This window comes from Macaca fascicularis, chromosome 2 (genome assembly GCF_037993035.2).
Source record: "Macaca fascicularis isolate 582-1 chromosome 2, T2T-MFA8v1.1".
Lineage (NCBI taxonomy): Eukaryota > Metazoa > Chordata > Mammalia > Primates > Cercopithecidae > Macaca > Macaca fascicularis.
The window spans coordinates 114,801,778-114,923,673 of record NC_088376.1 but is presented as its reverse complement, the minus strand read 5'-3'; the positions used below and the strand labels follow the sequence as shown (position 1 = coordinate 114,923,673).

Below are 121,896 nucleotides of genomic sequence, written 5' to 3'. Positions count from 1 at the left end.
TTTTTTTTTTTTTTTGAGATGGAGTCTCGCTCTGTTGCCCAGACTGGAGTGCAGTGGCACGATCTCGGCTCACTGCAAGCTCTGCCTCCCGGGTTCACGCCATTCTCCTGCCTCAGCCTCCTGAGTAGCTGGGACTACAGGCGCCCGCCACCACGTCCGGCTAATTTTTTTTTGTATTTTAGTAGAGACGGGGTTTCACTATGTTAGCCAGGATGGTCTCAGAAGTTGAATCTCTGGATAGACCAATAACAACTTCTGAAAGTGAGGCAATAATTAATAGCCTACCAACTAAAAAAAGTCCAGGACCAGACCGATTTGCAGCTGAATTCTACCAGAGGTACAGAGAGGAGCTGGTACCATTCCTTCTGAAACTATTCCAATCAGTAGAAAAAGAGAGAATCCTCCCTAACTCATTTTATGAAGCCAGCATCATCCTGATACCAAAATCTGGCAGATACAACAACAAAAAAGAGAATTTTAGGCCAATATCCCTGATGAACATTGATGTGAAAATCCTCAATTAAATACTGACAAACTGAATCCAGTAGCACATTAAAAAGCTTATCCACCACGATCAAGTCAACTTCATCCCTGGGATGCAAGGCTGGTTCAACATACACAAATCAATAAACATAATCCACCACATAAACAGAACCAATGAGAAAACCCACATGATTATCTCAATAGATGCAGAAAAGGCCTTTGACATAATTCAACAGCCTTTCATGCTAAAAACTCTCAATAAACTAGGTATTGATGGAATGTATCTCAAAATAATAAGACCTATTTATGACAAACCCACAGCCAATATCATACTGAATGGGCAAAAACTGGAAGCATTCCCTTTGAAAACCGGCACAAGACAAGGATGCCCTCTCTCACTCACAGTATTGGAACTATTCAACCTAATACTGAAACTTCTGGCCAGGGCAATCAGGCAAGAGAAAGAAATAAAGGGTACTCAAATAGGAAAAGAGGAAATCAAATTGTCTCGGTTTGCAGATGACATGACTGTATATTTAGAAAACCCCAACGTCTCAGCCCAAAATCTCCTTAAGCTGAGAAGCAACTTCAGCAAAATCTCAGGACACAACACTGATGTGCAAAAATCACAAGCATTCCTATACACCAATAACAGACAGAGAGCCAAATCATGAGTTAACTCCCATTCACAATTGCTACAAAGAGAATAAAATACCTAGGAATCCAATTTATAAGGGATGTGAAGGACCTCTTCAAGGAGAACTAGAAACCACTGCTCAGGGAAATAAAAGAGGACACAAACAAATGGAAGAATGTTCCAACCTCATGGATAGGAAGAATCAATATTGTGAAAATGGCCATACTTCTCAAGGTAATTTATAGATTCAATGCTATCCCCATCAAGCTACCACTGACTTTCTTCACAGAATTGGAAAAAAAACTACTTTAAAGTTCATATGGAACCAAAAAAGAGCCCACATAGCCAAGAAAATCCTAAGCAAAAAGAATAAAGCTGGAGGCGGCTGGGCGCAGTGGCTCACGCCTGTAATCCCAGCACTTTGGGAGGCCGAGATGGGCAGATCACGAGGTCAGGAGATCGAGACCATCCTGGCTAATATGGTGAAACCCCGTCTCTACTAAAATACAAAAAAATTAGCCGGGTATGGTGGCGGGTGCCTGTAGTCGCAGCTACTCAGGAGGCTGAGGCAGGAGAATGGCGTGAACCCGGGAGGTGGAGCTTGCAGTGAGCCGAGATTATGCCACTGCACTCCAGCCTGGGCGACAGAGCGAGACTCTGTCTCAAAACAAAACAAAAAAACAAAAGAACAAAGCTGGAGGCATCATACTACCTGATACAAGGCTCCTGTAACCAAAATAGCATGCTACTGGTACAAAAACAGATACATAGACCAATGGAACAGAACAGAGGCCTCAGAAATCACACCGCACATCTACAACTATCTGATCTTTGACAAACCTGACAAAAACAAGAAATGGGGAAAGGATTACCTATTTAATAAATGGTGCTGGGAAAACTGGCTAGCCATATGAAGAAAGCTGAAACTGGATCCCTTCCTTACACCTCATACAAACATTAACTCAAGATGGATTAAAGATTTAAATGTTAGACCTAAAGCCATAAAAACCCTAGAAGAAAACCTAGGCAATACCATTCAGGACATAGGCATGGGCAAGGACTTCATGACTAAAACACCAAAAGCAATGGCAACAGAAGCCAAAATAGACAAATGGGATCTAATTAAACCAAAAAGCTTCTGCACAGCAAAAGAAACTATCATTAGAGTGAACAGGCAACCTACAGAATGGGAGAAAATGTTTGCAATCTACCCATCTGACAAAGGGCTAATATCCAGAATCTACAAAGACCTTAAACAAATTTACAAGAAAAAAAACAACCCCATCAAAAAGTGGGCAAAATATATGAACAGACACGTCTCAAAAGAAGACATTTATGCAGCCATTGTTGGCTGCATAATAGACGTATGAAATAATGCTCATCATCACTGGTCATCAGAGAAATGCAAATCAAAACCACAGTGAGATACCATCTCACAACAGGTACAATGGCGATCACTAAAAAGTCAGTAAATAACAGATGCTGGAGAGGATGTGGAGAAATAGGAATGCTTTTACATTGTTGATGGGAGAGTAAATTAGTTCAACCATTGTGGAAGACAGCGTGGTGATTCCTCAAGGATCTAGAACTAGAAATACCATTTCCCCCAGTGATTCCATTACTGGGTATATACCCAAAGGATTATAAATCATTCTACTATAAAGACACATGCACACATATGTTTATTGCAGCACTGTTCACAATAGCAAGGTCTTGGAACCAACACAAATGCCCATCAATGACAGACTAGATAAAGAAAATGTGGCACATATACACCATGGAATACCATGCAGCCATAAAAAAGAATGAGTTCCTGTCCTTTGCAGGGACATGGATGAAGATGGAAACCATCATTCTCAGCAAACTACCACAAGGACAGAAAACCAAACACAGAACGTTCTCACTCAAAAGTGGGAGTTGAACAATGAGAACACATGGACACAGGAAGGGGAACATCACACAATGGGGCCTGTTGGGGGGCAGGAGACTGGGGGAGGGATAGCGTTAGGAGAAATACCTAATGTAAATGACGAGTTGATGGGTGTGGCAACCCAACATGGCACATGTATACCTATGTAACAAACCTGCACATTGTGCACATGTACCCTAGAATTGAAAGTATTAAAAAAATACAAAAAAAGCAAAAAAAAAAAAAAGCTTAACTTAGGATAAAAATGTTATACCTATACACAATGGAATATGATTCAGCCATAGAAAAGAATGAATTTCTGTCACTTACAGTCACATGGAGAAAACTGGAGGGCATTAAGTGAAATGAACCAGGCACAGAGAGACAAATTTCTCATGTTCTTGCTCATACATGGGAGGTAAATATATATAAAAAATTGAACTCTTGGTGATAGAGAGTAGAATAATGATTATTAGAGTCTGGGCAATTAATGGAGGTGGAGAGAGGTCGAGTGAGGATAGTTAATGGGTGCAAAAATGCAGCTAGATAGGATGAATAAGATCTAGCATTCAGAAGCATAATAAGGTGACTGTAGTTAACAACAATCGGTTGTATATTTAAAAATCGCTGAAAGAGTGGAATTAGAATGTTCCTAACACAAATAAATGATAAATTCTTGAGGTGATGGATACCCCGATTACTCAGATTGGGTCACTATACATTATATGCCTGCATCAAAAAATCCCATGTACCCCACTAATATATGTGACTATTATGTAAAAAAATACAAATTAAGGGAAAAAATCAACCACTGAGAAAGACCAGAATTAAACCGTTTTCTACATGTTTCAAGCATCATAACCATTTGGATGCATTTTCCATTCTATCTATTTTACTATCTATAGCAGAAGCTTTAGTGCTTCACAGTAAACAAAGTTCAAAGATTCCTTGGATTTAATGAGAAATGTTTGCATTAAGTTCAATGTGCTATTTGTTTAAGAAAGCAAGCAAGAAAGTTATTTAAAAAGATTTCCAGCAATTTTGTTTAAAACAAATAAATCCAGGAATAGGGGGTTAACCTTTAGCTATCTAGAAATTTACACATCTTTCTAGAATCATTCCTTCTGAAAAAATACCAGTGGCTAAAGATTTACTCTAATTAATGTCTATTTTTTTTATAAGCAATTAGTGTTTTTATTTAAATAAATAAATACTTGGTGATTCTTTGGATAGAAATATCAACATATCCACGAATATAAAGAATTCACTGGAGTATATTATTTGGATAACATGTATAGGATATAGTAAAAATGTATATGTATAAGGGATATGTATATGCATAAGGGATATAGTAAAAATGTATACATATATGGGATATAGTAAAAATCTAATGTATAAAGATTAGATCCTTGTGGATGTATATCATATATATCATTTATAAACACCATGAATACATTTGGAATAATTCAACAATAAAGTTAAACTACTCAGTTAAAAAAAAAGATTTAGTTTACGTTTTGATTCTGGAGAAACCTGCCAAAGATGTCAGAAGATTCAAAACACTTTAATAAAACAAAATCACAGGTCACTGTAAAATAAGGGTCATTCATTTAACCAGAGTGATCATCAAAAGACTTCAAAAGCAGTACAATATGTTACATGGATATAGAAACTTCAATCCTTTTAAAGCTCAGTTTCCTTAAATAATCAGAAACATAATAAAGACAACTCAGGAATTATCTTGATAAAACATAAAATCTTCATTTTTTAAGGTGAGTTATCAAAAAGGTAAAAACAAACAAACAAACAAAACCCAAAAACACCTCCTTTAGTGTAATTGCTTTTTTTTTTTTTTTTTTTGACAGAGTTTCGTTCCGTAACCCAGGCTGGAGTGCAGTGGCGGGCTCTGCTCAGTGCAAGCTCTACCTCCTAGGTTCTCGCCATTCTCCTGCCTCAGCCTCCTGAGTAGCTGAGACTATAGTTGCCTGCCACCACGCCCGGCTAATTTTTTGTATTTTTAGTAGAGATGGGGTTTCACAGTGTTAGCCAGGATGGTCTCGATCTCCTGACCTCGTGATCCACCCGCCTCAGCCTCCCAAAGTGCTGGATTACAGGTGTGAGCCACCGTGCCTGGCCCTGCTTTTCTTTTCTCATACTTTAACTTCTAGGGTACGTGTGGGCAATGTGTGGATTTGTTACATATGTATACGTGTGTCATGTTGGTTTGCTGCACCCATCAACTCGTCATTTACATTAGGAATTTCTCCTAACGCTATCCCTCCCCTAGTCCCTCACCCCTGACAAGCCCTGGTGTGTGGTGTTCCCCAACCTGTGTCCAAGTGTTCTCATTGTTCAATTCCCACCTATGACTGAGAACATTCGGTGTTTCATTTTTTGTCCTTGTGATAGTTTGCTGAGAATGATGGTTTCCAGCTTCATCCATGTCCCTGCAAAGGACAGGAACTCATCCTTTTTTATGGCTGTGTAGTATTCCATGGTGGATATGTGCCACATTTTCTTAATCCAGTCTATCATTGATAGACATTTGGGTTGGTTCCAAGTCCTTGCTATTGTGAACAGTGCTGCAATAAACATACATGTGCATGTGTCTTTACAGTAGCATGATTTATAATCCTTTGGGTATATACCCAGTAATGGGATTGCTGGGTGAAATACCATTGAGGAGTCACCACACTGTCTTCCACAATGGTTGAACTAATTTACACTCCCACCAACAATGTAAAAGCATTCCTATTTCTCCATATCCTCTCCAGCATCTGTTGTTTCCTGACTTTTTAACGATCGCCATTCCACCTGTTGTGAGATGGCATCTCATTGTGGTCTTGATTTGCATTTCTCTGATGACCAGTGATGATGAGCATTTTTTCGTATGTCTGTTGGCTGCATAAATGTCTTCTTTTGAGACGTGTCTGTTCATATCCTTTGCCCACTTTTTGATGGGGTTGTTTGTTTTTTTCTTGTAAATTTGTTTAAGGTCTTTGTAGATTCTGGATATTAGCCCTTTGTCAGATGGGTAGATTGCAAACATTTTCTCCCATTCTGTAGATTGCCCATCCACACTGATGGTAGTTTCTTTTGCCATGCAGAAGCTCTTTAGTTTAATTAGATCCTATTTGTCTATTTTGACTTCTGTTGCCATTGCTTTTGGTGTTTTAGTCATGAAGTCCTTGCCCATGCCTATGTCCTGAATGGTATTGCCTAGGTTTTCTTCTAGGGTTTTTATGGCTTTAGGTCTAACATTTAAATCTTTAATCCATTTTGAGTTAATGTTTGTATGAGGTGTAAGGAAGGGATCCAGTTTCAGCTTTCTTCATATGGCTAGCCAGTTTTCCCAGCACCATTTATTAAATAGGTAATCCTTTCCCCATTTCTTGTTTTTGTCAGGTTTGTCAAAGATCAGATAGCTGTAGATGTGCAGTGTGATTTCTGAGGCCTCTGTTCTGTTCCATTGGTCTATGTATCTGTTTTTGTACCAGTAGCATGCTATTTTGGTTACAGGAGCCTTGTAGTATAGTTTAAAATCAGGTAGTATGATGCCTCCAGCTTTGTTCTTTTTGTTTAGGATTGTCATGGCTATGTGGGCTTTTTTTGGTTCCATATGAACTTTGAAGTAGTTTTTTCCAATTCTGTGAAGAAAGTCATTGGTAGCTTCATGAGAATGGTATTGAATCTATAAATTACCTTGAGCAGTATGGCCATTTTCACAATATTGATTTTTCCTGTCCATGAGTATGGAATGTTCTTCCATTTGTTTGTGTCCTCTTTTATTTCGTTGATCAGTGGTTTGTAGTTCTCCTTTAAGAGGTCCTTCACATCGGTGTTCAGGGTTATGAGTTTACACTATTATAGGGGAATATAAACAAGGAAACTAGTACCTTGAGCAGGAAAATACATGGCTCTTAGCAACAGTATGAGAAGTGTCCTGGTTACATAGAAAAATTCAGACACATTAAGAAAAGACAAAAGTAGAGAATGAAGCTATACTCAAGGAAAACATTGCTTTTCTAGACCTTCAAGATAAATATTTCAGCATCAGGCCATATCAATAGAGTTAGAACTGGAGGAAAAAATCATAGGAGTTGGTAAAAAGATTGAAGAAGAGAGTTATCACCCCATCCAAGCAAAAAGATATACGTTTTCAGGGGGAGGAGACTGAAAGGCGATGGTGTATGACCTGTAAACCCTGTGCATTGAAGAACAGCAAAAATTGAACTTCTGAGATATAAATTTGAGGAGCTTCAAAAAGAAAAATTTTACCTCAATAAATGAAATTACCATTTTGTATGTAAAAATGGTGTACAGCATTTCCAACCTGAAAGTAGGGAATTTAACTACATATCAGGAAGTAATAGAAACTGTAGTTTAGGAGATGACTGTTAAAGACACATTTCAGTATTAAAAAGGAAAATGTCAGGCCAGGTCCAGTGCCTCATGCCGATAATCCAAGAATTTTGAGAGGCTGAAGTGGGAGGACTGCTTGAGCCCAAGAGTTTGAGACCAGCCTGGGCAACATGGTGAGAGCCCATCCCTACAAAAAATTAAAAAATTAACTGGGTGTCGGGGCATGTGCCTGTAGTCCCTGTTACTCGGGAGGCTGAGATGGGAGGATCACTTGAGTCCAGGAGTTTGAGGCTGCAGTGAGCCAAAGTCACATTTCTGCAATACAGCCTAGGGTCTTTCTTGCAATTTTACTAAGAGCAAGTTAATACTTTAAGAAAACCTTGTTATTGTAACATTGGGAACCATATTTTTTAGTTTTGTGTTAGTGTACTTTTAATATTGAAGCTTAACCTTTAGAAGGACATAAATAATTCCCTTCTAATTATAGTCAACTACACACAAAATTCTGTTAATAAATTCTCTTTCATTAAGCTTTTTATGACTTACTGAGACCACTGATGACATACTTGAACTGTCTGCTCCATTCTATATGTCCTCTTTTCTTTTTTTTCCTTCTCTTTTCTTTTGTTTTTCTTTTTTTGGAGTCTTGTTCTGTTACCCAGGGTAGAGTGTAGTGTAGTGGCATGATCTTGGCTCACTGTACCTCTGCCTCCTGGGTTCAAGCGATTATTCTGCCTCAGCCTTCTGAGTAGCTGGGATTACAAGTGCCCACCATGCCAAGATAATTTTTTGTATTTTTAGTAGAGATGGGGTTTTGCCATGCTGGCCAGGTTAGTCTCAAATTCCTGACCTCAAGTGATCCACCTACCTTGACCTCCCAAAGTCCTGGGATTACAGGCATGAGACACCATGCCCAGCCTATACTTCCTCTTTCTTAAATGATTGATGATTTTACTTTAGGACAAAAACACATCACACAAGATTTTTATACAAACGTATTATCATTTCTTTTTAACCTTTGTTACCAAAACTACATCATCATATCCATAACTTTCTTCACTGCTTCCTTTCTATCTTTTTTTTTTTTTTTTTTTTTTGAGACGGAGTCTCGCTGTGTCTCCCAGGCTGGAGTGCAGTGGCGTGATCTCGGCTCACTGCAAGCTCCGCCTCCCAGGTTCACGCCATTCTCCCGCCTCAGCCTCCCAAGTAGCTGAGACTACAGGCGCCCGCCACCACGCCCGGCTAGTTTTTTGTATTTTTAGTAGAGACGGGGTTTCACCATGTTAGCCAGGATAGTCTCGATCTCCTGACCTCGTGATCCACCCGCCTCGGCCTCCCAAAGTGCTGGGATTACAGGCTTGAGCCACCGCGCCCGGCCGCTTCCTTTCCATCTTGTTTCATATTTTCAAATAACCTTTAAATAGCTTCAAAATTAGGTGAATTATTTTAAAATAAAGAACATACTTTAATGTTTTTCTTATATATTTTTCTGATCAAAAACACATCTTACTTTTTTGATACATTTTACATGTCAATTATACATCAATTAGAATTTTTAACTCTTAGTAACCTTAAATTGTAGTGAAAACTTTAGAAACAAGAAATTTAGAATTGTCTGTCACATGTCAGTGTTTTATAAATGAGAACCATTTTATAATTTTTAGAAACATGTTTCCCCATAGTTTAAAAATGTATATTAAGAGGCTAAAATATATTTAGGCTTTCTATAAAATTTAAGAAGCCAAAAACAAACTCATATTTATGTTCAGCAATTTGTTTAGTATTTTCTAGTCTTATTTGCAAGTAACCCAAATGTTTAGTGGGTATCTATTATTTAACATAACTTTAAGATGTCAAATTACATAAAAAGTTCATTTATATGCATTTATCTAGCTTATATTTGCATTATTTATTTATTTTTAGTGCTTGCCTGTATTACTTATGAGAAATGGAATATTAGACAAACTAGTCATTATCTCAAATTATTTTCTTGTTAACCATTTTTATAGCCTGTGAATATCAGGCATTCACCTAAGTAGGAAACTTAAAGTTAAATAGATGGATATTTTGCTGGTAATTCAGAAGATACAGCTATTTTCACTAAACCAACAATATTAAATTGTTTTTATTGATAAAAAATTACACGAACAAAGACAATTCTGTTTTAGGCTGGGTTTATGGTTCTGTAATTTTTGTGTCAAACTCTGACACCTTAAACGTCTTTGAGAGACAAATATAAAACTGACCAGTAAACCCAGGCAAAAATGTATACTGACAATTTTGAACACATTTTAAAATTTTACAAATAATTTTAAAATTAGCTTATTTATTAAATATTTACTTAAGTCACGGGAACTAAAAAGCATGTGGGTTAATTCCTATATAGTTTATACACACTCCTGTTTGCCTTATTCAATCTAAATAAAACAAATGTAAGGGATTTTTGACTATGTCAGATTTTACCATGTTGACATAACATACAATACATGTATACTTACATAAACACATCCAAATACACACACACACACACACACACACACACAGAGAGAGAGGAGAGAGAGAGAGAGAGAGAAAGAGAGAGAGAGAGATCTACATCTTTCATTTTAGAATTTTTTTCACAAGACAGTAACGCAAGCTCACTGGTTTATAAAAGACAGTTGGATCTAAATTACATTTCGGACAAAATAGGAACCAACTCATATGGCTTAACTTTGTTTTCCCTATAGGTATTCTAATGAAGCCAGTGAACTAAAATTTTGGGGAAAGCAGTTTCCATGGCAGATTGATTTTTAAAAGCTTCTTTTGCCCCTAACTTCTTTTTGTCCTTTTTAAATTTCAAAGTTTAGGGTTAAATTTTCCATGTCTACATTTTAGCTAAGACTGGCTGAATTGTATAAGGAAAACAAAATCTCCAAGTAGTCTTGAACTAGTAACAAATCTATCTTTTGTTTGCTGGTCTGGTTTCCTGAGCATATGCAGGAGGGGAAAGACTTTAGCAATTTTTTTTCCAGCTTTTTCTCTTTGGCCTCTCTGTGGCCGAAAAAGTAAAACTTTTATGCTGGACAGAGATGCCTTATGCCTTTTATGCTGGACAGAGATGCCACAGCATGGCTGTGAACTCAAGATTTTGAACCATTTGATGTGAGAGCCTAACTTTTATGAATATTTATCTAGTACCTTTTCCTTCAGCTTACTAATTTTTCAATTAAGCATTCCATTGCCATATGCAATTATTAGTCAGGCAAACCTAAATTCATAGGTTTTTTGTTTGTTTGTTTGTTTATTTTTTTTATGGAGTCTTACTCTGTTGCCCAGGCTGGAGTGCAGTGGTGTGATCTTGGCTCACTGCAACCTCCACCTCCTGGGTTCAAGTGATTCTCCTGTTTCAGCATCCCAGGTAGCTGGGATTACAGGTGCCTGCTACCACTCCTGGCTAATTTTTGTATTTTTAGTAGAGACAGGGTATTGCCATGTTGGCCAGGCTGGTCTCAAACTCCTGACCTCAGGTGATCTGCCCACCTTGGCCTCTCAAAGTGCTGGGATTACAGGCATGACCCACCATGCCTGGCCCTAAATTTATAGTTCTAAAAGGTGTCTAAGTTTTGGTTACTATAAAGCTGTTATAATTTGTAAAGCCATTAATTTGAAAGTCCTTTAAGGCTTAAAAAAAAATCTTGGCCAGAATGCTATAAGGAGTAGGTTTTATCTCAACACCACTAGAAAAGTCAGCAGATTCAAAGTAGGTAGAATAAAACAGACCGAGAACTTAGAAGACTCTACATGTTAACTTTACAATTGCAGGTTTTTAGAATATTGATCATTTCAGTTCTGAATTTTTCCTGATTTAAGTTTGCTCATCAGGTGCCAGGTGTGGTGGCTCCTGCCTGTAATTCTAGCACTTTGGGAGGCTGAGGCAGGAGGATCACTTGAGGCCAGGAGTTCGAGAGCAGCTTGGCCAACATGGTGAAACCCCATCTCTACAAAAATACAAAAATTAGCCGAGTGCGGTGGCACTTGCCTGTAGCCCCAGCTGCTTGGGAGGTTGACGGGGGAGGATCACTTGAGCCCAAGAGGCAGAGGTTGCAGTGAGCTGAGATGGTGCCACAGCACTCCAGCCTGGGTGACAGAGCAAAACTGTCTCAAAAATAAAAAGTATAAATAAAAATAAATTTTGCTCATCAATTTTTAAATGTTCACAAGAGTGGGCTGTAGTATGCAGTCAGCTGGAGTCCCAGAAAACCTGGTATGCCTTAATGCTTGAGAATTCCCCTCTGTTTCTTATTAATCTCTCAAGAGCAAAGAAAATTCTATAAATCCTGTTAGGGAACTTCAGGAGTTTAGGCTGGTGCTTTAGATGGTGGTGACTGCCCTAGTGGCTTTTCATTAGCCATCCTGCACTCACCATCCAGAATGTTTGTTTTTGCTTTCAGAAGATTTTCAGAAACAAGAGAAAAGAGTCAAATCAAATCAAAAGAAACCAGTATAAGAGTGTTTGCGGCCGGGTGCGGTGGCTCACGCCTGTAGTCCCAGCACTTTGGGAGGCCGAGGCGGGCAGATCACGAGATCAGGAGATCGAGACCATCCTGGCTAACGCAGTGAAACCCCGTCTCTACTAAAAATACAAAAAATTGGCCGGGTGTGGTGGTGGGCGCCTGTAGTCCCAGCAACTCGGGAGGCTGAGGCAGGAGAATGGCGTGAACCTGGGAGGTGGAGCTTGCAGTGAGGCAAGATCGTGCCACTGCATTCCAGTCTAGGTGACAGAGTGAGACTCTGCCTCAAAAGAAGAAAAGAGTGTTTGCAAAAATTGTAACCTATGCATGTGGATCAAAATATTAAATGAGTTCCACAAACCAGAAAAGACATGCCTCACAGGCTGAATGTAAATTCTGTAGAAACCAAGAGTACTCAACTCAGAAAGACACACAGCTTTATACAAGAAAGAACTTACCAGAAAAGGCAAAAAGTCTTTTTATCATCCAAGGAGAGATGTATGGTCCTTTATTAAGGCTGCATGATCCAAATCAGATCCCAAATAATATCAAATAATACTACAAAGAGGGAGGCTCAGCCTGAGAGAAGACTCACCAGGGAAGAAAAGGCAAACCTTGGAAGCAGAGAGCTCAAAGGGCTCAAGTGGGTCCTGAACATCACTTCTAAGAATTGCCAATCCCTTCCAATAGTGTTCTTTTTCAGGTTTCATTTCTGACACCATTTATTCCAACCGAAATAACAAACATTTGGAGAGGAGGTGGTGTAAATTATTCAACTCAGAAAATATAAATGCAAACATACTAGGGAAATGTATTGGGAAATTAGTCCAGTTGAGATATGTGATCATGAACATACATGAAGACCATGCCTCATGGTTGTTGGTTTTGTCCCAGCCATGTTCCCTTATTCTGTAGGCATGGAACAGGGAGATGGTTGGCTTCATCTCATACACGTTTGCAGAATGAGAGTGGGCCAAGGGAGTGAGGTAGTGCAGGGGAGAGACGATAATTAACCACAGAATCTGCACTAGGTAAGGAAACATGCAACAGCATGTCAGTGGTGGTGTCTGTAAAAAAGGGGTGGTGTCAATAAACTGGAAGACCTTATCATATCTGAAGAAATATGGGGCTTATTGAAAAGGTGAACTGAAAGAAGAGAATAATCAAAGAATGGAAAATTAGAAAAAGCAATTTAAACAATAGTACAATTATTGGTGATGATGAGGTCTAGAGCATCACTGTCCAATGATTATTTAAATTTAAATTCAATAAAATAAAAACTTCAACTCCTCAGTTGCACTAGGCACATTTCAGGTGCACCACAACCATATGTGCCTAGTGGCTACTATATTGGCCAGCATAGAGAGAGATTTCCATCATCACAGAAGTTCCATAGAATAACACTGTTTTGGTATGACTGTGGGAGTGAGTAGCTGAGGAGAAGAGCAGAAAAGGTTTATTTGAGGTTAGAATGGAGGAGATTGTAGGGTCATCTTGACCAATGATAAAATCACCAATAATTGAGATAAAAGTAGGGGTAGGGGTAATATCAGAGGGAGCCCTGTTTGTCACATGGCCCTTGGGGAGAGGAGAACTAGTGAGGAAATTATAGAGAAGAGATGAGATTCTGTAAACTTCTGTTTTCCACTAGTCCTTAGGGTCGCCACCTAATCATTAGCATGCCTAGCCCCAGCCCCACCTACCACTAAGACCAGCCTCTTATCCTTCACCTGGGGCTGCACTGCATTGCTCCCGGGAGAATCAGCCAAATATTGCCATTCCATCTAGGTGCTTGTCAAAGAGGAAACTGAGGCATCCCAGACCCCAGCCGACCTTGATTCTCAGTTGACATAGCAGAACCCAGTAGTCCATCCATATGTGCAGCGGTGCCCAGAATCTTCAGGAAGATGGAGCCCAGTTGCTTCCCAGAGAAGAAAATAAGGTTGGGAATGGGAACTGGGACTTCTGGCTCTGTCATATATCAGGACAGACTGGGGCTTCCTATGGCCATTGTCAGTCCAAAACAGGGTCCATGGACACATGGGGCAAGCCTCACTGAAATTCTTTCCCAGGGAGAAGAGGAAGCAGCAAGGTCCAAGTCTCAAGAATCTCATTAGCTGGGGGAGCCCGTGAGACACACCAGACCAGGTTAGACCTTTAATAGGGACAGTAGACACAGTGCCCTTCTTGCCAGCCCTTAGGAGTTGATGATCTCAATGTGGAACTGCAGGTGAGTGGCTGTGACCACACAGTGGCCCCGGAGGAGAGCGCAGGTCTGGCAGTTGTGGCATTGCCAGTGGCCCTGGATGACGTAGATGGCGTTGAGCACCTGGCAGTATCGCCAGTGGACGCGCCACATACGGACCAAAGACTGGAGCTTGATCACTGCCCTCTCTCTGGTTGCGTAGGCGATCAGAGCTGCCTGCCGTTTCTTCTCCAGCACCCTGGACAGCGTCATCCGCCACCAGGACTGAATTATCCAGGCCCTGAGGGCTGCATGCAGCAGTGTCCTGCGCACCAGGGTGCCCCGCCACCAGGCCTGGATCTTTACAGCTGCTTTTGTTATTCTAAGTTTTGCCTAGGCAGAGACAAGAGAGATCACTCAGAAAACTTCCTGCCACTAACTTCTAGGATCTTCCTGGAAGGAGCCTGGATTTTCTCTCTCAACACACAGCCCTTCCTCAGAGTTCAGGGGAGTTAGCAGGACACTGACTAGGAGCCAGCGGACCTGATGGTGACCTTCCTCTGCCACTGTGGACACATCATCTCAATCTCAGAGTCACAGAGTCCTTCTCCAGACTATCTCTGCAGTGCATGGATCAAAGGAAAAACCATTAATAACTAGAAGGGTGCATTAGTGATGTGCAGGACCTTGTTAGTCACACTGGGTTTGGAAAGGTCTCATAACCTTCTGGCTGGTAATTCTCTGCTAATTCCAGCCCCAAACCACTACAGGCTGATTTCTGTCTGCCACGACCATTTTTCAATACTGTGGTAGATTTTCAATACCCTGACCACATGTTCTACTCCAAGTCTTTCCATATTTTGAACAGTCTACTCTCTAATTCTAAGGTCTCATAACCTTCTGGCTGGTAATTCTCTGCTAATTCCAGCCCCAAACCACTACAGGCTGATTTCTGTCTGCCACGACCATTTTTCAATACTGTGGTAGATTTTCAATACCCTGACCACATGTTCTACTCCAAGTCTTTCCATATTTTGAACAGTCTACTCTCTAATTCTAAGTTCTCACATTCTCACCTCTCAGCCTCATGCATTTCTTGATGGTTTTCATTCTTTCCAATCATTCTCAATGTCTCAGTCAGGCCCAGATCCAGACAGCCCAGGCTGAGAAGGGGATGGAGGACAAATGAGCCAACATTGAGTTGACTCCTAATTAGACTCTGGATCCATAAGAGGCAAAGTCCCACACCTCATGATGTAGATATAAATGTTCTGGATTTCTCTTAACTACATGGAATTCTTCTCACCTTGACTTTATGCTGTTTTTTCTTCTGCACTGTCTTCCATTCAATGCTTTCTTCGACATCCTCAATTATAATTAAAATTAAATTGCCTTTGGTCTGTCATCAGAATTAAATGGGAAATACATAAATGAGTTAAGACTGTTTCTTTCTATGGCTCTATACAAAGACAATTACTACTTTAACATCCTCTCTTTTCTCAAGTCCTGTAAAGCCCAGAGAGATACCCACCCACCCCTGGTCCACCTAATAGATCTGGCCATGTCTCTTACACAAAATCGAACCCTCATGGCCTGTCCTTAGATGGTTCATTAGCCCTGATTTCTCTGCTCCCAAGGTCTGGCATGAGTAACATGAGTGAGGAGAGAGCTCTGAATTCACAATTGCATTGTGACATAGGGATTGGTGCATCTGCCACAGAGATGGGTCTCTGTCAGAAATAAACTCCAGGGGAACTTGTACTGTAGCAGGATGAGCTGCAGACAAAACCCCTCAGACACTGGTTTAAAGAAGGAAGAGGCTTTATTTGGCCGGGATCTTGGCAGACTTGTGTCTCAAGAACCAAGCTCCCTGAAGAAAGAGTTTCTGACCCTTTTAAGGGCTTTCAACTCTAAGGGGTCCACGTGAAAGAGTTTTGATAGATTGAGAGCACATGTGGTTAGAGTAGGGGGGTTAATTTTTAAACCTCAGGCCTGGTCAGTGGCACTGGTTGGTCTTGCCACTGACTTCATTCCTGTTGTTCTTCAGCTTTTACTTCCTCCTTCTCTTCAGAGACAGGAGACAGTAAGAGAAATGGCCTCTCTCCTCAGTACCACCTGTCTACTTGCCTACTGTCAGAGATGTGTCAGAGCTGAGGGTGGAAAAATAGAGCACTTGAGTGCCATTCCATAGCAGGGCTCTCCTCATGTGAAATCCATCCACAGTCCCTTGTCATTATCAGCGGCATGGCAAAGCAGGGAGGACCATGACAGTGCAACCCCATATCGCTCTCCAGTGTCTGGTGAGATTTAGCACTTCCTGTCTTCCCTTGACTCAATGCCTCACAATGCCTTGGGAAACTAGAAAAAGATACACCAGACGAATCCAGAAAGCAGTCAAATAAAGATCAAAACTTAAATTAATGACATAGAAAACAAAGATGGGTATTGGAAAATAAATTTAAAAGAGTGTTCTGACAAGACTAGTTTTAAAGATACACAGTTCACCAACCTGGGTAATCAAGAAAGAGAACGAAGTGGAATGAAAAAGGTGAAATAGCCACAGGGAAATTTAAATAAGTACAAGGAAATATTAATAGTGACAAATTTGAACACTAAGAGAAAAAGATTTTCTTTCTTTTTCTTTTTTTGAGATAGGGTGTCACTCTGTTGTCCAGGCTGGAGTGCAGTGGCACAACTTTGGCTCACTGCAGCCTTGACCTTCTTGGGCTCAAGTGATCCTCCCACCTCAGCCTCCTGAGTAGCTGGGACTACAGGCACATGCCACCATGCCTGGCTATTTATTGTTTTCATTTTTTGTTCTTTTATTTTTAAAAATACGTATTTATTTAGATATGGGATCTCACTATGTTGATTGGGCTGGTCTCAAACTCCTGGGCTCGAGTGATTCTCCCATCTCAGCTTCCCAAAGTGCTGGGATTATAGGTGTGAACCACCATACCTGGCCGATTTAAAATTCTAGGAGTTTTATAGCTTTAGCTCTTACATTTAGATCTTTGATCCATTTTAAGTTTTGTGCATGGATTGAGGGTAGGTTCAAATTCATTCTTTGATTGTGGATGTCCAGTTGTTCTGGCATAATTTGTCAAAAAGACAATTGTTTTCCCATTGAATGGGCTTGGCACCCTTGTCAAAATTAAATTGACCATAGATATATGGGTTTCTTTCAGACTCTCAATTCTATTTCACTGACCTATATGTCTGTCTTTGTGCCAGTACCAAACTGGTTGGATTACTGTTGCTTTGTGGTAAGTTTTGAAATCAGGAGGCGTGGGTCCTCCCACTTTATCTTTTTCAAGATTGCTTTGGCTATTCTGAGTCTCTTGAGTTTCCATATGAATTTTAGAACCAGCTTGTCAATTTCTGCAAAAGAAGTCTGCTGAATTCTGATAGGAATTATGCTGAATCTGTAGATCAATTTGGGGAATATTGTCATTTTAACCAATATCAAGTCTTCTAACCTACAGACACAGATGTCTTAATTTGTTTAGGTCTTCTTACACTTCTTTCAACAATGTTTTGGAGTTTTCAGTGTACAAATCTTGCTCTTTTTCTGTAAAATTTATTCCCAAGTATTGTACTTTTTTTTGATGCTGTTGTAAATGAAATTGTTTTCTTAATTTCATTTTTGGCTTTTTCATTGCTGATACAGAAATACAACCATTATTTGTTATTGATTTTATATCCTGCAACCTTGAATCATATAATCTGCAAATAGTGAGTTTTACTTCTTCTCTCCTAATCTGTATGTCTTTATTAATTTTCTTGACTAAGTGCTCTGACTGGAATCTCCAGTACAATGTTGAATACAAGTGGTGAGTGGACATTTTTGTCTTGCTCCTGATCTTAGGGAGGAAGCTTTCAGTACTTCACCAGTAAGTATGATGTTGTGTCTGGAACTGGTTCCTTCCAGTGGGTTCTTGATCTCGCTGACTTCAAGAATGAAGCCGTGGACCCTCACAGTGAGTGTTACAGTTCTTAAAGATGGTGTGTCTGGAGTTTGTTCCTTCAGATGTTCAGATGTGTCCAGAGTTTCTTCCTTCCAGTGGGTTTGTGGTCTTGCTTGACTTCAGGAGTGAAGCCGCAGACCTTTGGAGTGAGTGTTACAGCTCTTAAAGGTGATGTGTCCAGAGTCGTTTGTTCCTCCCAGTGGGTTCATGGTCTCACTGACTTCAGGAGTGAAGCCACAGACCTTCACAGTGAGTGTTACAGCTCATAAAGGTAGTGTGGACCCAAAGAGTGAGCAGCAGCAGGATTTACTGTGAAGAGTGAAAGAACAAAACTTCCACAGCATGGAAGGGGATCCAAGAGGGTTGCTGCTGCTGGCTCCGGGTGGCCAGCTTTTATTCCCATATTTGGCCCTGCCCACATCCTGCTGATTGGTCCATTTTACAGAGTGCTGATTGGTCCATTTTTACAGAGTGCTGATTGATGCATTTACAAATCTTTAGCTAGACACAGAGCGCTGATTGGTGTGTTTTTACAGAGTGCTGATTGGTGCATTTACAAACCTTTAGCTGGACACAGAGCACTGATTGGTGTGTTTATAATCCTTTAGCTAGACAGAAAAGTTCTCCTAGTCCCCACCTGACCCAGAAGCCCAGCTGGCTTCACCTCTCAATCCCCCCTGTAAACAGGACACCCCAACTGCTTTGGGAATTGGGTGATGACTATTCTAGTTACTCCCTGATGGATAGGGGCAAAGAAGGGGCCCTGCAGTTGTAAAGTCCTCCAGAGGGGAACTTTTTAGGCTAGTGAAAGGGCCAGCAGGTTGGTCCAGGGGTCCTTGGTAGAAGTTGTTAGTTGAGCTCATTTGGGGTTCCATTTGTAAAACCATCTGTAGCTGGATGGCTTTGATCCTAGAGGAAACAAATTTGACGAGGTTAAAACTGCAGGGCCTGAAGGTGAGTAATAGCAAGATGGCTGCTATGGGACCTAGAAAGTGGAGAGGTCATGTTGCCCAACTCCAGAGGTTGGTATAAGTGTGTGAAAAGTGTTGCCTGATTTCAGAAGCCTTTTCCTGTAAACACTGGGCAGCATCTTGTACTATCCCTGACTGGTTAGTGTAAAAGCAACATTCTTCCCTAAGAAGGTGCAGAGTCCTCCTTTCTCAGCAGTGAGGAGGTCTAGCCCTCAGTGGTTTTGGAGAGTCACTGCTGCCAAAGATTCTATTTGGGATTGTAGAGTAACGATAGATTTCATTATTTCTTGCAAACTGTCTGAGAAATACTTTGAGAGTGTGTGGTAGTAAGATAATGAAGTAGATAAACAGGCTATTCCGGTTCCTGTAGCAGTAACCATTCCTAACCCTATAAGTAGGGGTATTAGTTGTATGACTCTGTGCTGACGGACTTGAGTTTTGAGGAGTAGTGATAGGGTCTGATTTCCACAAGATCAGAAGTTAGGATAATATATGTTTACACTGTTAACTTTTAGCAAACTTTTGTTGAAAACCTTGTAAGTTTGGGATTTCAATTATTCTTTGTTATTAATAAGGCCTTGTTCAGTCCATATTAACTTAGAATTGGTATAGGTGGCTCCTTCCTGATTCTGTAAGTACTTTAAGGTTTGGCTGAGTGCAAACAGCTCTCACATTTTAGCAGACCAATTATTAGACAATTTTCCTAACTCTGCTTCTACAAGAGTTTCCTTATCATTTACTGAATACGCATTGTGTCTTTTTTCCTTAATCGCCTGGGAGGAACCATCTGTCTCCTGTCCTGAAGGGAGTTCCTCCTAGATCTGGTCGGACCTTTGTATGGTAATTAATTAAGATTTGGATCCCCTCTTATGAACTCTGCTGGGTTAAGGATTTTTGATAGGAAGGCTACGGGTTGTCAGTGGCCTCAGTGCTTTTGGGCTACACCTTTGTTTACACTGAAAACAAGGTGGTATTAGAGTGTTATAGGATTACAGAGAAGACCTTCAATTATCAATTACAGGTTTTAAATTTACCCTGGCTTTTAAAGGAATAGGGTACACTGTTTTTTCTTTACTACTTCTATCTCCCTTCTCTTTGACTTCTTCTTTGTCTCTCTCTTTCTGACTCCCTCTTTGTCTGTCTCTTCCTCTCTCTCTTTGACTTTCTGTGTCTCTCTTTCTCTCTATCCCTGACTTCCTCTTTGTCTCTCTCTTCCTCTCTCTGCCTCTCTCTCTGACTTTCTGTCTCTTTCTCTCTTTCCTTTCTGCTGGTCTTTCCCTCCCTCTATCAGCTGCTTATGCTGCTATTCTGTCCTCTTCTTTTGATGGCTTTGGCAGTGTAAGACTGCCACCTCCTTGGGTTTTTGCACTGCATGCAATAACTCCATGGTTTCCTTGTGGTATTTAACGGGGGTCCCCCAGAGGTTAGGAACTCCCTTTCTTTCCATATTGCAGCACAGGCATGTAGGATTAGATAAGCATACTTGCTATCTGTATACGCATTTATTCTTTTTCCCTTTCCCAGTTCTAAGGCTCGGGTAAATGCCACTAGTTCTCCTAACTGGGTGCTGGTCCCTGGGGGAAGAGGCGTACTTTCAAGTACGGTTACATCACTAACTATGGCATAACCTGCCCTTTGCATCCCATTCTCCACAAATAAACTTCCATCGATATATAGGTTAAGGTCAGGATTAGCTAAGGGGACTTCTAAGAGATCATCTCGGGCAGCATAAATCTGGACTATAATTTGTTGGTAGTCATGCTCGATTGTTTCCCCAATCCTCTGGGAAAAAAGTGGCAGGGTTGAGGCCTGCACACATGCATATTTGAAGCATTGGTCCCTCAAGGAGTAGCGCCTGGTGTCTAAGCAGGTGGCTGTCTGATAGCCATAAACTTCCTTTGGCACCTAGTAAGCCATTTACATCATGAGGAGTCCAGACAGGGAGATCCTTTCCTTGTATTATTTTGATAGCCTCTGACACTAAGCCACCACCCCAACTACTCATAAACAGTGAGGCCAGCCTTTTGCTACTACATCAATTTCCTTACTTAGGTATGCCACTGATGTGGGGTTGTCCCACGAGTCTGAGTAAGGACTCCAAGAGCTATTCCTGCTCTCCCTGTGACGTATAAAGAGAAGTTATGTCCTGTGGGAAGGCTTAAAGCTGGAGCTTGAGTTCATTCCTTCCAATGCCCAGACTTCAGGGTTGATTCCCTCTGTTGGAACCGAACTGTCGATTCCCCCCCTGGGCAGGGGTCGCTGCGAAGGATCACCGACACGAGATTCACAGCAGAGAGTTATTTATTACTAGCGCGCTAGGGTCCCAAGCTCTAAGTTGGCCCTGGGACCCCGAGTGCTTGTTACAGGTTGTTTATATAGGCAAACACAAGTTCAAACACAGCTTAGGGCGCGAAATTCAAACAAAGCTTTAGGCGCGTGGTAATTGGGTCTGTCTATGGCCTGAGCAAGGTATCTTGTTCTGATTGGTTGGGGCGGGACCTTAGGAGGTTCTTTCCTGGAATTGCTGATTCCGGGAACATCGGGGACATTGAGTCAGGGTGGGACCCCATGAGGTTATCAGGGTGGGACCTCATGAGGCTATCAGGGTGGGACCTCATGAGACTATCAGGGTGGGGCCCCATGAGGTTATCAGGGTGGGACCCCATGAGGCTATTTCCCAGAATTGTCTTACTGTTTGGGTTCTGGGAACATCGGGGGGCTATCCGTGGCCATCTGGGGTTTAAGTTTCATGATGGCCAAGCTTTCTAAATTTTATGAGGCTTAGGAATTATGAGGCCTAGTTTCATTCCCTCCTCTTTTTGTGTTAGAGGCTCAATCTTGAGCCTCTTCTTCAGTCCTGAGGGTCTGGTATTGTTGGGTCAGAACCATAGCATGTACTATGTTTAATCTATTTTTTATAAGGGCGAGTAAACGGTTAAGTATGCACGGCCCGAAAGTCAAGATGAGCGTGAGCAGGATGAGGGGTCCTAAGATGGTGGAGATTAGGGTGCTAAACCAAGGGGATCGGTTATACCAATTTTCAAACTAACTTTGTTGAGATTTTTTCTTTTTTTTTTCTCTTGTCTAATTTTTTTCTTAGTTTTGCCATAGAATCTTTAACTATTCCTGAATGATCTGCATAAAAACAACATTGCTCTTTCAGGGCTGCACAGAGCCCGCCCTCTTTCAGAAAGACAATTTCTAGTCCTCGTCGGTTTTGTAATACAACTTCAGACAGAGAAGTCGAGGACTCTTCAAGTTTTGTGATAGATTGTTCTATGGCTCTAAGGTCTTCATCTATGGCTACTCTAAGTTGTTGCAGATGATGGTTACTATGCACTAGGGCTGCTGTCCCGGTCCCAGCTCCAGCCGCTACCCCAATTCTTAACATGACGGCGAGGGTGAGGGAGATAGGTTCTCTCTTTGGTCTAGTATGAGTTTTTTGCTCATACCGGAGATCAAAGGAGTCTCCAGAGTGATAGTATACTCGGGGAACAACTTGTACCAACACGCAATAGTGGGTGCCACTGCTAAAAACGGCTGTGGATACACAGGGGGTGAGCCCAGTGTTGCAAGCCTACCAGTCCGTCTCGGAGGGGACCAAATAGTGATTGGAGCTGGGTACTGTCAAGGTTACATTACAAAGATGCTGATGACTAGGGGGCACTTGGCCTATGCAGGTTCCTGACCCAGAAACCTCAGCCAGGGTTAGTTTTCTTTGTTGTTCCCACGCGCATCCAGTAGGATTGGCGGAGTTAGTGAAATTATTAGTGGAGGCGATGCCTTCATAGTAAGGGGGGCCTGTTGCCAGACATAGCCAGCAAGAGGAGGTAAATTCTGGCTTTGTCTGGTTTAAAGCGAAATAGGAGCCCTTTATGAGATTTAGGAGCCTGTCACCTATTCCCAGGTCAAGGGGCCTGCGGGTGATGTTTTGGGCTGAGGGTGTGTATTTAGAGGAGGTGGAGATTAAGGGCGGGGAAGTGCTTTTAGGAGCTCTTGGTTGGGGCTCTCTCGGTGCAGGAACCAGGGGCTTCCTTGTTTCTGATAAAACTTGGTTTGGTCCTACTGCGACAGGGGCTGTGATAGGGTTGACTATTAATTTGATTTGGATAGGGATTCCATACAGTGGCTTTTGGTATAAATATAGGCCCCATGTTAACCCGGATATCCAATGGTTATCAGATTTTGCTGCATCTTCAAACTTGATGCGGACCAGATTGCAAGTTTTTGAATATCGGGTTCTGGTGCAGCGCTGGACAAAGGACATGGTTATGTACCAGGGTTTCGTGGTCCATTTCCATTCTCCATCATTAGTAGTTATACAGGACCAACTAGCGCAAAACAGGGCATCTATTTCTCCACAAGTTTTTCTCATTTCTCCTGTCCTGAATCCGGGACAGGCATAGAACCCGTTCCGGCTTACGGACACCCTTCTAGCCTGTTTTCTCCATTCTCCCCCTTCCATGTCATCTATCTTTGCTATTTTGTCTAGGTTGAAATAGAGGTCAGGGAACCAAGTCCTCATAGGAGCAATTTTTGAGGTTTTACCTAAGACCTCATGAGTACTAAAATCAGTTACCTGCCAGGTCAGGTTATATGGCCGGTGGGGGTTATTACTGCCAGCGATGCAGGGAAGGAGGGCTAGGAATAAGCAAGGGGCTAGATACGAGAGAGTCTTATCTTGAGCAGGTCCTCGGAGCGTCGGAGTCTCCATGTCTCAGGTGGTGTTGGTCCAGGCGTCCCTGGAGCGACCTTGGCGTGGGATGCGTGGATCCAAGTGGAGATTCCGTCAACCTTTATGGCTGTGGGTGTGGTCAGGAGAACAATGTAGGGTCCTTTCCATCAAGGCTCTAGTCCTTGAGTGCGGTCCCGTCTAACGTAGACAGAGTCTCCCACCTGGAAGGGGTGACTGGTCTGTGGATGTCCTGGTTGGTACAGTTCTGCCAAGGGGGCCCAGATTTGGGCCTGTACTGCTTGGAGTCCTTTTAGCCGGGCCTGTAGGTCAGTCTTAGGATCGGAGGGGGAGAAGGAGTTAAGCAAGGTTGACAAAGGGGGAGGTCCTCCGTAGAGGATTTCATATGGAGTGAGCCCAAAACGGTTAGGCGTATTTTGGGCCTTTAACAGAGCTAAGGATAGGAGGTGTCTCCAATTTTTTAAACCAGTCTCTAAGGTCAATTTAGTAAGGGTCTCTTTTATTGTTCTATTCATTCTTTCTACCTGTCCTGAGCTCTGGGGTCTATAGGCACAATGTAATTTCCAATTAATCCCCAATATCCTGGCGAGCCCCTGACTTACCTGAGAAACGAAGGCCGGCCCGTTATCTGACCCAATTACCTTGGGAAGTCCGAATCTAGGAAAGATTTCTTCCAGAATTTTCTTGGCTACTATGTGTGCCGTTTCTTGCCGGGTGGGGTAGGCTTCTACCCATCCTGAAAAGGTATCTACAAACACCAGTAAGTACTTATATCCAGCATAGTGAGGTTTTACTTCAGTGAAGTCTATTTCCCAATAGACTCCTGGGCGGTTACCACGAGTTCGTTTCCCTTCTGGCACTCGGGTAGCCCCAGCGTTTACCTGCTGACAGACCTTACAGGCAGATGTCACTTGTTCTACGAGGGTACTTGCCTTTGGGATTAGAAAGTCAGTTTTTTCAATCAGTAATTTTAGCTTTCGATTACTCAAGTGTGTCCAGGCATGCATCTGCTGGATCATTGCCAGGGCCTCCTTTTGGGGAAGGACTATTTTTCCTCCTTTTTCCCAGTTTTTAGTGTCTTTGTTTTCTATAGCCCCTATGGCTTTTGCTTCTTCCTGGTCTTCTGGGGAATAAGTATGTTCAATAGTTATGTGGCTGGTTTCGTCAGGTTTTGTGGCTAGGGTCAGTACTTCCGCCATGGCGGCTTGCCTGGCCACTTGGTCAGCCTGTCTGTTTCCTACTGCGACTGGATCCTGTCCTTTCTGATGCCCGGGGCAGTGAATTATAGTCACTTCTTGAGGAAGAAAAAGGGCTTTCAATAAGGCAATTATTTCAGCTTTGTTCTTGATTTACTTTCCTTCTGAGGTTAGGAGACCTCTTCTTTCATAAATACTTCCATGAGTATGAGCCGTTGCAAAGGCATACCGGCTATCAGTATAAATGTTAGCTTTCTTTCCTTTGGACAGCTCTAGGGCCTTGGTTAGTGCTATTAACTCAGCCTTCTGTGCAGACGTGCCAGGAGGTAGTGATTGTGCCCAAATGGTGTTGTGGTCATCTACTACCGCTGCTCCCGCCCTCCGGGTACCTGAGTCAAGGTAACTGCTGCCATCTGTGTACCAAGTGTGATCCGCGTCTGGGAGTTCTTGGTCTTTAAGGTCTTCCCGCGTTCCATGGGTCTCAGCCAGTATTTGCCGACAATCGTGTGGGCTTAGTTGGTCTTCTGGTACCGGCAGCAGCATGGCAGGGTTTAAGGTGACCGGAGGGCCAAACTGGACGCGGTCCGCATCCAGTAGGAGGGCCTGGTAGTGAGTTAGGTGTGCGTTGGTTATCCACCGGTCCGGGGGCTGCCGCACTATGGCCTCTAGGGCATGTGGGGTAATAACTGCCCAAGGGTTAACTTAGCAGAGTCCTTGACCAGCATAGCGGTGGCTGCCATGATGCGAAGACACGGGGGCCAGCCGGCCGCCACAGGGTCCAGCTTTTTAGACAGGTACTCTACTGGTCTTTTCCAAGGCCCTAATTTTTGGGTCAGGACTCCTTTGGCAATCCCTTGCCTCTCATCCAGGAAGAGGGTAAAGGGCTTTGAGGTGTCTGGTAACCCAAGGGCTGGAGCAGACAAGAGGGCCTTTTTTAGTGCCTCAAAAGCCAATTGATGCTCTGCCCGCCAGGTGAAAGGGGTGCTCTCCTTGGTGAGTGCATAAAGGGGGGCGGCCAGTTCAGCAAAACCGGGTATCCACAAGCGACAGAACCCAGCAGTTCCCAAGAATTCACGTACCTCCCTGGGATTTCGTGGTGGTGGAAGGCGAGCCACTCTCTCTATGCGCCCAGGGGTGAGCCACCTTTTGCCTTCACTCAGGATATACCCCAGATATGTTACCTTGGTCTGACAGAGCTGTGCCTTCTTGGCGGATGCCCGGTATCCTTTTTCACCCAGTGCCAGGAGTAGATGCCTGGTACCTTGTATACAGGTTTCTTTTGTAGGAGCAGCCAAGAGGAGGTCATCCACATACTGGAGTAGGGTCACTTCTGGATTTTGGGTCTGGAAGTCAGTCAGGTCTCGATGAAGAGCCTCATCGAAGAGAGTGGGAGAGTTCTTGAATCCTTGGGGAAGCCGGGTCCAGGTCAATTGGCCCAAAATTCCTTTCTCAGGATCCTTCCACTCAAATGCAAAGAGTTCTTGGCTTTGGGGGGCCAGAGGTAAACAGAAGAAAGCATCTTTTAAATCTAATACTGTATACTAGTTATAGCCTGGTTTTAAGGTGCTGAGTAAGTTGTAAGGATTGGGGACCGTGGGATGGATGTCCATTGTTCTTTTGTTAATTTCTCTCAAGTCTTGGACAGGCCTGTAATCCTGAGTACCAGGCTTTTTTACTGGCAGAAGAGGAGTGTTCCAGGGCAAGCGACAAGGTCACAACACTCCAAGTTCTAGAAATTTGTTAATGTGCTGCCGAATTCCTATATGAGCCTCTCGGCTCATGGGATGTTGCTTGATAGACACGGGCACTGCCGTGGGCTTTAAATCAATTATGATTGGGGCTTGATACTTGGCCCGCCCGAGTCCTCCCGTTTCCGCCCAAGCTTGGGGAAAATCTTGCAACCAAACATCAGGGAGGCTAGTGATGACCGGAGCGTCAAAAAGTCGATATTCATCTTGCAGAGACACAGTTAAGATTTGGATGGGCTGACCGTCCTGATCTAATACCTGGGCCCCTGTCTCGGAGAAATGGATTTGGGCTCCGAGCTTGGTCAGAAGATCTCGCCCTAGGAGGGGGTAGGGGCATTCAGGTACCACCAAGAAGGAATGTGTCACCATTCCTCGTCCAAGATTAACTGTCCGGTGGTTAGTCCACTTGTGCAGTTTTCCCCCTGTTGCCCCCTGGACCCAGGATGTGCGGGAAGACAGGGGCCCGTCTGCCTTTGTCAAAACTGAATGTTGGGCCCCTGTGTCCACCAAGAAGGTGGTGGGGTGCCCCCCTACAGAGAGAGTTAGCCGGGGCTTGGGGGGGGGCTCCAGAGCCTTGACACCCCTATTCGCTATCTTCACCTAGGGTGAGCACAGCGGCAGGTTTCTTTTGGTCTTTAGGACGCTTGGGGCAATCTTTGATCCAATGTCCCCGTTCTTTGCAGTAGGCACACTGGTCTTTTTCCACTTTTGGCCGCCTCCGCTTCTCTCCCTCTCTCCCTGGTCCTTTCTCTCTCACAACTGCCGCCAGGATTTTTGTTAAATGCTTATCCCTCACTCGGTCCCTACGATCCTCTCGCTCCATCTGTTCCTTCGCTAACCTGGCTTCCCTTTCCTCAGGGGTTTCTCTCTTATTATACACTTTTTCTGCCTCCCTAACCAATTCCTGTAATCCATAGGTTTGGATCCCATCTAGCCTTTGGAGTTTTCCTTTGATATCTAATGCAGCTTGGTCTATGAATGCCATAGCTACGGTAGCCTTATGTTCTAGGGCCTCTGGATCGAATGGGGTATACATTCGGAACCCTTCCAGAAGCCTTTCCATGAAGGCTGCTGGGCTTTCGTCCCTTTCCTGAGTTATAGTCCTTACCTTGGCCAAATTTGTGGGGCACTTTCCTGCCCCTTTGAGACCCGCCAACAGAGCCTGGCGATAGATTCGGAGACTCTCCCTACCTGGTGCCGTTTCATAGTCCCAGTCCAGGCGGGTGAGGGGAAATCCCTCGTCTATTTCATTGGGAAGTTGGGTTGGGAGGCCTCCTGGTCCTGGCACATTTTTCCGGGCCTCCAGGAGGACTCGCTGCCTTTCTTCAGTGGTTAGGAGGACCTGCAAGAGTTGCTGGCAATCATCCCAAGTGGGCTGGTGAGTGAGGAGAATGGATTCTATCAACGAGGTTAGGGCCTGGGGGTCTTGGGAAAAAGAAGGGTTATGGGTTTTCCAGTTGTAGAGGTCAGAGGCAGAGAAGGGCCAGTACTGGACCGTGCGATTGACGGTATGGAGGGGAAAAAGGGAGGATTGCCAAGTGGAAGGGCCATCTGGGTCCTCAGTCCGCCGCAAGTGGAGACGAGGAGGTGTTGGTGGCGGCATCCGAGGGGTGAGTTTGGGCGGGGCTGGAGAAGGAGACGGGGTGGAGGGAGGGGCTGAGGGAGAAGTTGGAGAAAGGGTAGGGGCCGAGGCGGTAGAGGAAAGAGCTGGGGACAAGACAGGGGGCAAGGGTGAAGCATAAGGTGGAGGTCTCAGAAGGGGGTCTTGAGGTGGAGGAGGCAGGGGGTCAAGAAGGAGGAGATCCCTCTGGGGTTCATCTGGGAGGACTGGCTTATGCGGGTCCGGATTCCAATTCTTCGGGACTTCTAAGGCAAGGAGGGTAGATTGGGATGGGGAAGGGGAATGGAGGAAGGGTTTCACCCAAGAGGGAGGACTTTGGACCAGATCCTCCCAAGTAATTATGTAGGCCACCTGGTCTGGGTGTCCGAGTGGCCCAGGATCCATCACTTTTGCTTTAACCTGCAAGATAATTGAGAGGTTAAATGTTCCGTCCCGGGGCCACTCTCCATGGAGGGTTGGCCATTCGGACGAGCAGAGTGTTTTCCATTGTCCCTTACGGACTTCTACAGAGAGGTGGTGGGCTCGAGCCCGGACGTCAGGGAAGTGAGTCAGGGTCAGAGACAAAGGAGTCGTCAACGTTTGTCCCATTTCATCCACGTATAACAAGGACAAAACGAAAGTAACAAAAACAAAGACCAGACAAGTAAGGAGAAGCCGCGCGGCCAGAGAGTGGCGCCACAAGATCACAAAATATTCAGACGGCAGGGGCGACCTGCCTACAGATTTAAGGAGGCTGACTGAGTCGTCAGCCTTCTCCCAGACTACCGCCAGGGCGTCCCCCGGGGCGTAAGTGGGAAGGTGCCGGACACGTCTGTCCCCCTTCCCCACTTAATTCAGAAGGAGTACTCCCCAGAGTTCAGAGTTAGCCGGCAAGACAGACAGAACAAAACAAAAGTACCTGGTAGGTCCGTTCAGTCAGCAGTCCGTGGCCCGGGCCAGATGGGTCTCTGCTGGATGGGTCGGGGGTCCTCGGACGACCCCACTTCCCGGCCAACGCACCAAATGTTGGAACCGAACTGTCAATTCCCCCCCTGGGCAGGGGTCGCCACGAAGGATCACCGACACGAGATTCACAGCAGAGAGTTATTTATTACTAGCGCGCTAGGGTCCCAAGCTCTAAGTTGGCCCTGGGACCCCGAGTGCTTGTTACAGGTTGTTTATATAGGCAAACACAAGTTCAAACACAGCTTAGGGCGCGAAATTCAAACAAAGCTTTAGGCGCGTGGTAATTGGGTCTGTCTATGGCCTGAGCAAGGTATCTTGTTCTGATTGGTTGGGGCGGGACCTTAGGAGGTTCTTTCCTGGAATTGCTGATTCCGGGAACATCGGGGACATTGAGTCAGGGTGGGACCCCATGAGGTTATCAGGGTGGGACCTCATGAGGCTATCAGGGTGGGACCTCATGAGGCTATCAGGGTGGGACCTCATGAGACTATCAGGGTGGGGCCCCATGAGGTTATCAGGGTGGGACCCCATGAGGCTATTTCCCGGAATTGTCTTTCTGTTTGGGTTCTGGGAACATCGGGGGGCTATCCGTGGCCATCTGGGGTTTAAGTTTCATGATGGCCAAGCTTTCTAAATTTTATGAGGCTTAGGAATTATGAGGCCTAGTTTCACCTCCTCAAGCAGGGGACAACAAATGGGTAACTTGTTCCCCATATTCATGTAGATAATAGCTCCATGTTTGGCTAATATATCCCTCCCTAATAAGGGTGTGGGGCTTTCAGGCATAACAAGAAAGGCATGTGAAAAGAGCAGTCTCCCAATTACAACTGAGAAGGTGGGAGAAATACCTGTTTACAGTCTGTCCCAGGATTCTTTGGATGGTAACGGACCTTGAGGACAGTCGTCTGGGACAGGAGATTAACACTGAGAAGGCTGTGCCAGTGTCCAGGAGGAAGTCAATTTCCTGGCCCTCCATGGTTAAACGTACCTGGGGCTCTATGAGAGTGATGACATGAGCTGGCGCTTGCCTCAGGCACCCTCAGCCCTGTTGTTGGATCATCTGGTTGGTGGCTTCTGACCCAGAGAACCTTTGTTCTCTGGTGCAGTGTGCCTTCCAGTGATTGCCTCGGCATAGTGGACGTGGGTGAGGGGGCAGCTTGTTTCTCGTTGGACAATCTTTTTAAAGGTGTCCTTGTAAACCACACTGGTAACAAGCCCTACTGGGTGATTGGACTGCTCCATTTTCTGTCCTCTCTGAACCACCAAGGTTTGTTTGTCTGAGAGCCATGACTAAGGCTGCAGCCTTTCTCTGATCTCACTTTTCCTTTTGGGCCCGTTCCTCTTGGTCCCTATTATAGAACACCAAGGTTGCCAGATTTAATAATGCCTCCAGATTTTGTTCAGGGCCCAGGGCTCAGAGCTGCTCGAGAAAGGCAGAAGGATTTTCTTCCTTTCCCTGAGTTATGGTAGACATCGTTGAATAATTAATGGGCTTTTCCCTAATTTTCCTTAGTCCTTCTAGAACACAGGTCAACAGATGTTTACAACTCCAGTCCCCATGATCTGAGTTGAGGTCCCAGTGGGGATCCATACTGGGGATGGCTTGCTGACCAGTAGGGAATTTGTCCCTTTCTTCAGATGTCATTCTATCATTTACTTGACTAAGATACCAGGTATCGCCAAACTCAGGCTGCAGCTAAAGCCGCATTCTTTTCATTAAAGGTCAGGGTTTGATCTAACAATAGCAAGACATCTCTCCAAGTGAGATCAAACTTTTCCCCTAGACCCTGAAGGACATCTATGTACCTATCAGGATCATCTGAAAACTTCCCCAGGTCTGCCTTGATCTGCTTTAAATCAGAGAGGGAGAAAGGGACATGTGCCCAGGTTGGGCCAAATTCCCTTCCCCCTACAGCTTGAAGGGGACATAACCGATAGCCCAGGGGTTTTTGTGGCACTTTGGAGATTTCTTTGCTTGTTTCCTTCTGAGCAAGGGAGATTAGAGGAGGCTTATCATTAATAGGAAGGGGAGCTATAGGGTGGCCAGGATATGGGGTAAGCTGAGAGGTCCTCCTGTGGGATGTAAATTGCAAGCTTTGCATAGTTGTATATTCTTCAGTGAAAAGGAAGCTTGGACATAAGGTATTTTACTCCATTTGCCTTCCCTCTTACAGAAAAGGTCAAGCTGCAGGATAGTATTGTAATTTTTACTTCCCTCAGGTGGCCACTTTTCCCCATAAAAGAGAGCATACTGGGGCCAAGCCGTAGTGCAGAAAAAAATGAGCTGCCTCTTTTTCTGGGTTTGCAGGTCAAATCTGCCCCAATGGCTTAGGATGCATTTCAAGGGTGAGCCTGTTGATGCCTGAGTGTTTCCCATCTGAAAGACAAAACCACCTGTGGTTTTGGTTTGTTTGTTTCTCCCCCTGCCCAAGAACCTGCAATGGTCCCTGGACCCTGCTGATCGGAATAGTTGCACTCACTGAAACAGCAGCAGAAACATCTCTTGCCCAAGAACCCGCAATGGTTCCTGGACCCTGCTGATCGGAATAGTTGTGCTCACTGATGCAGCAGCAGAAACACTAGTTTTCCTCCTAGACCACAAGGAGGACCAAGGAATGTCGGATTTAATGGCCCTTACTGATGCATTCTTGAAAACCTGCACCCTTGCCTGTCGTCCTAGACCATAAATAGGACTGAGAAAAATTGGATTTAGTGGCCCTTACCAATGCAATCTCAAAAACCTGTTAGAGTCCTAAGTGTTCTGTTAGTATTGGGACCTTACCCCTGTCCTATAAAGATGTTATGCCCCAAAAATGAAGTGGAGGGCCATACCCTGAGGGAGGGGAGGGATCTCCAGAGTTGGAAGAGTGATGCCTTTTGTCCTCACTGATATGAATAGGAAGGATATCATTTCTGAAGCTCCCCATATCCTGCTTCTGGAATAGCTTTTGTTAGGCCTGTTAGTGTGAGGAGGGATCCTAAAATTCCAGATAAGATAGTCCCCTGCCCTGATGGGGCTTTGGGCAAAAATTATGTCTTTCTGACAGGTGATCCCAGGTACCTAAAGAAGGTAACAGAGTCCTGGAGTTTATCCTAGAAATCATTTTTATAGGAGAAACTAGAAAAGCACCAGAAACAGGGAGTGGTTTTTAGAAGCAGGACCAGCCTCAGAGAAGAGAGGTGAGAGGAAGTTTGTCTGACAAGCATTAGGACCCAGGAGGCAAGAGTCAGCATAGATAGGATAGATGGGCGAGTCTCGCTTGGGCAACATGACTTTGAGAGTTCTGCTTATGGCTGCAGGGTCAACCAACTTGTTGTCGGGACCCTGGAGTTGAATGGCTTTCCTCTTTGTCGACCCTTGGCTCAGCCCAGAAGTATAGGAAAAGTAGAAGCTGGTTCCAGGCAAACTAACGCTCCCAATTCCGAAGAGTCAGGGGTTGTTAGAGAGCCCTTTCCCAGAAAGCCTGACACCTGTGTCTTTAGTCCAGTGGCTGCACTAGTCGCTTTTAACTGGCTGACAGATGCCTGGTATTTAGCCCCCAAATTATAAGGAACAACAAGACAGAATAGCAAGTGAAAGGGGTCCGATGGTATGCACCACTTGGTGATAAGTGATAGCTCCATGTTGGGCGTCAAAATGTGTCTGGAATTGGTTCCTCCCGGTGGGTTCTTGGTCTTGCTGACTTCAAGAATGAATCTGCAGACCCTTGCAGTGAGTGTTACAGTTCTTAAAGATGGTGTTTCTGGAGTTTGTTCCTTCAGATGTTCAGATATGTCCAGAGTTTCTTCCTTCCAGTGGGTTTGTGGTCTTGCTTGACTTCAGGAGTGAAGCTGCAGACCTTTGGAGTGAGTGTTACAGCTCTTAAACGTGGCACATCTGGAGTTGTTTATTCCTCCCAGTGGGTTCATGGTCTCACTGACTTCAGGAACGAAGCCGCAGACCTTTGCAGTGAGTGTTATAGCTCATAAAGGTAGGGTGGAACCAAAGAGTGAGCAGCAGCAACATTTATTGTGAAAAACGAAACAACAAAGCTTCCACAGTGTGGAAGAGGACCTGAGCAGATTGTCGCTGCTGGCTCAGGTGGCCAGCTTTTATTCCCTTATGTGGCTCCACCCATGTCCTGCTGATTGGTCCATTTTACAGAGCACTGATTGGTCCATTTTACAGAGTGCTGATTGGTCCATTTTTACAGAGCGCTGATTGGTGCATTTACAAACCTTTAGCTAGACACAGAGGGCTGATGGTTGCATTTTTACAGAGTGCTGATTGGTGTGTTTACAAACCTTTAGCTAGACACAGAGTGCTGATTGGTGCATTTTTACAGAGTGCTGATTGATGCTTTTACAAACCTTTAGCTAGACACAGAGCACTGATTGGTGTGTTTACAATCCTTTAGCTAGACAGAAAAGTTCTCCAAGTCCCCACCCAGCCCAAAAGCCCAGCCGTCTTCACCTCTCAATGTTAGCTACGAATTTTTCACTGGTACCCCTCATCAGGTTGAGGAAGTTCCTTTCTATTCCTAGTTTGTCCTGTTCTTTTTTTTTGTTTTTGTTTTTTGACAATAAAATGGTGGTAGATTTTGTCTAAAGTTTTTTTCTAATGTATCAATTGAGATGATTAATGGGATATTTTCTTTGTTTTATTAATACGGTGGCATAATAATTGTTTTTTTGTTTGTTGAACCAATCTTGCATCTCTTGGATGAATCTCACCTGGGTATGGTATAACAATTCTATTTATAAGCTGCTGTATTTGGTTTATTAACATTTTGTTGAGAATTTTTGCATCTTTATTCATAAGAAATATTGGTCTGTAGTTTCCTTTTCTTGTGATGTCCTTGTTCAAGTTTAGTATCAGGGTAATACTAACCTCATAGAATGAGTGGGAAAGTGTTCCCTCCTCTTGTGTTTTTTGGAAGAGTATGTGAAAAATTGGTGTTAATTGTTATTTAAACTTTGATAGAAGTTACCAATGAAGCAATCTGGTTTTGGGTTTTTCTTTGTGGGAAGTTGCTTTATTGCTAATTTAGTCTCCTTACTTCTTTGATATAGATTTATTAATATTTTTCGATTGTTCTTGAGTCAGTTTTAGTAGTTTGTGTCTTTCTAGGAAATTGTTCATCTATTATATCTATTGTTGGCATAGATTTGTCCATTTTATTCACCATAATATTCTTTTATAATTCTTTTTATTTCCATAAGGTTGGTAGTAAGATTCCCCCTTTCTTTCCTGATTTCAGTAATTTGTGTCTTTTCCTCTTTTTCCTTGCTCAGCCTAGCTTAAGTTTTGTCAATTTTGTTTTCTTTTCAAAGAACCAACTTTTCATTTCATTGACCTTTTTTGATCTTAAAATTATCCTTTATTTATGCCTTAACCTTTATTATTTTATTTCTTTTGTTTGTGTTGGGTTTAGTGTGTTCTTTTTCCAGTTTTCTAAGCTAGAAGGTTAGGTTATTTATTTGTACATTTTCTTTTTTAAAAATGTAGGTATTTATGGCTATAAATTTCCCTCTGGGCACTTCTTTTGCTGCATTTGATAAGTTTCGGTATGTTGAATTTTTGTCTTCATTCATCTCAAAATATTTTCTAAATTTCTTTGATCCATTAGTTACTTGGCAATGTTTTGTTTAATTTCCAAATTTTCTTCCGTTATTTATTTCTAATTTCATCTTATTATTGTCAGATAACATATCTGATATTGTTTCAATTTTTAAAGAATGTATTGAGATTTGTTCTAACATATGTTATATCCTGGGGAATGTTCCATGTGCACTTGAGAAGAATGCATATTCTGCTCTTGTTGGATGGAGTATTCTATAGAGGTCTATTAGGCATAGTCGGTTTTTATCGTGTTTTTCAAGTCTTCTATTTCCTTGCTGATCTTCTGTCTAGTTGTTCTATCTTTTGTTAAAATGCAGTATTAAAGTCTCCATCTATGATTGTTGAATTATTTCTTTCTCTTTTTAATTCTGTCAGTTTTTGCTTCATGTATTTTGGTGCTCCATTAGATGCATATGTATTTATCTTCTTTTTTTTTTTTTTTTTTTTTTTTTTTGAGACAGAGTCTGGCTCTGTTGCCCAGGCTGGAGTGCAGTGGCCGGATCTCAGCTCACTGCAAGCTCTGCCTCCCGGGTTCATGCCATTCTCCTGCCTCAGCCTCCTGAGTAGCTGAGACTACAGGTGCCTGCCACCTCGCCTGGCTAGTTTTTTGTATTTTTTTTTAGTAGAGATGGGGTTTCAACGTGTTAGCCAGGATGGTCTCGATCTCCTGACCTCGTGATCTGCCCATCTCGGCCTCCCAAAGTGCTGGGATTACAGGCTTGAGCCACTGCGCCTGGCCGTATTTATCTTCTTGATGAACTTACCCTTTTGTCATTATATAATGTCCTTATTTGTCACTAGTAACAATTTTTATCTCAAAATCTATTTTGTTTGATATTAGTATAGTTACTTCACCTTTGTTTTGGTTGCTGTTTGCAAAGCATATCTTCTTCCATTTCTTTATTTTCAACCCATTTGTGTCTTTGAATCTAAAACTAGTTTCTTATACTTAATTATAGTTGGATCACATATTTTATCCATTCTGTCAATCTCTGTGTTTTACTTTTAATTTAATATAATTACCAACGAAAAAGAACTTCTTCCACTTTGCTGTCTGTTTCTATAGGTCGTGTGTGGTGTGTTTCCTATTCTTCCATCACTGCCTTCCTTTGTGTTAAGTAGATATCTGTTAGTGTACCATTTTAATTGCCTTATTGTTTCTTTTACTATGTGTTTAAAAATTATTTCTTTTAGGTTGCTCTGTCTGATATTATTCCAGAGATGTCTTAAATTTTGACATGGTCAAATGCATCTATTTCCCTTTACAATTCAGTTTTTGTAATTTTCTAAACAAATGCTTTCCCATCTAGGAGGATGTTTTTCTATTAGATTCCGCTCACAGAAGGAACTACCAGTTAGCAAACCTAGATGTGCTTCACATGGACCAATCCCCCCCCCTGCACCTTACTGCTTTCTGTAATTTTTCCTTTCCCTGACTCTACTGAGTCCTTGCTTAGCCCCCTCCCTCATTCTCCCTTTAAAATGCCCAGTTATCTGTTTACAAATAGAAGTTGAGTTCGACTCTTGTTGGAGTCTGTTCTTTATTGCAATAGTTATTACTGATTAAGATCTGTCCTTATCACTTTAACTAGTGTCCAGTTTAGTTTTTCTTTGATAATATCACTGCCCAGATCCTAAACTGAGCCAAGGGTGGCACACATGCAGGATAGATTAGAAATGCATGTCAAAAGCTTTGAAAAAATAATTAACATTGAAACTATAGCCAACAAAAAAAAAATGGGCTGTATCTCATTGGATTGACTGCCTGCTAAAACAAACAAACAAACAAGGAAAAAGGTTATAAGATGACCCAGTATCTTACAACATAGTATTCAAAATATTCAGAATACAATACAAAATTACTCAACCTACTAAGAATAAGAAAAACATAAACAGCTACCAATGGAGAGGGCAATCAAAAGATGTCAACCCCAAGATAACCCACATGTTAAAATTATCACACAGACTCCACAGCAGTTATTACAGATATATTTCAAGAAGAAAGACTGAATAATATTGAAACAAATGGAAATATAGAGCTCTTGGCAAAGAAATAGAAGCATTTTTTAAAAATAAAATTTTAGAACTGAAAAATTCAGTAATTAAATAAAAAAGTCACTAGAGTGGCTCAGTAGCATAATGGAGATGACAAATGAGAGTGAACTTGAAGATAGAGCAACAGAAATTCTTAAATCTGAAGAACACAGAGAAAGACAAATAGAAGCAAAAGAAACATAGCCTTGGAGACTTATGGTACAATACACAAAGATGTAATATTTATGTCATTGGAGTACCATAAAACAGTGGAATAATATTTTTAAAGTGCCAAGTAAAAACAACTGTCAACCCAGAATTTTATATCTATTGAAAACATTCATCAAGAAGGAAAAATAAAGACATTCTCAGTGAAGGAAAAATCACAAGAATTCATCTCCAGTAGACCTGCTTTAAAAGAAATACTAAAGTAAGTTACTCAGGCAGAAGGGAAATGATGACAAAGGGAAATCTGAAACGTTAAAATTAAGGAAGAGCATCCAAAATGGGAAATATCTTGGCAAATATAATAAACTATTTTCATCTTAAATTCTTTACCTATGTATGACTGCTGAAATACAAAATTATAACATTGTTAGTTAGGGCTGAGACAGCCAGGTGGGAAGGGCTCCCTGGTAGAACCTCCAACCAACCTGCACACTGGGAGGAATGGGCACTGAGGCGGAGCCCACAGCGAGGAGGAGCCTAGCTCTTCCTCTTCCTGTGTAGAACCCGAGATTCAAACTGTGAGGCAGGAAGCCCCCCAGCAGGGACTCTGGCTTTGTGGAGGGTCCCTGTTTCCCTTTTGTCCCTTTTCACTCAATAAAATCCTGCCGTACTCACCCTTCAAATCATCTGCAAGCCTAAATTTTTGTGGCTGTGTGATAAGGACCCCATTTTTAGCTGAACTAAGGAAAAGTCCTGCAACATTTTTGGCATGCAGCATGGGGGCTCGAGAAGTGGTGAGTGAAATGGGGACTCAATCCTCTCGCTGTCATTTCTATGCCTTTTCATCCACAGACTTTTGAGCTTACGGGAAACCATGCCTCCACCCCTGTTGCTCCTGGGGGTTGGTAAGATTGACCTTGGTCTCCATGACCTTTTCCTCCCTTTTTCAGGACAGACCGGCAAGTAGCAGCTCCCCTCTACCCTTCCCTCCCTGCCGGGGCTGGAACGTATGGCCCAAGGTGCCCCAGGCAGCTGGCTGGCATATTCTGCCACGTGCCCATGGAGTCTCTCCATCCGTGGACCAGGGAGGCCAGCTCTGACCCACAACAATTAAGCTTGTCTCCCTGGTGGACTTGCGTAAGAATAAGAGGTTCTTCTCCAGACATTTTAAAACATTTTTTCTTTCCTTTTCTCCACCCCATCAGCAGTTAACTTTTAAGCAAGGTTTTTTTCCCTCCCCCTTTTAGAAGACGTTTTACTAGGCCAGCCCCTGAAACTAACACTGTTTATATTCTCTGTAAAGCTTTAATTGTGAAAAAGGATTTGTGAGGCTGGTCTTAAGCTGTAGCCAGTCTGGTGTGCTTTGCATGTCTGTATAGCTCATAGCAAACTTCCCTGCAAGCCTCCATCTTGTTTTACATACTGGGGGCATGGCTTGCAACTCTAGGGGCAAGGCTTTGTTTAGCAATCCCGCCTTAAGGAATAAGTTCCTTTCTGGCCCTGTTTCTTAAAGGGCCCCACCCAGCGACTGGGTTTTCTCCTGCCTGTCGTGTGTGTGTGCGTGTGTGTGTGTGTGTGTGTGTGTGTGTGTGTGTGTGATGTCTGTAAAAATAGCTCTAATTAATTTGGCCTAAAGAAAAACAAATGCTTGGATCCAATTTTTTTTTTAAAGGGAAGATAAAATATGTAGTACCTTTCAGTTCATGTGACTTTAATCTTTGAGAAATAAGAACAGCCTTAAAGATTATTGGTAAAATGCAGGTGTCGTTAAAACGTAAATAGGTGAACTAGATTATGCAGGTCAGATGCAAGGCTTACTAAATATTTTAAGGTTATAAACTGCTTTTTGGGTTTTGAAAACTATTTGACTTGCTGGCTTCACAACTGGTAAGGCCTGGGGACATATGGAACTAACCACACCCTTAATTAAGAAGGCAAACCTTGTCTGCACCTAGCACACAATTAAAACTATGTTCCAGGTTTTACATTAAAGGTAAAAATTGCTAGGAGTTACCATTTTAACGTGTAATTGAGACTACTGGAAATAGATTTACATGTAAGGTGTGTAAGAACAATAAAATGTGTTTTTCAGCAAAAGGTTATTGTTAGGCAGGAATCTAGACCCAACATGGCAGCATTACCTGGCGTAGCAGGCCTTTTGTTAAAGACTCCCTTCACCCTTGTACACACCCGCAGACTTACATGCATCAGAGTTCCGGCTGGGCAACCACACTCCCCCATGACCTGCAGCTCACCTGCATTCCACAAGTTCGTAAACAGCAGTTTCCGTTAACAGTTTCCAAAGACCCCTTCCTCATGACCCTTACTCAATTCCTGCCCTAGTAGTTTCAAGACCTCCCAGGCCCTGTTTGCACAACCAGCTTCCCTACCACAGTCATGGGAATTGATGGCACTCCCTCCACCTAACGCCAGACTCCTCCTCTGTCTTGCCGCTTGGATGGCTCCCTCTTCTGGCACTCATTTCTTATCATTCCTTTGTGCCCAATCCCCTTGTTAGGACGAGATCTCCTCTCCAAGCTAAGGGCCTCAGTTCATTTCCGGACCAACCCCTCCCCACACCTCGTGTTCCTCTTCCCCCTTTTCTCACCTGACAAACCCCGCCAGACTGACCCCCCACTCCTGTTTCCAGTCCCCATTAACCCTAAGGTGTGGGACACCTCCATCCCGATCATTGCCCAGCACCACACTCCGGTCCGCATCCAGCTAAAAGACCCTTCCAAGTTCCCCTCTAGACCCCAGTTCCCTATCTCCCTTGAACATCGACAGGGATTAAAACCTATCATTATATGCCTGCTCCAACAGCACATTCTAGTTCCAGCCAACTCACTATGCAATACTCCTATCCTGCCTGTACGGAAAAGCTCTGGGGCCTATCGCTTCGTGCAGGACCTATGCCTCATCAATGAGGCAGTAGTCCCTACCTTTCCAGTTGTTCCTAATCCATATACACTCCTCTCACGCATTCCCCCAGACACCACTCATTTCACTGTCCTTGACCTGAAAGATGCCTTCTTTACCATCCCTCTACACCCAGACTGCCACTTTCTGTTTGCCATCACAGGGGAGGACCCAGACACTCATGTTTCTTTCCAGTTGACCTGGACTGTCTTGCCTCAAGGGTTCCGAGATAGCCCCCATTTTTTCGGACAGGCACTGGCACAGGACATCCTCCTCTGCCTCCTAACCCATAGCACCCTTCTACAATATGTAGATGATCTATTACTATGTAGTCCTTCCTGGGAGTGCTCCCTTGCAGACACTGCTACACTTCTAAATTTTCTAGGCAACCGTGGTTATTGGGTTACCCCGGCTAAGGCTCAATTTTGCACCCCTTCTGTCACCTACCTAGGCATACTCCTCACACTCACTACAAAAAGCCTTACAGCAGATAGAATAAGCCTCATTGAAACTCTCCAGCCTCCTCAGGATGCGGAAGAGATCTTGTCCTTCCTAGGACTGGTGGGCACAGTGAATCTTATCCCATGGCCTGACTCAGGATCTTTAAGGCCTACATCAAGGTCGTAAGCAGCCTCGTCAGCCTGGCCTCTGACATCAGACAACAGGAGGAAGCCATCTCAGCTCTAGCCCAGGCAGCAAGCCCCAGGACAGCAGCAACCCTTTTTCCTGGCTAACCTTAGTCAGGGAAGGGGCTCAAGTGGTACACATGGCCGAGGTACACAACATCTCTTTGTTTCTTGTGTGCAGCCTTGAATAAGCCCCCACTGGTTGTGGTACCCTTACCCAGCCCTTTTAACTCCTCTAACCTAACCCCCTCCTTTCCCCTTCCCGGCGGAACACTACATCAATGAGTCAGTACTAGTAGAAACCAATCTCCTCACTCTAGAAAAGATTCAGGAAAGACTCCACCAGAAAAACCTCGGATCAAGGCCCTCACTTAGGTGGTGGCAGTTGTCTGTGGCCGGTTAAGTCCTACCCTTTCTAAGCCCCTTATTAATCATTGGCTTCTTGCTACTCATAGCTCCCTGTGTCCTCCGCTTCATCCAGGACCACATGAAAGAAGTCTCCCAGGTCACTTTCAGTCAGATGCTGCTCCACCCCTATACCCGAGTTCTGACCTCCGAAGAACCCCACGACGACCCATATCAGCAGGAAGCAGCCAGAGGAACACGTCGCCCCATTTTCTTATCAGAAAGAGGTCGGAATGTTAGCCAGGAATCTAGACCCAACATGGCGGCATTGCTTGGCGTAGCAGGCCTTTTGTTAAAGACTCCCTTCACCCTTGTACACACCCGCAGACTTACATGCATCAGAGTTCCGGATGGCCAACCACACTCCCCCATGACCTGCAGCTCACCTGCATTCCACAAGTTCGTAAACAGCAGTTTCCGTTAACAGTTTCCAAAGACCCCTTCCTCATGACCCTTACTCAACTCCTGCCCTAGTAGTTTCAAGACCTCCCAGGCCCTGTTTGCACAACCAGCTTCCCTACCTCTCGGGCTATAAAAAGCCTTGACCCTCCTCCCTCAGCGCAACTTCCTCGGCCCACACCTTTGGACCGAGGAACCTTGCCCACGAGTCCTAATAAAGGCTATTCTCACTGCCATTTGCCTTGTGTCTTTGTTCCCGGTTTGGCTCCAGCCTCAGTTTACCTTTACAGTTATAATAAGGCTTGGAAATGTAAATTTTTGCCTAGGGTTAAAGAATTGTTTTAAATTAGATAAGATAAAGCTGAAAGTTCAAACAAGTGGTGGAAGGATTGTGGAAATTAATCTTGCAAAGGAGTTCTCTGTGTGAACATACTGACTAAGTTCAAAAGAGTATTATATGGTTTTTCTGTAAGTGGAGCATTGAAATAAAAGCACAAGGTATTCTTAAGGCACGAATCTGCTCTTTGGCAAAATTTGTAAAGGGTTATAGAAGGTTTTTGCTTCTTTAAAATTTTGGAGTCATCATTTTGGCAAAATAAATAGTTTATGGTAATCTGGAATTCTATTTCAAAATATCAAGTTTTTATTTATTTATTTATTTTGACGGAGTCTCGCTCTGTTGCCAGGCTGGAGTGCAGTGGCACAATCTTTGCTCACTGCAACCTCCACCTCCTGAGTTCAAGTGATTCTCCTGCTTCAGCCTCCTGAATAACTGGGACTACAGGCGCATGCCACCGTCCCAGCTAATTTTTGTGTTTTTAGTAGGGACAGGGTTTCACATGTTGGCCAGGATGGTTTTGATCTCATGACCTCGTGATCTGCCCACCTCAACCTCCCAAAGTGCTGAGATTACAGCTGTGAGCCACCAGGCCTGGCCAATATCAAGTGTTTCAAACTGTGAACGTATTTTTTTTTGACAATTTTTAATGCATTATATTTATTATATTTATTTACTAAAACTTTGAACATATTTAATAGCCTTCCCAAAATCAAACTTCAGTTTCAAAATTGTCTTTCCTGATGCCTGGCTTTTTGGATGGTTCAGAGAGCCCCTGAAACATCCAGAAAAGAGGTAAATGAATTATTTGACATATTTAGGTACATGGAATTGCCAAAATGATGTTCAGTCTTCTTTAGGTTATATTTTGGTGAATGCTAGTATATGTTCCAACATTATATGGGATGTCTAAAATTCTTGTGTCTGAGTATATGCCATCAATCATAATTAAGGTTGTTAAATTATTGTAAACCACAGAGAAAACCAAACTTCTTTGTCAATTGTGTTTCTAACTGTAACTACCCAGGACATTTTGTTATTCACAGACAGTTGTTGTCTTGTTTTAATCCTTTTCAAAAGATAGTTTACAATAAGCTATAGGACTCTGACAGGTGCTCTCAAATACAGATTTCTGATAACTTTGGAGATTGTGACATAGGGATAAAGAAAAAGTACAGGACTTAGGAAGAGCTGAAATGTTCACAAATATCATGCAAAACAAGAATTGACTAAATGGACCGAACTCAGAAAGCTGAAGCAATCTTTTTGACATTTGATTGGAAAATTGCTGATCCTTATTTTGTTTCTCAGAGCCAAGGAAACGTATTTTGAACTACTTACAGCCTTTAATAATTAAGCAAGGTATATTCCTGTAATCAAAATTTGGAGGATGTTTGTTTCTCTCTGCCTGGTTCCCCTAGAATTTGGAAACTGTCTGTGAGTATTCTTAACTTATGGCAATACAGTTGTTTGCATCAGTGCAATAAGAATCCATTTCTCTTTTGCAATAGGACACAATTGGAAAAAATGGTTATTTTACCAAGGATTTGACAGGGAAGGTATGCTTCCCTTTAAGGAGCCAAGCTTGATTTGCAGAGTCAATAGAAGCCCAGTGGGGAGACCAGCTTCATACCCTCATCTACGCAGTCCCTGTACAGGGTTCCTGACCTGTGGTCAGTAAAGAATGTCACTTTCTGGCTGGGCTCAGTTGCTCACACCTTTAATCCCAGCACTTTGGGAGGTTGAGGCTGTGGATTACGAGGTCAAGCGATTGATACCATCCTAGCCAACAGGGTGAAACCCCATCTCTACTAAAAATACAAAAATTAGCTAGGCATGGTGGCATGCACCTGTAATCCCAGCTACTCTGGAGGCTGAGGCAGGAGAATCACTTGAACCTGGGAGGTGAAGGTTGCAGTGAGGTGAGATCGCACCACTCTACTCCAACCTGGTGACAGAGCAGGACTCCATCTCAAAAAAAAAAAAAAAAAAAAAAAGAATGTCACTTTCTAACAGGTCCCAGAGTTCCAAGCTTATCTTGGGACCTTAAGAGGAGAGGATCAGCCAACTTGCAGGTATCTGAGGATACAAACCCATGACTGGTGGCTGGGCTTGGCTTTAAAAGGTTTTATCTGAGATTCCTTGTGGAACAGACTTCTATCAAAGCCAATCCAAAAAGCCTATGTAGAAATAGTTATTCTTGCTGCACTTTATGCAAATAATAAGGCTACATATAAAACTAAAGTCTATTTTGCAAACCACTCAGTCCTATGATCACTTGTTTCTTAACAAAAATGAGAACTGGAGAAGGAGAAATTATGTTCCAAAACTTATCATACATTTGTCATTAAATTATAAACTTACTAAATGTTTTTAAGTTTTCACCCACATTGTAGACTAATCCTGTTTTTTCCTGTGAACCAACCAGCAATCTCCAGCTGCAGTTCAGAAAGAAGAAGGGGATGGGTAATGTAAAAGTCTGGATCAATATTCTAGTTTTGAGCAATTATCCTGCAAATCCTGCCAGGTGATGGGAATAAATAGGATGCCCATCACTCAGAGGTTTCCTTTTTGGGAAAGTAAGACCAAGGGAGCTAACCAAAGCCAAGCTCCATGCACCCAAATTCTAGAAAACATAACTTTAGTCTCCAGTTATCTGGGCATGTCAGAAGACATCCTTTTCTCTCCCTTGTTGGAGAAGGACTCAGTTCCACAGTTGCACCTTAGCATTTGGCTTGTGATAAGGAGTCTATGCAACATTCCTGATCTACATTTTTGTCCCAAACTCAATCCCAAGCTTCCGGTCAAAGCCCTAGGAAAAAACAACTGGATCTGAGGAATCCAGAGGCAGATGATAATGGAAAACAAGTTAAAAGGCACAGCGGAGATAAGCATGGCTGATTCCTGCCTATTAAGCCAAGCTTTCAGTTTCGTGGATGGCCTGGTGCCTCTTCCATGATGGATACTCCCTGGCAGGTGCTAACATGTCTTACAAAGATCTTTACACTTTACTCACATTCCCATAGGCTCATTCACAGGCCTCTACTACAGAGCTCATTGTCCTAATCTTCCAATCTTTTACCTTCTAGGTCCCTGACCGATGGACCAAACCATTTACCACTGTCTATGAACCTGAATATATTTTAACTTCAGTTCCCCACAAACTGATGATAAAGTCCACTGCCCTAAGTTCTCTTCTTTAGGAGGACTTCTCCTCACTTCCATCTTTTAAGACCAGCCTTGAGTGAGACCACACTACAGTGTCAGGCCAGTTTTGCCTTGTACTCACATATTGAGTCAACCTATCTAGGAACCAACATCAATATTTTCCTCTCCCAATATCTGATCATAAGAGAATCCCCATGCACATGCAGGTGTAAGCTAAGGGAGAGGCACTGATGGAATGGTGGTAGATGACATGGAGCTCTGGGCTACCTGCTAACACAGCTTTCTTGTTTCCCCCAGCTCTGTTCGTGTTCAGTCAGGAACATCCCACTTCCGTCTTATGATGGATTGATGCTGGGCTCACTCACCCTGTGGATATGACAAAAACTAGATTATGATGGACATTTCCAGTTGCATGATCACTTGGAGTTCCATGGTTGGGCACATCATCTCTATCATAGCCCAGTGTCACACAGGGAGCTATTTGACAAAAGGTGTGTAATTTATTGTAGGTGGCATAGAATTGCTCCAGAATCCTAGGAACCTGTGCTATGATTCAAGCAATAAAGTGTGCTATTAAGTTTATATGGCGTCTTTTCCCACCACCACTAGAAGTATATTCTAAGACCTACCAGCTCATATGACCCAAGTGGCAGAGCTACTTACACCATGACCCAGACCTGCTGCAAAACATTTCCTGCTGAGTCTGATTCAAAACTGACAGCCATTTATGAGTCTGATTCAAAACTGACAGCTCTCCATTTATTACCTGGTTTCCATATGACCTTACTCTAACATGGGGGCCCTTGATGATGCCTTGGATCCCCAGGTATCAATGTCAACTCAGACTCAGTGCCCTTTTTCCTTTCGCTAGTATATAGTCACATAATATATACAGAAAAACTGGGTAAATCATTAGTTACTGTGTTGCAGAGTCCTTCTTTCTGAGGTCCCAGGCTCTCCTTTGATCAATAAGCATAATGTTTAAACTGGTTCAGATACAGAAACCAGATAAATGCTTGTGACTCTATTGGGATGGTGAATTTCAGCCTCCTGGCAATCTATCTTTGATTTCTTCTGGTTGTATATATTGAGCATACGCTTGTTGGCTGCCTACCTGCTTTGCACCTAGATTTACCACATCCATCTCCAGATCTCTCTGTGGGTCAAGACCTGTGACTGCTACCCCACTTTTGCCATTCTTCACATTAATTGTACCTTTCTGGTTTATGATAGATGTATGCTTCTGCCTCTATCAATTTAGGATCCTATTATCTGCATTGCTTTCACTGACACCAGTTGTATAGAAGCATCTCTTACTAGTAGCCCTTGCCTACCAAGGAGATACCACATTGAACTTTTCTCTCCTTTTTATTTCTTCCAGAATTCCTGACGATAGGGAAACACATTGTTGTGGGGTTTTTTTGTTTGTTTTGTTTTTTGTTTTTTGTTTAGACAGAGTCTCTCTCTGTTGCCCAGGCTGGAGTGCAGTAGTGTGATCTTGGCTCACTGCAACCTCTGCCTCCCGGGTTCAGTTGATTCTTGTGTCTCAGCCCTGAGTAGCTGAGATTACAGGTGAGTGCCACTGCGCTCAGCTAATTTTTGCATTTTTAGTAGAGATGGAGTTTCACCATGTTATCCAGGCTGGCCTCAAAATCTTGGCCTCAAGTGATCTGCCTGCCTCAAGCTCCTAAAGTGCTGGGTTTGTGGGCGTGAGCCACCGTGCCTGGCCCAGAGTAAGCTTTTAAAAATTGATGCTGGTGCTTTTCTCACTAGTACATTTTTTATTGATTCATAAAACAAAATGTCCATTGGGTTTTCCACAGGATATAGTCAACTGGTGGGTTTTCTGGCTTTATGTATTTACTGTAGCATGCCCACTGCTTCTTTAAGCCGTTTTTTTTTTTTTTTTTTTTTTGAGATGGAGTCTCACTTTGTTGCCCAGGCTGGCATGCAGTGGTGATCTCGGCTCACTGCAAGCTCCGTCTCCTGGGTTCATGCCATTCTCCTGCCTCAGCCTCCCGAGTAGCTGGGACTACAGGCACCTGCCACCACACCTGGCTAATTTTTTTGTATTTTTAGTAGAGACCGGGTTTCACCATGTTAGCCAGGATGGTCTCAATCTCCTGACCTCGTGATCTGCCCACCTCGGCCTCCCAAAGTGCTAGGATTACAGGTGTGAGCCACCGCATCCGGCCATAAGCAGATAAGGACTTTAAAGCAGCCATTATAAGTGTGCTCAGGGACTTCAGATGGGGAATCCCACTGGTGCCTGTAATCCTAACACTTCGGGAGGCTGACATGGGAGGATCACTTGAGCCCAGGAGTTTGAGACCAGCCTGGGTGAGACCCCCATCTCTACAAAAAATTTTTAAAAATTAGCCAGGCATGATGGCAAGCACTCGTGGTCTCAGTTACTTGGGAGGCTGAGGTGGGAGGATTGATTGAGCCCAGGAGGTCAAGGATGCAGTGAGCTGTGATCATGCCACTGCACTCTAGCCTGGGTGACAGAGCAAGATCCTGTCTCAATTAAAAAAAAAAAAAAAGAAAGAAAGAAAGAAAAGAAAAGAAAAAAGAAAAAGAATGTCCACAAACCCCAAATAAGAGAAATACAAAGAAATCTACATTCAGGCACATAATTTTAAAACTGCCAAAAATCAGAGAAAAAGAGAAGATCTTAAAAACAGCTAGCAAAAGAACACATTACATATAGGGACACCACAATATGAAGCTGGCTGACTTTTAATGAGAAACAATGGAACCAGAAGACAATTGAATAGCAACTCTAAAATGCTGGGGGCTGGGAGGAGCCCTTATGACCCAGAATTCCATATCTGGTTTAACTGTCTTTCAAAAATGAAAGCAAAATAAAGACAAAGACAGAGATAATTCATTGCTAGTTGATCTGTCTTACAAGAAATCTAAAGCAAGTCCTTCAGCCTGAAAGGAAATGACACCAGAAGATGATTCAAATCTGCAGAAAGAAATGAAGTACATTGTAAACAGTAAATATTTCAGTAACTATAAAATGCTGATAAAATATGTATTTTTCTTTTCTCCTTTTCATTTATTGAGATGACATAAGACTGTATAAAGAAATAATTAAAACACTGTATTTTGGGGTTTATAACATATATAAGAGTAGTATATATGACAATAGTAGCACAAAAATTGGGAGAGAAAATGAAACTATATTGGAGCAAATTCACTATATTTAACCAGAATTAAATTAATGTGGACATTAACTAACTAACTAATTGGAATAAGTTAAAATGAACATTGCAACACCTTGAGCAATCACTAAGAAAACAATTTAAAAATAGTTTAAAAATTAACAGAAATTTAAATGGCATGCTAATATTTAACACACAAAAAAGATGGTTAAAGAAGAAAAACAAAATGGGCATTAGACTTATTTGAAACAAATAATAAAATGACAGGTGTAAATATAATCACATCAATAGTTACATTTAATACTAATGGTCTAAAACGATACTGTCAGACTAAATCAAAATGTAAGATCCAACTATATTCTCTTTGCCTTTAAAAACCTGATTGAAACAAAGCCCAAATGGAGCTCATATCCAAGGTTACCTGCATCTGAGTCTTCCAGGCAGCTGTCTTAACTTTGGCTCAAGTAAACTCTTTAAATTATATTTTGTGCCTCAGCCTCTTCCTTTTAGGTCAACACTTTTTACAGCTGAAGAGAAGTCTGTGATATGCATATACCACAGGTTGTCTAACCATTCACCCATTTGGGTTGGTCCACTTTTTTGGCTATTCTAAAGATATAGAAAAACAAAAAACTTAGTTTATCCTATCATACATCCAACTATACTCAGCACAGTATTTCACCTCTGGTCACCAAGAAGTGTGTGGGGATTTCTCCCCACGAAGCAATTCTCTGACAGATTCTTCAGTGGACACCAGCTTGATGTCCCCTATCTCAATTCAGTTCTGACAATATCTATGTAGAGATAGAGTCAGATCCCATAGCTTGGGGGGGCTCAGTCCCACAAGACTGCCTCACACTTCAGATGCTAATCACAAGCACAAGTTGTTGCCCTAGAGGATAGAAGGCAACAACAACAAAAAAATCAGAGACCAGGGTGGTTGAAATGAATGCTGTTGCTGTAGTCACTGATGAATGATGACAAGGGCTAGGGCAATGCTACCCAGAGTGTGGTCTGTGGACCAGAACCAGCGTATGAGCTGTTTGTTACCAATGAGATCAGCACAGAGATTGAGGATAAGCATGGAGAAACTATTATAGCAAATTGAAATCCAATATTATGTGTTCTAATAAATAAAAATAAGGCTTTTGTTCTCTATGACTTTTCCATATATTTTTCTCATAATTCATTTTTAATGTTTTACATATGAACTGGTCTGTGATGAATTGGACATTTTTAAGAAGTGATCCTTCTCCATGGACCATTTGGGAGACAATGATCTAAGGTGGGTGACTGAGATCAGAAGGAAGTCAAAATCACTGGAGGTGAAAAACAGGGGGTTTGGGAGCATCACAGTCCATGCCAAAGTCCCTGGTTATGGTACCACACACAGGGAGGTGGTGATGGCGGTGGGAGCCCTGTTTGTGTTCAGGGTCCTGGGGAAGCAGGTGCTGAGGAGGCAGGAGGGAGTCAGAGCTCAGGTGCCTTAAGATCGTGGTATCAGCTGCTTCCAAAAGGGGCATTCCTGTCCATCAACCTCCAAGTTAGCATGAGGCTCACAAACCTTGTACCCAGTTGTCACTAAGGACAGCCTCCTGTGCTTTCCCTGGACAACACTGCTCCAAAGAGTGCTCCAAGGGCCTGATGGCCTGACTTCCGTGAGGGATTTGGCAAATAGAAACCCAACCTGTGCAAGCCCCAGTTGGCTTCTGATGGTTGAATGAAAGAGCATGGCCTCAGACACAACTGTCTTCCAAGAGGGTGCCCAGATTCTTCAGGAAGGTGAAGCCCATACCCTTCTGATTCCAAGCTCAGGAGACAGGAATGATGCCAGGGCTGTGGAGTGGGACATCTGGCTCTGAACACGAGGACAACCTTGGGCTGCAATTTCTAATTTGCATGTAAAGGCAGCAGCATATGGCCACCATCAGTCCTCACAGGGGCCATAGGCCCTGCTGGGGCAGGGAGAGGGGAAAGAGGAAGTACTTGCACTGAAGTCTTTCCTCAGGTAGAGAAGGAGAGAAAGAGTGGGACATGAATCCCAGGGGTCCCTGTGGTGAGGGGAATCACTGAGACTCACACAACCTAGTCAGACATTTATTGGGGGCAGTGGAGCTTGTTCACACCCCAGGCCTTTCAGATTGATAGGATTTCAATGTGGAACTCTGGCTGCTTTGAAGGGATTGCATATTGGACCTGTAAAAAGCTATCAGTCTGGAAGGCAAGGCTGCTCTCTGGGACCTGGAACAAGCGAAGAGAATTGCACATTTGGCGGTAACATTGCCGGCACTGCCACATGCGGATGCAGGACTGGAGTTTGACCACTGCCTGCTCCTGGATGACATAGACCCTCAACAGGGCCTGCTGCCGTTGATGGATCCGTCTCTGCACCAGCGTCCTCCACCAGCACTGAATCATCCAGGCCCTGAGGGCAGCGACCAGCAGGGTCCTGCGCACCAGGACCCCACGCCACCAGGCCTGGATCTTCCCAGCCGCCTTCACCCTTTTTCTGTGATGCAGTTGTGCAACAAGCAACTGGCCAAGCAAAGCAGAGGACTCCCAGTGAATTTATCACCATCAAGCACAGGTGGTTCTCTAAAGAATCAGCCCTCTCCCTGCCAGTTTTGAGGACCCAGGAGACCTGGGTGGGGTTTGTCCCCTACTTTTGTCCTGTCCATGGCTCTGGACACCCTCAGAGTCCCAGTGCCCTCATCTATGAAATTGGGATATGCTTGATCTGTGGACTTCTTGGGTTCATGGGACTAGGGGAGACACTTTCTGGTTCAGAAGACCTGACTGGAAGACCAGGATGTGAGGAACTGAAGGATTCTTATAAGAATCCATGAACTTCTGCATTTATGGCCTATGTCTTGGTCCAAACCCCAGCCACGATGCTGCCTCCTAATGTCTTGCAGCCCTTCGGGGTCTCCCCTCACCTCACTTTTGTGGACTTCCACTACCATGTCTCAGTCCCTCCTCATTCTCCTGGGCCTTTCCACTTCCTGTGCTGAGCCCCACCTATCATGGCTGTGCACACGAAGCTTCCTCCCCTTTTACCGTCTATCTTCATACCTTACTCAGTTCACCCAGGAGAGGGAGGGCTTGAGGGGATAAGAGGGCAATGCTGAGCCAACCCCTGTGGGACCAGAGATGGAGCTCCATTCTAAGAACTCTGGGGTCAAAGAGTCAATGATCTGCAATTCTCTCACCCTCCTGGGCCCCACCTACCTTCCGCTTCCTCTGTCTTTCTATTGCATCTTCATCTGGACCACCTTTCTGCAATCAGAATGTGGGTGTGGGGGAGCATGGGTGAGGACCAGCCTGACTGCAAAGTCCCCACAGGTCCAGTTCCCCATTCTTTGCCTGGGTCCTAAGAAGTGGCCTGGTGCTTTCCTGGGCCATGGGACAACTCCCCACCTGTGGGGGAGTGTGTGTGCCTGAGTCTTACACAGCATTTACTGCCCATGGTTTGGAGCAGTGGTTCAGGTGATCATCTCCCTCTGGTTGTTGTTCCCTGACCTTGGCAGGGGCAGGAAAGGTGGAGAAAGAGATGGCCATGATGTCACAAAGGCAACTATGACCAGGGGCCAGGGTGCCTTTTCCAGGCTCAAAATTGATGGATAAAGAGCAAATATCTGGCTCTCCTGTTGACTTCCTTGGGCAATTCTCTGTTGAGGAAAAATTGTGTAAATATCATTTCTCAGATTGTCATCTGCCTGTTAACTTTTTTCATGGTTGCCTTTCCTTCCACAGTTATCTTTAATTTTTGATATGCTTGAATCCATTGCCCCTTTACAATTCTGCTTTTGTAGTTTTCTAATAAAGTGCTTTTCCATCCAGCATCATAGATTTTTCTATTAGACTCTGGTCTACCTTTTACATTAAAGTGTTTTAACATTTAATGTAGATTTTTTATAAGACATTTACAATTAGAAATGACAAAGGGGATGTTATGTACCACTGACCCCAAAGAAATAAAAATAGCCATCAGAGACTACTATGAACATCTCTATGCACATAAGCCAGAAAACCTAGAAGAGATGAATAAATTCCTGGACACATACACCCTCCCAAGACTGAAGCAGGAAGAAATTGATTCCCTGAACAAACTAATAATGAGCTCTGAAATTGAATTAGTAGTAAATAGCTTACCAACCAAATAAAGCACAGGACAAGAAGGATCCACAGCTGAATTCTATCAGATGAACAAAGAAGAGCTGGTGTCATTCCTACTGAAACTATTCCAAAAAATGGAGGAGGAAAGATCCCTTCCCAGCTCGTTCTATGAGGCCAGCATCATCCTGATACCAAAACCTGGCAACACCAAAACTTTAGGTCAATATCCTTGACAAAGAGTAATGCAAAAATCCTCAACAAAGTACTTGCAAACTAAATCCAGCAGTCCATCAAAAAGCTAATCCACCATGATCAAGTAGGCTTCATCCCTGGAATGCAAGGTTGGTTCAACATATGCAAATCAATAAAATGTGATTAATCACATAAACAGAATTACAGATGAAAACCACATGATTATCTTAATAGATGCAGGAAAAGCTTTTGATGAAATTCAACATCTCTTCATGTTACAAACTGTCAATAAACTAGGTACTAAAGGGACATACCTCAAAATAATAAGAGCCATGTATGACAAACCCACAGCCAACATCATACTGAACAGACAAAATCTGAAAGCATTCCCCTTAAAAACTGGCACAAGACAAGGATGGCCTCTCTCACCACTCCTATTCAACATGGTATTGGAAGTCATCGTGTAGCTTTAGAACATCAGGGAAAAAGAACATACTAAAAGTTTCCAGAAAAAAAAAAAAGAATAGGTCACATCCCACAAACAAAGGAATCAGAGTGATAGAAGGCATTGTATTGGTCGATTCTTGCACTGCTATAAAGAAATACCTTTAAAAAAAAAGAAAAAAATACCTGAGACTGGGTAATTTATAAAGAAAAGAGGTTTAGTTGTCTCACAGTTCTGCAGGCTGTCCAGAATGCATAGTGGCTTAATAAACCAATGCAGGAACAGAAAACCAAGTACCACATATTCTCACTTAGAAGTGGGAGCTAAATAATGAGAACTCATGGACACAAAGGGAAACAACAGACACTGGGGACCACTTGAGGGTGGAGGGTGGGAGGAGGGAGAGGAGCAGAAAAGTAACTATTGAGTACTAGGTTTAGTACCTGGTGATGAAATAATCTGTAAAACAAACCCCTGTGACACGAGTTTATCTATATAACAAACCTGCATATGTACCCTGACCCTAAAATAAAAGTTAAAAACCAAAACCAAAACTAAAAACCAACAACAAAAAAGAACTTCATGTACCTTGTTTAAAAAAACTTATAATTATAAATTAATTATAAAAATTATGAATAATTATAATCTAGCATTTATAAAAATTATAAACAATTATAAATTAATTATAAAATTATAATTAATAAAAAAGGACAGTATGCATTTCCTGCCTTATTCTCTCCCAAAAGAATCTCCCATTGCTGAGACAACTATTTTTAACTCTTCTGTATATTTCTCCTATGATTTACCTCAATAACATGCTATATTGAAAATTCTTTATTTTCTCTTTTAGATATTACCTCTTGACTTCTTTTCATGAAGCGAAGATTTACCTGTTCCCATCCTTCTGCTCTCCTCTCAATATGATTATAGCATCACAGTTTTTTGTTCAGTAAGTATTCAGTACTTCCATCATTGTGATTATGTATCCTGTCCATGACTTAGCAACATGGCATATTGCTATGACATAGCCTTTCATGCATTTCCTGTCTGTTTTTCCTGGAGCTCTTGATTGCCATAGTTTGTACTAATTTATCCCCAACTTTTCATCAAAACTCGGATAATTCATCAACTCTGCTTTTTTCATGGACCCCTGCACCACTCTGTAATCTGGGTAGCTGCTCTTAAAGCCTGCTGCCTGGTCATTCTTCTGGGGTACCCTCTCCCCAGCATCCTAGGAATTTCCTTCCCCTCTTCCCTGTGAGGACTGTCCCACTTATGGATCCCACATGTTGCAGGCACAGTTTTACTGGGGATGCAGAACCACTCTGGATGCTATGGGATAAGGAATTCATAATAGGAATTAGAACATATGCAATTGTGCTAGCATCTGGGGAAAAGAGGGTATGACATTCTAGGTAGAAAATTATTTTTTGTTCCTTTCTTTTTTTCTTTTTTTTCTTTTCTTTGGTTTTTCTGAGCGAGGATCTCTCTCTGCCACCCAGGCTGGAGTGTAGGTGCACAATCACAGCTCACTGGCTGCGACCTCCCAGGCTCGGTGAACTCAGCCAATTTTTCCACCTTGGCCTCTGGAGTAGCTGGGACTACAGGCACGTGCCACTGTGCCTGGCTAATTTTCTTGTAGAGATGGAGTTTCACCATGTTGCCAGGCTTGAAAATTATTTTTCTCTCAGGATATTGAGGAATTTGTTACACTTTCTATTAGAGGTTTGGATCTGTGCCCTTGCCCAAATCTCCTGTTGAATTGTAATCCCCAATGTTGGAGGGGGGGCCTGGTGGGAGGTAATTGGATCATGGGGGTGGTTTCTCAAGGTATAACACCCTCCCCTTTGGTGTTGTCATGGCAGTAGTGAGTGAGTGAGCTAATGTGAGATCTGGTTGTTTAAGTGTGGCACCTCTCCCTCTCTGTCTCTTCCTCCTGCTTTTGTAAGATGTGCCTGCTTCCCCTTCACTGTCTGCAATGTTTGTAAGTTTCCCAGTGCCTCCTCAGAAGTCACTATGCTTCCTGGACAGCCTGCAGAACTGTGAGACAATTAAATCTCTTTTCTTTATAAATTGCCCAGTCTCAGTTATTTCTTTATTTTTCCTTTTATTTTTAAAGGTATTTCTTTATAGCAGTACAAGAATTGACTAATACAATGTCTTTTATCACTCTGGAATGTGACCTATTTTTTTTTCTTTCTGGAAGCTTTTAGGATCTCCTTTTTCCCTGATGTTCTGAAACTACAAGATGATATACCTAGAGATGTGTTTTAGTTTTGCTAACCGTTCATTGTGTTGGGCACTGGTTTAGCCTTGTCAATTAAAAATTCATGTCATTTACTGGGAAACTTTGTTGTATTTGCTTTTTTTTTCTTTTTTGATGATTTCTACCCCTCAATTTTTTTAGTTTTCTACGTTTAGAAATCCTATTAGTCAAATCATAGATTGATCCTTGAAGTTTCTAATATTTTCTACACTATATTCCATCTTTTTGTGTCAGTTTCTCCCTGTAAGGTGATGGAATATGTCTTCCTGGCCTTGAGTTTGACTATATGACCTGCTTTGGTCAATAGAAAAATGTAGAATGACAGTATGCAAGTTCTGGACTGGGCTTTAAGAGGCTTGTCCTTTTACGTTTGCCATCTTAAACTTTTTGATCTACTTTCTGGTAGTTTTTGATATCTTTTAAAGAGTCATTCCCATCCTCTGAATATTCTTTTTTTATAGTACACTATACTTGTTTTATTGATTTGTTGTTATCTCTTATGGGTCTAAGAATACTAATGATAGCTGTTAGTGGGGTGTGTGTGTGTGTGTGCGTGTGTTTGAGACGGAGTCTTGCTCTGTCACCCAGGCTGGAGTGCAGTGGTGCGATCTTGGCTCACTGCAACTTCCGCCTCCTGGGCTCCAGTGATCCTCCTGCCTCAGCCTCCTGAGTAGCTGGGATTACAGGCACCCGCCACCACACCCAGCTAGTTTGTTGTATTTTTAGTTGAGATGGGTTTTCACCATGTTGGTCAGGCTGGTGGTCTCAAACTCCTGACCTCTAGTGATTCGCCGACCTCCGCTTCCCAAAGTGCTGGGATTACAGGCATGAGCCACTGTGCCTGGCTTGTGTGTGGTTTTTAACCTTTTCTCTTGTCTCTAATATTTCTTCTAAGCCCTTCTCTTCTGTTTCTGTTTTTGTCTCAGTTTTCTCAGATAGAAATTCCAGAACCTTGGGTAAGAGAGTAGGATAATGAAACCTGTCTGTAAGCCTTTGGGGAGCTGATTTGGGAGAGAGGGCTGGAGGCTTCTCTATTTAGCCTGTACAGTTGCACATACTCCCTTGGTTTTTGGTATGGTGCTTCACCACTGCCGCCAACTACGCCTGCATTCCCTGCATTCAGATGCTCTCTGGTTCAACTTATCTAGTAAATAAACCTGTCTTCTGCCAAGGTGGGGATAGAACTCTTGCCTGGCTATACGCATCAAGGAGGAGGATGGGGTGAACATACAATTTCATAAATAAATGTTTATTTCCCACTTAGAGTCTTAGTAGACAGTGCCTCAATTTCACACTAATCATTTTGTAACACATTTTAGTGTCTGTGAACACTTTTCTATTCTGTTTTCGAAATTGATTTAATGAACTGTGGAAATTAATTCTGCAATACGTTTTTTTTTTTTTTTTTTTTGCATTAGTTTGTCAAGTTCCCATAAGTCATGATGAGATTTTGATTAGAATTGACCTTAATTTTATTGTATTGGAATGTGAGTTTCATAGATTACCGTGGAGACAAGCGACAATATTACAATGTTAAGAAATTCTATCAATAAATATACTATGTCTCTCCTTTGTTCAGATCTTCTTTTATGTTCTTCTGAGCTGTGGGCAAAGTGGCACTTGCAATGTCAGGGATAAGGAGTGCACTTTGCTTTTGCTCTTCCTTTCTTGTTGCTGGCTGGATTGTGAATGTAATTATTGAGTTTGAAACAATCATTTTTGAATCAATAATGACCTTGGAAATGGAGGCAAAACATAGCAGAGTAACACATTAGAGGGTCCAGGATTCCTCACCCTGTGGAGTGCCATATCAGGTCTGGATCACCTATACTGGACTTACATGGGAAAGAGAAAAAAATCTCATTTATTGAAACCACTGCTTCTTTGGTTGTGCTGTCACTCACAGCCACCTTCATCCTGATATATCTAGGCTCCGCCCCAGTGGTTCTTAGGGTGGGCGGCCCCAGAGCAGCAGCCACAGCATCACCAGGAGTCTTGTTAGAAACACACATCCTGGGATCCTGATACACTGAATCAGAAGTGCTAGGTAGGGCCCAGTAATCTGGGCTGTGACCAATCCACCTTTGATTTACCCTCTGGCCATTCTGATTCTAGGTATGAGCTGATTTATCCACAGAAGATTCCCTTTCACTGTAGTTTTCTGCATTACAGAAATGTTCTGGTCTTCTGTGTGTATAAATTGAGAGGCAATTCCATGATTACTGTCAAGAACTCCCTAGGCACACCTTCTGTCAAGTTTCTCATTCAAAAACCAGTGTTTGAAACCACTTCCTGAAATGTTGCTCATATGATATTAAGCCCTCTTTGTTTATTAATCCAATGAAATGTCTTACTCTTTAGATATCTGACCTGGCAAACTGACCTGAGTGAAAATGGGGGTGTCTTGACTCACAAAATTAAAATTTCCAGTAGGACAGCTAGGCAAGCTTTAGGCATGGCTAGACTTAGTCCCTCCCTTTCCATCCCTTGACTGTACTTTCCTCAGTTGGCTTCATTCTCAGCAAGCTTTTTCTGTGTGGTGCCCTCAGCAGCTCTGCTTACATAATCTCTATAGTTAGCAAACCCAGTAGTTCCAAGACAGCACAAAAGCTGAGGCTTATTGGCCTGGTTTGGGTCTCGTGCTCAGCCCTGAACCAATCATATGCATTAAGTGACCATATGCATCAAGTGTTCTGATATTCCTCTAAGCACTTGCACATTCTGGGTTGATGAGCCTGAGTGAGTCATGCCTCCATCATGCAGGAGCAACCACGTTGGTACCTTCTCTAAGGCTTCTCCATCCCATGGTTGTGGGGCCATTGGAGACAAAGGGTCATCATAATTTAGAAAAGCAAATTGATCGTCTGAGGACTGGCTGGTGAAATAATCATCTTTACCAGTCATTTACAGATCCAGAAAATCCAGTGAGTCCAAGAGATGGAAGGAGACATGACATCAGCAGAGAGTAGACAGAGGGAATAGAAGCCAATAGGGAAAGATACTGAGGAATGGAAGAGACAGAGTGAAAGACAACATTACGAGAGGTGGGCAGAGACAGAGACAGGCAAAACCCTACAGAGAAAGAGAGCAGCATGCACCCATGAAGTGGAGGGGCAACAACAGACCCTGCCCCACCACGCTGTGCACACAGACACACTCACACACTTGGGAACACTGCCAGAGAGAAACGATAACACAGACAGACTGAGGCTGAGAACAACATGCCTATTGGGTATGAGGGATCTAGGGTGGCTGGCTGAGAGAATCATTCAGGGATGGTGGGATAGTTGTTTCTAGGCAGTAGGATTTCAACTGTGCTTAAGTCACAGATCTAAGATCTGGATGGACTTGTGAATCGTGTATTCATTCATCAGATAAATATTTATTAAAACAACAAAAATAAAACAACCACCCAATGAAAATTATTGCAAGGGACTTGAATATACATTTGTCCAAAGACGGTATTCAAATGGAGACCATGCACCTAAGTCAGCAAAATTAGTTATTAGGGAAATGCAAAATCAAGCCCACAATTAAACATCACATCACACCAACTAGAATGGTTATAATTTTTTTAAAAAAGAGAAAATGGTGAATGTTAGCAAGGATGTACAAAAATCAGAACCCTTGTACATTGCTGGAGGGAATGTAAAATGATGTAGCTGCTAGATATTCACAACAGGTTTATTCACGAGAGCCAAAGGTGCAAACATCCAAATGTCCATCAACGATGAATGGATAAGCAAAGTGTGGCATATCCATACAATGGAATATTACTCAGGATAAAAAGTAATAATATATGCTACAACATAGATGAACCTTGAAAACATTATGTTCAGTGAAAGAAGCCAGACACAAAATATTGTATAATTCCATTTATGTGGAAAATCTAGAATAGGTAAATTCATGGAGACAGGTGCAGATTGGGGATGGCCAGGGGCTGGAGATAATGGAAAATGGTAGTTTAATGAATATGGGTGTATTAGTCCGTTTTCACCCTGCTGATAAACACATACCTGAGACTGGGCAATTTATACAAGAAAGAGGTTTGTTGGACTTACAGTTCCACTTGGCTGGGGAGGCCTCACAATCATAGCAGAAGGTAAGGAGGAGCAAGTCACATCTTACCTGGATGGCAGCAGGCAAAGAGAGAGCTTGTGCAGAGAAACTCCCATTTTTAAAACCATCTGATCTCGTGAGACCCATTTACTGTCGAGAGAACAGCACGGAAAAGACCCATCCCTATGATTCAATCATCTCCCACCAGGTTCCTCCCACAACACATGGGAATTATGGGAGCTACAAGATGAGATTTGGGTGGGGATGCAGAGTCAAACCATATCAATGGGATTTTCTTTTATTGTGATAAAAATGTCTGAGAACTTTATAGAGATGGTGATTGCTTTACATTGTGAATCTGCTAAATATCACCGAATTGTTAATTTTAGTTCAGTGGTTAATCTTACGTGGTTAATCTAAAAATGATTAGTCTCATTCATTGCATGAAGATCACTTCAAACTTACAGACCACACACACACACACACACACACACAGACACACACTCTTCTTTTTCTTTTTCTTTTTTTTTGAGACAGAGTCTCACTCTGTCCCCCAGGCTGGAGTGCAGTGGTGTGATCTTGGGTCGCTGCAGGCTCCGCCTCCCAGGTTCAAGCGATTCTCCTGCTCAGGTTCCTAAGTAGCTGGCATTACAGGCACGTGCCACCACGCCTGGCTAATTTTTGTATTTTTGGTAGAGACGGGATTTCACCATGTTGGTCAGGCTGGTTTTGAACTCCTGACCTTGTGATCTGCCCATCTCGGCCTACCAAAGTGCAGGGATTACAGGCGTGAGCTGCTGTGCCCGGCCCTGCTTCCTGTTTTTTTTTAATGAGTCAGGTGTGGCCACAAGCGGAGACAAAAAGAAACTCAAGAAAACTAAGTTTATTACACTCACAGGACCTGGTTCTTACAGTGGGCGGCATGCCATGTAGGGTGACAAGGGAAGCTCCAGGCTTTGGTGAGGTGGCAGAGGAAGAAGCAAGGGGAGATCTGAGGTCGTGGTCTTAATTGAGTTTCCGAGGGAAAGGCAAGGTAGGGCAGGGTAAAGCGTTAGGGTTGGCTGGTTGGCATAATGTGGTGAGTTCTAAGCTGCAGAGGTGGTCCCTAGTGTTCTGGTACCTGCCCAGGAATAACTAAGGGAGAGGAATGTTGCCTCCCGTGGCGTAAGAGCCAGATGCAGGAGGTCGGCTCTGGATTGGGTAGTTTGGATATCTAAATATATACAGATTGAGTACCCCAATCTAAAAATTCAAAACCCAAAATGCTCCTAAATCGGAAGTTTTTTGTGTGCTGAAATGAAGCTCAAAGACAATGCTGTTGGAGAATTTTGGATTTTGATTTTCAGATGACGGATGCTGAATATGTAAGTAAAAAGTAAATATTCCAACATCCCCCAGAATCTGAACTCTGAAGCTATTCTGCTCCTAAGCATTTCAGATAAGGCTACTGAACCTGTACATATGTGTAGATACATAGAGAGGGAACCACAATGTTCCAAGTCCCATTCTAGGCCCTGGGAACACAGCACTGACCCCAGAATCCTGCTGTCCTGGAGGCAACCCTCTAGAAAGAAAAAGAAAATAGACAATAGGGTAAGACAAGCTCAAGTAGTGATGAGGACTTTGAAAACAGGAAGGCAGACTGAGGAGCTGGAGAGGGTGCCTTTGCACGGAGACAAACCTGCATAGAGTGGGAGCTCCATACAGAAGCCGATGAGCCTAGGAGAGCAGGCAGCAGGGCAAAGTTCTCAGATGGGAACATGCTTGGGATAGTTGCTAAATAGCAGAGCAGCCAGGGAGAACATAAAGAGGATGAGATGGCCAGGGCCAGACTATGCAGGGTTATGCAGACCCAGGGAGGGCTTTTGAACTTGCTCAAAGTGGTAAGGGAAGAGGCTGGAGGATTAAGAGCCAAGAATGGCACAGGCCTCCATATTGCATGGCCACAGGGGGTGCCATTACGCACACCACAGCAGGAACCAGTCTCCCTGGAGCTGACCTTCTTGGTGGCTCTGCAACCCCAACCCCCTCACCTATGGCCGACATTGCCAATCTATCACAAGCCCTGCTCCTCCAGCATGGGGCTGTCACATCCTTCTCCCCACAGGACCCCAGACAAGCCGGCTGACTACTCAGAGCTGACCTGTGAGATGCCAGGTACCTGTCCTCATTTCCCTAACCCTTTGCTGAGACAAAGATCTCTCAGAGTTTGTTTAATAGAGAACTACGGACACATAGTTGGAGCAGACCTGGTCAGTTCTTTATTGGGAAGGGGATGCAGTCTGTAATTCGGCAAATCTGTGATCCCAGGAAGATGTCAAGCTCAAGACTCAGCTGGCTTGTTGTGAGCTCATAGCTGCCATGGAAAAAGCCACGGGTATGGCAACTTCTCCAGCGCCAGTAGACCTGGATGATGCGGACAGCATTGAGCAAACGACAGTAACGACGGCGGACGCGCCACATGCGGACCCAGGACTGCAGCCTGACTGCTGCCCATAGCTGCCGTGTGCAGAGCTCCAGTGCCGCCCGCCGCCTCTTCGCCTGCAGCCTTGCCAGCACCTGCCTCCACCAGCACTGAATGATCAGGGCTCTGAGGGCCGCATGCAGTAGTGTGCGTCGCACCAGCGTGCCCCGCCACCAGGCCTGGATTTTCGTGGAGGCCAGTTCAATGTCACCAGGTGGCTTCTTTAGTGGGGAGGGGTGCAAGGAAAAGGAAGGACACTCAGGAAACATTATCACACATCAGTCAGTCCCAGTCAGTCAGTCCCAGGGTGTGAGAGGAAGGGGCCTTGATCCTCTATGAGGAAAGGCCCTTTCCTCTAAAGTTCATGAATGGGACAAGAGCTGGACCTAGGAGACCTGATAGGTTTCCACTCTCTGCCACCCACAGGTTAATGGACATGGTCACCTCACCTTGACCTCTGAGTCTCAATGTCCCCAACTGCAAAATGGAGGTAGACTGCCCTGGCTACCTCACTTGAATTTCCATTGACCTTGTCAGCCAGTCTAGAGCAAGGACACTGTGTTTAAGAGGTTAAAGTGTTACCATGATCCACCTGGGCTGGACCACCCCTGACATCCATGACCCTTCCCTTCAGATCCTCCCACAAGCTGGTGTCCTTTGCTGGCCCTGCCCTCTCCTCCCCAGCTCCAGCTCAAATCCACAACCTGCTTTCTCCCTCTGTCATGTCATAGTATTAAAACTTTCCCCATTCCACACAGTTTGGGATCTTTCTCATTTATTTCTCACTTTGACCTCTTTTGACTTTCATACCTTAAACTTCAGTTACCCTACACACACATACACACATGTGCACACAGACATGCACACACACACAAATTTTAGACTTAGATTGATTTCCATTTGGCCATGCATTATCCAAACAGTGCTCATCACTCTACTCTTGAACTTTGCATGATCTTGTCCCCACATTTCAGGGTTTATCTGCCCTGCACCCAAGTCTCCATGTCTCAGTCACCCACCTTTTTCAGGCTGACAAGGAAATGGGAGAAGAAGATATCTCAGGATGAATCACTTGCTGATCATCCCTGCTGTGTGTATGGCAATTATTTGTCCTGGTTGCTTGGGATATTTTTAGTTTATGATGCTTATTCCTGAGAAATAATAGCACCACCTTCCACAAATGTATCCTGGTTTGGGCTGTAAATTTCATGGTCATCCCAAGCTATGAGCCATAGAGAAGATAACCATCACTACTGGGCGACGAGGGTCAGAGAAGTTGCCTGTCAGGGGTCTGTCCCAAAATTAAGGGTCTGCTGTGACCTACCTTTGTTTGGCGTGGAAGAAGAGGTTCTCGTATCTTACTCCTTTCCTCCTTCAGTTTCTGTTTCATCAATATGTTTTTTTCATCATCATTCATTGCGTTGTTTTTAAATTGTCCAGGCTTCTGCAATCAAGTAAAGAGGAGAGGTGTGGGTAGGTCGTTCTTTGTGGAACTCAGTGCCAAGTCCACCAAATCTTCAATCTCCTAGCTTACCCAGAGACCCTAGACCCAGGGCTTGCACCTTGATTAACTGTGGGAATTCACCTTCCCCTGCCTGCAACTTTGGGTGAACTGGTGATCTCTTACACCACAGCGAATGCCCATGATTTGGAGGTAGTTGGTTCAACCTCTTCAGGTCCGCAATCCCCTAAATTGCCCATAGTTAGGGGTTAGATGACTCCATCATGCTTGTGTGTACTCCTCTAGCCATATATGTGACAGGAAGAGTGGAGGAGGGGAGAATGATAATGATATAAGGGCACCTGTGACTCTGGTTATACAGTCTGGTTGATAAAAACATAAAATTGAGGTAACTTTAAATCTCCATCAATAGAAAAGTCAATCACATGGATTTCAAATCAGTCAAACAATAGAGCCAAAGAAGGATGACAAAGAATAAGTTTGCAGCAAAATTCTTAATCAGGTGCTTCAGAAAACAAAGTTTATGTATGGCTAAGAAGCACACAAAAAGATGCTCAACATCATTAGTCATGGGGAAAATAAAAACGGGAACCCAAATGGCATACCCTTAGGCATCCTAGAGAATGGCTGAAAAATAAGGACAGCACTAAATATTGGCAGGGACACCGAATGGCTGGATCTCTTATAGACTGCTGCTGGAAAGGTGTAAAACAGTAGAACCACTTTTGAAAATGGTTTGGCACTTCCTAATGAAGTTCAACATGCATCTGCCTTATAGCTCAGCAGTTCACCCCTAAAAGTTTGCAGATAAAAAATGAAAACACGTATCTACAAAATATATGTGCACAAATGTTCATAGCAGCTTTATTGAAATAAGTCAGAACTGGAAACAGCCTGAATGTCCACTAACAGGGGACTAGACAAAAAATTAGTGATATATTCATGTAATATAATAATACACAGTAATAAAAATAATTACATTCATAAAGAGTATACTATGTGTGCATCTCAGAAACATTAAGCTAAATGAAAGAAGCCAGATGTCCGGGCGCAGTGGCCCACGCCTGTAATCCCAGCACTTTGGGAGGCCGAGGCAGGTGGATCACCTGAGGTCAGGAGTTCAAGACCAGCCTGGCCAACATGGTGAAACCCCGTCTCTACTAAAAATACAAAAAATCAGCCGGGTGTGGTGGCAGGTGCCTGTAATCCCAGCTACTCAGGAGGCTGAGGCAGGAGAATCTCTTGAACCCAGGAGGCAGAGGTTGCAGTGAGCCGAGATTGTGCCATTGCACTCCAGCCTGGGCAACAGAGCAGAACTCCATCTCAAAAAGAAAGAAACTAGACATAAAGGAGTACCTACAAGATGATTCCATTTATATAGAATTATAAAACAGACAAAGTTAATATACAGGTAAGATAAATAAGAATGGAATTTACATTTAGTGTAGGGACAGAAGGCATGTTGCTTGCAAACAGTACAAAGGAGGAGGAATGTGCTGTCTCTTGTTTGGGGTGGTGGTTTCTGGGGAATATAGGATTGCAAAAACTCATTAAGCTGACCACTTAATGAAACCACAAAGAATAACTTTGTTCTGTCTGTATTGTAATGGAAGAGTATAAGGGAAACAAATGGAACTGAAGGATAACATGTTCCCTGTCATTTATAACACATGCATATAAATATCCAAGATTTGGAGGTAGTGCACGTGTTATAAATGTTTTCTTGCAGTAGTTTCATAGTTTGAGGTCTTAGATTTAAGTTTTTAATCCATTTTGTTCTGAAAATAAAAGATGATATACCTAGAGAGGGGTTTTGGTTTTTCTAACCATTGAATGTTATGTCTAACCATTCAATGTATTGGGCACTGGCTTAGTCTTTTAGTCTAAAATTTCACACCATTTACCTCTGGGAAACTTTTTTGCATTAGTTTTTTGATAATTTCAATCCCTTAATTTTCTTCATTTTCTACTTTTCGAAATCCTATTAATTAGATCACAGCATGATCTTCTAATTTCCTAATAGTTTCTATTCTATCTTCCTTCTCTTTGTCTTTTTGTTCTACTTTCTGGAAGAGTTTCTGTTTCTGAAATGGTCTTTACCACCCTCTGAATAGTGTTTTCTTTTAGGGCACACTGCTCTTCCATCACTGATCTGTTATCCATATGGGACTAACAATATGAGTTACAATCATTAGGGGTTTAAAACATTTTCCCTTCTGTCCCCAGTAACATTTATTTTAAGCACCTTTCTTCTGTTTTAGATTTGGTCTCAATCTTTCATTTGAGAAACCTTTTACCAATGTTAGTGGTCCTTGGTTGGCTCTCCATGTATCAGATTGGGACACTGATAATTCAGTGGGAAGCTCAGTGTCCACGGGTGGGGCTTCTTATCTGGTGCTATTCAGTATACGTTGCTAAGGCAGAGTGTTGGGTTTGGTGTCGGTGAGGGGCCCCAAAGATCTGTATTCATTAGTTTATTTCTTTGCAGCTTGTGGTAGGTTGCGCTGGTGGCCCTACATTTTAATCTTTTGCTACAGAATTTTGTGATTTCTCCCTGTAAGGGGATGGGATATACCTTCCTGTGCCTTGGGTTTGGCTGTATGACTTGCTCTAGCCAGTAGAATACTGTGGGAGGACAATATGCAAGTTCTGGGCTTGGCTTTCAGAGGTTTGCTCGTTTACATTTGCCTCTTGCATTCTGCTATTACCAAGAGTAGAACATACCCAGGGAGCCTCCTGGTAGGTGCAGGGTGGGAAACATGGCGCTGAGCTTCCCCAGCCAAGCAACCCTGGCTGCTTGCTTACTGTTGCTTGACGCTGAGTCTTACAGTTGGTTAGGCTGCATTAGTGCAGTAATCATTGACTGAATCCCCAGAGCCAGATTCCCAGAGAAGATTCCCAGAACCTCAGGTCAGAGAGTAGGAGAACAAACCTCCCTGCAGGAAGCTGAGTTGGTACAGAGGGCTGGAGGCCTTTCTATGCAGCCTGCACACTCTCCCATGCTCCCTCTATTTTTAGTATGGTGCTTCACCCCTGCCATTAGCCATGGCATGCCTGAATTCTGCTGACTCCAGATGCTGTCTGGTCCAACTTGTCCAGGAAATAAACTTGTGTTCTGCCAGAATGGGGAAGAAACTGTTGCCTGGCTGTATGCATGAAGAGGAGAATGAGGCAAAGCCAAGACATTCTTTCTTTCTTTCTTTCTTTTTTTTTTTTTGAGATGGAATGTCACTCTTGTTGCCCAGGCTGGAGTGCAATGGCGTGATCTCGGCTCACTGCAACCTCTGCCTCCTGGATTTAAGCAATTCTCCTGCCTCAGCCTCCTGAGTAGCTGGGATTACTGTCATGCGCCACCAGGCTTGGCTAATTTTGTATTTTTATTAGAGACGGGGTTTCTCCACGTTGGTCAGGCTGGTCTCAAACTCCCAGCCTTAGGTGATCTGCCTGCCTCAGCCTCCCAGAGTGCTGGGATTACAGGCATGAGCCACCACGCCCGTCCACCCAACAAATTCTTAATCACATTTTCTTTTCTTTCTTTTTTTTTTTTTTTTTTTTTTTGAGATGGGGTCTCACTCTGTCACCCAGACTGGAGTGTGGTGGTGAGATCTTGGCTCACTGCAATGTCCTCCTACCAGGCTCAATCGAGTCTCCTGCCTCAGCCTTCTGAGTAGCTGGGATTATAGGCATGCACCTCTACTGCTGGCTTTTTTTTTTTTTTTTTAATATTTAGTAGAGATGGGGTTTCATCTTGTTGGCCAGGATGGTCTTGAACTCCTGACCTCAAATGATCCATCCACCTTGACCTCCCAAAGTGCTGGGAATACAGGCATGAGCCACGGTGCCCAGACTTAAGCAAATGTTTATATACCACCTTAGTTCTTACTACCTAATGCCTCAATTTCAGACTAATTGCTTTGTAACACATTTTAATGTCGGTAAGCATGTTTCAACTCCTTTTCTCTTTTTTCCCAAATTGACTTAACTAATTGTGGACATTTGCTCTATGGTATTATTTTTTGCACTAATGTGTCAAGTTCCCATAAATCACAAGAAGATTTCAATTAGAATCAGCTTTAATTTTGTGAGTGGAATATGATTTTAATAGATCACTTTGGAGATAATTGACAGCCTTACACTATTAACACATTTTTTGAAAGAATATAGCATATCTCTCCATTTGTTCAGGTCTCCTTTTATGTCCTTCTAAGCTGTGGGCAAGCTGGAACCAGAAATGTCAAGAATATACCCTTAAAGAGAAGGAGTATGCATTTCCCCTCCTTTTTTTCCTGCTGCTACATTGTCAATGTAATTATTGAATTTGTAGCACTCATTTTTGGATTATTGACGACCTCGGGAATGGGGGCAATACATAGCAGAGTAATACGTTAGACGGGGCCAAGACTTCTCACCCTATGGAGTGCCATACCAAGCCTGGACCACCTCTGCCAGACATACATGGGAAGGAGACACAATCTTCTCATTTATTGAAACCACTGTTCTTTTGATTATGCTAACATTCACAGTTACCTTCCTCCAGATATAGCTATGCTCTACCCCAATGGTTCTCAAAGGATGGGGCCCCAGAATAGCAGCCATAGCATCACCTGGAAAATTGTTAGAAACATACATTCTGGGACCTCGATAACACTGAATGAGAAGTGCTAGGTGGGGCCCAGTAATCTGCTTTACCAAGCCTTCCACAGGACTGTGGTGTGTGCTGAAAGTTGGGACGTACTGCTCTTACTGTTTCTCTCTTAGTTCCCATACCCACAATAGGCTCTCTCCATGGGGAGATTGTCTACTTTCTTTAGGAGACAGAGATGAGAGGTTATCCTGGAAGTGAAGGCTACCACACACTTGCTTTGTATAAGCAGAATACAGGGCAAGAGAAGGGAAGGCCTTGACCAGCTCATCTATTCCTGATCGAGTTGTTTCATGAGTGGCTGATGAGTGTGCCTGGCTCCCTGCTACTGACTTGTTGAATTAGGCAAAGTGTAAAATCCCAAATAAGGCTCGTGGGTGGCGAACTCATGTTCCGTTCACCCTCTAGCCATTCTGATTCTAGGTGTGAGCTGAGTTATCCATTAAACCACAGCAGCTTCCCTTTCACTACTCTCCTCAGTATCAGAGGCATGCTATGGTCTTCTGTTTGTATTAGTTGAGAGATAATTCCATGTTTACTGTCAAGAACTCCCTAGGTACACTCTCTGTTGAGATTCCGATTCAAAAACCAGTGTTTGAAAACCACTTCCTCAAAAGTTGCTCACATAAAATTAAACCCTCCTTTGTTTAATAATCTGTTGAGGTGCCCTACTCTTTTGCTATCTGTCTTGGCAAACTGAATTGAGTGAAAACGGGGGTTTCTTGACTCACTGACCAAAGATTTCCTATAGTAGAGCTCATAATAGCTCAGGCATGGCTGTATTAAAAGACAAATTTAGAACAAATTGTATTTAGAGTTCTAATTGGCTTTCTTTTGTGATTTCAGAATTGGGTACTACATCATTCTATAAAACAGAAGAGTGTTAAGATGAGCTGAACAGAGGTGTTGGCTTTATAGGCAGAAAAGGGCTGAAAACAGCAGAAACGGGAAACAAAATGGAGATTGCTGTTTGAAAGTTACTTTCCTTATAGGGTTAAAACAGAGGGAACTTCTTTATCATGATCATTCAGGTGAACTGGGTTCCTTCTGATTGATTGCTGTAAAACTGGGTTTTTTTGAAAACTGGCCCATTTCAGATTTCAGTCTGACTTCATAGCACCTAGTATGAGTGACTCCGTTCTGGTTTGGGCTAATGTGCTGGGACCTAGTGCAGGAGGCTAGTCCAAAGCAATGGCCTCCCATAAACGTTGTGTAGCAATTTCTCCTTTTGTTCAGTCTCTCGTCTACCTGAGAGTCTGACTAAAACTTAGGTCATCAGTGCTACTCTCAGGAGCCATCACTTTGTGTTTTTGGTCTGAACATGTCATTCATAGGTTAGCATGTCCTTGTTTTCATGGTTTCCTTGAGTTTTCATCATTCCAGATAGAGAGAGACCATTTAGCATTTGGCAGATGGCTGCCTGTGAACATTTAAGACCTTTTGAGAGAGTATAACACACCAGGGACAGTACTATCATGACTATCAGGAGGATAATACCAAGTGTTTGGAGTATGCTCCTCATCCAGGCTTCCCATGAGCCAAACCAACTAAAATTTACTAGACAAAGAACAAGCCAGACCAGAAACCTACTACTTTTAACAAGGAAGCCTTCTCTTTAATGTTGTTTTGCAACTGAGTCTAACAGTTAATGTGCAACAAGAAGTGTTAGCAACTGCACAGTTACCTCCTTGATCAGCCAGTAGGTAGCCATTCCATAATCTAAAATCCCATGACTGTGCAAAATTAAAACAGGGAGTGAGAACAAGTGATTCTAGAAGTACGACTCTATAAAAAGGACCACCAGTACAGTCTGAACAGAGTTGTGGTAGGAATGCCTCTAGAGTTAGCCACTGTGTGGATTAAAGGATCTCTTAGGTCATATAAAGATTTGGGTTTAGCATAACAGATCTAAACTCAGCCAAATTATCTGCAGAAGCTACTGATTGTGAAATTCTAATGACGGCAACATTCTGTCATGTGAAAGAGGTAAGCATAAGCAAGGAAAACATTAAGGGGATGAGTCTCGTGATGGGCAGTCTTGTTCTGACTTCTTGGGAAAAGCTGCCCACAGCATGAAGTCATCAACTTCTCATTCTGCTTTGCAATTTGAATGTCTCTGGGCATAACACTGGGTATTTCAATGACCTGTCTGAGTGGCCCACATATCAGGCATGAGGGTTGTCCAAGTTGTCCAGCTTCAGCTTACAGGTCTTCATGAGCAAAGCAGTTTCTGTCCTTAGTTGAAGAGTGTATTAGTGTATTCTCACACTGCTGTAGAGAACTACCTGTGACTGGGTAATTTATGAAGAAAAGAGGTTTAATTGACTCACAGTTCCACAGGCTCTACAGAAGGCATGGCTGGGGAGGCCTCAAGAAACTTACAATCATTGCGGAAGGGTGAAGTGTAAGCAAGCACCTCTTCACATGACAGCCAGACAGAGAGCAAAGAGGGAAACACGACACACTTTTAAACAACCAGATTGCATAATAACTCATTCACTCTCATGAGAACAGCATAGGGGAAGCCTGCCTCCATGATTCAGTCACCTCCCACCAAGTCCCTCCACCAACACATGGGGATTACAATCCAACATGAGATTTACGTGGGGGCATGGAGCCAAACCATATTATTCTTCCCCTAGGCCTTCCCAAATCTCAAGTCCTTCTCATATTTCAAAACATAATCATGGCTTCCCAACATTCCCTCAAAGTCTTAACTCATTCCAGCATTAACTCAATAATCCACAGTCCAAAGTTTCATCTGAGACAAGGTAAGTCTGTTCTGCCCAAAAACCTGTAAAATCAAAAACCAGTTTGTTACTTCCAAGATAACAATGAAGGCAGAGGCATTGGGTAAATGCTCCTATTCCAGATGGGAGAAATTGGCAAAAACAAAGGGGTTACAGGTCCTATAAAATCTGAAATCCAACAGGGCCGTCATTAAATCTTAAAGCTCCAAAATAATCGTTTTTGACTCTATGTCTCTATACAGGGCATGCTGATGCAAGGGGTGGACTCCCAAGGCCTTTGGCAGCTCTGTCCCTGTGGCTCTGCAGGGTACAGCCCCCTTGGGTGCTTTCATGGCCTGACATTGAGTGCCTGTGCCTTTTCCAGGTGAACAGTGCAAGCTGTCAGTGGATCTATCATTTTGGGGTCTGGAGGATGGTGGCCCTCTTCTCACAGCTCCACTAGGCAGTGCTCCAGTGGGGACTCTGTTTGGGGGCTCTGACCCCACAATTCCACCCTGCACTGCCCTAGTAGAAGTTCTCCATTAGAGCTCCACCCCTGTAGCAGACTTCTGCCAGGACATCCAGGCATTTCCATGCACCCTCTGAAATCTAGGTGGAGGCTCCAAAATCTCAACTCTTGCCTTCTGCACACTTGCAGCCCTAACACCACGTGGAAGCCATCAAGGCTTTGGGTATGCCCTATCTGAAGCCATGGCCTGAGCTGTATCTTGGTCCCTTTTAATGATGGCTGGAGCTGGAGTGACTGGGATGCAGGGTACCATGTCCTGAGGCTGCACAGACTAGCTGGGCCCTGGGCCTTGCCCAAGAAACCATTTTTCCCCTCTAGGTCTCCAGGTCTGTGATGGGAAGGGCTGCCATGAGTGTTTGTGAAATACCCTTGAGGCATTTTCCCCATTGTCTTGGCTATCATATTCAGCTCCTCTTATGTGAATTCTGCAACCTTGAATTCCTCACCAGAAAAATTGGTTTTTCTTTTCTACCACACGGTCAGGCTACAAACTTTCCAACTTTTATGCTCTGCTTCCCATTTAAATGTAAGTTGCAATTTCAGACCATCTCTTTATGCATATGAGCATACACATTTAGAAACAGCCAGGTCACCTCTTGAATGCTTTGCTGCTTAGAAATTTCTTATGCCAGACTCCCTAAATCATCTCTCTCAAGTTCATAGTTCTTCAGATATCTAGGGCAGGGGCAAAATGCTGCCAGTCTCTTTGCTAAAGGATAGCAAAAATGAACTTTACTCCAGTTCCCAATAAGTTCTTCATCTCCATCTGAGACCACCTCAGCCTGGACTTCACTGTTCATATCACTACCAGCATTTTGGTCCCAACCATTCAACAAGTCTCTAGGAAGTTCCAAACTTTCTCACATCTTCTTGTCTTCTTCTGAGCCCTCCCAAACTGTTCCAACCTCTGCTTATTACTCAGTTCCAAAGCTGCTTCCACATTTTCAGGTATCTTTATAGCAGTACCCCACTCTTGGTACCAATATTCTGTATTAGCCTGGTCTCACACTGCTATAAAGAATTACCTGAGACTGGCTAATTTATTTTTTTTAAAAAGAGGTTTAATTAACTCACAGTTCCACAGGCATAACAGGAAGCATAACTGAGAGGCCTCAGGAAACTGACAATCTTGGCAGAAGGCGAAGGGGAAGCAAGCACCTTCTTCACAAGACAGCAGGAGAGAGAGAGAGAGAGCAAGAGGGGAAGTGCCACATACTTTTAAACCATTAGATCTTGTGAGAACTCTCTTACTAGCACAAAAACAGCATGGGGGAAGTTCGCCCCCATGATCCAATCACTTCCCACCAAGTTCCTCCCCCAACATTGGGAATTCCAATTCAAGGTGAGATTTGGGTGGAGACACAGAGCCAAACCGTATCAGCCAGCTTGACCACACATATTTGTCTTTCAAAATTTCCTTTTCACAAACCTTCTACAAATTTGTTATATCCATTTAGTTTGTCCTATACTCTTCCTCTTTCCATTGTGGAAAAGTGAATGACTACTCACTTTAGGACAAAAATTACTGTCTTTTTTTCTTACCTCTTACCTTATAACTTCCTTTACAAAACATCTTATTTTTCCTCACATACAGAGTTGTTTCTCTTATTCTCTAGTTTCAGTTAGCACATATTAGAGTTTTAATCCCTAGTATTCTTAATTTTTGATGAAAACTAATAAACCTTGTGAGCTGTTTTATATCAGCATTCTGTAGATGAGCAGCATTTTCGTAATTTCTAGAGACATGTTTACTTGTAATATAATTTTTCATGTTTATTAACAGACCCAAATATATTTACCTTCTCTATACCACATAAAAACTGGATGCCAAAGTATATAAACTTTAAATTTATGTTCAGTAATTAATGTTTTCATATTTTAACTTTCTTAGAAATAACTTAGCCATTTAATAAATATTTATTACTTAATTTAATGTAACTTTTAGATTTCAAGTTACTAAAGATATTTTTGAAAGTGTAAATTTTTATCCTGCTTACATTTACCTAATTCACTCCTAGCAATTGTTCAAATTGCTCATTAAACAAAGCTAGCCATTGAAGGAGTTCATGAAATGCCACTCCAAAATATGCTGCTTTGGTGTACTGATTACTTCAAGCTGAAGGCACTTGAAAAACAGCAAAATTCAAAAGGAGACTTTCTCTGAATTCCCCTTATCTGCCTAAAGACAGATCCTCCAAAAGGAACTCAATTATTTTCAATCCTCTCCCTGGGAGTTTCATCAACCTGGGAAGACTAACTCCTATAACAGGAGTGGAGACTAGATGTCAACACTACACCCAGATAAACTTTGTCACAAATCATCATCTATTCTTTCAAGGGCTCACTTGTCTTTAACAAAAATCATTTACTCTGAAGATATCTCTCTTCTTTACCATATGAACATTTTACCCATGTTATAAATAAACTTTCAGTGCCACAAAAGAAATAGCACTCGAGCATACATTTTCTCAGCAAGGGAATTTACTTCTATAGAAGGGTGCATCTCACAGATGGAGCAATGGTGACAGCACAGCTGAACAAGGGAGGGGAAGGGGTTCTTATTCCTGATGCAGGTAGCCCCTACTGCTGTATTGTTCCCCTATTGGCTAGGGTTGGACTGCACAAGTCTTAAGCTAATTCCGATAGACTATTTTAAAGAGAGGGGGGTATGAGTTGGAGTGGCGAGGTGAGTAGTTTGATGGGGAGGACAGTTACAGAACAGGTGACTCAGGATGACTCAGGTCAGAGTGGTGACCGGGGTGACTCAGGACAGAGCAGGTGACCAGGGGTGACTCAGGACAGAGCAGGTGATAGAGGCTAGGAGGGGGCTGTTTACTGAAACTAGGGGCAAGGAGACGAAGAGAACAAGGAAGTTAAACTTTAAAATGAAGAACAAAGAACAGGGGAGCTGAATGTACTGATACATTGGTTCTTTCGGGAGGATCTCAGAACTCATTGTACTTAACAATTTACAAGCTAAAATCTTTGAAGAAGAATTTATTATATCCTACACCTACCCCAGCATGGGGTTGAATCAAAGAATCTTTGCCCTATTGTCAATTCTTATCTTGATTTACCTATCTGGTCATTGCCCTAAGCATGTCAGATCAGATTTCTCATTGTAATCTTTGACTTCTGGTTTTAAAATTTTTCCAAACTGGAATAGGTACAGCAGACTGAATTGGGGTTCTGTAATGTTAGGGGACCAGCAGAGTCCCTCTGGCCCATACAATCTCTGGTATATTAAACCTTCATTTTAACTTTAACAATGTCCATTTTATTTATTCCATTTGTAATAATCATCTAAAATTTTTCTACCCTAAACTTGCATTTTCCTAGGGCTGACGCTTAGGTAAAAAAAGGAAGAAAACTTACATACCAAAGTCATAAAACTTAGATCTCAAGCTTAAATACTGTTATTTGCCAAGACAAGGAATGGTATAGGTAGAAAGTTCAGTTAAGACAAGGCAGTCAGCAAAGGTGAAGCTCGTTATGTAGATTTATGCCAAAGCTTTCTCTCATTACAAAAATTTTTAGTAATTTTCCTTTATAGGTATCAATTTTTACAAGAGTTTCATTTTTGCATTTAAAATTTTTATTTGTATAAATTTATGGAGAACAAGTATAATTTTACTACATGCATAGATTGCATAGTGGTGATGTCAGGGCTTTTAGGCTATCCATCACCTGAATAATGTACATTATACCTATTAAGTAATTTGTATTACTTTTATTTTTAAAATTTCATTATTTACATTTTTTTCTTTATTTCTTCAAAAAAAAAAAAAAAGAAACAGGATACATGTGCAGAACGTGCAGGTTTGTTACATAGGTATATGTGTGCCATGCTGGTTTGCTGGACCTATTGACTCATTCTCTAAGTTCACTCCCCTCACCCCCCATCCTCAACAGGTCCTGGTGTATGTTGTGCCTCTCTCTGTGTCCCACATGTTCTCTATGTTCAACTTCCACTTGTGAGTGAGAACATGCTGTGTTTGGTTTTCTGTTCCTGTGTTAGTTTACTGAGGATGATGGCTTCCAGCTATTAAGTAATTTTTCATCATACACCTCCTCCCACTCTCTCACCCTCTATCATTCTACACTCTACATCTATGTGTACCTTTTGTTTAGCTCTCACTTATAAGCAAGAACATGCAGTATTTGTCTTCCTGTTTCTGACTTGTTTTACTAACTCACCTCCAGTTCCATCCGTGTTTCTACAAAAGACATGATTTCATTCTTTTTTAGGCTGAATAGTATTCTACTGCATATATAAACATGTTTTTTAATCCAATAATCTGTGGATGGACACTTAGGTTGATTCCCTATCTTTGCTATTGTGAATAGTGCTACAACAGAGATAGAGGAACAGGTATCTTTCTGATATTAATGATTTCTTTTTATTTTGAGTAGATACCAGTAGTTCTACTTTGAGTTCTTTGAGAAATCTCCATACTATTTTCCATAGACATTGTGCTAATTTACATTCCCACCAACAGGGTATAAGAGTTCACTTTTCCCTGCATCCTCATCAACATTTGTTGTTATTATTTTTTTAATATAATAGTCATTCTGACATATGTAAGATGACATCTCATTGTTGTTCTAATGTGCATTTGTCTGATGATTAGTCATATTGAGCATTTTTTCATATGCCTATTGGCCATTTGTACATCATCTTTAAAAAAAAGTCGGCCAGGCGCAGTGGCTCATGCCTGTAATCCCAGCACTTTGGGAGGCCGAGATGGGTGGATCACGAGGTCAGGAGGTCGAGACCATCCTGGCTAACACAGTGAAACCCTGTCTCTACTAAAAATAAAAAAAAAACTAGCCTGGCGTGGTGGTGGGCGACTGTGGTCCCAGCTACTGGGGAGGCTGAGGCAGGAGAATGGCGTGAACCTGGGAGGCGGAGCTTGCAGTGAGCAGAGATTGCACCACCACTGCACTCCAGCCTGGGCTACAGAATGAGACTGTCAAAAAAAAAAAAAAAAGAAAGAAAGAAAAAGAAAAGAAAAACAATTACACTAAAGGAGGTTTTTTTTTTGTTTGTTTGTTTGTTTTACCTTTTTGATAACTCACCTAAAAAAATGAAGACTTTATGTTTTATCAAGCTAATTCCTGAGTTGTCTTTATTATGTTTTTGATTATTTAAGAAATAATCAAAGAGATCAAGCCACTGCACTCCAGCCTGGGCGACAGAGTGAGACTCCATCTCAAAAACAAAAGTCTATTCATGTCCTTTGCCCACCTTTTAATGGGATTATTTGGGTTGTTTGTTGTGAGTTATTGAGTTCCTTGTTTCAAAGTAACTAGCTGGGCCAGGTATGGTGGCTCACACCTGTAATCCCAGCACTTTGGGAGGCTGAGGCAGGAGGATCGCTTGAATCCAGGAGTTTAAGACCGGCTGGGCAACATAATGAGATACCATTGCTACAAAAAATAAAAAATTAGCTGCGCATGGTGGCACACACCTATAGTCCCAGTGACTCATGAGGTTGATGTGAGAGGATAACTTGAGCCCAGGAGGTCAAGGCTGTAGTGAGCCACAATCATGCCACTGCACTCCGGCCTGGGTGACAGAACAAGACCCTGTTTCTAAAAAAATTTTTATTGAAATAAAAATAACCAACTCAATGCCAGAAAAGAATGCATTGGAGACTAATTTAGATAGCCAGCTTTTTAATTTAGCTTCTGTTTCTTAACTAGATTGCTAAATACAGGGCAAAGCCCACTAGTAATAGAGCAGACAGAGCATTTCTTCTTCTCCTTCTCCTTCCGCCTCCTCCTCCTCCTCCTCACTTCTTCTCCTTCTTCTTTTTCTTCTTTTGAGACAGGGTCTCACTCTGTCACCCAGGCTGGAGTGCAGTGGTACCATCTCAGCTCACTGTAACCTCTGCCTCCAGGGCTCAAACAATCCTCCCACCTCAGCTTCCTAAGCAGCTAGGACTACAGGCACACGCCACTATGCCCAACTAATTTTTGTATTTTTTTTTTTATAGAGACAGGGTTTCACCATGTTGCCTAGACTGGTCTCAGACTCCTGGGTTCAAGTTAACTGCCCGCCTCAGCCTCCCAAAGTGTTGGGATTACAGATGTGAGCCACTGTGCCCAGCCCAGACAAAGCATTTTCTATGCCTGGACTCATCACAGATAACTATAAACTCAAGAATCTTGTCGGGGCATATTGGTGGTTAGAGAAGCATACATGGTGACCTGAGGATTTAACTCTTATAAACATTTTTTTCTAGCTTTCTTTTCATCTTTAAGGTGGGATGGTAACTAATTGAAAAGGTTAGCAGATTCCAATTTTCTTATCAATTAGTTACTTAAGCTATTCCTTTTCCCTTGGTAAGGAATCTTTTTAAAAAGGCAATTAAAAAAATCTTTTTGGAAGCTTCTGCATATAATTAAAATAGACATCCCTGAGTGGGCCTAATTTTGGAGCCCTTATTTTAAATGCACTTCTTAGATGAATAGTCTTGTTTATCTAGAACATTCTACAAATGACCATTATAATTCCAAATTATTTTTAATAAGATTTCATTGTTTCTGTAAGTATAATCATGCATCGTTTAATGATGGGAATACATTCTAAACCATCACTAGGTGATTTCCTCATTGTGTGAACACCATAGAGTGTACTTACACAAACCTATAGCCTACACCTATGCTGTAGGATAGACCTTATATCCCCTAGGCTACAAACCTGTATTACCATACTGTTACCATACTGAATACAATAGGCAATTATAACACAATGATAAGTATTTGTGTATCTAAACATAGAAAAGGTGCAGTAAAAATATGGTATAAAAGATTTTAAATGGTAGACCTGTATAGGGCACTTATCGTAAATGGAGGTTGTGGGACTCAAAATTGTTCTAGGTCAGTGAGTTAGTGAGTGGTAAGTGAATGTGAAGGCCTAAGACATTATCATGTACTGCTATAGATGATGTTAACACTGTACATGTGGGCTAGACTGAATTTATTTTAAAATTTTCTTTATTCAATAATAAATTGACCTTAGTTTAATGTAACATTTTTACTTTATAAACATATTAATTTTTTAAAATTTTGACCCATAATAACACAGCTTAGAACATAAACATACTATATAGCTGTACAAAAATATATTCTTTATATACTTATCCTATTAGCTTTTTTCTATTAGAATTTTTTTGTACTTTCAAAACTTTTTTGCTGCATATTACGGAACAAACATACATTAGCCTAGGCCTACACAAGTTCAGGATCATCCATATCACTGTCTTCCACCTCCACATCTTGTCCTTCTGGAACATCTTTAGGTCAAAAACATGCATGGAGCTGTCATCTCCTAAGATTACAATGCCTTCTTTTGGAATTCTTGGTTTATGGTGGTTGTTCTTGAGTAAGGATTAATAGCAACACCTTTTACTCACAAATGTTTCCTAGTTCAGACAAGAAATTCCATGATTAACTAATTCTATGAGCCACAGAGAAGACAACCACCACTACTGGGTGGCATGGGTCAGAGATATTGCAGGTGTGGGGTCTCTTCCAACCTTGAGGGCCTGCTCTGACTTACCTTTGGTTTGCGGGAAGGAGGCATTTTCTCCCGCTCCATTTGTTTCGACAGTGTGGTTTCATCATCATCTTCCGTTATGGTTTGGTGAACACGGCCATCCTTCTGTAATCAGATTTTAAAGAGGAGAGGTGTGGGTAGATAGTTCTTTATAGAACTCAGGGCACACTCCCTCACTGTGACTGAATCCCCTGTGTCTGTCCTGTCTGCAGGCTACCCAGTTTTCAGCCAAGTTCACCACATCCTTAACCTCTTGGCTTTCGCAGAGACCATAGACACAGGGCTTGAATCCTGATTAACTGTGGGAATTCACCTCCCCCTGCCTGCATCTTTGGGTGAACTGGTTGTCTCTTACACAAAATTGAATGCCCATGACTTGCAGGTAGTTGGTCAACCCCTTCAAGTCTGCAATCCCCTTCAGTGCCCATGATTAGAGGCTAGAGGTCTCCATTATACTCAGGTCTGTACTTCTCTAGCCACCACTGTGGCAGGAAGTCTGAAGGAAGAGAGAGTATGATGATGTCATAAGGGCACCTATGACTCTGGCATCAGAATGGCTTCCAACAGCTGAATCTTTTCCAGTGAATATGTGGAACTCTTGTCCATTCTTTTTTGCAGACATGGCCACAATTTGACTACAAAAGCAAGCCACTGGAAATACTGGCTAATTAGCACAAAGAAGTATATAGCTAGTGATTTCAATCTAGTTAATAAAAACAAAAATTGAGACAACCTAAACCTCCATCAAATACAAAATTCAGTCACATGGATTTCAGTTCAATGAAACAATTGAGCCATATAAAGATGAGAAAGAATGAATTAGTAGAAAAATTCTCAAACAGGTGCTTCAGAAAAGGAGATTTAGGAATGACTAAGAAGCACATGAAAAGATGCTCAATATAAATAGTCATGAGGGAAATAAAAATGAGAACCAAAATGAAATACCCCTAGACACCCTAAGAGAATGGCTAACACAAGAAATCTGACAGTACTAAATCCTGGCAGGGATTCAGAATGGGTAGATCTCTTATACACTGCTGATAAAAAGGTGTGAAACAGCAGAACCACTTTGGAAAATGGTTTGGCACTTCCTAATGAAGTTCAACATGCACCCGTCCTGTAACTCAGTAGTTTCAGTCCTAAAATTTGCAAATTAAAAATGAAAACACATTTACAAAGACATGTGCATGGATATTCATAGCAGCTTTATTCAAATAGGTCAGAACTGGAAACAACCCAAATGTCCACCAACAGGTGACTAGACAAAACTTTCGTGATATATTAGTATAATGGAGTAATAGTAACAAAAATGAATATATTCATACACGGAATAACATAGATGACTCTCAGAAACTTGGTGCTAAATGAAAGAAACTAGACTACCTATAGGTTCTTCCATTTATATAAAATTCTAAAACAGGTAAAACTAACAGGTAAAATGAACCACAATAGAAAATGAATCAGATGAATTCCTAGATATAGGGGTTTTGCTTGCAAACAGCACATGGAAACAAAGAGGAATGTGCTATATCTTGTTTTGGGTGGTGGTTACCAAGGAATATGGAACTGTGAAAATTCATCAAACCAAGCACTTAATGAAACCACAGAAAAGAACTTGTTCTGTCTGTACTGATACGGAGTACAAGTGAAACAAATTGAGTTGATGGACAAATACTTATAAGCATATCATAATAGTACTATGAAAACAAGGGAATTAGGAAGACATACACAACCAAAATTTATCAATGATTATCTTTGATGAGGCCAGTAGAATTGGAGGGACAGGGCACACTCCCTCACTGTGGCTGAATCCCCTGTGTCTGTCCTGTCTGCAGGGCACCCAGTTATCAGCCTCCTGGGAGAACAGGACACACACAGAGAAGGATATCTCTGAGGCCCCAGCTATGGTACAAATGTCTTTGACTGCTCTCTTGTCACAGGCAGAAGATGAGTCAGCACAGCCACTGCAGAAGCAGGCACCATCTCTGCCTGAACCTAACCACTGAAAAGCCACTTGGTGCCGCAGGTCAATGCTCAGTAGAAGGTCCTCTGGCCACGGCCTGAGGGGTCAGCATCAGGCCCTCGTCCCCCTCAGAGTTTCTGCCCAGGGGTCACTAAAGAGTACATTTGAAATGTTTAGGGTGAGTACTGGGGAGGCTGCAGTGGGGCTCTGGGGGGAATGTAGGGAAGAGGAGGAGGCCAGTTAAGGCTGGGAGTGGATATCAAGGTGAAGATAGTAGGACGAGGGGCATGGAAAAGACAGGCGCTAGGTGGAGGGCAGGATAAGTGGTGAGACGAACCTGTGGGATGGGGAAGGTGCAGAACGCATTTTTTGATGAAGTGATTGGACAATACCCACAGGGCCAGATTTGCATTTCTGAGTGTCTTTCTTTGGATCATGGCCTAGTGATTTTTTTTTTTACTGTATTGTTTGTTTTCAATTTCTTCAAGCAGAAACTTAAAATGTTTATTGATCAGCTTTTCTAGTTACCTTTAGCAAAAGGACCATTCCAGCTCCTTAGCATGTCATTACTAGAAGCAGGAGTCCGTCCATGCTGTATCCTTACCCACTCCTTTATTTTCAAATTCCCATCTCCTTCTGTGCACAAAATACATGTGTTTCTCTTTTGATCCAGCAAGAAAGTCTCTGTATTTTGATAGACACTACTACAAATTCATGGTTATTTTCATTTCTAATATGCTTTGACTTACTGCCATATTGCTTCATACTTTCCAGCTGTCGTTTTTTTTTTTTTCTTTCATTTTCACTTTTGTTGTCTTTTGTTGAATTGGCAAGGAATTGTTTGGATTTTTATTCTTTTTCCACTATAGAAGTTGAGGCAGACTGCACTTGCCCAGCCAGTATCCATTTTCCTCGTCTTTCTAACTAATGGAACCATGAATATTTGGAGTGGCAATATCTCCAGCCTGGTGGCACCTCCAGGGATTTGTCATGCAGAATTCCAGAAACAACCACCTTACAAAGCAAGACATGCAAGAGTAGGCATGGCTTTCATCAGTGATGGCAGAAAGTTGTTCTCTTACTGCTTTGGGAGGAGGAGGAGCTTCTGAAGAAAAGATCCCTTTAGAGAAGTGAGGCACAGGCCAAAGGCAATAGGTCCTGAGCAGAATCTTTGCAACCCGCCCTTGCCAATGGCGTTGGGCACCAGACGGAACCCTGGACCTGAAAATATACTATAGCTGCTCTGCAGATTCCCACTCCCACACCTTCCAACACATAGAAGGGACTTGGGGCTGAGGGAAGCATCACCCAGCTGCAAGGCATGAAGACCCCTGCACACCTCCCCACTGGCCCTCCCACCGCTCAGGCAGGGCCCACCATGGAAAGACCCTACAGAGGGTTGCAGACCTCAGACTTCTGGGATGAAGGTTCACACGAACATCTGCGAGACACAGGTAGAGAGTGAGGGGCCTTGGGCATGGATGACAAAGCAGAGACAGTGAGAGACCACGTGAGAGATGGTTGCACCATAGGTGCCCAGAGACAGAGGGAGACTCAGCAAAGCAGTGGCCCAGCAGCACCCACCCAAGGCAGGTCCAGCAGAGGATGAGGCAGCCTGGGGGTAGGCCGGAGAGGGGACATGGGAGTGGATGAGGAGCACAGCTGCTTCTGAGGACGTGGTAGGATTTAGAGGCTGTGTGCCCAATGACCTGCACTGGCGGAGGGACAGCCCTTTCCCCTGCCTACCCCTAGTTGTTTACCTACCCCCATGCCACCCCCACCACCATCTCCCCACACCCCCCGAGTCCCTCTCCCTTCCCAGATCCCATGCCTGGTTCTCCCAGGAAGTGCTGAGCAGAGGGGAGGGAAGCCTTGTTGTTCAGCCCCAGGGTGGGGAGGCAGTAGGCACAGCTGCTGCCCTCAGCTCCTGCTCTGGCTTCCCCAGGGGCTGGCTCTGACTGGCTGCTCCCCCACTGTATCCCCCACCATAAGGCACAGCGTCTGTCCTGCCGTTGCCCAGCTGAAGTGCCATGTCCTCCTGGCTCCCTGCTAAGCACTCTGCCGGCCCTGAGGGCCCTGCCAAACACAGGCCTGTGGAATCCTGGTCTTCCGAGCTGGCCCTGGCTGCAGCCGGATTCTCTGATGTCTTGCTCTGAATGGAGATGCCTGGTCAGGGGCTGTGAAAAATAAAGCCCAGTTTTTACACTCTCTGGGGAAAGGGGTTGAAACAGTCCTCCTGCCTCTGTTGGCATCCCAGTCAGCCTGAGCACTAGGGCCTCTTTTAGGGACAAGTTTCACCAGATCTGTTGTCAGGGGCAGCAGCCAAGGGTCAGCCTGGGCCAGGCCTTCTTTTATGCAACAGATCTCCCACAAGTGGCCATCAGATTGGCAAATCTGGGGTTAGCTAGGTTTTCCTACAGCCAGGCCTATGTCATTGCATTCTCTATTTCAAGTTTCATCTGGCTTGCTGTGACTTTGCAGACCGGGCAGGTGTGATAGGAAGTGAGGAAGGGCCTGGTAATACTGTCTGGGGTTCCGAATCCAACTACAAAAAATGGGCCTTCTGGTATGCTGACAAATGGGCCTCTAAAAGGTATGCACATGAAATCCCTAGAATCTGTGACTGTTATCTATGACAAAAGATGTGATTAACTTAAGGGTCTTGTGAGGAAGGATTTATCCTGGATTACCTGCATGGGACCTAAATACAGTCATAGGTACTGTATTTAGGTACTGAATGGCAGAGGAAGTTTTAAGAGAGACACACTTTAGACAAGGCGATGTGAAGAGGAAGGCAGGGACAGGAGGGATGTGACCTCAAGCCAAGGAATGCTGGGAACTACCAGAAGCTGGAAGTGACAAGGAAGGAAATCTCCCCTAGAGCTTCCGGAAGGAGCTTGGCCCTCCTGACACCTGGATTTCAGCCTCTAGCCTCCAGAACCGTAAGAGAACGTATTTCTTTTCTTTTAAGCCACCAGGTATGTGGTAATTGTTACAGCAGCCACATAAACAAATAGACCTCTTAATTTTTTTTTGTTTTTTGAGATGAAGTTTTGCTCTTGTTGCCCAGGCTGGAGTGCAATGGCACGATCTCAGCTCACTGCAACCGCCGCCTCCTGGGTTCAAGCAATTCTCCAGCCTCAGCCTCTAGAGTAGCTGGGATTACAGGCACCTGCCACCATGCCTGGCTAATTTCTGTGTTTTTAGTAGAGACGGGGTATCTCCATGTTGGCCAAGCTGGTCTCAAACTCCTGACCTCAGGTGATCCATGTGCATTGGCCTCCCAAAGTGCTGGGATTACAGGCATGAGCCACCATGCCCAGCTTAGACCTCTTCCAAGTCTATTTTCTGTCATTTGCAACCAAAAGAGTCTTAATTTAGACAATAACTTAAAAGAAGGGAGACAGGCAAAAGAAAAGGATGGATTGTTATATAGGAATTAGTGGATGAGAGAAGGACACTTTCAGGGTACAGGAAAGGAAGACGATGAGTGTGTTCCAGTGTGATGATGTGGACACTGTTGTGGGAAGTGAAAGACTGGTGGAAGTAGCAATGGAAATTTTATCCAGGCCACAATCATGACAATAATAATTGACAGAGCTACTGTGGTTAGAATGTTTGTGTCCTTTCAAAATTCATATGTTGAAACCTAATCTCTAATGTAATAGTATTAAGAGGTGGGGCTTTGGGAGGCTGTATCCTCATGAATGGGATTCGTATCTTTATAGTAGCACCTTGAGGGAGTCATTTTGCCCTTCTATCATGTGAGGACGCACATTTGCCCCTGTGAGGACAGAGCAACACGGTGCCGTCCATAAAACAGAGCAAGCCTTCACCTTCCTCTGCAAACACATTGATCTTGGACTTCCCAGTGTCCAGAACTGTGAGAAATAAATTTCTACATCCCATGCCTGGATCTCCCAGGAAGTGGCCAGGGACACAGGCTGAGAGTGAGGGACTATACGCTGTGCTATAAAATTACCCAGTCTAGGGTATTTTTATAGCACAGCATGAATGGCCTAAGACAAGAGCCATTATAGTAATAAATTAGGGAGTAGGAACATCATGACATTCTCAACAGTGTGTGTGAGTGTGTGCATGCATGAGGTGTGGAGGAGTCAGAGAGAGACAGAGAAACAGAGACTGAGAGAGATTAAGCTAATCTGAGACGTGACGTAGGAATTGTCCACCTAAGGTTGCCTGAAAACCTAAATGATGGGGCATCAGCTTTTTGAGAGGAAAGAGGAACACAAATGATGGTAAGTCAAATGCCAATAACTTACAGAGCAAAAATAGAACCTACTCATTTATGCAAAGACATAGAGACCCTGGCTGTATACTAAGGGGAGACAAGATAACACAGAGTTGGAGGCAGAGGATTAGAAAATGTAGAACTTGCCCAAGGAAGGAAGGAGAAAGTAAAAGGAGAAGAAATGAGTGGCTTCCTCTCAAATCCATGAAGTTGCTGAATGTGCAGACAAACCCTTTATCCGTGAGCGTAAGGGCAAGTGTCCAGCTATAGGGGATGTTCAGTCATGAGGGGGGATCCAGCCATGGGTGGGGATGTCTAGTCATTGGTGATTATGTTCAGTCAGGAAGGGGATGTCTAGCCATGACTGTGAATGTCCAGACACAGGAGGATGTAAGCCACAGGAGGAGATGTCTAGCCATTGGTAGCATGTCCAGTCATGGAGGAATGTCCACACATTGGCAGAATGTCCAGCCATGGAGGAAGCACTCCCAGCCATGGTGAGGATGTCCAGCTATGGTTGGATGTGCAGTAACGGGAGGAGGTCCAGCCACTGGGGCAATACTCAGCCATGATTAGGATGTCCGTTCATGAGTAAAAAAGTCTGTCAAGAGCTCAGCTGAGCTAAAGAGAGCTGAACTGAGAGGCATCAGAGGAGGTGATTAAGACAACAAGCCAAAATGAAAGTAAGGGTGAAGTTGTTAATTACCTGCTGCAATACAAGCAAGAGGCTAAACTAGAGCCAGTGCCCACTCTCCCATATTCCTTTTCCCTCATACTGGAAAAAGGATACCGGTACGGCATACCGGTTGAGGGTCAGGTGGATCAGCATAGATGCAGGGATGGGCAGTCTTACTGCCAAAGGAGCCCTGAATAAAAGGCGTCTGCAGTTTTATGAACCCAGAAGCTGGGAAAAAGGAGAGAATGAAGGGCTAGGGGTGGAAACATACTGAGTACGAAGTCAAAGCAGTGAAAAATATCTTTAAGCCCACCGCAACCCACCCACTTAAGGATATATTGGCAGAAGCACTTAGAGAAAGCCTCAGCTGAAGGTCCGCAAGAATGAGGCCTCCAAATGAAGCTGGCTGGACTACAATGAGATAAGTACTATATGAGTAAGAGCATAGCAAGCCAGACGGGCCTTATTCCTTAACTGTAACTCCTTTCAGAGATTGCAATGCTTTGGTTGCACACCAAGTCTGATGCAGGGAGGGCAGCCTTCTTCCATGAGGCCTGCCAAATAATACTTTTGTCATTGCCTGTGTTTAGGCCTGAAAAGTCACAGGAGCTGGACTCTTCAATGTCCATGCATGAGTAGGGATGTCCAGCTATGAATGGGAATGTCCACCCTTGAATGGGGATATCCAACCAATACATCAGGGTAACCAAACATGTGAATATGCCTAATTATGTGTAGAGATGTCTATTCAAGGACATAAACAACCATGCATGGGGACGATCCTCCCAGCAGAGGGAACGTCTAACCATGTATGAAGATTTGTCCGATAATGTGAGAGAATGTCCATCCTTGAACAGAAATACCTAAACCTCATACCAAGGCTGGACACTTGGACTTTGGCTCTGACATACATCATGTCAGCCTTGGCCTCTGTTTCTAATTTACAGAGTGTATCAGTGGAATATGGTCATCGTCAGCATGGATTGGAAGTCCTTGGAGTCTGAAGACTTGAGGAGTTTGTGAGACGCAAAAACACAGGCCAGATCTTTATCAAAAAAGGGAGCCAGTTTTCCTCACAGGGACTCTTCACACCAAGATTTCAATGTGGAACCCAGCTGGTTGGAAGTGATTTCATATTGTTCCTGGAAAAGGCTATGGGTCTGGAAGATGTACTATCAACAGTGGGCCTGGATCTTTCACCATAGCACTTGACAGAGGTGTGGGTGGATATATCACATGCAAAGCAAAACTGCAGCCTGGTTTATATAGAATCCCTGCCTCCACCTCTAAGCTGCCAGCCATTTCTGTTCCAGCAGCCTTGCCAGTCTTGGCCTCAACCAGCACTAAATGATCAAAGTTATGAGCACAGCATATAGCAGCATATCATACCTAAGCCAAATCTTCATGGTTGCTTTGTTCTGCTGTGTGTTCTTTAGTTTTAGGAAGCATAGGTACTTAGAGACATATAACTACCCACACCTCACCCCCAGTGCCTGCCAAGAAGGGGCACTGGCTCACTCTTAACAATCCACCCTTCCTTGGGTAGTTCCAGAGAAACGGGCGGGTGCCAATATAAATCTGGAAGTTTTGAGTTTATGTCCTGCTTCTCACAGATGATGACCTACATTCTCATCTGAGAGACACATCTGTCCTATTCTCCTCAGAGGTGCGGGATCTAGGAGAAAGCATATGATGAACAGGAGTATACCGTGTTAGTATGAGGAACCCTGTTCATGATACCAAGACCTTTTAGATTTCTTGGACTTTATTATTTTTTTCCTTGATCTTTTATTCCCTTTTCATTATTTTCTGTCCTTATCTCTATTATTTTTCTCCTACTTTTACTGGGTTTAAATTGCTTTTTAAATTTTAAGATGGATAATTAGCTCATGGTTTTCTACCTTTCCTAATGCATACATTTGAAATAATAAGTTTCCCTCTAAGCAAGTTTTAGCTGCATCCTACAATTTTGAATATGTAGTGTTTTGTTATCATTCAGTTTGAAATATCTTCAGTTTAAAGTATCTTCTAATTACTATTTTGATGTCTTCTTTGGCTTCTGAGTTGTAAAGAAGGATGTTGCTTAATTTCTAAAGATTTGGAAATTTTCTAGTTGTTTTTATTGTTATTGATTTCTGGCTTAATTCAATTGTGCTCATAGAACATAATCTCTATGACTTATATTCATTAAAACTTGTTGAGGCTCTTTAAGGCTCAGCATATGGTCAATTTTGGTAAACATTCAATATGTACTTGAAAATAATGATTCAACCATAGCAGTTGGGTGTGGTATTCTATATATGCTGATCAAGTCAATCCTGTTAATTGTGTTGTTTAAATATTCCATATGCTTACTTACTAATTGGTTTTCTTCTTATTCTATCAGACACTGAAGGAAGTATGTTAGAAAGGCCCACTACATTGTAAGTGTGCATATTCCTCATTGTGATTCTGTCAATTCTTGATTTATATATTTTATACCTATATTATTAGGTGCACACAGATTTATAATTAGTATATCAACCTGTGGGTGAATATTTATCACTATAAAGTGATCATCTTTATTTCTAGATGCTTTTTGCATTAAAATATGCTTTGTATGATATGATTAATTAGACCAAGTTTCTTTGGTTAGTGTATTTGTCTGGTTTATAATTTTCCATCTTTTTACTTTCAATCTTTCTAAAATCTTTGTATTTTAGAGATGCCTCTTATAAGCAGCATGCTCTTTTGTTTAAAATCCAGTCTGACAATCTTTATCTTCCAATTAAAGCCCTTTGTCCTTTTACGTTTAATGTAATTATTGGTGTATGTTTCAATCTACTGTCTTACTTATTTGCTTCATCTGTTATATATGTTTTCTCTTTCTCTCTCTCTGTCCTTTCTTTCCTTCTTTTGACTTGATTTTTTAAATTATTCCACTTCCCCCACTACCCTCAACTTCATTAACTTGGGAGTTAAACACTTTTTTTTTTTTTTTTTTTTTTTTTTACTATTTACTTAGTGATTACCTTAGACTAGCACTGTCCAATAGAAATATAATGCATGCTGCAAAAATAATAATATAATCTGTGAGCCATATATGTAATTTTAAATTTTCTAATAGCCAAGTAAATAAAGGAAAGAAAAAAGGTGAACTTAATTTTAATAACACAATTAATTTAAGATATCAAAATATTATCATTTCAACATGTAATCAATATAACATTAATAATGGCATCATTTTCCTTTCTTTTATTCTCCTTTTTTTCTTTTCTTGCCCTAAGTCTTTGAAATCTGGTGTATATTTTATATTTATAGTATATCTGAAGTAGGACTGATCACATTTCTAAGTGCCAATAGCCACATGTGGCTAGGGGCTACCATAGTTAACAAAACAACCTTGTAATACAATATGCATCCTCAACTTATCAAAGTCTAATATAAATGTAGTACTTTTACCTTACCTCTTCTCAGACATTCAAGGAGCTCAGAATATTTTTATTTTATTTAATTTGTTTCCCCAAATTATGTAATTATTGCTTAATGTAGCATATTCATTTAAATTTTTCCAAATATTTACTATTTTCATTGATTCTGAATCTGTCTGCCATTTAGGCTTATTTTCTTTGCACCTGAAGAATACCCTTTCATATTTCTTTAAGTGTGATTAATTTTCTCAACTTTTGTTAAAAGTTCTGTATTTCACCCTAATTATTAAAGAATGGTTTCAACAGGTAGGTCAGTAGTTATTATTTATTGCTTTCAGTACTTTAACAATGTAATTTCACTGTCTTCTTGCTTTCATTGCTTCTGTTAAAAAGTCAGCTATTAGTCTAATCATTCTATATATTTTCTCCTAACCTATCTTCCAGTTCAATAATTCTCTCTTTGTCTAATCTGCTGAAACTTACCCACTGAATTTTTAGTTGAGTTATTGTGTTTTTCTGTTCTAAAATTCCCATATGATACTTTCTGAAAGATTGCAATTTCCTGCTGAATTCTCATTTTGCCTTCTATTTTCTTTAACACATTAAGGCATAGAGTGCTTACAAACTTTAAAATGTGTATAACTTCATGACCTGGTTCCTCTGTGAGTCTGTTTTTGTTGTCAATTATTTCTCATGTTTTGGGTGGGGTTTTTCTGTTTTGTTTTTAAGTTTGGGTTTTTTTTATGGAGTGCTGGGTGGTTGTATAAAAAACATTTTCAAAACAAGTTGAGGTCTGAGATTATGCTGCCTTCCTTCAGAGGCGATTTACATTTGCTTCTGGTAGGTGACTGGAGCATTAACAATCCTGGATCACTTTAACCCAGTTTCAGAGATTAAGATGTGAAACAGGGCTTCCACCATGGGAAATGGGGGCATATTTTAAATCCACCTTTCTTCTCGTATGGTATAGCCCTGTTGGCTTCCACTGCTAAATATTGGGGATTTACTAGTGTACCCCCATCCTTAGCAGGCCTGGTCTCCAACTTCAGAGCCTCCTTATACAGAAACTGCCAAAAATTCTGCCCAAAATTTCAGCTCCTTGGCTTTCCACCTGCCTTCTCACCACCCCTCCCACTCCCTCTACCACTACCCAGGAAGATGAGGAACGAGATGCCAATGTTTACTGATCAGGGTGATCCTTTTTATTTTTGGGTTCTGGATCCACACAGGAGGCACAGTTCAGCATCCTCAGGACACTTAAGTTTCTGATAGTAATAATCTGGGTTTCTCTTTTTTATATGGAACACCTACTTACCTTCTGCTTCCCTTAAAATATTTCTTCAACTTTCCGGGTCTCAATTATAGTTGCCTATGCATTTTTGTAGAGTTGATTTTATAGAGAAAGAGATAGATTTGCATAAGATATGAATCTTTCTCCTTTTGGCTTATAACAATGACATCCACAACCCTAGCTTCCTAATCAGTCTCAGAGTCTATGAATTTCCAGGGTCCCTCTCATCCTGGGATAGTCATGGGATACTTCTGCCAACTGGGTGGATATAGTTATGTTTCCTATACAATGGCAAATGCCCAAAGCTTGTTTCTAGGTGGTTCAGTCACCAGGCATGGGTAAAGGTGATGAAAAATTATGAAATGGAAAGTAACTACAGCCCAGGGATTAGGATGCTGGCCATATAACTGAGTCTTCCTCAGGGAGAGGCTCCACGGACAAAAATGTAACACTTGTCTGTTTCCCTCCTGTCAAAAATAGGATAGGGGCATAAGTAAAAATACGTGAAACCTGAATCCCATCACTCACCAAGTTCTCCTCCTGTGTGGTCTGGGCACAGTTCTTTCCTGATATAGTCTTTTATGAAAACAGAAAGTCTGGGCTTGGTAGCTCATGCTTATAATCCCAGCACTTTGGGAGGCCAAGGCAGGTGGATCCTTTGAGCCCAGGTATTCAAGACCAGCCTGGGCAACATGGCAAGATCTCATCTCTATAAAAAATTTAAAAATTAGCCAGGGCATAGTGGCACACACCTGTAGTCCCAGCTACTCAGGAGGCTGACTGAGGTGGGAGGATTCCTTGAGCCTAGGAGGCAGAGGTTGCGGTGAACCAAGATTGCGCCACTGCACTCCAGCCTGGGCGACAGAGTGAGACCATGTCAAAAAAAAAAAAAAAAAAGAAAGAAAAAAAGAAAAGAAACAAATAAAAAGAAAGAAAGGACCAAGGCCACATTGCCCCTTGAGGGCCCTCTCTGTACCCTCTTCTCAGGCCCTAACTGGCCCTGGACATTCTTCCCTTGGCCCTGATCCTTTGTCCTTGGTCTGTTTTCTTTTCTGTGCTTTTGTGGGTACTTGAGGATTTCTCTCACATCAAATCTAGATGCTGCCCAGCTCTACAGCTTTCCTCAATGCTTCCCAGGGAAGCACACTATTCCTCTTTGTTTTCAAGGTTTCATACAGGGGAACAAAAAAAACGTGGGGATTGTAACAAAGTTTACGGCATTCATATAGTACTGATTCCCAAACCCTTGCTCCTTACTGCACATGAGACAATATAGGAAACCCAGGTATTCACATGCTTGTTTTAACATCTCAGAGCTGATGCGTCTATTTCCTTCCAGAGGAAGCCAGAAATCTCAAGATTAGCTGTGACAGTTAGCATCAGATGGAGGGACAAGTCTCACTAGGACTTCCTGGCAGACCAGGTTCTCCTGGACTTCACCCACCCATCTATGTGTCCACCATGGCACTGTGTCATAGCTGTGGCAAGACATTCAAAAGGAGATTTTACTTTATTTCCCTTTATTACAAGAAGGATGACTTTTCTTGGGCTAGCTCACATGATGGACGGCCAATACAAGATCAATACAACAAAGAGGGTGTTCTGGAGATGCAGGTTTAAAAAGTCATAAAACGGGCCAGGTGCAGTGGCTCGCACCTGTAATCCCAGCACTTTGGGAGGCCAGGGCAGGTGGATCATTTGAGGTCAGGAGTTTGAGAACAGCCTGGCCAACATGGTGAAACTAAAAATACAAAAATTAGCCGGGCATGGTGGCACGCACCTGTAATCCCAGCTACTCAGGAGGCTAAGGCAGGATAATTGCTTGAACCAGGAGGCAGAGGCTGCAGTGAGCTGAGATTGCGAGATTGCTGCGCCCACTGCACTTCAGCCTGGATGACAGAGTGATACTCCGATACTCTGATACTCCGTCTCAAACAAACAAACAAACAAGTCATAAAAAGGAGCATCTGAAAGACTTGAATGGAATGCAAGGTAGCTCTGGGACTCCTCAGAACTTTAGTGACATTCACTCTGGGCTGGTCTCTCCAGTTTGGCTAACTTTTTTATCCTCTAATTGTTCTCGTTACTACCATTTTTTCGTGATTTCTATTGTCTTTGCTTTCTCTGCCTTGTAACATTGATGGCTTCATAATTTTGGCTGGTCATGACCACTATGATCCCTCATGCATCTATGCATATGATCCTCAGCTCTGCCACTCTCTGTCCAATCATCTCCATTTACCACAATTCAAACCTGTGTGTATGTGTATGGACTGGATTTTTCAAATATCCTATTATCATTTTTCTGTCTCCTTGATCCATGAGTGTCTGAAATAGGTATAAATGTAGAATTATCTTCTTTGTAATTCTATCAGCCTTTTTATTTTTATATTTTGAAGTTTTGTTGCATACATACAAATTCCCAAGTATTATAGCATCTTAGAGTAGTGTTCCTTTCATTGGTTTATAACTAGAGTTAGCAAAGCTTTTCTATAAAGAGCCAGGTAATAAATAGTTTAGGCTTTGACAACCATTCAGTGTCTGTCACAACTACTCAACCCTGTCATTGTAGCTCAAAAGCAACCACAGACTATATGTAAACAAAGGGGAGTGATGTGTTCCAATAAGACGTTATTTCTAAAAACAGCTGGTGGGTTCAGCTGGCCTGCAGGCCATAGTTTGCTGATTCCTTCATTCCTTTTAAGGTTTAAATTATATTTTGTTGTGATAGTTTTCTTTGGTTGGAAATTTGCCTGATATATCTTTTTTCTATCCTTTTGTTTTCAAACTTTCTGTGTTACTTTGTTTTAGATATATACCTTATGAACATTATATAGATCTATTAAATGTAATCTATCAAACTGCTTTTTAATTATCAAGTTTAACTCATTGAACTTATTGTGATTACTGATCTATTTGGACTTATGTTCATCCTCATTCTGAAGATTCAGGTCTGTCCCACCACTGGGAGGGTAGGCTAGACTTCAAATTCAAGACACGACAGACTTTAGCACTAAGTTTCCTTAGCCCTGTAGAAGATACAGGTCAGGAAATCAGCTTCACTCTCCTCAGGAGTCCCAGCAACTACTCAGAATGCAGATTCTGATTCCTCCCTAACTCTACTTCCACCCACAAGGGGCAAGGAGGGGTGCAAACATCCACCAGGAACGAGGTCCAAGTGTGTGCAGTTCCCCTTGCCACAGGGAACCACTGCCTCATTTTTCCACTGGTCTTTTCTATCATGCCAGTCACACGGGCACATCATCAGCATTACAACTTACAGCTCTCCCAGTTCAGAGGCTTCACAGTAACTGTGACAGATAACTGACCCCCAGGATGTGGCCTTTCTGTCAAGCACACACAAGGCACACAAGAGAAAACCAAGGCCCAGGTCTAACCGATCCAATCGAGCCACTTCAGACTGATTGTTTGTTACTCACATAGACAGAGAAAGGAAGATTAGTCAAAAGTGCCAGCTCCCTGTGGTTCTTTTCTCACATAGCAAAAGGAACAACACAAAAGGGGATCGATGACTACAAGGCAAGTCGTGGAATACCCTGTGGCTGTTGAGCCAATTCTAGACTGCGGCTATGTAGTTTTATATTCTGTAGCTCTATTCTGAGGGGCACGAGGCAGAAAGCCCCACACCTCATCAGGACTAGGGAGGAGATAGAAAACTGTCTCACGACAGCCTCCCAAAGGAGACAAGGGCCTCAGAGCATGCCTTACAAGCCTCCCATCGTCTTCTGTTCCAGAGGGGATCAAGAAGTGTTCTGCCAAGACTCAGATTAACTGTGGTTCAAGCCTTCACCTTTGCAGGGGGTGTAGATACATGCAAGGTTGCCATGGCAAAGTCATTCCCCTACAACTCCATCCTTTGACGTTCATGTATCCTACTAAGAATTCTCAGGAGCCTGGGTCACCCCATCAGATACCCCAATTCATTATACAGATTAGGGCTTGAATAAGTGCATTTTGTTTGTCACAGACAACAAGGTGTGTGACCATAACAATGACTCTTTTTTTGTGTGTGTCATTTTTGAATTTATTTGTTAACAATTCATGCTTTTATTACATAATTAATTTAAAGTCAATGAAACAGTATGCATCACTTGTTAAATGGGAAAAGTAAAAATTTGTCTTTATATTGTATGAATAATATTAATGGATCTATTAGCATCTTTATAATATGATATTTAATAATGTATGAATCCTGAACCACTTTTTTCTTAAATCACTTATTATACCCCCAGAAAATGAGAAAATGATACAAAATAATAAGAGGGGGCTCTCAAGGTTCTATGTGACAGGAATGGTTGTTTTTAAAGACAAGCAAGATTGTAGTATATTTCAGGATAAGGTTTGGATGCATCCCCATCCAAATCTCATCTTGAATTCCCATGTGCTGTGGGAGGGATCTGGTGGGAGGTAATTGAATCATGGGGGCAGGTCTTTCCCATGCTGTTCTTGTGATAGTGAAGGAGTCTCATGAGATCTGATGGTTTTAAAAAAGGGACTTTCCCTGCCCAAGCTCTCTTCTCTTGAACAATGACTCTTAACACGGTGATCAGGCCGACTTAGAGTACTGACTGCAGCCAGGCTTTCCATCTGGACCCAGGCTAGCTAAATATGTCACGAATCCAGATGCAGCAAGAGGTGTTGGCACACACCCCCAACTCAACTGGCCAGCAGGAAGCCCAGGACAGCACCATCGCCCATCACCACTTACACTACAAAGTTTAGAACAATTCGTAGACTTAAAAAAAAATACAAAAGAATCTAACAATAACAAAATGAGGCTAAAGGGAATCATATCAGTGTCCAAAAAGGTTAATCTTGTTTTGTCATCTCCAGTGGAGGCTGTTTCTTTCTGGCTGTTAGGAGGTTTCGAGAGTTTTTAGATTAAGATTCTTTAATGAGAGTGGTGGTTGCAGTTAAGTGGGGCACGATGCCCTACAGACAGGAGCTGGGAGAGATCGATGGTCCCTTCCTCCACCTCTGACATCCAGGGTCTAAAGTGCTCTCTCGTTCAGCTTAGTTCAGCCAGAATCCAATTCAGTATGTTCTCCCCTCTATCCTACAACATCTCCCACCTCATGAGAGGTGGGCTGCAGCAGAACCACCTTAGGCATTGTTACCTCATATTGATGATCTGACTCTTTCCAAGAAAATGGTCTCAGAGAAAACCTGAAAATCACCTTTAGAAGCAGGGAAGGATACAGGAAAGGCCTAGGCCTGCTTTTGCCCTTGACTCACAAGGACCTTCCTCACTGCTGGAAAATCTTCAAACATTCTCTCTAGGAATTTCACACCCGTAGGCCACATCTTTCTGACTCCAGTCCCTATCCCTCTCCCTCTCCCTTACTCTGCTCTGCTGTACCAGCCTCCTCCGCATTCTTCAAACATGCTGGGCACGTTCCTGCTTTGGTGCCTTGATGACTGTCTCCCAGATGGCTGCTCAACCTTTTCTCTCTCTCCTTCACCTCTCAGTGAAGCCTTCTCTCACCACAGATAAAATCAAGACCTCCTCTCCATGCCAGAATACTCTATCTCCCTTCCCTGTTTGATTTTTTTCCCCATAGTAAGTATTATCATCTCAACATTCTCTGTATCACTGCTCCTTAAGTTCAGGAATCTTGCCTGCCCTTTTCACTGTTGGGAGCCCCGCCCCTATAACACTGTCTAGCACACAGTGGGTGCTCGATACATAAGCATTGAGTGAATACATTTGGCCTAAGCCAGTTAAATAAACCTCACCCACACCCTCAGCACAGACTACTCAGCCTTAGGTCACAGACAAATGCCTGCCCTTGGCCACAGAGCCTAGTCATGGATTTCAAGCTACACTAAGCTCAAAACTTTTGTTCAAAGATTTGTTCATTGATTCAAAAATTATTGAACCTTGCTATGTGTCAGGTACTGTTATTGGTATTTATTAAAGAAAAGAATAAAACAGGCAAAGCCCTCCCCACATAAAGGTCACATTCTGATAAAAGAGACAGGCCAATATATGTGCTTTCCATGCGTTGGGAGAGATGATCATTTGTGACTGTGCTGCACTGACAAAGCATTTATGGATTGCGTTGTTTAGTTATAACAATGCTAAGCCTTACCAGCATAGGCAAGGGGATTAAAAAGATTTCCACAAAAACCCCTAGGCGAAACGCACAAGAAACCCTGGTGCTGGTATTTTTCTCTCCCCTAGAGGGAGCTCCTCATCAGTCAAATTAAGATGCCGTGGAAATGCTTTTAGAAAACAGATGTTTTGAAATGTTTCCTTCTTTATGTGATTCTGTTGCCAAAAGGAATGTGGCTCACTCATAACAACTCTCTCAGCCAAACACTTAAAACTTTGGAGATAGAATTTCCTCACCTACTTATTACTTACAAAATCACTGTGTTGGTTTTGGACTCATTTGTTAAAAATGTAAAAATGCAACAACTTCTGACTGATTTATAGAACAACTGATTATCATTAGGGAATATGAAATTTTTTTCACCTGACTTCAATAAAAACCTTTGCTTAATTGGTGGATGCAACTGGACAGTGAATGTCTTGAGTTGGAAGGCAGAACCAATCACGCCATCTTCCCTCTGCATTGCAGGTCTTTGTGAGGGTCTTTTCCAGTTTCGACAGCCATTACAACCAGCACCCAGGAACTGAGTTTAAACTTCCGACCAACAGGTCACTGTAGGACAAAAGGTGAAACCCTGACTCTCTCATGCCTCCTCCCTCCCCAACAAAAAACATAAGAAGAAAAACTAACCACCTAGTCAAAAAACATCAACAGACAGTTCATAGAAAACAAAACAGCTGGAGAAAGAAAGACTCTGAACATATGCAAGCATGCTCAACATACCCATAAAAAAAAATAAAGAAACAGATTGATAACAGGTCCTTTGTGTTGGCAAGGATAGAGAGAAACAGGCAGTATTATATGTTGCTGGTCAAAATGTAAACTGGCAAAATTTCTTTGGATAGCAATTTGACAACGGTCATCAAAACTGAAAATGCGCAGACCCCTTGATCCAGCAATTCTGCTGTAGGAATTTTTCTAACAAAAAATTCCCAAAAGTTGGCACCCTCTTAATACTAAAATAAGATTAGAACAGTGCAAGAAGAGAAAACTATCAGCCAATCTGATTTATGAACACAGGTATAAATATCAACAAACTGAATCCAATGGTGATATCAAATAATGCTTGAATGAGTAGGATTTATTCCACAAATGCAAATATATTAGTCATTGATCTTAACTACAAACATAAACAGATTCATATTTATTTAAGCAAAATAGAAGTGTATTGAAACAATATTTAGTAGCTCACCAAATTGTCAGAAAGCCCAGGGACCAGGCTCAGAAACAGGCAGATCAAAGAGAAGTTATGCACCCAGAACCACAGAAAGCATCATATCACAGAACCAGCTTGCTGAGGAGTCCAGCACCAACACAGGGGGTGCTATCCTCATTCTCTGCATCCCAAGCTGCAGACTGAAAATTCTCAGCACACAAATTTGATTGGCCAAACCTGGTCACATGTCTGTCCCAGCAGCCAGGGGAGCTGGGAAAGTGAGAAACTGGCATTTTCAGCTCTATAATTAGAGGCAGACTGTTTCCCACCCAGATAGATAAGAAGGACAGTCCCCAGACATGCGGAAGGGAATCAGGTGTGTTTGGGCTCAGAAAACAACACCCCCAAAGTATAACTCTTTGGCGTACTAAGCACCTTGAATGAAAGGCCTCCCAAGCTGCCTCAGAATCAAGATCTCTGATCTTCCCTTGTTTCTCCCCTCCAAGCGCAGGAAGGGGCTCTCTCTGAAGTTCCTTTATCTGACTGAGGGAAGTTCTTTTAAAGAAACACAAATTCTCAGCAAACTATTGCAAGAACAGAAAACCAGACACCACATGTTCTCACTCATAGGTGGGAACTGAACAATGAGATCACTTGGACTCGGGAAGGGGAACATCACACACCGGGGCCTATCACGGGGAGGGGGGAAGGGGGAGGGATTGCATTGGGAGTTATACCTGATGTAAATGACGAGTTGATGGGTGCAGCACACCAACATGGCACAAGTATACATATGTAACAAACCTGCACGTTATGCACATGTACCCTAGAACTTAAAGTATAATAAAAAAAAAAAAAAAATCAAAAAAAAAAAAACAAACAAACACAATTGCCTTCAATCCACTGTTTGAAATCAAATTAAAAAGGGATAGTTACTCACTGAAGAAGAAATTAAAGATCATCTGCATGAGCAGACTTTTCATCTGTTCTGAGGGCTGTCACCAAGAGACTTTATCTGCATAATAAGACAAATTTGGCCGGGCACGGTGGCTCACTTCCTGTAATCCCAGCACTTTGGGAGGCCAAGGCAGGAAGACCACAAGGTCAGGAGTTCAAGATCAGACTGACCAACATGGTGAAACCCCATCTCTACTAAAAAACACAAAAATTAGCCAGGCGTGGTGGCACGTGCCTGTAATCCCAGCTACTCAGGAAGCTGAGGCAGGAGAATCGCTTGAACCTGGGAGGCGGAGGTTGCAGTGAGCTGAGATAGCACCACTGCACTCCAGCCTGGGCGACAGAGCGAGATTGTGTCTCAAAAAATAAAAACAAAAAAACCGAGAAAACCCCCACAACCTTTGTTTGCAATGCAGTTCCACCCTGCACCTTCCTACAACTTATCACTACCCCTATCAGAGCCTAGAAGAACTTTGCCTTCAGCTATTGTTTGTGCTTCAGGCTCATTCATCCTTCTTAAAAATCATTTACTCTTCCTCTATAATTGTCTACATCCTCCACTTATCTCTCCCATATGAAGAGGGTATTTAAACTTCAATTATCTGACTTTTCTTTGAGTCTCATGCTTGTATGATTCCCATGTGCTTGCATGCTAATACACTTGATGTCTTTTCTCCTGTCTGTCTATCGTCAGTCTATTTCAGCAGATTCAATTATCAAAACTTCAGAGGGAAAGTTTAAACTTCCCTGAAGGTGTCAGGTAGCCTAAAATCTGGCTAAAGTCCACCACTCTGAGGAGGTTTCCGTGGGAAAAATATATTGATGTAATTTACCATATTAACAGATCAAAGAGGAAAACCGTGAAATCCTTCCTGCTTGAAGCTGCCTTTGCAAAAATTATAACTGAGAGAATTCTGACAGTGAAAGAGATCTGACCTAACTAACTCCATCTTGCTTCAAACTTCCAAGCTGTTCTTGTTCATTCCTGGGCATAGGCTGAACTAACTTTGGGAGGAATTTAGTTTGTAGTCCAACTTTGAAACAAAGATGGTAATAGCCCTTTCACAAAACAAACCTCCTTCCTGCCTGGGGGCTAGACTGCCTTTGCAGGACTAACAAATTAGCCACAAGATTAGAAATTATGGTTTAGGAGTCATGCGGCTAGAGGCTACAAGATTATGAACCTCCCCAAATTGCGCCTGGGGATAACATCACTATTGTAAAACCTAAGATCAGTGCTTGAGATATTTTCAGCGTACATGATGGATCAGCTGACACCACCCAAACTAGTAAACTGGTTCATTTAGTCCTGCGGCCTCCCCACCCAGGAACTGACTCAGCACAAGAGAACAGCTTTGACTCCCTATGATTTCATCTCCAACCTGACCAATCAGCACTCCCCACTTTCTGATCCCCTACCCGCCAAATTATGCTTAAAACCCCCTATCCCCAAGCTTTCAGGGAGACTGATTTAAGTAATAATGAAACTCAGGTCTCCCATACAGCCAGCTCCGTGTGAATTAAACTCTTTCTCCATTGCAATTCCCCTGTCTTGATACTAGCTCTGTCTAGACAGCAGGCAAAGAGAACCTACTGGGAGGTTACATGCTGTTATTAAAAAGAAAAGCATTTAATAAACATCTTGATTTAAAAAAACAATTAGCACACAAGAATGGAAGGAAATGTACTTAATTTGCTAAGTCTAGATAAAATGAAACTCCTGCAAATATCCTCACTGGTGGGAAAGTATAAGAAATATCCCCCATTAAAGTCAGAGGGAAACGTGGTGCCACTCCCCACAATGCTTTTCAACGCTGTTCTCGAGTCTTTGTGCAACAGCGGAAGGAAGGAAGGAAGGAAGGAAGGAAGGAAGGAGAGAGAGAAAGAAAGAAAGAAAGAAAGAAAGAAAGAAAGAAAGAAAGAAAGAAAGAAAGAAAGAAAGAAAGAAAGAAAGAAAGAAAGAAAGAAAGAAAGAAAGAAAGAAAGAAAGAAAGAAAGAAAGAAAGAAAGAAAGAAAGAAAAAGAAAGAAAGAAAGAAAGAAAAGAAGGAGGTATCATGGTTGGGGGAAAAAAACTACAAAGTTGTTAGTATTGGCCGGGCGCGGTGGCTCAAGCCTGTAATCCCAGCACTTTGGGAGGCTGAGGCGGGCGGATCACAAGGTCAGGAGATCGAGACCACAGTGAAACCCCGTCTCTACTAAAAATACAAAAAAAAAAAAAAAAAAAAAAAATTAGCCGGGCGCGGTGGCGGGCACCTGTAGTCCCAGCTACTCAGGAGGCTGAGGCAGGAGAATGGCGGGAACCCGGGAGGCGGAGCTTGCAGTGAGCCGAGATCGCGCCACTGCACTCCAGCCTGGGCAACAGCGTGAGACTCCGTCTCAAAAAAAAAAAAAAAAAAAAAAAAAAAGTTGTTAGTATTTATAACTGATATTGAAAGAAATCAGGCACATTCCTCAGCCCTGGGCTCAACACAAACAGGCCCAGTACAAACACATCCCACCATATATCTCTCAATTTCCTGAGCCCAGTACAAACACCATATATCTCTCAACTTCCTGAGCCCAGTACAAACACATCTCACCATATATCTCTCAATTTCCTGAGCCCAGTACAAACACCACCTGGAAAATCCCCGATAAGGACACAGCTGTTTGAGGTTTTACTGAAAGCGCGGGAACCAATAGAAAAACTACTAAATGTATAACTTAAAATGTAAACCAATTGTAATGCTGTAACCAAAAGAATTCCCTTGTTCCTCTGTAACTTTACGTATCCTACTTACATCGGGCTATAAAAAGCAAGCACTCCCATTGTTCGGGGCCCTCTTGTATGCTGTGGAATGGAGGGACCGAGTTCGAACTTGCAGTAAAAGATCCTTGCCGCTTGGCTTTGACTCTGGACTCTAGTGGTCTTCTTTGGGGAACACAGTCTGGGCATTACAATATGGTCACCTACTTTAAAAACCCCAAAGAATCAACTAACAAATTATTAAAACTATGAAATGCAAGGAGAATGTGATTATTATTGTAAGAAATTTCAACATCAGTAGCCAAAAAGCAGGGACAGGGGAATTGAATAAACAGTAATCATCAAGCAGTCATCAGCAGATACATACAGAACTTTATATCTTTCAAACAGAGAATTATCATTTATTTTATATGTCCACAGAATATTAACAAAGAACTGCCATGTACTTGGCCACTGAAGGAAACTTAAAAACAAAACAAAAAAAAAGAAATTGTATACATATTTTCAGTGATCATATCCAATAAAATCAGAAACAAATAATTTAAAAATTAATAAAAATCTTACCTCATTGGAAATTAAGAAAAATTCTTAATGGAAGGTGAAATCAAGATAAAATTGCAAACTACCCATAAAACAATGAAAAAATAGACCACTTCCTAATAAAGCCTGGGCTTAGAGGGAATTTCACAGCCTCAGATGTCTTATTATGGAGGATAGACCCCAATAGCCTCAAATGCCTTATTATGGAAGATAGATCCCCAAAATACACCCCAAAAATGTGGGAACTCATCCTAACAGTGAAAAAAGACAAAATAACATAAATGAAGACTAGGAAATAATAAAAGTTTGAATTAGTTAAATGGAAAACCAAGAAAAAAGTTAAAGGAAAGTTATCAAAAACTGTTTATTTGAAAAACAAACAAACAGATAAACTCTCCAGTTCGCTTATAAACCAGATTAAAGAAAAAAAGAGGGTAAAAATATACAAGACAGAAAATGAGAACTGAGACTCAACTACAGATGTGGTAAAATTAAAATTATATTAAGGAGAACACTCTATGCAAATTTATGGCAAACCAAATTTGAAAATATTGAGGGAATGGATGGTTTTCTAACAAAATCTAAATTACCAAAATCAATCCAAGAAAAAAATAGAAAACTTGAATAGACCAATTACCAAGGAAGATTATATTTTTATATATTAAATATTGCCCTGGAAGAAATAGTTTCATAGCTGAGCTTTATCTAACCTTTAGAGAGAAGATCATTCCAAAGATATTTAAACTATTCCACATAATAGAAAAAAGAAAAGAAATTCTCCAATTCATTTTACGAAGCCAGATTACACTTCATACCAAATCTGATAAAGATAGCTCCTCCCCCAACAAAAAGATAGATCAGAGAGGTTGGCAAACATTTCTGTAAAGAGCCAAATAGTAAATATTTTAGGTTTGGGGGCTATGCAGTCCCTTTTGCAAGTACTCAACTCTACCACTCACAAAAGCACTCCGAACAATATGTAAATGAAAGAGTGCAGTAGTGTTCCAAATAAATCTTTATTTATGAACACTAAAATTTGTATTTGATATAATTTTCCATTGTCACAAAATACTACTCTTCTTTTAATTTTTTTCACAAACATTAAGAAATGCAGAAACCATTCTCAGGTCATGAGATGTACAAAAATGAGTTGTGGGCTGAATTTGGCCCAGGGGCAGTAATTGCTGACCTCTGCTATGACCCAATCTCAGTAATCAATACAGATGTCAAAGTGAAAAACTTGAACATTACCAAATAGAATCCAGCAATATGTCCAAAGAATAAGACAGTAAGAGTAAATAAGGGTTATTCCAGGAATATTCAATAGCAGGAAGAATTAGTCATATGTCTTTACATCAACAATTTAAAGGGAAAACAAAAAGCCCCCCGATCAACTCAATATATGCTGAAAATGCTGCTTATAAAGTTCAGCAGCCAATCTTAATAAAACTCTGAGAAAAACTAGAATAGAAAGAAACTGCTAAAAACTGAAGACTAGTTTGTTGATTTTTTGTTTTTTTTAAGGCAAGGAGCATTCTGAATGGTTGAAAAATAAAGGTGCAGTGGTGGGGTAGGGGAGCAGTGGCGGGGGAGGGGTGGTGGTGGCAGTCACAGTAGCTCTCGCCTGTAATCCCAGAGCTATGGAAGGCCTAGGAGGAAAGAGTGCTTGAGGCCAGGAGCTCAAGGATCTCACCACTGCACTCCAGCCTGGATGACAGAGCACCATTTCCATTAAAAAGCCATTTCCATTAAAATTAGGAACCTGACAACAATGCCTTTTACTATCACTATACATATTGTCGTGGTTCCACCAAATGCAACAGGATGGCAAAATGGAAACATTAGAATACATTTTGAAAAGAAGATAAAAATTACTTCTTTCTGATGCTGATATAATAATATACCCAGGATATACACCTACTATGTACCCATAAAAATAAAAAATAATAATAAGGTACCTAGAAATTCCAAGAGAATCTAATGAGGACAAAATAGAGAAATTAATAGAGAATTTGGCATGTGGCCTAATAAAAAATACACAAAAATCTATAGTATTTCTCTGTATTAACAATAGCCAAATGAAAAATGAATTGGATAAAATATCCATCCATAATAGCCAAAAAATCCCCACAACTGTTAAATACTTGGGAATCAATTAAATATGGAATCTGTATGAAGTAACCTGTAGGTCAAATTAAAAGACACAAAACAGGATCTGAAAAACGTCCTTGGATGGTAAGATTATTAACGTATTTTCTAAGAGAGAGAATAGATTATGATAGCAAATATATAATGAATACAATCCCAAATAAAATACCAATGGATTTTTAATTATACAAAATGATACAAAGGCATATCTCTTAAAATAAATATCCAGTTACCAAGAAATCATTAATAAAGAACAGCCAGGGATTCAGTGCCATAGCTCATGCCTGTGATCCCAGCACTTTGGGAGGCCGAGATGGGCAGATCATCTGAGCTCAGTAGTTTGAGACCAGCCTGGCCAACATGGTGAAACCCCGTCTCTACAAAACATACAAAAATTAGCAGGGCATGGTGGCACACACCTGTAATCCCAGCTACTCAGGAGGCTGAGGCAGAAGAATCGTTTGAACCAAGGAGACAGAGGTCGCAGTGAGCTGTTGTGCCACTGCACCCCAGCCTGGGTGACAGAGCGAGACTCCATCTCAAAAAAAAAAAAAAAAAAAGAGAGAATAGACAGGGAGTCCAGACTTAGCACTCTAAAGTAACTGTACTCCAAACAACAGGAATAGACATACAGAAGATCAGAACAGAGTGGACAAACAAAAAGAAATAGACCCCAACTAATATGAAAATGTAATAAATGATAAAGATGGTATTTCAATTTTATGGGAAAATCACAGCTTCTTTAATAAATAGTGGGTCCATCTAGAAGAATAAAGTTGGACCCCTCATCTCTGAACACATGTCCACATTAATGTCTGGTAGACTAAAATCTAACTGGAAAATCAACCCCTGAGGTGGCTGACTCCCAATTCCCAGTCAACCGATTCCAGCACACTCTGGATGGCCCACCCTTGACAAGATGATCAGGCAATGAGATCTGGGCCAGGATAGCTCAGACCCTTCCAAGGGCCCTAAGGAGAGGGCACCCACTTTTTAAAGCCCTTGTTTCCAGTTCCTGGGATGTCCAACTTGGATGTGTAGCAGCAGCAGGAGATCTCCGGCCAGCAACAGCCAGGAGTTACCTGCCAGCTAGTGGACTGGAGCGAGTCCTTCCACACCCGAGGTATAGTCTACACCAGGAGTCCCCGAACCCCAGGCCAGGGACAGTAGCAGTCCATGGCCTGCAAGGAATGGGGTCACACAGCAGAGGGTGAGCAGCAGGTGAGCATTACAGCCTGAGCTCTGCCTGTTGTCAGATCAGCTGCATTCGATTCTCACAGGAGCATGAGCCCTATTGTGAACTGCGCATAGGGATCTAGGTTGCACGCCCTTATGAGAATCTTATGCCTGATGCTCTGAGGTGGAATAGTTTCAGTTTCATCCCCTCTAACCCCGTCCATGGAAAAATTGTGTTCTATGAAACCAGTCTCTAGTGTCAAAAAGGTTGGAGACCACTAGTCTGCACGTTCCTGACACCAGCACACATCACCTGGCAGGCCTCCCACGGTGCAGAGCTCAGCAGACACAGGAGCCCTCCTCTTGTGACATTGCCTCATTTCCACATAGTGTCTCTCACTATAATTCTATGACCACGGAGGTTGGGACACTAGTGCCAGAGTAACCGGGAGAGGAATTTGCGAGAGGGGCAGCTCCAGGTGCAACCTTCATCTGGGCCTTGGCTCCCTCGCTCTTGAGGTTAACAGAAGACAAACCTTTCTACCTGCTGCCTGGCCCCTGCCTGTTTTCTCTCTTTCACCTCAAGGCTCTAGCTGATGGGCATAGTTTCTCCTGGGTGTCCTAATTAACTTTCTTGATGTTTTCCTTTCTTCCCTTTTACTAGATTTTATCTGTAATCAATATTTCCCTCTCCACAAAGTTTGAGACAATACTGTATGACCTGTAGGTTTGGGAGAACTTTCTAGACCAGAGAGGAAACACAAAAGCTAGGAAAGAAAAAAGATATGTTTGGCCGGGCGCGGTGGCTCATACCTGTAATCCCAACACTTTGGGAGGCCAAGATGGGCGGATCACGAGGTCAAGAGATCAAGACCATCCTGGCTAACATGGTGAAACCTCTTCTCTACTAAAAATACAAAAAATTAGCCAGGCGTGGTGGTGGGCACCTGTAGTCCCAGCTACTAAGGAGGCTGAGGTAGGAGAATTGCTTGAACCCAGGAGGTGGAGGTTGCAGTGAATTGAGATTGTGCCACTGCACTCCAGCCTGGGCCACAGAGCAAGACTCCATCTCAAAAGAAAAAAAAAAAAAGAAAAAAAAAAGAAAAAGAAAAAAAGAGATATGTTTGACTGAAATGCTTTATTGGCAAAAGATATTTTCATAAGCAAAAGTTAAAAATAAAGCAGAAAGGAGAATTGCAAAACAAATGACAGATAAACAGTTTGAATGCCTGTAGAGTTGTCCCGGATGACAAAACTACAATCCAATAGAAGAATGGTCAAAAGAATCTAAATAGAAGGGCAAATATATATTAGATTGGTGAACAAGTAATTGCGGTTTGCCATTGAAAGTAATGGCAAAAATAGGCCAGGCGCAGTGGCTTATGCCTGTAATCCTAGCACTTTGGGAGGCCAAGGTGGGCGGATCACCTGAGGTCAGGAGTTCGAGACCAGCCTGGCTAACATCATGAAACCCCGTCTCTACTAAAAATACAAAAATTAGCCAGGCATGGTGGCGGATGCCTGTAATGCCAGCTACTCAGGAGGCTGGGACATGAGAATCGCTTGAACCTGGGAGGCGGAGGTTGCAGTGAGACGAGATTGTACCACTACCCTCTAGCCTGGGCAATGGAGTAAGTCTCCATCTCAACATAAAAAAGTAATGGCAAAAACCGCAATTACTTTTGCACCAACCTAATATTATCAATGAACAGATGAAAGTATACCCAATCCTTCCAGTAGCAACAGAAATGTAAAATAAAGTTACTATGAGATATTACTTTATACACTTTAGACTAAAAAGAATCTGTAAGTGTGATAATGCCTACTGTTGTCAGAGATGCATGGTGTTCTCATACACTATGGTTGGTGGAATTATAACTTTTTAAAGGGGCAGTTTGGCATCACCTGTTAAAATTTAATAGACCCACACCCTTCATACCCTTTGGCCCAGAAGCCACACTTTCCTATGAGAAACTCTGAGTGATAGCATTTCATGTGTGTGATGACACACAGGAAAGACATTTATGCCACACAATAGGTAGTGGCAAATAAAAACAATGAACAAAAGAATACTCATGGGTAAGGCAATGGATGAATAAATAGTGGCACTTCCATTCCTTGGAGTATTAATTCTCAATGAAAAGAATGGTTAGATCTATACCAGCTGATTTGGTGATATTTCCACAACATATTGTGTTCTCTTTGGCCAAAGGCCATGCATGCAATGTGTACTATCTATGGATGGAAATATCCTCCTCTTCAGAAAAAACCACCACCAAAGCCTTTGCACAATGCACCCTCAAGGACCTTCGGTGATTACTTATAACCTGTGATTTCAGTAGTCCATCCCAACAATGTAAACATAGCCTGCTCAGAGCCTTCCAAATGTATTGGACCACAGTAGGCCCCCAATGCCCCATCTTCCTGTTTTGAGTTGCTACCTGGGAAGTATACTTGTCTTGGAGGAGAGGAGGTGCTAAAATTGGTAGACATCATCAATGTCAGGAGATGATAACTTAGTCTTGGAGATGGAAATGCCTCCAATGATAGCACCCAGCCCAAGACAATGTGGGACCTTGCTACACAGAATATGACAGTGCCTCAGCCCAAGACAACAGGGGACAGCACCACATTTACCTGACCTGGACCCTTGGCCATGACAGTGTCCAGGAAGCTAAGCCAACAGATGACTGACAACCCCTGCACCCCCATCTAGGACTTGGTTACAGAACTCAAAAGTTGCCTTTCTAAGTTCCCTGATGAGAAGGAACCTTTGAAAGGGCATTTTACCAAGCTAGTGCATTCCCTGTCATGAAGTCTCCTGGCTTACATTATTGCCTGTGATTCTACCAATTGGCCCATGACACTGGCCAGACCACTCTTGACTCCTGTCACCAACTGTGGCAGGCTAAGTCATGTGTGCTTACCCACACCTCACTGGAGTCCCAATTAACCTAACCATCCCCTGTCTGGCCACACCTCCAACATTGAGATGGACTGAGTTCTGGGTCCTCCAGGATGGGAGACATTTTGACATCTGTTGGGATAATTATTTTTCTACCACCGCTGCTCCACCTACAACTTCACCACTTTCTCCCCTGACACCTTAGACACATCCTTTGAGGTCTCCCCAATTGGAGGATCATCCACACCATCAGAGATCAGACCATGCCTCTACTACCACCTCCCCTTACAAGCCTAACAGTCCCAATATTTTAACACAGTGGGCTGAAATCAGAGCCAAGCTTCTCAGGAGATGTAATTGTTGGGCCTATTAATATACCACACCAAAGCTGTTCCCTGAGCTACTCTAATTCCCTCTGATTTGGCACAATTACCAACACTACAGATATCACAGATATCACTCTCTCTTGCTAACATAAAACCCAAAATTACAGCCCAACTGCTCGCCATCCAAGGCATACTTGTTGTTATTTGCCCCTCCAGAACCCCAGGCAGGGATTGTGTTTACATATCTGCCCCAGATTTAACATGACTTGGAGACACTTGGGAGCTCAGTGTCACTTCACCTCTTGGGGCCTAGAGGTAACATAGCCCATTTTCAGGTTCTCTAATTCATCCAAGGGGTATACCATGGTCCTGTGAAACTTGGGACTCATTACATGACTCCTGATTCCCACAGCCCACTTCTGCCTCCCTTTATGCAAGGGGAACAACAGGGCCCAGACCCAAATCTATAACTTCAAATGTGACCTACTTGTATTAGTTCATTTTCACACTGCTGATAAAGGCATACCCGAAACTAGGAACAAAAAGAGGTTTAATTGGACTTACAGTTCCACATGGCTGGGGAGGCCTCACACTCATGGGGGTGAAAGGCACTTTTTACATGGTAGTGGCAAGAGAAAAATGAGAGAGAAGGAAAAGCGGAAACTCCTGATGAACCCATTAGATCTTGTGAGACTTATTCACTATCACAAGAATAGCACAAGAAAGACCAGCCCTGATGATTCAATAACCTCCCTCTGGGTTCCTCCCACAACATGTGGGAATTCTGGGAGATACAATTCAAGTTGAAATTTGGGTAGGGACACAGCCAAACCATATCATCCCACCCTTGGACTCTCCAGATCTCATGTCCTCACATTTCAAAACCAATTATGCCTTCCCAACAGTCTCCCAAAGTCTTAACTCATTTCAGCATCAGTCCAAAAGTCCACAGTCCAAAGTCTCACCTGAGACAAGGCAAGTCCCTTCCACCTATGAGCCTGTAAAATCAAAAGCAAGCTAGTTACTTCCTAGATATAATTAAGGTACAGGTATTGGGTAAATACAGCTGTTCCAAATGGGAGAAATTGGCCAAAACAAAGGGGTTATAGGGCACATGCAAGTCCAAAATCCAGCAAGACAGTTAAACTTTAAAGCTCCAAAATGATCTCCTTTGAGTCCAGATCACATATCCAGATCACACTGATGCGAGAGGTGGGTTGCCACGGTCTTGGGCAGCTCTGCCCCTGTGGCTTTGCAGGGTACAGCCTCCCTCCTGGCTGTTTTCACAGGCTGGTTTTGAGTGTCTGTGGCTTTTCCAGGCAAACAGTGCAAGCTGCCAGGGGATCTACCTTTCTGGGATCTAGAGGATAGTGTCCCTCTTCTCATAGTTCCACTAGGCAGTGCCCCAGTAGGGGCTCTGTGTTGGGGGTCCAACCCCACATTTCCCTTCTGCACTGCCCTAGCAGAGGTTCTCCATAAGGGCCCCACCCCTGCAGCAAACTTTTGCCTTGGCATCCAGGCATTTCCATACATCTTCTGAAATCTAGGCAGAGGGTCCCAAACCTCAGTTCTTGACTTCTGTGCACCCACAGGCTCAACACCATGTGGAAGCTGCCAAGGTTTGTGGCTTCCACCCTCTGAAGCCACAGTCTGAGCTGTACATTGTCCCCTTTCAGCCATGGCTGGAGTGCCTGGGACACAGGGCACCAAGTCCCTAGGCTGCACACAGCATGGGGACCCTGGGCCCAGCCCACAAAACCACTTTTTCCTCCTGGACCTCCAGGCCTGTGATGGGAGGGGTTGCTGTGAAGTTCTCTGTCATGGTCTGAAGACATTTTCCCCATAGTCTTGGGGGTTAACATTAGACTCCTTGCTATTTATGCAAATTTCTGCAGCCAGCTTGAATTTCTTCTCAATAATTTTTTTTTCCACTGCATCATCATGCTGCAAATTTTCTGAACTTTTATGATGATCTGTTTTCCTTTTAAAATAGAATGCTTTTAACAGCACCCAAGTCACCTTTTGAATGCTTTGCTGCTTAGAAATCGCCTCCGCCGGGTACCCTAAATCATCTCTCTCAAGTTCAAAATTCCACAAATCTCTAGGGCAATGGCAAAATGCTGCCAGTCTCACTAAAACGCAACAAGAATCACTTTTTCTCCAGTTCCCAACAAGTTCCTCATCTCCATCTGAGACCACCTCAGCCTGGACCTTATTGTTCATATCACTATCAGCATTTTTGTCAAAGCCATTCAACAAGTCTCTAGGAGGTCCCAAACTTTCCCACATTTTCCTGTCTTCTTCTGAGTCCTCCAAACTGTCCCAATCTCTGCCTGTTACCCAGTTCCAAAGTCACTTGCACATTTTCAGGTATCTTTTCAGTAATGCCCCACTCTACTGGTACCAATTTACTATATTAGTTCATTTTCATGCTGCTGATAAAGACATACATGAAACTGGGAAGAAAAAGAGGTTTAATTGGACTTATAATTCCACATGGCTGGGGAGGCCTCACAATCACAGCAGGATATGAAAGGCACTTCTTACATGGTGGCAGCAAGAGAAAAATGAGAGAGAAGCAAAACCAGAAACCCCTGATAAACCCATCAGATCTCTTGAGACTTATTCGCTATCCCCTGATAAGCCCATCAGATCTCTTGAGACTTATTCACTATCATGAGAATAGCACAGGAATGATTGGCCCCCATGATTCAATTACCTCCCCCTGGGTCCCTCCCACAACATGTTGGAATTCTGGGAGATACAATTCAAATTGACATTTGGGTGAAGACATAGTCAAGCCATATCACTACCTAATGTCTTTGGACCCTCCCTTATATTCAAGTAGCCAAGACCCTTTGGTTCCCAGTCAGACCACATTCATTCTGACAAAGGTGAGCTATTTTTATTCCCATACTCTTAGGAGCAGGACTATTCACCAGCAGGAACTGTAATGAGTACTGCTACTGTAACACAGCAACAGATCATTCAGGTCAATACAAACTTGTCAGCTATGCTGGCCCAACACATAAATCTGATATAGCGCAGTCTCACCCTAGGTGCAACTATCACATGACTCTCTAACCTAGATGGTATTAGATAATCACCTCACCCTAGATTAGATTAGTTCCTGGTCAGAGCAGATGGGAGGGAGTCTGCGCCATCTAAGGAGCAACCTATTGCATGTATATAAATAATTCTGACCAAGTATAAACAAATCTAAAGGCCATGACCCAACAAGTACAGGTTATTCTGTGAGCTTACCCAGTTTTATAACATTTCCTCTCTGACTCTGAGTAAAATATATGACCCGTTCACTTGGCTTGACCCTACACAGCAGGGTGGATGGCTGCACATGGGATTTCACATCATAGTGGGTGTCTTCATATTGCTTGTCTATTTATGCTTATCAAATGCCTTAGTAAGTACCTGACCCAGATTTCTCTGGTAACTCTTAATCTCTCCATTATTCAAACAGTTTCTGTCCCTATGCATAACATCTTAATTAATGCCTAGGCATCATGGGGTCAGCTTTAATCTCTCACTTCTGGCTAATCTTCAGGCTCTAAACAGAAAGTGAAGGCTAATGCAGAGTTATAAAGTATGCACAGAGTTACAGATGTGCCTCCAAACTTACATAGGGCCCTTCTGCAAATAGTTGGAGTTTGGGAGGTATTTTTCCTTTTTTTGTTTTGTTTTGTTTCGTTTTTCCTTTTGGTTCCAGGTACCTAAGTAAATCTCTGTTGAGTCACAAGCTGACCACTAAGCTAACAGAAAAACACATAAGTAACCACATAAAACTGAGAATGTAGACTTTACAAAATTAGTTTAGAACAGTTAGTAAACAAACAGCAACACATACAACAAGCAGCAATAGCACATTCTGGAGAAGGAGGATAATCTGATTTCCCGAGTTGCTACATTATAACATTCAAAACACCAAGTTTTCAACAAAAATCTATAAGGCAAGAAACAAGAAAGCATGGTCTACACATAGCGGGGGGGCGGGGAAGAAGTAATAAAAATTACCCATGAGGAAGCCCAGACATTGGACTTACTACATAAAGACTTTAAAGCAACTATTTTAAATATGCTCAGGGAGCTAAGGAAAACCATGTACAAAAACTAGAGGAAAACATGAGAACTATGTCTTAGTAAATAGAGAATATCAATAAACAGGTAGAAATTGTGAAATGGAACCAAATAGAGATGCTGAAGTTGAAAAGTACAATAACTGAAATGAAACATTCATTACAGGGGTTCAATAGCATATATGAACAGGCAGAAGAAGCATTGAAGATAGGTTGATTGAGATTACCTAGTTTGAAAAGCAGAAAGAAAAACTGAAAAGGAAATTATGACATTCCCAGATGAGCAAAAACTAAGATAATGCATTGCTAGTAGACCACCTGCCCTTTAAGAATGGGTAAAGGAAGTCCCTCTGGCTGAAATGAAAGGACACTAAACAATAACTAATATTAGACAAAATAGAGTGTAAGACAAAAAAATTGTTCCAAGACAAAAGCATTATATAATGGTGAGTCAATCCATTAATACATAATAATTATAAACATATATGTACCTAACAAGAGCCCCAAAATATAAGAAGCAAAAACTGACCCAGATAAAGGGAGAAATAAACAATTCAACAACAATAGTTGGAGACTTCAACATCCCACTTTCAATAATGGATAGATGATCACCTAGATAAAAGAAAAGCAAGGAAATAGAATATTTGAACATTAATACACAGCAACTAGACTTATCAAACCTATTTAGAGTACTCATCCAACAGCAGAATACCCATTCTCTTTAAGTACACACAAAATATTCTCCAGGATAGACCACATGTTAGGCCACAAAACAAGTCTCAATAAATTGAAAATGATTGAAATCATAAAAATATATTTTCTGATCATAGAAATCAACAATAGAAGGAAATCTGGAAAATTCACCAATTTGAGGAAATCAGCAACACACTTTTAAACAACTGATGGGTCAAATAATAAATCACAAAAAAATAGAATTTACTTTCATATGAATGAAAATAAAAGCACAATGTGCAAAAACCTGTGGAATGCATAAAAAGCAGTGTAAGAAGGAAATTTATAGCTGCAAATGGCTACATTCATTAAAAAAGGAGAAAGATCTCAAATTAACAACATAGCCTTCTACCTCAAGAAACTAGAAAAAGAAGAGCATTCTACCTTGAGAAACTAGAAGAGAAAACTAAACACAAAACCAACAGGAGAGAAATAATAAGATTATAGCAGAGATAAACTAAATAGAAAATTTTTAAAAAACTATAGATCAACAAAACCAAAAGTTGATTCTTTAAAAATATCAACAAAATTTGGCAAAGCTTTAGCTACGCTAAACAAGCAAAGAGACAGAAGGCTTAAATTATTAACATTAGAAATGAAAGTGGGAACATTATAGAAACAAAAAAGATTATAAAATAACACTATGAACAATTGTATATCAACAAATTAGATACCCTAGATGAAATGGACAAATTCCTAGAAACACACAAACTACCAAAACCAACTGAAGAAGTATTAGAAAATCTGAATAGCTCTATAACAAGTAAAGAGATTGAATCAGTAATCAAATAATTTCCAATAAAGAAAAATCCAGGACCGATTTTCTTCACTGGTGGATTTTGTCAAACATTAAAGGAAACCAACACCGATTCTTCTAAAATTCTTCCAAAAAACAGAGGAATAGGGGGCACTTCTTAACTAATTTATAGAGGCCAGCATTACCCTGTTACCAAACCCAGACAAAGACACTATAAGAAACTAAAGAGTGATATCCCTTATGAATGAATATAGATGCAAAAATCCTCAAAAAATACTAGCAACTCAAATCCAATAGCATATTAAAAGGATTATACACTACAACCTACTGGGATTTAGCCCAGCAATGCAAAGGAGGTTCAACATACAAAAATCAATGTAATACATCATATTAGCAGATTAAAGGGGGGAAAACATACAGTTATCTCAATTGATGCAAAAAAAGAATTTGACAAAATCCTACACTGTCTCATGATGAAAAGACTAAATAAATTAGGAATAGAAGGGAACTTTTCCAACCTGCTAAAGATCATCTGTGAAAAACCCACAATGAGCATCATACTTAATGGCGAAAGATTGAAAGCTTTTTCTCTAAGATCAGGAGCAAGATAAGGATGTCTGCTTTCATCACTGCTATTCAACACTGTACTGGAAGTTCTAACCAGGGCAATTAAGCAAGAAAGAAAATTAAAATGCATACAAATTGGAAAGGAAGAAGTAAAACTAGCCGGGGACGGTGGCTCACGCCTGTAATATCAGCACTTTGGGAGGCTGAGGCAGGAGGATCACCTGAGTCCCAGAGTTTGAGACCAATCTGGGCAATATAATGAGACCTTGTCTCTACAAAAATCATAAAAAAGTAATTCCAGCACTTTGGGAAGCCGAGACGGGCTGATCACGAGGTCAGGAGATCGAGACCATCCTGGCTAACATGGTGAAACCCCGAAATACAAAAAAAAAAAAAAACTAGCTGGGCGTGGTGGCGGGCACCTGTAGTCCCAGCTACTCGGGAGGCTGAGGCAGGAGAATGGGGTGAACCTGGGAGGCGGAACTTGCAGTGAGCTGAAATCCGGTCACTGCACTCCAGCCCGGGCGACAGAGTGAGACTCTGTCTCAAAAAAAAAAAAAAAAAATCATAAAAAATTAGCCAAGCATAGTGGTGTGCCCCAACTCCTTAGGAGGCTGAGGTGGGAGGATTGCTTCCAGGAGGCGGAGGGTACAGTGAGCTGAGATTGCACAACTGCACTCCAGCCTGGGCAACATAGTGAGACTCTGTCTCAAAAAACAACAACAATAACAAAAAAAAAAAACAAACAAAAAAAAAAAGAAAAGAAAACTATTTGTTTTCAGATAACATGACCTTACATACATAAAGACATAAAGAAAATCCTAAAGAATCCACAACAAAATCTATTAGGGCTAAAAAACTAATTCATCAAAGTTGCAGGATATAAGATCAACACGAAAAATCGTGTATTTCTACACACTAGGAGTGAACAATTCAAAAATGAAATTAAGAAAACAATTCCATTTGTAATAGCATCAAAAAGAATAAAATACTTAGGAATAAATTTAACCAAGCAGGTGAAAGACGTGTACAATGAAAACTACAAAACACAGTAGAAAGAAATTAAAGATGTAAGTGGAATAGAAAGATACTCCGTGTATGTGTGTTGGAAGACTACTCCCCAAATTTATCTACAGATTTACTGCAATCCCTGTCAAAATTCCCACTGCCTTTTTGTGCAGAAATGGACTAGCTAATCTTAAAGTTCATATGGAATTGCAAGAGTCTATGAATAGACAAAATCATCTTGAAAACAAAAAACAAAGTTGGAGGACTGACACTTTCCATTTCAAAAGTTACTACAAAACTACCATAATCAAGACAGTGTGGTATCTATCCTGGCATTAGATTGACAGACTAGAATTGAGAGACCAGAAATAAAAATCAAGTGTACACCTATGTTCAACTGATTTTCAACAAGGGTACCAAGACCCAGGGGAAAGAATAGTCTCTTCAACACAGGTGCTAGGACAGCCGGATAACCCCATGCAAAGAATGAAGTTGGATTCTTTCCTCAATATATACAAATGTTAATTCAATATTGATCTAATACCTAAATGTAACCAATAAAACTACAAAACCCTTACAATAAAACTCACAGGTAAGTCCTCATGATCTTGGGTTTGGCAATGAGTTATTAGCTAGGATGCCAAAGCACAAGCAACAAAGAAGAAAATAGATAAGTTGGACTTGACAAAATTGAAACAAAGAACATTATGAAAAAAATGAAAGGACAACCTACAGAATGGAGAAAATATTTTCAAATCATATATCTGATAAGGGTCTCCTTCCCATCATATATAAAGAATTCCTACACCTCAACCACAAAAATACAAATAAGCCAATTAAAGCAGGCAAAGGACTTTAACAGACATTTCTCCAAAGAAAGTACACAAATGGCCAACACGTGCAGGAAAAGATACTCAATGTCGTTGGTCTTAGGGAAATGAAAATTGTAATCACAATGAGATACCACTTCACACTCAAGATGGCCATGATTTTTCAAAGGAAAATAATAAGTGTTGGTGAGGATGCAGAGATTGGTGAGAATGAAAAATGGTTCAGCTGCACGAAAAACAGTTTTGTGCTTCCTCAGAAAGTTAAACACATAATTACCACATGACCAAGCAATTTCAATCCTAAGTATATACCCAAAAGAATTGAACAGGTGTTCAAATACTTATACAAGAATGTTCACAGCAGCACTGTTCACAATCACTAAAGAGTGAAAACAGCTCAAATGCCCATCAACTGATGAATATATAAACAAAATGTAGTACATCTGTACAGTAGACTATTATTCAGCCATAAAAAGGAACAAAGTACTGATACATGGTACAACATGGATTACCCTTGAAAATGTTAGGCCTAGTGAAAGAAGCCAGACACAAAAGGCCCTATATTGTATGATTCCATTTACATGAAATGCCTTTTATAGGCAAATCCATGGAGGCTAAAAGCAGATTAGTGACTGCCAGGGACTAGGGTGGGAAAAAGTAATGGGGAATGACTACTTAATGGGTACAGGGTTTCTTTTTGAAATTAGATAAAATTAGAAGCTGTAATTTTAAAATGGTTAAAATGATCAATGTTATGTTACATGATTACTTTAATTAAAAAAGATACACAGAAACACATTAAAAACAGTATTATGTATTTTTTAGGTATATGGATATAGTGTGTTTATAAATGCATAGTTAAAAACAAGAAAGATAAATGCGTAGCTAGTTGTCCAGGATACCCTCCAAACTGGAACCAGTAATAATGCAGAGGAGGAAACATTGATCGCCAAGGTAAATTTTGAAATGCACAAATTTTTACAAGAATATATTTTACATGTTTAATTAAAAGTAAGTTATTTTATTAGAAAATTTACATCAGTATATACATGGTATAAAGTCTGAAAGTAGCTCTGGGGAAAAATTTCATGGGAAATTCCCTTTCCACCTTATATGTGTCTGCATATTGAAATTTTGGCAACAGACATGTACTACATTTATAATCAGAAGAAATATATATCAAGCAAGAAGAAAAGAACAGGAAGCTGGAGAAGAAGTAGTGAGGAAATAGAGACCGAGGACCATGCTCTGTGAAAACTTAGTAAGACTCAGAGCGTTTGTCTTACCCCCACCCCCATCTGCTGCCACTTTCAACTGCAAAACTGTGAACTCTGGCAGGATTTTCCAGGGACAGCCAAGAAGATAGCAAAGTTACGGTATTATGGCAACTCCCAACCAGGCCAAAATAGGGGAGAAATGGTGGAGTGTGGCATCTTGACCATGGCAACCTGGCCTGGATGGGCTGAGCCCCCAGAACACTGGCCACTAAGTGATCCCTTCTGTAGGGGTGGATGCCTGACGCCGGGACTGACAAAGTGAAGGCCCTTGAGATGGCTGGTTCCAGCACTTTGCTCACCCAGATTGGCAATCATTAAGGGAAGCAACAGGATCCACTATTTTGAGGACTTTAAACATGCTTGGTTTACCAAGGTTGCTTGGTTCACAGTGGGGCCAGAACCCATAAGACACCCAGATGAGCAGTGCCATAGCAATGATATGAAGCAGCAGGATCCTCAAAAACATATAAACAGAAGCCATGGACAGTGTGTGGCCCTACAAGCCGTGGGCACCCAGCAAACCTTTCTTGCAGGAAAATGGATAATGAAATGCATGCTAAAGCCAGAGCCAAAATGGCCTCCCAGATCTCAAAGGACTCCCAGCATCTCTGAATCACCTGAGTGTGCAGTTCCAGTGCTAATTCTGAATCCTAGAAGCACAGCTTTTTGTGAGCTCCCAGGAGATCTGCTTGCACAACTGCATTCTTACAGTGAAGCAGGACAGATCCAGGTTTTGTGGCACCTAAAACATATGATTTAGAAAGCCTACTTTTTAAGAAAAGCACACAAAATTACAGATGTCAAATTAGTATTTATTTAAGATGAGAAAAGAAATTACAACAAATTACACATTTTTTAAGTTGATAAACACATCAAACATAACATAATATTTATATGAATTAACTGCCCCACCTCTATATTTTTCTACATTTCAGCTGCATAACCTTTTAATGTTTCTTCATAGGATGATTTTACAACCACATTGTCTACAGAAACATTCTTATGATTGACATTTGGTATGCATAAAGCATGTGATTTTTCACACTGACTTCCACATTGTTTACAGTAGCTGGAATTTCACGAAATTCCCACCAAGAAAAGAAATAAGCATGAAATATTTAAAATTGTATCATTGCATTGTCAAGTATATTCCTGACAAGAGAGAACTTCAATTTTAATCAGGCATCAATGAGACTTGAATCTTCCACTTACAGTTTTACACATCTAATAACAGGAAGAATTTTCTACAGACTGGCTTCTGGTTCCATATTTTTCACACTTACTTTTCCTCCCCTGCCCAGATACTTTTGGTGCCAGCACTGGAAGACACATTCTTATCAGGATAGCAGCGCTTCTGTTCCTGCATCTTCACACTATGAGCAAGGTGAATGAACACAGCAACAGCAGAATGGCTAGCAAGGATTTATGTGTTCCCAAGGGTGACTGCGAACCACATAAATCTATGCTGTTAAACTGAGTCTATCTCAACTCAGAGTTTCCTTAGTCTCATTGCAAAAGAGGCTGCCATTCCACACCACTCGACAGGAGGTGAGTGACAGAGGGAGTAAGAGGGAAGAGAAACAGAGGTCCTCTCCAATTGCCGCTGAAATATCTTGCTTTCACAGATTTTACCCCAAAATATACAGCTCTGTAAACACGTTCCTCGGGCCCGGACAGGTGCCCTGACACTTAAGCTTCAGGAAATCTATTCTGGCTATGAGTAGGCTTAAAGTAAAACTCCTTACTTGTAGGTAAGCTGCATGACTCTTCACTGTCATCAGGAGGAATAGGAATGCCACTGGGGCTGGGAAATTAACTGAAGTCAAGAGATAATGGTACGCTCCCACAGTGGTGGGAATCAATAAAGCAAAAGAGATGCAAGCAAGAGAAGAGGAGAGAGAGATGTGGTTAAAATGTGCGCAGACAGGACCTAATGAGGTGGAGTCTGGTGTACAAGTGGGCGGAGTCCAATGATGGAGGTGTGACTAACAGTTGAGGGTGGGGCTAAAGACTAGGGTGGCCTAAATAATAGATAAGTGGACCCTAAGGACCAAGGCCATGGACACGCAAAATGTGAGTAAGGCCCTTGCAGGAGGGACTTGCCTGATGGGTAATGAACAGTGTCTAAAGGCGGGAGGGGAATTGGAAACAAGATGGATGGGCCCTAGAAACAAGAAGTCAGGGGCACCTGGGCCAGGCCTTCTTTCCTCCCAAGATCAGAGGTGGTGATAGGAACAGGAGGGGAGGGTCCCCCATTGAGCCTCTCCCTGTTTTTCCTTCCCCCCAATCAGTTAGAGAAGACAGCCATAAAGATTCAGTCATGGTGGCGTGGCAACATGGTGCGCCGGACGTTACTGCATGCAGCACTCAGAGCCTGGGTCATCCAGTGCTGGTGGAGGTCGATGCAGGCCAAGATGTTGGAGCAAAGACGGCGCCTGGCACTAAGACTCTATACCTGCCAGGAGTGGGCAGTGGTGAAGGTGCAGGCACAGGTTCGAATGTGGCAGGCCCGCAGGCGGTTCCTCCAGGCACGCCAAGCAGCCTGCATCATCCAGTCTCACTGGCGCTGGCATGCCAGCCAAACCCGAGGCCTGATCCGGGGCCACTATGAGGTCAGAGCCAGCCGGCTGGAGCTTGACATCGAAATCCTCATGACCTAGGGCGCTGACAGAGCCAAGGAGGCTGGATCTCTCTTCCAATAAAGACCTTTACTGACCACACACTTGCTCTTTGGAGATTAGACTCATGGAGGAGGGTTCAGCCCCTAACTTTTCTGCCTTCCCCCCAGAAAGATTCCCTGGTATGTTCTAGAGCCCCTGTCCTCAGGTCACCAACCCTAGGCCCCTGTTCCTAACAGCATACCTGGCATCCAAGAGAGACCCCAGGGCCCAGGTCAAGCACTGATGATGATTGCCTGATTTTGGCCCCTTCCACAGTGGGAGTAGGCATTGGGCTTTAGTTTCCTGCAGCCCCTGTCCAGGCATCTCCATTCAGATCAGAAGATCAGAGAATCTGGCTGCAGCCAGGGCCAGCTGGGAAGGCCAGGATTCCACAGGCCTGTGATTGACAGGACCCTCAGGGCCGGCAGAGTGCTTGGCAGGGAGCCAGGAGGACATGGCACTTCAGCTGGCAACAGCAGGACAGACGCTCTGCCTTATGGTGGGGGAGGCAGTGGGGGATCAGCCAGCCAGAGCCAGCCCCTGGGGAAGCCAGAGCAGGAGCTGAAGGTAGCAGCTGTGCCTACTGCCTCCCCACCCTGGGGCTGAACAACGAGGCTTCCCTCCCCTCTGCTGGGCACTTCCTGGGAGAACCAGGCATGGGATCTGGGAGGGAAGAGGGACTCGGGGGGTGTGGGGAGATGGTGGTGGGGGTGGCATGGGGGTAGGTAAACAACTAGGGGTAGGCAGGGGAAAGGGCTGTCCCTCCGCCAGTGCAGGTCATTGGGCACACAGCCTCTAAATCCTACCACGTCCTCAGAAGCAGCTGTGCTCCTCATCCACTCCCATGTCCCCTCTCCGGCCTACCCCCAGGCTGCCTCATCCTCTGCTGGACCTGCCTTGGGTGGGTGCTGCTGGGCCACTGCTTTGCTGAGTCTCCCTCTGTCTCTGGGCACCTATGGTGCAACCATCTCTCACGTGGTCTCTCACTGTCTCTGCTTTGTCATCCATGCCCAAGGCCCCTCACTCTCAGCCTGTGTCCCTCAGATGTTTGTGTGAACCTTCATCCCAGAAGTCTGAGGTCTGCAACCCTCCACAGGGTCTTTCCATGGTGGATCCCTCAGGAGAGGTGGGAGGGCGAGTGGGGAGGTGTGCAGGGGTCTTCATGCCTTGCAGCTGGGTGACACTTTCCCTAATCCGTGTGTGTATGTGTGTGTGTGTGTGTGTGTGTTTTGGGGGTGAGTCTCCAGAACAGCTATAGCAGATGTGAGGGTTTAGGGTTCAGCCTGACACACAGCATCTGCAGTAGCTGCAGGTGGCAGTGAAGCAGCTGGGTACCTGGACTTTCTGACTGAATCCCACTCTTCCAGGGGAACCCATTCAGGGGTGCTGGATACAGCTCTGCCCACCTCCTACTCACAGTAGCGAGTGGTATGAAACTAGATAGGTCTGCAGCTGGGCATAATAGGAAGTCTGCGTGACTAACCCCTTAGGTGCTACCTCAACAGTGAGAGGTGTTTAAAACCTGGATTGGCAATGGTTTAAGTTTCTGAGTTATATATTTTCAACACAGGACATTATAATCCCCTAGGACACTAAAATATATATATATATATAGATACCTGGATCCACCCAGGGATTCTGCTTTAACTGGGCTGGTATGCAGCCTGGCATCAGCTTTCCAAAGTGCAGCCTTAGTTTGGGAACTGCTGTGTTAAGCCCTTTTCAACTGGCCTGTGTAGGGTGCTCTACAGAATTTCATGCTCACACAGGAGACTCAGGTCATCA

General features: G+C 42.5%; 3 protein-coding genes across 4 annotated transcripts; 1 reads left to right on the top strand and 2 right to left on the bottom strand.

The window, feature by feature from the left end:
- Positions 1-12,357: 12,357 nt before the first annotated feature.
- On the bottom strand, positions 12,358-97,538 carry IQCF2 (IQ motif containing F2). 2 transcript variants are annotated; one of them, XM_074032375.1, is made up of 4 exons: positions 62,903-63,024; positions 45,134-45,232; positions 15,373-15,465; positions 12,358-14,459 (listed from the first exon to the last, which is right to left on the bottom strand). In XM_074032375.1, the coding sequence occupies exon 4, from the start codon at positions 14,337-14,339 to the stop codon at positions 14,079-14,081; it is 261 nt and encodes an 86-aa protein (XP_073888476.1). In that variant the 5' UTR covers positions 14,340-14,459; positions 15,373-15,465; positions 45,134-45,232; positions 62,903-63,024; the 3' UTR covers positions 12,358-14,078. The 2 variants fall into 2 exon arrangements, with proteins under 2 accessions (XP_073888476.1, XP_045242109.1); XM_045386174.3 differs by lacking the exons at positions 12,358-14,459; positions 15,373-15,465; positions 45,134-45,232 and adding exons at positions 59,978-61,799; positions 78,508-78,609; positions 97,426-97,538 and having other exon boundaries at positions 62,903-63,022.
- IQCF3 (IQ motif containing F3) lies at positions 50,035-57,959 on the bottom strand. The gene is made up of 3 exons (XM_074030200.1): positions 57,837-57,959; positions 51,265-51,312; positions 50,035-50,604 (listed from the first exon to the last, which is right to left on the bottom strand). Exons 1-3 carry the CDS (start codon positions 57,957-57,959, stop codon positions 50,173-50,175), a joined length of 603 nt encoding a protein of 200 aa, XP_073886301.1. The 3' UTR covers positions 50,035-50,172.
- A 21,971-nt stretch (positions 97,539-119,509) lies between the features above and the next one.
- On the top strand, positions 119,510-120,153 carry IQCF6 (IQ motif containing F6). Its single transcript, XM_045385253.2, has 2 exons — positions 119,510-119,581; positions 119,743-120,153. The coding sequence occupies exons 1-2, from the start codon at positions 119,510-119,512 to the stop codon at positions 120,109-120,111; spliced, it is 441 nt and encodes a 146-aa protein (XP_045241188.1). The 3' UTR covers positions 120,112-120,153.
- The last annotated feature ends 1,743 nt before the right edge of the window (positions 120,154-121,896 follow it).

Bases quoted from the DNA above. Each gene is read 5' to 3' on its own strand.
- IQCF2 (XM_045386174.3), bottom strand. From the start codon at position 78,546: ATGGAGCGGGAGAAAATGCCTCCTTCCCGCAAACCAAAG. The intron at 63,023-78,507 runs GTAAGTCAGAGC...ACTTGATTGCAG, and splicing joins CTCCTTCCCGCAAACCAAAG to AAGCCTGGACAATTTAAAAA. The intron at 61,800-62,902 runs GTAGGTCACAGC...TCCCCACTAAAG, and splicing joins TTCTTCCACGCCAAACAAAG to AAGCCACCTGGTGACATTGA.
- IQCF3 (XM_074030200.1), bottom strand. From the start codon at position 57,959: ATGACTGGTAAAGATGATTATTTCACCAGCCAGTCCTCAGACGATCAA. The intron at 51,313-57,836 runs GTACCAACGTGG...TTCTGATTGCAG, and splicing joins ATGGAGAAGCCTTAGAGAAG to AAAGGTGGTCCAGATGAAGA. The intron at 50,605-51,264 runs GTAGGTGGGGCC...TGATGGTGATAA, and splicing joins AAAGACAGAGGAAGCGGAAG to ATTCACTGGGAGTCCTCTGC.
- IQCF6 (XM_045385253.2), top strand. From the start codon at position 119,510: ATGGACACGCAAAATGTGAGTAAGGCCCTTGCAGGAGGGACTTGCCTG. The intron at 119,582-119,742 runs GCGGGAGGGGAA...CCCCCCAATCAG, and splicing joins GTAATGAACAGTGTCTAAAG to TTAGAGAAGACAGCCATAAA.